Source organism: Lacerta agilis, chromosome 14 (assembly GCF_009819535.1).
Source record: "Lacerta agilis isolate rLacAgi1 chromosome 14, rLacAgi1.pri, whole genome shotgun sequence".
NCBI lineage: Eukaryota > Metazoa > Chordata > Lepidosauria > Squamata > Lacertidae > Lacerta > Lacerta agilis.
In genome coordinates this window covers 13,781,617-13,904,176 of record NC_046325.1, presented here as the reverse complement: position 1 = coordinate 13,904,176, position 122,560 = coordinate 13,781,617, and the positions used below count along the sequence as shown (strand labels likewise).

At 46.8% G+C, this 122,560-nt stretch overlaps 7 protein-coding genes across 7 annotated transcripts in view; 6 read left to right on the top strand and 1 right to left on the bottom strand.

Moving 5' to 3' along the window:
- Positions 1-1,913: 1,913 nt before the first annotated feature.
- Positions 1,914-10,278, bottom strand: TRIM72 (tripartite motif containing 72). The gene is made up of 6 exons (XM_033170081.1): positions 9,834-10,278; positions 8,583-8,678; positions 6,600-6,830; positions 5,449-5,471; positions 3,928-4,046; positions 1,914-3,062 (listed from the first exon to the last, which is right to left on the bottom strand). Exons 1-6 carry the CDS (start codon positions 10,224-10,226, stop codon positions 2,491-2,493), a joined length of 1,434 nt encoding a protein of 477 aa, XP_033025972.1. The 5' UTR covers positions 10,227-10,278; the 3' UTR covers positions 1,914-2,490.
- A 7,433-nt stretch (positions 10,279-17,711) lies between these two features.
- LOC117058157 (apoptosis-associated speck-like protein containing a CARD) lies at positions 17,712-21,956 on the top strand. Its single transcript, XM_033169126.1, has 3 exons — positions 17,712-18,144; positions 19,354-19,413; positions 21,389-21,956. Exons 1-3 carry the CDS (start codon positions 17,862-17,864, stop codon positions 21,664-21,666), a joined length of 621 nt encoding a protein of 206 aa, XP_033025017.1. The 5' UTR covers positions 17,712-17,861; the 3' UTR covers positions 21,667-21,956.
- Positions 21,957-26,384: 4,428 nt separating this feature from the next.
- On the top strand, positions 26,385-73,572 carry LOC117057520. The gene is made up of 13 exons (XM_033168370.1): positions 26,385-26,940; positions 31,471-31,510; positions 33,140-33,435; positions 33,535-33,680; positions 36,202-36,266; positions 38,749-38,972; positions 39,687-39,946; positions 67,881-68,006; positions 68,744-68,885; positions 69,000-69,050; positions 69,759-69,828; positions 70,534-70,879; positions 72,354-73,572. Exons 1-12 carry the CDS (start codon positions 26,385-26,387, stop codon positions 70,826-70,828), a joined length of 2,271 nt encoding a protein of 756 aa, XP_033024261.1. The 3' UTR covers positions 70,829-70,879; positions 72,354-73,572.
- Positions 73,573-75,572: 2,000 nt separating this feature from the next.
- Positions 75,573-93,637, top strand: LOC117057519. Its single transcript, XM_033168369.1, has 10 exons — positions 75,573-76,122; positions 78,025-78,064; positions 79,967-80,262; positions 80,361-80,506; positions 82,811-82,875; positions 90,784-91,007; positions 91,730-91,983; positions 92,948-93,073; positions 93,245-93,386; positions 93,501-93,637. Exons 1-10 carry the CDS (start codon positions 75,573-75,575, stop codon positions 93,635-93,637), a joined length of 1,980 nt encoding a protein of 659 aa, XP_033024260.1.
- On the top strand, positions 93,524-98,657 carry LOC117058158 (pyrin domain-containing protein 1-like). The gene is made up of 3 exons (XM_033169127.1): positions 93,524-93,551; positions 96,801-96,873; positions 98,130-98,657. The coding sequence occupies exon 3, from the start codon at positions 98,134-98,136 to the stop codon at positions 98,413-98,415; it is 282 nt and encodes a 93-aa protein (XP_033025018.1). The 5' UTR covers positions 93,524-93,551; positions 96,801-96,873; positions 98,130-98,133; the 3' UTR covers positions 98,416-98,657.
- Positions 98,658-106,259: 7,602 nt separating this feature from the next.
- Positions 106,260-110,346, top strand: LOC117058156 (NACHT, LRR and PYD domains-containing protein 1b allele 2-like). Its single transcript, XM_033169125.1, has 5 exons — positions 106,260-106,490; positions 107,495-107,617; positions 108,875-109,016; positions 109,116-109,166; positions 110,031-110,346. Exons 1-5 carry the CDS (start codon positions 106,293-106,295, stop codon positions 110,309-110,311), a joined length of 795 nt encoding a protein of 264 aa, XP_033025016.1. The 5' UTR covers positions 106,260-106,292; the 3' UTR covers positions 110,312-110,346.
- A 4,445-nt stretch (positions 110,347-114,791) lies between these two features.
- LOC117057518 overlaps positions 114,792-122,560 on the top strand; it is a gene marked incomplete at its 3' end in the record, with an annotated part of 10,278 nt that continues 2,509 nt past the window's right edge. Inside the window, exons 1-3 of the mRNA XM_033168368.1 lie at positions 114,792-114,909; positions 116,007-116,279; positions 120,720-120,826. Coding sequence (XP_033024259.1) covers positions 114,792-114,909; positions 116,007-116,279; positions 120,720-120,826 — 498 coding nt within the window. The remainder of the gene's footprint in view (positions 114,910-116,006; positions 116,280-120,719; positions 120,827-122,560) is intronic.

Here is a 122,560-nt window from a genome sequence, read left to right as displayed (position 1 = left end):
GTTTCTCTGAAGTTTGCAGTTCAGTTCTCGTCGGGAAATGTGCACATTAATGCATATAGCAGAGAAAATAACACACTAAAATACATGTTTATTAGGGGAAAATGCTTTGCAAAAATCTGTATCTCCAGAGAAATTTGCACAGAAATGCTGCTAAGTTTTCATGAGGCTCAGGATTCCAATTCTGAGCAATTTGCAATCCCATGTATGTCTATTTGGAAATAAGTTCCTACTAGTCAGTGCCTACTGAGCATGATGGCTATGTTCTCCTTCCACTGTTGGAGGCAGTGTGCCTTTGAACACCTGTTTCTGGGGCTCACAAGTGGGGAGAGTTGCTCTTGTGCTCAAGCCCCACTTGTGGGCTTCCCATAGATATCTGGTCCGCCACTGTGAGGAAACCACACTCCCACTGAAATTTTTGACTGCATGCTCATTATTCGAACTACGACTCCCATGAAACTTTGTGGGAAGCCATAGCAGTTAAAGGGGTATACTGTACAGAACAACATCATTTTGCAATGCATATCTGCTGAGTAGAGAAAGGGTATTGTGGATGACTTCATTCTGCAAACATTTTGGAGTTCCTGTTTGTACATATTAGGAACAAAAAGTATAGTTGTTTTGAAACAAGTAGACAGATCGTGAACTACTCATTGTCTGAGGAGTTCCTCTCTTTTAGAAAGAAAATGCCGCTTTCTTCACCTTCCGAAGAAAAGATAGTTGTTTTTAAAGATATTTGAAGGCTGTCACCCATGTTCATGTTTGGTAAGCTGGTTGGTTTTTTGCAGCATTTTTGGAATCTTTGAAGCTTTTATGAGCAGAGGTGACAGTGGGATAAAAGGAATGTGTTTAAATCACGTGTGTTTGTGTGCATGCTTATAGAAATGCAAAGCGATTCTTCTCTCAAAACACCTTAGTTAGTAAGAGAGGACCTGACCTGGTAGAAGTGTATAAAATAATGGAAGAAATGGATAGAGAAAAGCTCTTCTCCCTCTCTCATAACACTAGAACTTGTGGACGTCCAATAAAGCAGAACGTTTGGAAGATTCACGACAGGCAAAGGGAAGTGTTTCTTAACACAGCGTGTAGTGAAATTACAGAACTTGCTCCTACAAGATATACTGTTGGATGCCTTTAGAGGAGGATTTGAAGAGAAGGCAAACTAGCCATGATTACTGTATATCTCTACTGTGGAAGGCTGTGTGTTTCTGAATGCCTTGGCCTGATCCAGCACAGCTCCTCCTATGTTCTTAAGTGTATCAATCAAGGTCAGTGCTGTCAAGTATCCCGTTTTCCCCGGGATTCTCCCTTATTTTAAGCAGTTTCCCGCTGCTCTCCCTTATTTTTTATTTCCCTTAAATTTCCCGTTTTTAATGGAAGCAGCTCCTCCCCTGCTGGCCAGGGACTGGGTGGGAAGACCTCACCTACTTGGAGAGAAAAGCCTCAGCCCTCAAAGCAAGTGGGAGCCGTTTCCCGTGCTTACAGGGGGGTGTATTCCTCCCCCTGCATCAGCCCCTATCCGTTGCCGCCGAGCCCCTCAGCTGGCCAATAGGTTTAGCTGGCGGGTGGAGCCTGGCTGCCTTTGAGCAGCTGCTGCTTCCTGTCCTGTTTTGATGGGATCAGACAAGAAGACGATGGGGCTCCATTGCGCAGAGCACATGGCTGCCCTCCTCTTTGCTGGCTGCCCCCCTCTTTGCTCCGAGCCCGCTTGGAGTTTACATTGCTGCTCCGCCCACTTTTGCTTCTGGCTCCGCCCACCACTGACATGTGACTGTCCCTGGGATAGGTGAGACTGCTGATCCCTTATTTTCAAATCCAAAACTTGACAGCTATGATCAAGGTCCAAGCTTGAGACCATTAAAAAATGGCATTGAGCACTCAGAAGAAGTAGAAAAAGAAGAAGCATGTAAGGTAAATTGGCACAGACCTGCTTATTTCTTTACACCAATTTATTGTGCCTCCAAGACTCAGGCTTTCAAAAAGAAAAATGAAAAGAAGAGACTCTTCTTTATTGTGATGGCAGATATAAATGGGTGGATGGAACGGAGGACTTAAGATGGCTGGTGTTGGGAGAGAGGAAGGGGCATAGCAGGCACTGGACTGGGGTATAGAGCTCACTAGGGCCACCAGACCCCCATCCCCCAGCCACTGGGAGGCGTGCCCAGGCTCTCACTCATTTCTGAGCATGCAGACGCTGCCCACATTTCCCCCAGTTTTACTTGGTGAACTACAAGGCCAGATAAGTTGCATTTGGAAACCAATGAGGCAGCTAGGATTCCAGACTTGGTGCCAGATCCCATGTTTATGCTGAAGTTATGACACTTCTGTTCCAGCAAGCTTATACCCGGAGGCAATATGGGTGTCTTTTAGAATGGGCTAGGGATGTGGCTCACACACTTTGGGGACATTTAAAGAGAGGCCATGGCTTGGTGTGTCTATAAAGTAAGAGCTGACTAGGTTTGGTGTGCCCCGACAACTTCTTCCCAGGGTTGACTACGGCCCTTCTGGTTCTGGAGTGTAGATGACCAAGGGTTGGCTGTTCTTGCCCTTATCGTGCCAGCAGACATCAAAGAAGGGGTAGACAGTGCCCGTGAAGCGCTCGTGGAAGGCAAAGATGGGAGCCAGGTTGTCTTCGTCACTGGCATCGTAGAAGGCAAGGATGCCGTCATCAAAGCTCAGGTAGACGCCGATGCGGCTGGGCTTCCCCTCCAGCTTCAGGGACTGAGGCTCCTTGTGTTCCACATGGGCCTCGTACGTCTTGCCTTCCTTGCAGCCCACCAGCCAAAAGCCATTGGAGGGGGTGGCATGCAGCCGGCCCTTGCGCCCTGCCTCGGCCGAGATGAGGCCCAGGGCCCAGCGGGGCTTGTCGCTCACTATCACCTCCCAGTAATGCTCGCCTTGCGAGAAGCTCTGGTGTGACACCAGGCAGTTGGACTTATCGAAGCGCTGCGGGTCATCGGTGCTCACAGCTTGCTTGTGCTCCACGCACTCCACTTGCTTGCCGTCCTCGTGCACCACCAGGTTAGCTTGGGCCGTGTCTGGATCAAAGGTGAGGTTCTCCAAGGCTGGGGAGGAGGAAGAAGGTGAGGTCAGGGGACAGGTGCGACTATGAACATCCGAAGCTGACTAGCAGCTGCTCTCTGGGGAGATGCTACCAGAGATTGAACCTGGACCTTCTACATGCCAAGCAGATGTGCTACCACTGAGCATCACCCTTCCCTTCTTTTTCTTTTCTTAAGGCAAGGAGTAAATCCACAGGTGAGATTTCCATGCTTTATTTTTGGAACAAAAATACTGGGAGATGGTTTGCAATCATATTGCTCATTTTAATGTGCTAAGTTGCACAATGCAACCACACAGGGTTGTTGGTTTTTTGGTTGTGAAGGGGAATTTGACTGGTCTTACAGATGCTGCAAGATATGTCATTTCCTTTGCATAATTTTCCTGATCAAGGTCACCCCTCTCAAAGTTGCTATTAGTGCAGTTTGATGGGGGGGAAGAGATAAGCACAATAAATACCTGTTCCCCCTTCTAGTAGCATCTAGGAGGGGAGGCAATGTAGGACAGGGAAACAGCAGGGAATGGTCTACTCTAGGCAGAACTTCAGGCTCCCACAACTGCTTTTAGTATTAAAATGTCAAAGGATGTCCAGTCACGGCACTCTTGATTCACTCCTAAGATTAAGGGTAAAGCTGTAGTGTCCTGCTGAGTCCCTTTCTCCTTTCACTGATTGGCTAATGTAGAAACCAATGAATGTATGCAGATTTACTGCATTTGCATAATTTATCAGAGCTGCAGGTATCAGCTTCCCCAGGCATGGAATATGGGTTACCTGGATGCTATTTTAAAAAAAAAAAAAAAAAAAAAAAACCTTGTTCAGAAAAGTACACATAGCCTTGCACAATAGCTCCTCCGTCCTTGGATCTCTACCTGGCATGAGTGCACGGAACATCTTCCTCCAGACTTGGAACTTGAATTCATCTGAAATGATGGGGAGTTGGATGTCCATGCGAGCAATTGGAGGGGACTCTCCAAGAATCTTCTGCAATCTACAGAAAGGAAAGGGAGGTGTGCATTGGGGGGTGATGGGGTGGGGTGGGGAATAGAAATACAAATTGCCACTGCCCCCACCTCAAGAATTTCAAGCGCATCGTTTCTTCTCTAAACTGTCACTCTGCTATTTTAAAGCTCTGCACTAGTGGTTCCCAATTCCCTCCCCACCATGGACCACTTGAAACTTGCAGAGTCTTGGCCGATGACTAAATTATTCATCTGCCTGCTGTAGCAACTGTAATGTGCTGTGCTCAGTGCTGTGTGGTTTTTAACTATATCTTAATTGCTTCTTTTATTTCTTGTGTTTTATTGCAATTTGAATTCCATAGAATTCAAATTGTAAGTGTACTTCACACACACATTGAGGACCACCTGAATGAAGCTTGCGGACCACTGATTGTCCATGGACCACAGTTTGGGAACCCTGCCTGCTCCGCTCTGCACAGTTCAAGTTCTGAAGATTTTCAGCAGTGGAAACAGCATCCCAAAATGCTGATCCTTATGTAGCCAAAACAGCCCCACCCATGCAGACAAGGACAGACAAAGGTTTGCAGAAGTACAAATAAATATAGAAATAGCCAAGAGAGGAAAACACCCCAAACAAGAATGCTGGCAGTCTCTCTCTCTCTCTCTCTCTCTCTCTCTCTCTCTCTCTCTCTCTCTCTCTCTGTGTGTGTGTGTGTATGTGTGTGTGTGTGTGTTTTAAACTGAGGGTAAGGAAAATGAAACATTTCTGAAGGGGGGGTTGGCTGGCATCCTGAACAAGCACATTCCACACTGCATTCCATTATAATGCAGGTTTCAACATAGTATGCAAGTAAAACAAGTGTGATGCAAAAGAAACGCTGTCATATTGAGGATCAAATTGAACTAGAATGGTGTTCAGATTATTGGAAAGCACCTGAATGTGCTTACATCAAGAAAAAGCAGGGCTTTTTTTTCCCTCCAGCACCACCATTGCCATTCTTAGAGAACAAGCGAAATGTTCATGGTGAGTTCTGGCACCAATTTTTCTAGAAGAATAGCACTGAGAAAAAGGGTAAGTTTTTCTTGCTTTTGTAAAGAGCGGTATGGTGAAAGGTGACTGACTTAATACAAAGCTTGGTTGTCTCTCTGTTTCCTGCCTTTATCTATCTATCATTTATTTACAAAGATTTATAAGCCACTTAATGAACGCTGTGTCTTATCTGCACAAGAGCAGTCACTGGCATTTCATGGATGCCATATTTCCGAATGGTTTGATCCTAACATAGGAACAGAGGGTCCCAGGAGGTCTGGAAGAATGTTATATATGCGGAGTGAAGGTCTTGTTCTGCTCAAGAGGAGGTGGGTGTGGGCAGGACAGGGTCAGGTCAAGGTTAGGCAGAGCTCAGGGTTTAGAAAGGGACAGCTGCTCACCTGCTGGCCACCATACAGTATTTCTGCAGAGAAAAGGCAGGGAAAAGAAAGAGCTTAGATGATAATAATAATAATAATAATAATAATAATAATAATAATAATAAGCTGCTATGCCCAGTAGGTCTAAAATTTCTTTCCCCCATGGACCACTTGAAAATTGCTTGAAAAGTCTTGGCAGAGCATTAAATGATTTTTCTGCCTTCTGTAGCAATCACAATGTACTGTGCTAGGCCCTGTATGGTTTTTAATTGTATTTTTCTATTGCTGCTTCATTTCTTACAACTGTTCACTATTGTATTAAGGAAATACAATATAAGAAAAGAAAGCAGCAATAAAAGCACAATGAAAAATCAGCAATGTTTTAATTTCATTTTTTATGTAATGCAATTTTTATACACCATATAAAATAAAACATTGAAATCCTCGATCATGTGAGGATGGGTGTATTTCAGGGAGAAGTCATGGGGGGGGAATAAAATGGGTACCTGGGGGTTCTAGGATGGGGGGAGGGGAGTTCCATGTTTTGGAACTATGAATTATGTAACCCACAAAACCTTTATGCCTTCCCCCACAAGCCCCAATGTTTCAAGTTCCCTTTTCTAAACATGACACCGACTAGGATTTCAGATGGAGACTCTGGATGACTTGTGGGAAGTGGCAGAATGAGATGCTGCTTGGTTGCTATTCCAACATTTTTAATTGTAGTCTTGGGCTGAAATGGGGAGAGGTTTCGTTCCTCTAAACTGGAGGTGATACAAAACTGGGGAGCATAAGGGAGGATTGTGCAAATGCTACAGTCTTGATGATCTGTAGTATTCAATCAAATATATAATAGCTAGATAAGGGTAAAAGCTGCAGTAATATTAAAAATGGAAACCATGGGGGGATGGAAGGGGGTCTAAGAGTTCGAAAGAACTCTGTATTTTGTTGGTTGAAAATGTTATGTTTTATATGTATAAATAATTTTTTTTCAAAAACCTAATAACAAAATTATATTTTTTTAAAAAACAAATAAAAGTGGACAAGGAAAAGAACGGCCAATTGCATAAGCAGTGTAGGAATTGCATATATGTAGTGACTCAGTAGCACTATGACCAAAAAAAGAAAAAAAAGACAGGGATGAGGACCTTTGTGGCCCTGAAGAGCCTCACCCTGAGAAACTCCGTCTGTGGTTCGTCTTGCACCTCCCTCAGCACGACCTCCATCTGCCTGAGCTGGTCCAGGTAGCGGTTCATGGTCTTGTTCTCGTTTTGCAAGGCGTCTATGGCCTGGTGCTGCACATGCTCTGCCTCCCGGCTCAGAGAGGCCTCCAGCGCCCCCAGGAAGGCTCGCATCACCCCCAGCTGTTCGGACACTTGATGCTTGAAGCGCGACACTGTCTCCTGGGAAAGGAGAGAGAGGGCTCCTGGGATCACTTCGTGCCCTAGTCTTTGGCATTTTCTTCCCGCCAAAGAGCAGCCTTTGTTTTATCTTGGGTTCTCGCTCAGCCTCAGCTTTGTGTCATTCTTTCCCAGCATCCTCTTCAGCATGAAATGAAACCCCACCCAGCCTCCCTCACAAATCCCGTGGTGTTTAGGTTAGCTGTCGAGGTGGTAGTTTACTCAGGAGGAGAATGAGCTGTGGAGACTTAAATCTCTTAATTAATAAAGATATTTAAGGCTTAAAAATAAATTTAAAATTAAAGGGACGCGGGTGGAGCTGTGGGTTAAACCACAGAGCCTAGGGCTTGCTGATCAGAAGGTCAGCGGTTCGAATCCCCGCGATGGGGTGAGCCCCCGTTGCTCGGTCCCAGCTCCTGCCCACCTAGCAGTTCGAAAGCATGTCAAAGTGCAAGTAGATAAATAGGTACTGCTCCAGTGGGAAGGTAAACGGCGTTTCCATGTGCTGCTCTAGTTCACCAGAAGTGGCTTAGTCATGCTGGCCACATGACCCAGAAGCTGTACGCCGGCTCCCTCAGCCAGTAACGTGAGATGAGCGCCGCAACCCCAGAGTCGGACAGAACTGGACCTAATGGTCAGAGGTCCCTTTACCTTTACATGCCTTAAAGCCCATCTGCCCTCAAAAATCCTGGAAACTGTAGTTTGTTAAGGGCGATGGGAATTGTAGCTCTGTGAAAGGTAACTACAGTTCCCAATATTCTTTATTCAGGGCTTTCTCTCCACATGAGGAAACATAATTTTCAGGCTGGGAATTAAGTGTTAACTGGCCCTCACAGAACTGAACAATCCCTTCTTCGCCAGTGAGCAGTTAGGAAAAATAGGCAGGGTCTTATCAAACAAGTCTTCCTAAAATATTCCGATTAAATGTACTTTGGGCACACATCAACCCTACAAAGTAGCTTCATAGCCATTCCTTACTTCCCAGGGGACCACTGGGAATTGTAGTTCTGTGAGTAGAGCCTCTCAGAAGTCCCAGGGAGCCAGGACCACTTCCAGGTTTTTTCGCTTAGCTATAATAAAAATGAAAAGCAATGGCACACAAAAGCAAAACAAGGTACTAAGGAAGAGTGAGATATAATTGGAATACATATATATTTAATGTAACAAACACCTTTCTAGCTTTCTAGCTTCATGTGTGTGTCACAGTTTGGTCTGATGTGCAAAAAAACAATTTGTGAACTTTATCAAATGCCCCATGTCAGTGGGGGCCTCCTTTGAGTTTGGAGCTCAGGTCAAATGGCCCTCCTGCTCTCCTTCTCTGATTGGCCCTGTCTGTGCGGAGGAGATGGAGGTCTCCCACAGACAAGGCCGGCCCAAGGCATTTTGCTGCCCGAGGCAAAGGACAATATGGTGGCCACCCCTTCCACATACAGACAATAACTGGTCTGTCAGCTGAATATTATGCCAACCCCAACAATGGGAGAACACCTTCCAGAGCACCTGAGGGCAGCAAGCAAGTTAGTGGCTATAGAACATGTCATGAGGTACACATATCTCAGTCTAAGCACCTGCTGCCTGAGGCACTTGCCCAATGATGTGTCTGGCCCCAGCCACAGAGAATTATTGGGACTTCTATGGAAATACAGACCTCAAGATTCTTTGTAGGGAAGCCATGTTAGTTAACCCTGTAAAAAAAAAAAAAACTGTGATATAAGTTTGTAGATTAAATGTGCCCTTGCAAGTAATGTCACTCACCTCCACTTCTGCTATTTGCCGATTCAGGAGGGCAATTGTCTTCTCCTTGCGGACTTGGGCCTCTTGCAACTGGACTTGTTGCTGAGGAAGCTGCTTCTAAAATTACGCCAAGAAAAGAAAAGAGGGAAATAAGGCATGTGGGTCTAATCCAGAGAGGAAACCACTACTGTATCTATCATTTAAAACAAATATTTATTTAGCTGGATTTCTTTCTCCCACCCTGGTTGCAAACCTGAGAACTCGGGGTGGACCTGGTGGGTAAACCTCACAGGTTGTAGCCAATGCTAGATTGACTCAGATCCTTTGAAGTTAATGGGTGTGGTTGCAATTCACTGGGTCTGCTCTGAGCAGGACTAGCATGAGATGCAAAACCCACATTTGGGGTAAAATTCCCATTAAAAACACAAAGATACAGGTCTTTTTAGTTCAGGTACAGAAAATATGCTTTGCATATCTAGCTCAAATCCCTGGCATCTCCAATAGGGCTGGGAAAGATTTCTGTCTAGTTGGGTAGCCAATATGGTGCTCTCTAGATGGTGCTGAACTACAACTCTCATCATCCCTGACTATGCAGGCTGAGCCTGATGTGAGTTGGAGTCTAGCAACATCTGGAGGGCACCATGTTGGCTAGATCAGGGGCTTTCAACCGTAGGTCTCCAGGTGTTGGTCTACAACTCCCACAATCCTTGGACAGCTTAACCAATGTACAAGGATGATGGGTGTTGTAGTCCAACGTCTACAGACCATAGGAGAGTTTTGCCACATGATACAGACTCTACAATTGTCCCTAGTTTCCAGGAACGTCCCTGATTTAGAGAAGCCATCCTGGTTTCTGATTTGATCCTGGAATGTCCCACTTTTCCTTAGGATGTCCCTATTTTCATTGGAGAAATGTTGAAGGGTCTGGAGTTATCCGACCCCCCTAAGCCGTCTGAGGGCAAACCTGTATAGGGAAGGGTTTTTTATGTTTAATGTTTTATTCTGTTTTTTATTATGTTGGAAGCTGCCCAGTGTGGCTGGGGCAATGGGCATCCCAGTAAGATGTGTCGGGTATAAATAGTAAAATTATCATTATGGAATGGGACGTCCCTATTTTCATCAGAGAAATGTTGGAGGGTATGCATAATAAACTGCTCAGTTTAAACTGGGTGGTCATCTGAGGTAAATATATGAGGTTTGTCCACTGGAGTGATTTACAAGACCAGGTAAGTCTGGTGCCAGATAGGAAGGCCTTCAAAAACCGATACCTACCTTCATCCTCTGGTGGGCCTCAGCTGCAGTGATGATGTTGTGTCCTTTGTGTTTGCCCAGGGAAGCGCACACCCCGCAGATGACCTGCCGGTCCTGCTCGCAGTACACACTCAGGGGGTCAAGGTGCTCCTCGCAGTGGTCTCGGGGCACCTGCCGGAAGCTCTCCACCAGGTGCTCCATCTGTTGGTTGATGCACAGCTGTTCCACCTTGGTGATGGCCTGGCAGGTGGGGCACCCTGTGGTCTTGCCATCTTCTTCCTTGGGCACCTTGGACAAGCAATCCCGGCAGAAGGTGTGGCCGCATTCTGCCGTCACGGGAGACTGGAAGAGCTTGAGGCAGATGGGGCAGCTGAGGTCCTGGTGCATGCCCTGAATGAGAGGCTTCTTCGACATGGTGGCGGAAAGAGCAGGAGCCTGGGGACCAAGAGAGCTTGCACTTGAGGTTTTGAACCCATATTCTATTTTTATTTTGCTTAACCACACGCATATCAGACCGCCAGTGCCTACTTATTCTCTGCACTGGGGCAGACACCCACCAGAAATTGGAAATACAATATTACTACCGCCGCCACCATTTATTATTTCTTTATTGCATTTGTTGCGTTTATATCTTAGCTTTTCGCTCAAGGTGTCATATATGGTTCTCCCCTTCCTCATCGAATCCCCATGACAACCTTGTGAGGTAGTTTAGGCTGAGACGCAGTGACTCTCTGGCCCAAGGTCACCCTGTGAGCTTCATGGCAGTGCAGAATTTGAGCCTTGGTCTTTCCCAGGTCCTAGTCCAAAGCTCTAACCACTGTACCGCACTGACTCGTTTAGAATTGTTACTGTAACATCAAAGTTCTTTTAGGCCGGAGAAGCTTCTGTACAGATTCTGAGGGGAGTTGGAGACTGAGGGAGAGACAGGGGAGATTCTGGTGAGAGTTGGTGACAGGCCAGAGAGACTGAGGAGATTACAGTGGCGAGGAAATCATAAAGCATCATCCAGAGAAGACAGCAGTGCATGTTCCTCAACCAGAGTATGAGACCTCTACTTCCCAGAGGCTTCTCAGAGTTCTCTGGGAAGAGGGATTTGATTGTTAAACCGCTCTGAGAGTTGTAGCTCAGAGCTGTCAACCTTCCTTTTTTTTGCATTGGGAAACGGCGCCGGAATAAGGGAATTTCCCGCAAAAAAAGGGAAAGTTGACAGCTATGTTGTAGCTCTGTGAGGGGAATGGGGGCCTCCTAACAACTCTCAGCACCCTTAACAAACCACAGCTCCCAGGATTCTTTGGAGGAACTGCTTAAAGTGGTATCATAATGCTTTAAATGCATGGTGTGAATGTGACCTTAGTCAATGTTTCTCAAGCTTGGGTCCTCACCTGTTGTTGGACTACAACTCCCATCATTCCTGACACGCTAGCAAGGGATGATGGGAGTTGTAGTCCAACAACAGCTTGGGACCCAACTTTGAGAAGCAGTTTGTGAATTTGTGGGAGAAGCCCAATTCAACCCAGGCTCTCCCTGATTCACAGCTCAGTCTCTTAGCAACTGTCCTGCATGATGAAGGCACCCAAAGCCGGTGCCTTTCTCAAAGTGGGAATCCCAGGCTTGTTGCTCAATTGCAGAAGACTAGTGCAGTTCTTCTGAGCAAGCAACCCGTGATTTCCTTGCTTTCGCCACCTCCTCCTCCTCCCAGGCCCCATCCTACTCAGGGCTGACTCAGGCTGAACTATCGCAAGCGGGAGAGGAATGTGATCCCCGCAAAGCAGCTGCTGGATAATCTACAGGCCAAGCTGACAAATGCCCTATAAATAGTTCAGAAGGGGAAACTGGCGTGGTAACTGGAGCCCTGCTCTGCCTTGTGGTATATTCTTGCATTTCCCGATAAACTGCTTGGCGTTCGTGATGCTGGTTGTTGCACTGCTCTGGGCTGCATGGCACTGTAAATTCGGATCTAGACAATGTAGTTTACATCTGCAGTCTTCAATTTTATCCCCTCTGTGACTGGCTTTTATTTTTACCCTGCCTTTCATCTAAGGAGCATGGGCAGCATACACTGTTCTCTCTCTCTCTTTGCTCCTTCTCAAGTTTATCAGAACAAGCTGTGTTGTGGGTTAGGCTGAGAGATTGACATCGATTAGGCCAAAGTCACCCAGTGATGACCTTGGGCATTAAGCAGGGGTTTGAATTTAAGGCTTCCTGGATCTCTGCTCAATTCTCCACACTGCCTCTCAATGATGGATGCAGGAGAAATGCAGTCAGGCTGGCATTTTAATGCGTGGCTGCCTAACCCGCATTTCCTGAAACTATGCATGAACACAGCTAACCATTGAATGCTGCACTTCTCCAACTTTTCCAACCATAATTGCATTGCAGGTGAGTAGGTAAAGGTGCATGTCAGGGAGAGGTGTACATAAACATGCATATATTAGTGAAAACAACACATATAAATGCATTATATCAGGGGGGAAATGCATTTTAGTAAAAACATCCTAATGAACTTTCATGATAAGCTAATTCTAGGTGGCAATAGAGAAAATACGCATTTCACTTTTCAAAGGCATTTAGGCAAAGTTGGATTCAGCGGATTATCCTAAACCTTGAAAAGCTGAGAGATCTGAAAGAGGAAGTGGAGAAGAGTAACACTCTTCCTCCTGCAGCTCTGCGTGCTTTTCAAGGGAGAAAAAAAGGAACCGCCCTCACCACCTCATGACAAAGGGGCCAGTGAGTGGGTTAAGTGACCAGAGGCTTTGTGGGCACCAGGGGGAGAATTCAACAGCATTGCTGTGCCCACGGGCACCATGTCGGCAACCCCTGCTCCAGCACATCCCTGGAAGTGGCACCTTTGGGGTGTTATCTTAGCCTTCCAAGGGATGCAAGAAGCCCGCTGAAAGCCTTACCTAGATTTCCCAAGGATTCAGAGTCCTTTCAAAAATTATATTGTAACTCTCCGTATTGTGCATTTCTGCCTAGGACCACCTGGCTCATCTAATCTCCTTTTACAGAACAACCTGCAGCATCCACCTCACCTTTAATTTATGCTTGCAGTGGAGGCCCAGCAATAAATTCAAAAATGGGCATGAATGTCGGATAGGTGCTTGCTGGCTGCAAAGAACGGGGACTGTGCTGCCCAAGGCTTTCGTCTTTTCTGCTCTACTCAACTAGGCAACATTTGGACTTTTATCCCCACCGTCACTCCCTCCCACATTTGAAGAACCTGGAAAACCCATCCGGTATTAAAATTAAAAATTATCTGTTTAACCAACCCTTAAATAAAAATGCCAGCCCGATTCTCTAGCTTTTGGGGGGATGTATCTGGAACATGGTTAAAGGCATGAAGTTAGAATCGGAAGAGAAAGAAAGAAAGAAAAAGAAAGGAAGATCTTACTAGGACACACAAGGGTTCAAGAGAGGCAGCAGCGTCCAGAGAAGAGGGAACAGCCAGAGATCAGAAAGGCACCAAGGAGACACCAACCATCCCGGGACGGGCACAGAAGCCAAGTGAATGACCCTTGATCCCGCCCCGGTTCTAACTATATATAGCTCTATAGTGCACCGTACTTCTGGGAAGGCTGGGATGCCATCCCATGTCGTGTGTGAGGAGGGGGGGGTCCTCTGGAGGAAGAGGCGGCTGGTGCGTGGGAGGATTCCTCCCCCTCACCAAAGATGCCATTCAAATGTCTTGGCCCAAGAATATCCATTCCTTGATGCAGCCTTCTCTGCAGATTCAAGGGCGCCTCCTAGAGGCGAATGTCCGGCATTGTTGCATAAAATACATAACTCCCTGCTTGTTCCTATGGGGGGGGGGGCAAGGGACAGCAGGGCCCTTAGCTGCATTCTTGAGTGCACAGAGCAGCTGAGGGCTGGGTCAGGGGAAAGTGGAAGCTCTAGAGTTTCCTAGCAAAGGATATTGCAGACTGACAGGCAACTTGACCATTACATTTGGCATTTGGGGATTTTCAGGAACAGGCAGAGGGAACTGAGGTGGGTGGAATAAGACATGGGTGGGGGGTGAAGCTCAATATTCTGGGTGAGTCATGGACTGGGTGGTATTTGAGGTGAACTTTGGGTACAGGAGGTGATTAGATGGTGAACCTGCACCATGACTGTCTATCAGGATGGGGTTTTTTCTGGCCCTGTGGGCAGTGCTGGATTTACATATAAACTAAACAAGCTACAGCCTAGGGCCCCACTTTCTTGGGGGCCACAAAAAAATTTAAAGGGGGGGAAAAAACCCTGGATACTTCTTCTTAATTATATTTCAGTTCAACAATTGCTTTGATATAATACATATTTTGTTATGGCTATAGATACCTATTGGGTCCATAAATTACCATATATTCAACACGAAAAACAGCAACAATTTGTTTTTGTCAAAGGACAGCTGGACATATAAAGGGCCCCATTACCTTCAGTGGCTTAGGGCCTCATCAAACCTAAATACGGCCCTGCCTGTGGGCCAACTTTGTGTTGTCCCACCCACCTGTCAAAATCTCAGGCGTGGAGTTCCCGTGCTTGGGAACGGCAGCACAAGAGGCCTTGCCAACCTGACGATTTGCAAGCCGATTTGTGTTGCTCCATTCAACCATTCAAAAAAAGAAGCTCCGTGAGGGAGAAATTGCTTCCATTGCATGGAAGCTGCTCCCTGCCAACTTGAGGGTGGTGCCCTCCTACCAATCATCTGCTGACGGGCAGTTGGGAGTGGGCCCTGCTCCAGCAAAGGGTCAATTGGGAAGCCACTATAAGGTCTGGATTGTCCCCTTGAAGCCCCGCCCTTATCTGCCCCACACCCGACATAACATAGACATCAGGTGTAGTGTGGGGAAAGTGGCCTCCCAAAACCAGCCTGGTGGGCCAGGTTTGGAGATTCCCTGCCTCTGCTGTATCACTTCAGACTGAAAATGGAGGCCCAGGTGTGTTCTGGTCCAGGTTTGCGAGGGAGAAAAGGTTCCAGCCTAGGCATCGCCCTGGCATCTCTGTTTTCTAGAAGCACTGCCTGCAATTGGAAGTGGTACAGCACTGGCACAATTTTACATGATCCTCTCCTCCTCCAAGGACCTTACAACAACCCTGCGAGAAAAGTTAGGAAGATTGGTGTCTTAGTAGCTGCGGTCCAAGCTTCAGGCCTAGTGAGGAATCTTTGAAGGAATGGGGGCTGTGACCCTGAGCCTTAAATCTGAAAGCACGTCTCCCTCTCAACTGGTCAAGTGCAGAGTGACGAACTCCCCGCTCCTTTTAGTACCACAGGCCAGGGGTCAGCAAGGTTTATCTTGCCTGGGCCGAATCGGTCCTGCGGAGATCCCTCCGTGGGCCGGATCGTGCGATTTCCGGTGCCGCAGAAGCGAGTCACCGCGCCACACTGGTTTAGCGCAGCACGTGAGCAGGCAACTCAGTTTGGGGGCAGCTCTTGGGGTGGTCAAACGACCTCCGTGGGCTGCTTCCGGCCCATAGGCCTTAGGTTGCTGACCACTGCCATAGGCTATGCAGCCTCCCATGCTGTCACCCAACTGCAAGCTTTGTCAAGCTGTTCCCTTGAAGCAGCCCTACAGGGGCACCTAGTGGCCGACTTGTGGAGCCTCCTCACTTTCTGGCTGGGTTTGTTTCTAGATGGCCTATTCTGGATGAATGCGTAATGATTTGTTTGCTGGGAGATTGGATGGCGTTGGCTATTGAATGAGCATTGGCTTCTGATTTGTTTGTGGGGAGGTCAGATGACTTTGCATCCAAGTAAGTGCTACCCCACACTTTCCAGCGCATTTCCCTTTTGCTTTCCTTATCACAAGAAGTCTGATCCTTGGGGGATGCGGATTGATTGCACAGGACCTCCCAGTCAACTGTCATTGCACAACCTGAAATTGCTGATATGTGATTGCATCCCACCCGAAAATAGCAACAGTCTGGAAGCACCCTGAGTCGGCAGCATTCCCCTATTAGCCTGGCTTCCAGGAAACATTTGCACAAAGATGTCTCCAGAGCACAGCCAAGAGGTGTGTCAGTGAAATATTAGGTTTGAAGAAACAAAACATCTGCTCAAAGGGGCAAAAACCATGAGATCACAGGATGGAAGAATGGTTTTAACTGCAACTGCTTTTAGAATGTTTTTTTTTTTTCAAATTTTGATGTGGTTTTGATTTTTTTTAAATTGTAATTGTTTTTAGAATGCTTTAACTGTTTTATAATGTTTGGTTTTGGTTTTAAAATTGTGCACCTGCTCTCCTGGGCTCCTTGGGAAGGAATGGCAGGATATAAATTCAAATAAATAATAATAAATATTAGTATCAGACAGTCAAATGTACTGTTCAAATGGGTGATATACTAGGTTCAGATAAACAAAAGATCTGTTCAAAGGGGCCTGACCAATCACTCACCTAGTTCAGCATTTTATATAGGGAAATCCATTACAGGAATAGCAACAAGGATCTGGGGTCGCCTTAAAGAGCAACATATTCATTATGATATAAGCTGCCAGATGTGTGTTTGTTTGCAGCCCAGCAAGGTAGGACTTTGAGGCAGATGCCCAGGAACCCACCGCAGCAGAATGACCAGGAGGGACCCCCAAAGCAGGAGGCCTGGCTTGCCACATTCTTAAGTCCATGCAATGATACCCTTTACCATCTCAAGGGAGCCCCGGCCCCCCATGAGAATATTAGGCCCAGATTCCGACGTTGCCTACCTGCACCATGGCTTGTACAGGCGGAAAGGCTCCCTGAGCAACCCCACATTATGCAGGAGGAACTAGCCAGGATTTGGACACGGTAGCACTGGACCATAAAGAAGACTGATCGCCAAAGAATTGATGCTTTTGAATTATGGTGCGGGAGGAGACTCTTGAGAGTCCCATGGACTGCAAGAAGATCAAACTTATCCATCCTTAAAGGAATCAGCCCTGAATGCTCACTGGAAGGACAGATCCTGAAGTTGAGGCTCCAGTATTTTGGCCACCTCATGAGAAAAGAAGACTCCCTGGAAAAGACCCTGATGTTGGGAAAGATGGAGGGCGCAAGGAGAAGGGGATGACAGAGGATGAGATGGTTGGACAGTGCTCTCAAAGCGGCTAGCATGAGTTTGGCCAAACTGCGGGAGGCAGTGGAGGATAGGCGTGCATGGTGTGCTGTGGTCCATGGGGTCACGAAGAGTCGGACACGACTGAACGACTGAACAACAACAACAGCACTGGGAAAGGAGGCTAAAGGCAGCGCGCTAGGACTGCAATACCTTCATCTGGCCCCGCGAGGGCACTCCTGTATAAGTAATCGCTCTTGCACCTGCTGCTAAGCACCAAAAACCCAGAATGCCGAAGCTTGCTTTGCGTAAAAAAAAGGAAAGCATTTTCCTTATTGTATGCCTGAAAAAATTAGAAAGTCGCCTTGACCTTCAGGTTTCTGTTTAAGTAAAGAGATCGTGGTTAGAGATTTTGCAATCTTGCTGACAGGTTGGAGGAGCTCCCTCCAGCTATGCGATCTTTTGTGAGATCTACCCCATCTAAAAACCTCTGAAAGAAGCCCAATAATTATAGTCTCTGACGCCTCATTTCTCCTACACAGGCATTCAAAATGCTTTACTTAATTAAGTTGGAACATCTTTTAAACGGTTTACCTGCTTGCTAGCCAAGGCAGGCTGCAGGGAGGCAAATGAACCCCATAATTCCTAAGTCAAGTACACAAAAGTTTCTTAGGTCTTTTTATACCAGGGGGTGGTTCGATCCGCCTCCTCCTGTGGCTATTGAAAAACAAGCTCGTCCCACCGAACAGCTCATCTCAATTTAGCCAGCAGGAGTCGCGTGTTGCAAACAAACAAAAAAACCCGAGCACTTCCGCTCTTGCTGAACCGCAGGATCGCGAAAGGCAGAACCGAAAGCGCCCGATGAGCAAACGGACACCGATGTATTATCTTGCATTTGCTCGCCTCTTCTCAGCGCGGAAAGGAAGCGGCGGCAGCGCCTCGTCCGGCTCCTCCCTCTTCCTCGGAGGACGGAAACGGATCCTTGGCGGTCCTGGGCCTCCTCCCTTGGGTTTACCCGGCGCGCGCTCTGGCTGAAGGGGCGCGATGGCCAAGAGCGCCCGGCAGCGCCTGATGGACGCCCTGGAGAACTTGCACGACGGCGAGCTGCGCAAGTTCAAGGCGAAGCTGGCCGAGATCCCGCTCGAGGAAGGCCACGAGCATATCCCCCGAGGGCGGCTGGAGAAGGCGGACGCGGTGGATCTGCCCAGTCTGCTGATCGGCTACTACAAGCAGGATTACGCCCTGCGCCTCACCGCGCAGGTCTTGGAAGAGATCCACTGCAAGGACCAGGCACAGAAGCTCCGCGGAGGCGGAGGCGGCGAGAAGAGTAAGTGAGGAGGGGGAGGCCTGGCCGGGAGACAAGCGTGGATCCGGATCATCTCATTGGACGAGGGGACGGGAGGCGAGGGGAGGAAAACTTCCCCAGCTTCTCTGGCAGGTCCGTCCCGATCAACTCATCAAGAGGAGGAGCACTTTCTTCAAGGTCTAGTGAAGTGCCTCTGAAATATTAGGTACACTTTTGCAAGGAAAGCCACATAAAGGGGGGGGGAGTGATTTTGAAATCAGCAGATCCTCACCACGTACCTTCTTCCTCGCCACCCTTCTTCTTCTTCTTCTTCTTCTTCTTCCTATTTATACCCTGCCCATCTGGCAGAGTTTCCCCAGCTACTCTGGGTGGCTTACAACACATATAAAAACATAAGAAAACGTCAAACATTAAAAACTTCCTTATACAGGGCTGCCTTCCGATGCCTTCTAAAAATGTGTAGTTCTTTATTTGCTTGACATCAGGTGGTAGGGTGTTCCGCAGGGAGGGTTCCACTGTGGAACAGGCAGTAAAACCCCCCCCCCCCAAATATGGAAATTAAATCGTACACCATATATTTCTCTATCACTCAATTCTGTCCACAGAGTGCTTTTCTTTTCAGTAATGTTACAGATTAAAACTTGAAACCACAGGACTGTCAAAACACACGCACCCATGCCATGTGTCTTGACATACTTGTCCTGCAGATTGGAGCTATGATCTTTTTCCCACTTTTATCCATTTGGAAGTATTTCAAAATTCACCACAGAATAAATGCATACACCAGGTATTAAGTATCTTACTATTTTCCGTTGCTTCCTCTGTGCATCTTTACATCACCTTCATTTCAGATGGCTGCCTCTCAGCTGTTGTATTTTTTCTCCTTTCTACATTTCCAAAAATTAGTTTCCTGGTATTTAGTAGCCTTATAATCATGAAAGGGTTGCTTGTTTCATGCATCTAAAAAGCACATCTGTTGAAATGCAGAGATGGTGTTATGCTCCTGTTAAATGAGTGAAAATGTTTCCAGTTCCATCCATTCCTGATTATTGTTGGAGGTGGTTTGGGGGGCCCAGAGGTGCCTTTGGTGGAACTGCCCTGCTGTCAAGAGTTTTGGGGTAAAAATCTAATAGGTATCAGAAAGAAAACATTTTTAATTTTGTCTGTAATAATGAATGATGTTTGTGTGGAATGGAAAACTCAAAACATCAACTCTCTTTTCTGTTCCAGCTGCTTGCTGTAATCCTGAGATCCCTGTGCCTTCCACCAGTACCACCTCCGGAAGAAATGGTGAGCTCCAGCCTCTATCTTCTTAAATATTGTCCATCCCCCATCAACATCCATAAGCTAGCCTCCAGGTCTCTCCTAGCTGCTGGCCTTCGCTCAACAGAGCCAGTGTGGTGTAGTGGTTAAGAGCGGTAGACTCGTAATCTGGGGAACCGGGTTCGTGTCTCCGCTCCTCCACATGCAGCTGCTGGGTGACCTTGGGCTAGTCACACTTCTCTGAAGTCTCTCAGCCCCACTCACCTCACAGAGTGTTTGTTGTGGGGGAGGAAGGAAAAGGAGAATGTTAGCCGCTTTGAGACTCCTTCGGGTAGTGAAAAGCGGGATATCAAATCCAAACTCTTCTTCTTCTTCTTCTTCGCTCCAGTCTGCAATAATCCTCTCACTTAAGCCATATCCACACTACTGCAATTGGCCTGTCAATTTCATGCTGCTTTAATTGCCCAGGCTTCCCACACAAAAAATGGGAATAGTAGTTTGGTGTCATGTACTGGAACCTTGGTAAGGTGCAGATGAAAGCCGAGGCACTGTATTTTTTTACTGCAACACAGCTTTTTCTTCATATTCCTCTTTGGGGAAATCCATCCTTTCCATTTGCTGTAGAAGTCAGTTGCACAGAATTTTGATTGGCTGGCCTGCATTCTTTCAAAATGAATGAGACATTCCGGTTGTGTAGTAAGCTATACTTAGTCATGGAAAAAGCAAATGCAGCTGTGTCTGTATTCTCTACTTAGCCAATGGAAAGAGCTTTCCTTAGGAAAAAGAGGAGAGCTCACCAGGATATTGCATAGAGGAGCAAGGCCGACGCACATAAAATGTGCCGTCCCTTTTGATTCTGTGGGATGTAATCACTATAGCAGTCAAATACAACATTTCCTGTTTGCCTAGAGTGGACACAGACGGGGATGTTACTCCAGCCAAGATAACTTCCTGTTACACCTGGTCTGGAGCATCCTCCCCCTGCCTGTGACCAGGCATGACCCTAGGAGACTCCATAAAAGGGTCAGTCACACAGTCATCTTCCCTTCGTCTTCTTCTTCCACTTTCTTTTATTGGACTGCACTGCTGTCTCAGTCAGCAGCACATGAGCTCATTCTCACAAAGGATGTAAGCCACACTTTGTAACTGTAACTACAAGCTAAAGCCTGCCTTCAGGGATCATACTGTGAACTGAATGTAAGTAAACTTCTTGTTACTTTTAAGGAAAGACTGTTGTGACTTTATTCTTTTTAAGAGGGAGTAAAGGGGGATTTACCAGGAACAAATCCAATGTGGACAAGCCAGACTGGATTGCTTAACTCAAGAGATTCAAATGAATCTACCAACTAGCTTCCTGCAATGTAAAGGGGAATGTACTCCGCTACTAATTCATTAGCATGAGTGAGGAAGGCTAATATTTAATCAATATATCCTCTTCTACTATCCACAACATTCCCCCCTTTTTATAAAGAATTTATTAAGTTTTACAAAATAACAAGAAAAATAACAGAAAAACAGTACAAACAAATACAAAGTAGAAAAACAAAAACAAAAACAAAAAAGCATAAAAAACACAATTATCACATATCCTAATCTTATTCTAAATCTTCTTTGGGGGGACCTCCCCCGTCCTTTCTCCAGCGTTCAATTCTAATTTACTTTAGTAACTTTGTAACTATTTTTTAATCATTCATCATAAAAACATTCCCACAGATTCCACATACACAGGAACAACACAAGAATCTGCCTTGTGTAGAGTCAACCCACAGGCCCATCTAGCTTAGTACTGTCTGCACTGACCAGCTTTCCCACTGTTTCCTGGATATGCTGGAGAATGAATCTGGGACCTTCTGCATCCACTGCAGATGTGGCCCTTCCCCCACCTGTGCACACCGTTAAAGATCCCACAGTCTTCCCTCACAGAGGGGACGGGCTCTGAAGCCAAGTGTAAATGCTTGTTGTGTGTGGGTGGATCCCTTGATTCTGGTTCTTTCTTTGGCAGAGACACAGCCTCCAGCCCCACCGGAGCAGCATTTCATTGAGCGGCACCGGGAGGCCCTGATCCAGAGGACGGCCACCGTGGAGGGGATCCTGGACGTGCTACATGGCGATGTCCTGGATGATGAGCAGTACCAGAAGATCTCCGCCAAAAGCACCAACCAGGAAAAAATGCGGGAGCTCTACAGGTTGCTGCCCAGCTGGAACCAAGCTTGCAAGGATAAGCTGTACCAAGCCCTGAAGATGAAAAACAGGTTCCTCGTTGAAGACCTGGAAGGATAAAGAGGCAGCCAAGGCGCAACCCCATTCTGGGACACAGGAATTCCATCTCGGCATGCCTTGAGGACATATGTGGCATTTGCCTGTTCTTTTGGAAATGTCTATACAGGGAGAGAGAAAGGGTTAATAGGTAGACCAATAGAAAAGCCCAGAGGCGGAGTCTACCTGATTTTAAAAGGCTTAGCCAGAGGTTAGACAGTTGGGAAAAAGCAGTTGGAAATAGAGAGACAGTTAGTTTGGTTGGTTTATTTTGGGTGGGAGACATAGGAGTCAGAGTGAGTTAGAGACAGAGGGGAGACAGAGAGAGTGAATCAGATTACAGTGTTTCAAAGTATTTAAAACTTGTTTGTGTTCACAATAAACTGGAATCTTTGTTAATACGTTACAACCTGACTGAGTCTGATTATATTACCGGGGAAACCTGGTTGGTGGCAGTGGAAGAGATAAGCTGTGGTGGTGCAGGGTCAATAGTCCGTGGAATGACCGGGGGGGGGGGCTCTGTGCGAATGCCACACCATGTAATATCTTCTCTCAGACACTCGTTTTTGTATGAGCAAGAAAAACAAAGAAATATACTATGGGGGAGGAAATGCAGGCAGACACAGCGGGAAGAACCTGGAGGAGGCCATCACATTTGACTCAGGGACTCTGGAGTGAGAAGGAACAGGAATCTGTCCTATTTGACAAAGGCCAATTCTCTTTTCTCTTTGTGTTTAGCCCCCTCGGTGCTTGTAGGAACCATTACGCCCTCAGAGAACCCACTGGTGCCTGCCAAGGTCCCATGCCCCTCCCAGATTCATTTTTTTCCTTTAAAAAACTGGTGGTTGGTAGGCCTTTTTTGGGGGGGGGTGTCTTTGTTTGGAAACCAGATGTCTGCTTTTGTGAGGTGTTTTGAGTGGGTAGGTTCTGAGCATTGCCATTCCCACCCCCACCCCCGTGAATTGGAATTTTGGGATGTCTTCATTTGGTGAAAGGTGGGCTGAAGTAACCTATCAGGAAATTATTTACAGGGGGATTTGTCTGGAATTATCTCAGTCATTCATTTCCAGTCCAGACATTGTTCCACTTTATTAGTTGTTCTGCGACTGCAATGCTTCCCTGGGAGACAGAGAGAGCAAACAACACACTTCCGTCAGCAGGCAAACAAAAAGAGTATGATCGGAGGCAAAGAGGAAATGCGAAATCCTTGGTCTAAGTTTCCCTCCTCAGTAGTTCGGTGAAAAAGAATTCATAGAGGTGTTCACAGAGGAATTTATGAAGTCTTAATCCCTTTGTACATATGTACAGTAAACATAAATTTCATTTTAGCTGCTGATTTTCCCCCACACTTCAAATGACCCTTCCCACAGCATCTGTTTCTTGCTCACTGTAGTGTGAATGGAAGAAACTACACACAGAAAAGAAAATACACGCGTGGAAAGTCAATTTCAAATTTTATTCGTAGTTTACAGCAGAAGAGCAATGCTTGAACAAAGAAGGAAAAGAGGAAAACCCGCTCCTTCTGCCCCAGTATGGTGAAATCTTTCTTAAAGCTGCCCCCAGCCCCCTCCCCCATCGTCCACCGAAAGAAAGAAAGAAAGAGAAAGTAAGTAAGTATGGCAGTGACCGTCAACCTTGGAGGTGGACCTGGCCCACTCAAATATTGGGGGGGTTGCAAAGGGCCCTGGGAATTGGCTCCTATGCTGCAGTTAATCCCATGGAAGATCTGGCCGGTCAGGTGTGGGGCGTCTTCCTCCCCCCCCCCTGAACTTCCGCAGCTCGTCTTTCACCAAGTTCTCTAGGGTGTCCATCAAGCACCGGCGCAGGGATGTAGCTGAGATTCATTGGGGAGGGCAGGACTTTTGTTGGGGGGGGGGCAGAACCGACGTGATTGTTCAGTTAGTTAAGTATTTCTATTGTTTTACTTCATCTAGGCCCCCTGCCACCCCTGATTGCGTCCAGGCACCGGCGGACGGTCTTCGGGATCCCGCGCGCCCCTGCTGCAGCCAAAACGTGTGTAGCCAATTGTTCTCCGAGGAAGAGGAGGCGGCCAAGGGCTTCCTTTCCGCGCTGAGAAAGAGGCGCGCTCAACCCTGTTTCTTTGCTAACCAGGCGGGTTCGTTTCTGCCTTTCTGGGTCCTGCGGATAAGCAAGGGCGGATGTGCTCGTTTGGGCAACGTGGAGAGGGAGATAGGAAGGGAGGGAGGAGATGCTTGTGGCTGATATGTGATTAGAAGTTCAGCCAAACTTGGAAGTTTTGTGTGTGTGTGTGTTTCCTCCCCTGCCAGCCAGCCGGCCAGCCAGCCGGGACGGCCCTTCACACGCTCTCGCCTTCCCAGGTCCGACGATGATTCTCTTTTCGGCGGGAGGGAACCTCGGGTGTGTTGGCCACGAACTCCGCCCTGCCAAGCGCCCGCGGCGCTGCTTCCCCGAGGGCGTAGCCCGCTTCCTTCCTCCCTCCCTTTGGACGCCGCTGCCTCTCTGGCTCTGCTGCGGGGCGAGGCTTTCCTCTGGGCAGGGGCGCCATGGCGACCCCCGAAGACCCCTCTGCGAAGGAGCCCCTGGAGGAAGGAGGCGAAAAGCTGAAGACGGAGGACGCAAGTCCACCGGGGAGGGAAGGGAGAAGGAGGTGGATCCTCTCCTCAAGTTCCAGGGACCCATTGGCTTTCCGCATGGCTTTGGCCAGGAGAGTCACCTTCAGGCGAGTCTCTTTCTCGCTCCCATTTTGCGATGCGCCCTGCGACGTTTTGAGTCCGAACAGTGGCGGAGGCTCCTGCGCAAACTGCGCACGATCCCGCTCAAGTATGGCTTCGTCCGCATCCCCAAGGAGGCTCTGCTGCACAAGGCAGGTGCCTCTAGCCTCGGAGACCTGCGAGCGGAACTTACGCCGTCCAGTTGACCGCGACTTCCAGGCGGAAATGCTCCTTGACTTTGCCAGGGAAGGGAAGGCTTTGGTGGATCCTGACCTTCGCAGCCGTTCAGACTGACAGCCAAGGCCGGATTTAGGTTTTAAATCTTCCTTTTAAATTGGGGACTATTATCAGTGCAGCCCCTACAAATGTTTACTCAGCAAGTAAATCCAACAAACTTCGACCGGGTTTACTCGCAGGGAAGTGTGCATAAACTTGCAGCCTGGCTCCTCCATCCCCCTCCCTCTAGTCTAGTGAGAAGTCTGAGGAGGGGAAATAAAGCTCAGGGTGCGGTGGGGGGGGGGGTGCCCAGTCTTTCCCTATCCACTATTCTTGAGCTTATCTGCCCCTGGAACTGGAAGCTTTCTGTTTAAAGCTGTGAAGCTGTGGTAGCACTAGCCTTTGCTTCAGTTCCTCAGGCTGAAGGGGGGGTCACATTTGCCCCCCCCCACCTGCGACTCCCCATCGGGACGAGTGAGGTGGTCTTGCCCAGCCACAGGATCGCTGGGAGACCCTACCATTAGCAGTTCATAGTGTGTATGTGTGTGTGTGTGTGGGGGGGGTCCCCAGTCTTTCCCCAAACGCTACAGTATTCTTGAGTTTATTCGCCCCAGCGACAAGCATCTCCTCCCTCCCTTTCTCCCCACGTTGCCAAAACGAGCATATCTGCCCTTGCTGAACCGTAGGGTCCAGAAAGGCAGAAACGAAACCGCCTGGTTAGCAAAGAAATAGAGCTCAGCGCGCCTCTTTCTCAGCGCGGAAAGGAAGCCCTTGGCCGCCTCCTCTTCCTCGGAGAACCACAATTGGCTGCGCACGTTCTGGCTGCAGGGGCGCGCGGGATGCCGAAGACCCTCCGGCGGTGCATGGGCGCAACCAGGGGTGGCAGGGGGGCCTAGATGAAGTAAAACAATAGAAATATTTAACTGAACAATCACATCGGTTCTCCCCCCTAACAATGATCCACCCCCCCAAAAAAAAATCCTGGCAACGCCCACGCGCCTGTGCCTGAAGGACACCCTAGAGAACTTGGAGAAAGAGGAGCTGCGGAAGTTCAGGGGGGAACTGAAGGCAATTCCGATTGATGGATGGCGCTGAAGCAGCGGGTGCCACGCACGTGAACCTGCTCCGGCTTCGCTACTACACGGAGGAAGACGCCCCACACCTGACCGCCCAGCTCTTCAATGGGATTAACTGCAGCATAGGAATCATAGAATCCTAGAGTTGGAAGAGACCACAAGGGCCATCCAGTCCAACCCCCTGCCAAGCAGGAAACACCATCAAAGCATTCCTGACAGATGGCTGTCAAGCCTCTGCTTAAAGACCTCCAAAGAAGGAGACTCCACCACACTCCTTGGCAGCAAATTCCACTGCCGAACAGCTCTCACTGTCAGGAAGTTCTTCCTAATGTTTAGGTGGAATCTTCTTTTTTGTAGTTTGAATCCATTGCTCCGTGTCCGCTTCTCTGGAGCAGCAAACTCCCACTCTGGAGAGCCAACTCCCACTGGCTGATACGCGATTAGATATTGAGCCAAACTTGGAAGGAAGCGGGGTGTTTTTATTTTGCTGTTTCCCCTCTGCCAGCTAGCCAGCCACTCTTCTGGGAGCGCCGGGAAGGCCCTTCACACGTTCCCGCTTTCTCAGGTCCGGCGTTGATTCTCTGCTAGGCGGGAGGAAACCTCGGAAGTCTCCGCCCCAATGAGCTCCGCCCCCCCCCCAAGCGCCAGCGGAGCCGCTTTCACAAGGGCGTAGCGCGCTTGCTTCCTTCCTCCCTTCAGACGCTGCCGCCTCTCTGGCTCTGCTGCAGGGCGAGACTTTCCTCTGGGCAGGGGCGACATGGAGACCCCCGAAGACCCCTTGGCGAAGGACCCCCTGGAGGAAGGAGGCAAGATGTTTAAGGGCAGCAAGTCCACCGAGAAGAAGGCGGGGAGGGAGGGAGGGAAGAGGAAGGTGGATCCCCTCCCCAAGTTCCAGGGGTCCCGATGGCTCGAGGGTGGTGGGCGCCAGAGTAGCAGCAGCGACGATGACTACGACGACGACTGGGACCTCCCCACGTGGCAGCGGCTGGCCCCGTTCTCCGTGCTGCTTGAATTTGAGCAGGAGAGTGACCTTTGGGAGAGTCTGTTTATCGCTCGCGTCTTGCGATGGCCCCTGAGGCGTTTGAGTCCGGACCAACGGCAGAGGTTCCGGCGCAAACTACGCGAGATCCCGCTCGAGGAGGGCTTCGTCCGCATCCCCGAAGAGGCTCTGCACAAGGCAGGAGCCTTTCGTCTCGGAGACCTGCTGCTCAGCTACTACGGCTTAATTTACGCCGTCGAGTTGGCGACTGACGCGCTGAGGGCCGTTGACTGCGAGTACGAGGCGGACAGGCTCCTTTTTTCCGTCAGGAAAGGTAAGGCTTTGGTGGATCCTGACCTTCGCAGTCGTTCATTCTGATAGCAGATCCTTCCATCCGTGGTTTCGCTGAGCTGCAGCCGTGAAGGTGGGAAGGAAAAACAAGCATCTGCTTGGAATGTTTGGAAGTACCTTTACTTTACCGCCAGGCATTTAGCGCCTGTGTAATAATTTGGAATATTTCAACAATCTGATGGCTTTAAAAATCACAAATACATTCAGTGTCCTTAGGGCACACAGAACAGCAAAGAATCAGCCTAGTAGAAGAGATGGCTGTTCTTTGGACACAGGGTTAAGCTTGTCCCTTTGTAGAAGTGAAAGTCCTTTTTCTTTCATGCTTGAGCCTTGCAAAAAATCTAAATCAGGCCTGTATGTTCAGAACGTTTGCAAGCCATCCCGACATCTCTGGAACAGAGGAATGTCCCAAATGGGCCTCACAGTGCATCTAGCTCAGGATTGCTAATACAGTATTGCCTGACAGCGACTCTCCAGGGTTTCAGGCAGGAGTCTTTCCCAGCCCTACCTGGAGACACCAGGGATTGAACCTGGGACCTTCTGCATGCAAAGCAGGTGTTCTGCCACTGAGCCATGGCTCTTCCCTGGTCATGCAACTGGAAGTGCTGCCTGCTGAATGTCCTGCAAATAGCTTCCTCTAGGAAGAGAAGGAGGCACTTCCATGCTTTATGATGGTATAAGTAGGTTCCCTGGTTTATTGATGTTAAATTCTTGAGAATAACCTTTTGGAGAATATTCTAGAGAATAATCTTTCTGGATAATATTCTAGAGAATATTCTTGATTAATGAGAATGTTAGAGAATTTTCATTTAAAATAGGAGAATATTCATTTTAATGCATTGAAAATGATATCATTAGACCTAGGTTACAACATTCTTATGGAACAATGGGGAAAAAACTATGGCAAGAAGACATTAAGTTTACAGCCTGTTATAATCTTAGGGAAAATACTATGAAGATGATGTACAGGTGGCATCAAACACCAGTACAACTTGCCAAAATGTATAAAAACAGGTCACCCATATGTTGGAGATGCAATAAGGAAAATGGGTCTTGTTTACACATGTGGTGGAACTTTGTGGAAATTTGAGAATTTTGGAATAATGTATATGAAGAATTAAAAAAATTATTTAAAATAGCATTTTAAAAAAGACCAGAAATATTTCTTTTAAGTATATTCCCAACTGAAATAGGAAAATTGAAAAGGTCATTTTTCATGTATGGGGTAACGGTGGTCAGAATTTTAGTGGCAAGAAATTGGAAAAATACTAAAACACCTAATATAGCAGACTGGCAAACATTAATGGTAGAATACTAGCAGCTAGCAAAGGTGACAGAAAGAGTTAGAGGCCAAACAAGACAAAAAGTCCACAAGGAATGGAGAATAAAGAATATTTGAAGAACCATGGTACAAAGGGTAATCTCCTGGCAGACCTAAACTGAGCCTTGTAGTATATAAAGGTAATTGACAATCTACATAGCAATACGATAAAAAATAGAAGAAAAAAGTAACTGTGCGGTAAAAGTGTATCTAACAGATAATGTACATGAGAATGTTTGGAAGTCTTTTTAAAACCTCAACTACTTTTTCTTCTCTATTCCCCCCCCTTTCCTTCTTTCTTTTTTCATAAATTGTAGTGTCATGTGTATTGTGAGGTATACAAAGTATCTTTGCTTCAGTTGCCATCATTTTCTTTTTTGTTAGAAACAAAAACAGAGTGTTGTATAAATGTATATTTTTTAAAATAATGATAGAATTGGAAAATGATATAATTAATTAATATACATGTTTATTCATGGGTAAACTTGTTCAGATGGCAACCAAAAACTGTGCAGATACTTTTATTCAATGGGGCAATGCAGTGAATTCACATTCTTTCATTTTTTGCACCAAACTTGAAATTGAAAATTCAATGTGAATGACGCACGTTAATCACTAAGCCTAACCACTAACCGTATATTTACCATCAACCATGAATTCTAATTATGTTGTGTATGTATGAAATGTAGCTTCATAGTAAAAGGAAAAAGGTAGCTTCTAAAAGGAAAAGGAATATAAAAAAACACCTCAGGTCCGCTACATCAGTACGTTCTTTAATAAGCATATGTACATGGTACAGTATTATCAGTGCAACACTAAAAAAATCAATATAAAGTTTAAAATAAATGCTATTATTTCCAGAAATGAAAATTACCATCTGCTTAGACAAGTAAGACAATACACAACATATTTAAATTATAACTGACAAATTGTGACAAGAAAGAAATTTATTTTAAAAATAGGCTTTAAGTAACGTCTAAAATGCTTATAAATTTATATTGACTCCTTGTGGGGATAGCCTGCAGATGGGACGGCCAGTAATGCTGGAGTCCTGCTCCCAGAAAAAGTGTGTTCTGTAGCTCACATTTCAGAACCGCCAATGGTGAATGACACAATGCCCAGTAATGTAACAGGATCAAAAAATTCATTGTTCATTACTTACACTGGCAATATCACAGCTTGACTGAATTTTTACTAGATTTTTAAAATGTGGGTTGTAAAACTGGTACTTTCATTAGAATTTACAGTTTGTGGAGAATATTCTTTGGAGAATATTCTCACTTCACATCACTAAGTAGGTTCCCTAGATTTTCTATTTGATACTGTCACTAATATAAACGATGACAACAGCACTTTCTCCAAATGGCTATCTGCTGAACATGCTGTGTGCCCATTACAACATAATGACATCAGATGATTCTTATAAATAAGGAACTGGGGTTTGCACCTCACAATAAACTTTGGGTTAACCCAAATGGCTGCTGCTGTTAGAACTCTGAATTCCCATCAGTTTCCAGGAGCAGCTTCTTCCAGAGGGGCTTTTCATAGTCATCCTTTCCTTGCAATAACTCCGGCCATTGTCAATCTTGCTTCAGGTTGAGAGACAACTGGTGAAATTCAAAAGCAAAAGGTCACTTTCACTTTGCTTTTCTTGAAAGGGTAGTGGGATAGCCTTAAAAAAATAGTAAAGCCTTTTCAATGTCACTTTTTGCATCAACAGCAATGTGTGCTACTCCTACCACCACATTAGGGCATGAGAATATGCTGAATATTTGGGCCATTCCGTGAAAAATGAGCCTGATAAGAATGCTAGATGAGCACTGGACTTTGGTGAGGAAGATTCCAAACGTGCAGTCTAACCATTTTTTTAAAAGCTAAAGACAAAAGAAGTTTATTTTATGGACCTTCTTTTCAAAAGTCCAACCACGTAGTCTTCACAGAAGTGTTCAAATTAAAAGTTTTCTGATGATTGTCCCACCCGTGACAGCATTTTTTCCTTAATTTTGTATCATTAAATTTCTTAAACTTAATTCCTGATTGCATAGTTGTAACCAATAAACATTGATTTAAACAGATATGCTGAGTTTATCATTGAGTCATCTCCCAACTCACAGAGTTTTTCCATAAATCAAACTTATCTCAAGCTCCATGTCCTTTTTTTGTCCCACCCGTGACAACACTTTTAACATTTAATAAAATTGTCAAAAATATCCATAAAAATAATAAAACATTAGTAAAATGTTCAGTATCTTATTAAGAACATAGTTTAAATTTTGGTTGTTAATTTTTATGTATATTTACATTGTTACACATGTGTGAATACCAAAAAACATGGTCAAAGTGTCCCACCCGTGACAATGGAATGGCCCATTTCAATTAGAGAATGACACACTTTTCAACTCCTCTTCTGCACATAGGACATCAGTTTGATCAAGTAAAACTGCTGATGTTTATTTAGATTCTCAAGATCTAGCAGCAGAGTGAACTTCTTTCAGGTCAGCCCAATTCTTTACATGGAAAATAATTCAGGAGTTCGAGAAATGTTTAATAATAAAGAGTCATCAAAGAGCAATTTTTGTGCTTAAATAATTGACCAAAGCCACAGTGAAAGGTCAAGGGTGTGTCAGTAAGTTGGCCCAAACCATGTAATGTTTGTGGACATTTCTGTAACCAAGGACACTTTTCTTATAGGATTTTTTTACCAGGTTAAGGAAAACTGGGAATTAATGCCAGTTTTCAATTGAAATACAATTTCTTTTTAAAGTTTACAGTGTTTTTCTATATTCTTATCTATCACATTTTTACTTTGTAATTCAAGACAAAAATCATGGCTTATTACAGGAATAGAAGTAATGTAGTTTAGTCAAGATGCAGAGGGAGGGGCCAATATTTACTGCACGGAGAGTTTCTGCCTCCTCTGAATAAGTGTTTTCTGGCTGGGTGTTTTCACTATTGACAAGCAGTATTTAGAAGGTCTACATTCTAACTCTCTTCCCTAATATGTTGGAATTCTCATTAGGGTAGAAAAACACACATTCCCACAAACAGCTAGTGTGACACCCCTAGTCTTTGGTTAAGGAAATAAGTGCTTACCCAGCAAGAAATGCACTGGCGCCAATTAAATATAGAAAAAGACTGTTTTGGGGGCGGAGGAAATCAGCCAATGTTGACCTCTCCCTTACTTGCCTACAGGTTATAATATGCGGAGCAATGAAAGAAAGAGAATATTGTGGTAAGTCCAACACAATTCTGTTTGCAGGATGGGCAATTGTGTTGCTAGAACGAACGCCGCTAAGGCATTCAATGATAAGCAAGGGGGACGGGGGACTGACAACCCCCCAAATTTCAAGGCGCGGGTTGAGTCCCTTTAATATTCTGTGCCCGTGTTGTGTCCAAGATAACTCAGTTCTGTCCCCCCAACATAAAGCCTGCCCCCTAAAATAAATCCTGGTCACACTCAAGGCTTCGAGTGACCGCGATGGGCTGCTGTGGCGGACCCCTTCAGGCCCTCCCTGCTGTCGTGAGAGACCCCATCGGACCTCCTCTCGCCACATGCACACCATAATTCTCTGACTTCAAACTTCTGCATATTATCATAGAGCATGGTTTGCATGCAGGGCTGGCCCCAGACATTTTAGTGACTGAGGCAAATCAAATTGGTGTTCCCCTGGAAATTGTAGTTTGCTAAGGGTGTGTGTGTGTGTGTGAAAACACAGGGGAAGTCACTTCTCTCTTTTCTTTCTTTCTTTCTTTCTTTCTTTCTTTCTTTCTTTCTTCCTCCCTTCCCTTCCCTTCCCTTCCCTTCCCTTCCCTTCCTCCCTCCCTCCCGCCTGCCTGCCTGCCTGCCTTCCATCCTTCTGAGCAGCCCAACCAGCAATAAGCAGGAGCAGCAGCAGCAGTGGCAGGGAAACCCCTCGCCCTGCTGGGTGGGGTGTGCTGGTGCCAGGGGGGCTGAGCCAGGCTGTGAGGGACAAGGCAACCTGAGATGAAGTGGCTGTTGCCTTCTGCTGGTGGAAAGGAGGCTGCCTTTCCTGAAAGCGGAGGCAGAGCTGGACCTGACAGCCAAGACCAATCAGCTTGATGATAATAATACCATAGCCCAGAGGGAAGAGGGGGAGACACAGCTGCTGCATCTTCCTTTCTCAGGAAGATGGAAAAATATGGACAAAAGAGGCAGCTGACTGGTTTGAGTCCCTGCTGCAGATTCAGGCCAACAGCACAGCTTCACCCTCCTTTCAGGTCTCCATTTTGAAAATCGCTCTATTGCCCTCCTTGTTCCTTAGGGGTGTGGGTGAAGTTGTAACACTTCCATTTTCAAAATAGAGACCAGCAAGGAAGGGCAGATGTGCAGTTGAGGAGGAGGAGGAAGTGGTGAGTTAGTGGGCAGTGGAGGAGGAGAGGCAGCGAGAGGGCCTTTGGAAGAGCTGTTCAGAGAGGCAGTGGCAGGCAGATCTGCCACCTCTCTTTGGAGGGTCCAGGTATGCCTCCCCCCCCCCCAGCTTGCCTCCCTCTCTTCATGGGCAGCCTCGCTCTGTTTGCATACAGAACGTATAATAATGAAGTCAGCAGGGGCACCTGCCTTGGATGCAACCCAGAGAGGAGTGCAAAATGTATCACGAAGACTGCCTGTATTCTTGGCAGTTAAAAAGGGATGGAAAATTACATCATGCTTTCTTTTCATTGTGGAATAAATCAGCATGTTTTCCAGGTTGCAATGGAAAAGCAGATCTCAGCATGCTCAGAGGATAAGTGAAGGCAGTATACTAGGGGTGGAATACTTAAGCCCCAGCTTGTATCCTAATCAGACTCTAATTCTCTCCGGACAACAATGCCTAAAATACAAGAAATGTTTTTGCCACAGGTCACTGGAAGGAGTCGCTATCACTGGTGATGAAATGGTCTGCAAGGGAAGAAAAGAATTACTTGAAATTGTTGAAAGGGACCTAGATTTCTTTTTATGTGTATTATGCTATGGCTTTATTATCACGTGGAAAGAATACACGGACTTGCGGAATGCAGAGGAAGATTCCAAGGAGAAATGTCAAAAACTGTTGAATATGATCCAGGAAAGGGGGGAGGCAACTTGTTGCTGGTTCCTGGAAAAAGTAGAAAGGAAACATCCAGGCTCCATTCAGATTCTGCTAGTTGCAGTACATGGTGAGTTTGACTCAGAATACTTTCTAAACTTCAAGGACAGTTCAACTACCTTCCTCCTCCTGGCAACAGTCATGTTGGGCAAAGAATTATCTTTTACAGGCTCGGGTAAAAAATTGGTCCAGGCAACAGTCCCCGCAGTGCAGAAGTCAGAACCCCCCCTATTTGCAGAGGACGGAAGAAGCAGCAAGATGGAAAACCCAGCAATTTGTGGGGAAAGTGTTGTGTGTAATCTGTGTCCCTGTGAGGTAAGTGGCAGAATATTGGACCTAGCCGGGGGGGGGGGGGCAGCTGGCTCCACCCAATCAAGTAAATGAATAAAAATGCTTAACTAAAAGTAGAAATTGTAGAATGATTTTGACAGATTTTTCTGAGCACTTGGGGTAAAAAAAAGTAATTTTAAATCACTGTTGTTGAGACATTGCATTCTGTTGTAAGAAAAAAAAATCTGCCCTTATTCCCTTATGGGGTACACAAGAGCCCTTGCAAAGTCCTTTGCAGGTTCTCCATTGGTAGGAGTAAAAAATAGAGGCCAACCAGAGAAGATTGAGAAGCAAAGCAGCTAGTAAGCTTGATCTTTATTGAACCTGTTGCAACAGCGGTGATTTTCAGGGAAAAAGACCCAGAACAATGCAGGCATGCTCTTATAAAGACATTTCAAAATCCCTCCTGGAGTCTAGCCCACTCCCAGAAACAGCATCCAATCACAGAAGAAGTTATCCCAAGACCCCCACCACCCCAGATACATCAGAGCTACATCACAAATTGGGGGGGGGGGTGTCAGAGGAGGTAACTTGGGAATTTTCCACACCTATGCCATCTCTCCTTGACCCCTCCCAGACACACATTTCTGCAAAACTAAAGGTTTCCTGCCTGGCCAGTAGGGCTAATGGGTGTCCTTTGTGAGGGAAATGGCCCATCCTCAGGCAGAGACTTCTCACCCGCTCCCTGCAGATGAAAACACTTGGCCAGCTAGGAGACAAAATGGAGTGAGGCCTGTCTTTGTCTGTTGTTTTCAGACATGTGGCCTTATTTGCTTGGTACATTACTATTATTATATATATATATGAAAGACCTTAAAATTCTTATAACACATTCCAAATCTGCAAGACACAGCCAGACAGATTACTCCTGAGTGTCCCTGCTCAGGAACTGGCACCCAACCAGCCGCCTGGTTCTCTAGGGAGCTGGTAATGATTAAACGTGTGAGAGGGTGACTACAAGGAAGTTGGCAGGATGAGTCCTACTGAACACAGACTAGAGCCTCTTTGAAGACCTATTCTGTGGCAGTACATTCCCGTTTCCTGGAATAGGAATGTTTTCTTATGTTAAACTAGTGGTTTAAGCCCGTTAAAAAAACGGGCTAGAATATATGTGGAGGGGGCTGGCGCCCCACCCCCACCCCCTGCCAAAGCCTGCTTTAGCGGGTGGTCGGGGGGGGGTGGTGGTGGTGGAGGAGAGGCAAGCAGGGCTTCTCCGTTAAAGCGGAGAAGCTCTGCTTGCCCCCCCCGCCCCCACCCCCCTGCCAAAGCCTGCTTTAGCGGGTGGTCGGGGGGGTGGAGGAGAGGCAAGCAGGGCTTCGTTAAAGCGGAAAAGCTCTGCTTGCCCCCCCCCGCCCCCACCCCCCTGCCAAAGCCTGCTTTAGCGGGTGGTCGGGGGTGTGTGGAGGAGAGGCAAGCAGGGCTTCTCCGTTAAAGCCAGGAAGCTCTGCTTGCCCCCCCGCCCCCCGCCCGCCTGCCAAAGCCTGCTTTAGCGGGTGGTCGGGGGGTGGAGGAGAGGCAAGCAGGGCTTCTCCGTTAAAGCGGAGAAGCCCTGCTTGCCCCCCGCCCCCCCGCCCGCCTGCCAAAGCCTGCTTTAGCGGGTGGGGGGGCGGGGTGGAGGAGAGGCAGCAGCGCCATGCAGGCCAACGGGGCAGGAGGGGGTCAGCAGCAACAGGCTCTCCTTGTAGCGGCGGGAGCAGCTGCGTGACCTCCCTCTTCGGCTTCCCCTCGTCCTCTGCAGCGCGGACGTTCCATTTAAACCGCCCCGCTTGAACTGCCGACGCTGCTCGTGGCCCGATGTCTCTCTGCTCCAATCCCTGTGTCCCTGGGGCACATGCTCAGTTGCGCAAACCCAGAGACACACGGACTGGACGCAGAGACACTTGCATTTTATATATATAGATGACTTGTGAACTTTAATGGGATTTTCCCCTTTCTCAGTAGCTCTCATGTGATTGGCTAACTGTGGGTCACATGAGAGAGGCATTCCATTCTCTTCCAACTGTTATTCCAGTAACTGTCATTTTCAACTCTCTTTCTCCTTCTCTCTCTTGTGTGAGGAGGGAGAATGGCAGGAGCATGGCTGCAGATAGATAGATAGATAGATAGATAGATAGATAGATAGATAGAGATTGATATCTCAGAAGACTCATGTTTGCCATGTGTGGTAGTGTGATCTGTCTAAAGTGAAACAGAAAGAGGAAGATCCCTAAATGTTAATAGGGAGAAACCTGTGCAGGGGCTCTCTGTAAGGAACAGAGAAAATACTGCTGAGGTGAAAGTAAAAACCTGTCATAAGAAACTGTAAGACCTGAGTGAGAAATAATATGGCCAAAATGAATGCAGAACAAAGTAGTTAGAGCCATTAGTTGTCTGTCTTTGTGGGTTTGACCTCAAGCAGTGCTCCTTGGTGTGGTCATATGGGTGTTAGAACCAGACAAGAATGTCCTGCTTTCAGGTGAAAAAAGGGGTCTGGTGCCCATATTAATGATAAATTATTTTGTAACAGGATCTTCCAGAAACAATCAGACCAGAGGTGTTTTTGGACTCAGAAACGAGTCGTGAAACATACAGGTGAGCAATCTCTCTCTCAGATCTTGCATAGCTTTCTCCTCTAAGGGAACATTATCTACATTGATTTTCTCTTCAGGCTTCAGAAAAGTGTTCCACAGAACACATCTGGTATATGAAGATCTCACAATCATCACATGTGGTGGTGCTCTCTAAGATGTTCCCAAACTACATCTGTGTCAGGGACTGGGCAGAGGAGGAGTGGTGGAGACCGCCCCGCCCCCCGAACCTTCCAGGGAGGAGGAAGAGGAAGACAGTATAGTGTTGAATAGTGGGAAAGATGGACGAAGGACACAGCTATGTTAGATTCACAGCTCTTTATTACAGCAGTTAGAACTGTTCCTTGTGTCTGTCTCCACAGGATAGCTGGCTGCTTTATATAATACTATGTAACTTGTAACAGTAACAACCAGTCAGTGAGCGACAGTTCTCAATCCTTCATTTGCATACTGGTGGCCCTGAGTGAGAACTGCAGAGGTTTGAGGGAGGTTGCAGCTCAGAGGCAGATGAGGGGGGAAGTTGGGAAATCATGGGGCAGCAAGAGCAACACACAGCTAACATGTTATCATTAGAAAGCATTCCAAACCCTCCATCTTCCAGAACCTGGCGAGCCTTAAAAGTTGGAGAGCAAAGAGCTGAAAGACAGAGGGCACATCGCAGCACCCACAGAAGTGACGAATGAGGAAGTGGGAAAGACGGTGTGTGTGTGTGTGTGGAGATGCATTTGGTACAACACCATTATCCAAGAGGCTGGGTTGTATAGCCTCTCTGTAAATACTGAATTTAAAAAGGACAGTAAGAAATCTTCCCTTATTTCTATACTTTCCTGGGCAACAGCTGGGAGTTGCTGACAGCATCCTGACAATTGTTTCACCTGCACATTGCATTCTTGGGTTCCCAGGAACACAGCTGGGAAAATAATACATTTCAACATTGGTGTTGCTTATATCCAGTGGTCTATATCCCCCGTCCTCTGAGGAATGGGGTTAGCATCACAAAATGATGTCTAAGCCAAAGCAGAGTGTGAGGAAAGTGAAGTCTGTAAGTTTGGATTTTTGGAGAAATGCTTTTTCTACTCCTTAAACAAAATAAATGCATACATACATTTTATTTGATTCCTATCCCACCTTTCTTGCAAAGTGTTGGGATGTGATTAGGTGCTAGGAGAGGATATATTTATTAGATATTATCCTCCCTCCCTCACGTTTGTAAGTTCAGCAGAGTGCCATCTCTTTGCAGCTTAAAAGAGAAGCCTTATAGGCTAGTTTTAGACTTTTAGTTTAAATCACCCAGGATGCTTTAAGGCAGGCTGATATTTCCCCTTTCTCCACCTTAAAATATTATAACAAAATAGTGGTAGTCTTGTAAAAGGTAAAAACAACATTTACTCACTCAAAATGCTTCTTGAAGAGTAACAGATAAGGAGCTTTATTCAGGCAGGCTTAAAATGGTAATCCAGTACAAAGACATGCTTAAGTCTAGCTTAGAAATGGAGCCTGAGGCTGGACCTCAGACTTGCCAGATCTTCCAACATTGCACGCATGGTGGAGAAGAGCAGAAAGAAGGTGTGCCCAGGCAGGGAGGAGGATGTATAGTTACGCCCACTTCCTGTCTGGGCACAAGTGAGGGGTGTTCTCACAGATCTCTTGCTAGCAAGTTTACAGGAAAACCCTTTCGTGTGCCTATCTAGCAAAACATGAATTGTTGGTTTGACTGCGTTTTAAATATCCCACAAAAGAGCTCATGGTTTTCCCATCTTCATTTTATCTTTACAAGAACCATGTGATGTAGGTTAGGGTAAAAGCAAGTGTCTTGCCCAAAGCCACCCAAGGAGCTGCTTGAAGGAAGGTTGATGTCTGCTTTCTCTCCCCCCCCCGGCTTTATTGCCCCTCCTTCAAATCACTGTCTTTCGATCTTTCCCCCCAGATTTGCTACACTGTCCAGACATTTGCTGGGGTGCCAACCATCCACCCCACTTTTCAATTGTGATCTTGGGGTTAATATTCCACATCTCAATTTCATTCTTTTACACACTGCTTTCCATAGGGCTTTAAGCATGCATAGGTCTCTTCCTATTCTTCATAGAATCATAGGATTGTTGGAAGGGATCCTGAGGGTCATCTAGTCCAACCCACTGAAATGTCAGAATATTCAGCTGTCCCATACAGGGATCAAACTTGCAACCTTGGCATTATCAGCTCTAGGGCTTTTTTCATCTGGACCTCACTAGAACTGAGTTCCAGCACCTCTCAGGTGAGCGCCATTGCCATTATAAGAGAACAAGGGAGGTGAGTTCCGGCATCTCTTTTTCTAGAAGAATCGCACTGATCAGAACCATGCTCTAACCTCTTGCACTGTTTCTTTGAGATTTTACTGTCAAATATTATTGAGTCCAAGTAGTTTGGGTGGGGATTGCTTCCCATCAGGAAGATGCAGCTGGTATTCAATCTACTTCTCTTTCCATTTTTCTCTTTGTGCCATTCAGACTGTGCTTCACGGAGGCTGGGTCCTTCCTTTGCTTGTATACTGATGTCATATTTGAGGTGAGAGGAGCTGTGACCATCACCTACCACTTTGATTCATGGTCTAAGCACCTGGCCGAACAGAACATGGAGGACTGGGTTGTCGCTGGGCCTTTGATCAACATTGAAGCAGATCCAGCAGAGGCTGTGGCAGCTGTTCACTTCCCTCACTTCTTGTGTCTTGCAGGTATGCTAGGCAAAAAAGTTTGTAACAAAATATTGTATGTAACAGGAAGGGTGCAGTGATGAGCTTTGTCATCTAGACTCAGGTAGGGTCATGCACAGAGTGGATGCAGAGGAGTGGTGGGAGGCACCAGTTGGGGAATCCCCAAGGGAACCCCCAGGGGAAGAAGGCTTAGAGCCAGGAGATTGCTGGTGGGACAATGACGAGGGATCAGAGGGATCACCCTGGGAGGAGGTGGTGTTGGAAGCTGGAGAGATAACAGGGTTTATTGAGTAGGAAGAGTCTGTGACTGAGAGCAGTGCAGAGGTGGATGCTGGAGAGGAGGTGGACCAGGAGACAGGTGTGAGGCAGGCCGCTGAGAAGCCAGGGAGTCTCCCCTCCTGCTGTGAACAGCTTCGTCTCCCAGAATCAGAAGTGGTATGAAGAGGGCAGAGCAAATGCAGACATGGTGATGGAATCTCAGATTGCTTGGGAAGGACCTGGGGGAGGAAGAGCCTTAGGGAACAGTCTCATAGGGGCTAGATGTGCTGGAATGAGTTGCAGTGCTGAGTAGCCCTGGCTTCCTGGGCTAGCCTTCTTTCTTTGAATAAAGGGTTGACTTCGGTGACACTGGTTGTTTTACTTCTGACCTGCTCTTGACTCCAGCTCCTGGTGGATGGGTCCATAGTTTCCCACTTGTAACATGTTTGTTTATTTTTCCTTGGTGTGTCTTTCCAGGTAAAGATGGTTCCCAAGTCCACATTGCACATTTTGTGGAAGGGGGGATAAGTCTAGAGAAGCCAGACAGAGTGGGGCCGTATCGTGTTGTGTTGGAAAACCCAAAATTCTCTCCGCGTGGAGCCATTTTGAAAACATCATGGTCATTGTTTAAGCGGAAGACACTGGTCCACACTGTGGCACTGCTCTATCAAATGGTTCAATTCCAACCACCAACATTCCATCTGTACCTCCTACCCAATGACTCTTCCGTGAGAAAGGTAACTGGGTTTCTCCAACTCTGATTGGTATTCCAGATGTCCTGGATCTTTGGCTTGACCATAGGAAGCCTGATGGAGTAGCTATACAAAATTATGCATCAGAGCGTGTCATGGTTCATGAACTGGTATCTCCCTTTGTTGGGCTTGAACCAATTTACCAAACTGGTAGCCAACATTAACACACCCCCTAGAGAAAAGATTAGCAGTTGTCCTTCAATGAGTTACTTTTGTTCCCACCAGTAGTGATGTTTAAAAGTGGCATTTCCAATACTGAAATAAGCATTTTTCTTTTGCTGGGTAACCTCCTTTCCAGAGGACCAGTGCCCTGCCTGGTTCCCTTGATAACAGCATTGCCATTGAAATCATTTGAGCAAAACATCTTTATGCTACAGTTCTAAGTACATTAATCCTTCTCTGAAATCAGTGGAGCTTCCTTCAAAATAAATGTTTTTAGTGATGACCAAATTTTCCTCGCTTTCTTTAGGAATTGGCTTAGTAGTTACTATGAGGTTTCTCCAAAATCTCTGGAGGAAAACCATTGGTTCTGGTTTGCAAATATTGCAAACATAAAAGATAAAATGCCTTCTCAATTTCAACTGCTCCTAAGAATTTTATTTTATGTTTTCATCAAGGTGTAATGCCTTCTATGGTTTCCTGTGTTGTCTCATTGGGAGAGGTGGCAGGGTGTCTCGGGATAGCTGGTACCCCTCTGTTGCTTCATAGGTCAAGCTGGCCAATCCAAGGGTCCAGACTGGAGTTCCCCATGGGGTGGGGAAATGACCTCTTCATATTTTGGTCTCTACTATCAGAGTGGTTTAGTTTTCTTTATCTAACTGATGGAGATCCTGTGCCCTTTCAAATGCTGTGGGACTACAAAACCCATCATTCCTGACTCATGACATCTGGAAGGTTGCAGGTTCCCCATCCCTGCCTTACATGCTGCAAGAAAGCCAAGAAAAAGGTAGGGATCCAGTCTTCCAGAAGTTAGTTATCTTTCTTGCGTATCTCAGAAGTGACCTTTGCCTTTCCCAGGCGGTTCATGAGCATGAAGTACAGTGCCCTTCACAGAGAATAGAGAAACCCCCTTGGACCTGGAAACCTTTGGCAATTGGCTGTCGCTTCTTTGTGAAGACGAATGATGTCAGAGTCTGTCCCAAGGTGAGGCACAAAGATGATGAAAGGCTTTGCCAGGGCAGAGCCAAGGCTGTAAAGTATGAGAACGGGGGAACTCCCCCAGGATCCCTCATCACCCTTTAATTTGAGTCCCTTGTACTGATCGACTGGGCTAAGCCCTGTTTGCACATAAAGAGGTTTCATGCTTCCCCACAGGAAGTGGAGTTTCAGTATCTGGATGCTGACAAGCTGCAGCAGTACGTGGAATTGTCTGCTGAGCAAATGCAAGACATGTTCAACTTCAGCGTGAAGGAGAAGCACACACATGAACTCATCTGGGAGGCCCTTGTGACACAAAGTGAGTTGGAATGGAGGAAGATCAGAAGGTTGGACCATAATTTGCGGCAGCTAGCTTGCCGCATACGCGAAGAAAGGGCTTAAACCTATTGTTAAAGTAGGGGCTCCTATGTGTATGTGTGGCTGAAATTGTGCTTTTTGTTTTGTTTTTGTTTTTTATGGGATGGCATCCAATTTCATTGTACTTGTTCAAATCTTATCTTAAAGGACATCCCAGTCACATTCCCTCTTTCCTGTTCTCTTTCAGAAGACTTAAAGTCCCCTGAGATGACTTCTTCTCCTCCATACTCAGAACAAGGTCAGCAGATTTTAATTACTTATTTCCACGTACTTAAATCCCACCTTCCTCCAAATGGCAGCACAGAGCGGCTGGTGATACAGTACCATGGAGAAGTCACTTTTGAAATGTTATGGAATCTCCTTCGGATGCAGGTTCCCCATTGCTTTATAGTCTCCCTTGGTGCCAGATGAAGGTCATTCAACGCAACCAAGTTTTGTAGAAACCACTATGGCCCTGGATTCAGCTAACCCTGTGTGCAAATAGAAAGCAGTGCAAATGCTCATGATAGTGTAATTGGGCTTTCCTCCCTGCTGGGCTTAGGCAATATATTGATATATATCATCCAGGACCCAGTATGAGGAGCAGACCGCATTGTCACTTTCACTCAGCAGTATATCACTGGGGAAACAGTCACCACACCTGAGTCCCTCTGCTAGCAGCACTCGCTGGAGGGAGTCATTAGTGCTGTTAGCAGAGGGACTCAGGAGTGGTGGCAGTTTCCCCAGTGACATACTGCTAAGTGAAACCGACATTGCGGTCTGCCCTCATACAGCACAGAGGGAGAAACAAGCAGCATCCCTCCACATCTTTAAACTGCTGGGCTGAGGAACGTGTAGTTGCTGCTCCCGTCAGCCAAACAGTTAGTGGAGCCCCCAGCCCAATGCTGGCTTCCATGTGCAGGCAGCAAGGTGGGTGCCCTACTGAGGGGTAGGCAGTTCAGCTGGAGGACAGGAGGTTTCTTCCCTTCCCCAGCTCAGTGAAGCAGAGGCATTGGGCTCGCTCAGCTGGAGGGGGAGCTCTCCCACCCAGGGGACCAGGGCGAGCTGCATTGGCCCCAGACTGCCAGGTGCTGGGGTGAAAGGGCCCCAGCTTCCTTTTCTATTCCCCTGCCTCCTGTGTCTTCTTGGTTTGCTAGTCTTTTCACTTATACTTTCCTAAAGCCTTAATCTAAAGTTACCATCATCCTGCTGTTAATTGTTTATAATAATTTCCAATATATTCTATGAATATTGTCCAATCCTCCTTAAATCTTTTATCATTTGGTTTTGTATTCTACTAGTCAGATTTTCTAATTCCACATATTTCACCATTTTTAGGTGCCACTTTTCTTTCATTGGTTCTACATTTGTTTTCCTTTTCTGCGCTAATAGAGTCCTTGCAGCCAAAGTCACATACATGAAAAAATACCGTACTTCTGATTTTTGGGGACTTCTGATGTTATTATACCCAGGAGGAAAGTTTCTGGGTTTGGGGGAAATGTTCTTTTAAATATTTTTTAAGTGACTATGTATCATTTCCCAATAATCTTTAATTACATTGCAGGACCACCACATGTGGCAAAATGATCCACCAACCTCTTTGCACTTCCAACATTTGTCTGTGTCTGATTTAAACATCTTTGCTAATCTGTTTGGTGTTAGATACCACCTGTGAGTCATCTTTACATAGTTTGACTTCAATGAATAACATGCGGTGAACCTCAAACCCACTTTCCACAACTGCTTCCATAACGCAAAATCGACGTTGCATCCCACATCTCTAGCCCAGCTAATCATTGATAATTTAACCATTTCTTCCTTTGTTTCCCACTCTAACAACAGATTATACATTTTTGACAATATTTTTTACCTTAGACCCTAATATCTCACTTTCAAACTGGGAGTATGGGCTAGCAAAACAACACTTTGATCTGATGGTAATGCAACCAATCTGTCAGCTGATCTTTTATCTCTTCCATTTTTGATTTTCACCCTGGCACTGCTGTAATTTGAGACCCAAAGGTCTTCTATTGGTTCATGCCAAATGATTGTCATTTTCCCATAGTCCCTCCTTGTTTCATATGTATCCACCCACTTTCCCAGGTGCTCCTTGCTGCACAGCGACCAATGCAGTAGCATCCTGCAGCACTGACTCAGGACACAGGGTGGAAAGCAGGTAGGACTTAATGTTCCCTTTCCTCACAAAAGGCCAGTCTTGCTAGCAGGCACAGTGAAGCAGCTACCACAGGCGGGCAGCAGGTACTGAGGGGGTGTTGTTGTTTATGCATTGGCTGCACTGTGGTCTCTGGAGGAGCAGAAACCTACAAAGAAACATGCAATGTCAACAGAAGCTGAATTGGGTCACTCTTCCTATCAGTTGTGTGGAGGGTTCCCCACAGAGAAGAGACATGGCTGCTTTCTCTTTGACTAAGAAATTATAATCGTAGCCTGTTGCAGAATTTGGTATGGGGCAGCGGATGAGGTGCCGCAGAATTCTTTTGGACAGGGGCAGCTAACCTTTTTTGGCCTGAGGGCCATATGGATGGGCAGATACCTCTTTGAGGGCCACAGGCCAGTGGTGGGCATGGCCAATGTATGTGCACACAAACACACTGAGACCACACACACACTGTGCATGCATTGCACAGAAGCGCACAGAACCACTCCTCAGATACACCATGTCACATAAACCTCCACCACACCGCATAAACACCTCACACATATACACAGCCAAACACTTACTCATACAAAGTGCTGCTGCTGGTGGTAAACAAAGCCCTATACTGCTTGGGATCAGGATGGCAAAATTATCAATTTAGTCCTATTATACCAAAGGGATTACAGTTTTTGGTGTGGCAGCAGCTGCCCTTTAGAATCCTCCCCCCCCATTACATATCAGGCAGGCATCATCTCCATGCCCTTTTTGAAGACCTAATCCCCCCCAGTCTCCACCCGTATTGGATCTGAAATGGTTTCATATATTGTTAAGTAGTTTTCAGCAGTTTCATAGAAAGCAGCTCATAAACTGAAATTGAATAAAGCCTGCTTTCACACACCACACAGGGATAAATACCCTGAGCTGGGCAAATGTTGCCTTTTGGTCTTTAAAGAGCAGGAGGAGGTTTAACTCTGATCTCAGCATTGTGTTGTTTGGCCCTAATTGCTGATAAACTTAAGGACCATTGCAACCCGCATCTCTTCCTGCTCCTTCTGTGCCAATCCCAGTCATGGAAGTTGGCAGCACTTGCAGGTGGTGTGACTCCTTCCCAGGTCCCTTTGCTGATCTTCTCTTGTCTTGTGCCTGCTTTTCCCTGCCTCTGGGGGGCAACAATGCAGAGCGATGGTGGGGCGCATCAGAGACTGCCTCCTGTCTACTCTGGAGAACTTGGGTGAGGACGAGCTCAAGAAATTCAAGCTCAAGCTCCATGAGTTCCCTGTCATTGAAGGCCACAACAACATTCCCCTGGGGCGGCTGAAGAAAGCCGATGTCATGGACCTGAGCCAACTCCTCCTGAGTTTCTACATGGAGGATTATGCTGTGCAGGTGACGGCTGATGTCCTCAGAGCTATCAACTGCAAGGATGAGGCACAGAGGCTCCTCAGCCTCACCAGGAAGAGGTAAGAAAGAAGGAGGGCCAAATCTGCATAGGCCACCGCTTGGAACATTCTAGAGCTCTGTTCCCCTGATGTTGCTGAACTTCAACTCCTACCTTCTCCGAGGTCAGGATAAGCTAGCTGGGTGTGATAGAACTTGTAGACCAACATCTGGGGGCCCAAAGTTGAAGATCCTTCTCTAGAGCAGGAGCAGGTAACTGTTGAACCTCCAGAAGTTGTTGAACCAACCCCCATCAGTCCCATCCAGCTTGGCTAATGGAGCCCAGGTTGATGGGAGTTGTAGCTAAGCAACATTTGGAGGGCCAAAGGTTTCCCACACTTTAGTAATTTGGGGGCTACTTTTCCCTTCATTTCCTGATAGTATTTAATTGCTTCACACATGTACTCAATGATTATTATTTTTCCTTTCTCCAGGAAGTAGTTCATTGCTGAAACCTGTGGCTTAGAACTTAGTAAGAGCCTACTGGGTCATGCTTGGGAGTCCGGGCTGAGCTGGAGTCGTCTGGGACTCTGGGGAAGAGCCAAGAGCCGAACAGATTGGAAAGAGCCCTGCAGTGGCCGAAGCTGCCACTGGGGGGCGCGGGGAGTCCTCCGCCGCTTGGACAAGGGAAGGGGATGCTGACGGGCCATTTGCGCCACCAGGAGAGTGGGGGAGTGGTGGCGGGGTGGAGCCTCCGCGGCATGAGAGGAGACTCCTCCCTCCCTTGCTGTCCTCCTTCCCGCTCAGTCGCCCTTACAGGGCAGACAAGGCGCACAGGTGAGGGATGGGCGGCCGGGGAGCAGCATCGGGGGGGGGGGGGACGACAGGATCAAAACTAGGGGGAGGCAAGCCATGGTTGTTCAGGTTGTGACATTTCAGCACGGAAAAGGTGAATGAAACCAAAATTTTTAGAAAATTATATATAATTTTCGCAGTGCTTTATTACACTAGTTATTACAGTGATTTGCTTGAAAAAAATAATTTTTATTCTAGTTACATGTCTTATACTAATATCATTTTTCTTGGGTTTGAAGAAAACTTGCTCAAAACTTTCGTTTCAATCCAGACCCCATCCACATCCATTATTTAAAAAAAAGGAAAAACGCACAGATTACCTGAAACAGCTGGCAGCAGGCTCGGGCATGGTTGGCTGCTGCAAATGGCGCTGAGCCAGCTCAGCCTCGCCCTCTTCCTGCTCTCAGCCATGCAGAGCTGCCCGCCCATTGGCCTGTGCCTCAGCAATATTAGCCAATGGCTGCACCGGGAGGAGGGAGTATGCAGTGAGGGAGAGGGGGGGGGGAAATGGCGCTGAGCCGGGGAAAAAATGCTTCTGAAATTTTTTTTGGGGGGGGGAATGCTTTGATAGCTCTGCTGTGTATAGTGTGGGTCCTGCTTGTTCCTATGAATGGGGTCATGGACTTCTGCCCCCAAAGTCCTGCCCTAACAGCACCCTATCCCCCGTTTCCAACAGAGCTGGCCAGATGCCCCGCTTTCCCTCTGTCCCCAGCAGTACCTGAAACTGCCCCTTTCTAAAGAGGCTTCATACATATCCACACTGCCTTTAGCTACCCTGTGAACCTTGACACATGCAGGAGCCTACTGGATCAGGCCAGCATCCTGTTATCTCCGCTGCCAACCAGATGGCTGTGGGAAACCTGCAAGTGGAAGAACACTCTCCCATTCTGTGGCTTCCAGCAACTGGTATTCAGAAGCATTGCTGCCTCTGACTGAGGAGGCAGAGCACAGCCATCATGGCAAAGAGCCATGTCTTCCATGAAGTTATTCAGTAACTTTTTTGAAACTACCCAAGTTGGTGACCAGCACTGTCTCCTGTGGAAGCGAGTTCCATGGTCTAACTCTGTACTGTGTGAAGGACTTTTATCTGTCCTGTGTCTATCCACTTTCCTCACACCCTGAATAATTTTATAAACTATCATGTCCCTTCTTATCTTTTCTCTAAACAGTCTGAAACCCTGCAGCCTCTCTCATATGGGAGTTGCTGCATCCTCTCAATCATTTTGCTTGCCCTTTTCTGAACATTTCCCAACTCTACAATGTCCTTTTTGAGGTGTGGAAACCAGAACTGTACACATTATTGCAAATGTGGTTGCGCCATGGATTTGCAAAATGGTATGATGATATTCACAGTTTTAAGTTCAGCTGCTTTCCTAATGATCCCTAGCATGGAATTTGACTTTTGCACAACTGCCGCACACTGGATCCACAACTTCATCATGCTACCCACAGTGATCCTAAGGGTTGTGCTGCCCACTGCCATCTTCCTTATTGGGAAACAATGGAGAGCCCTTTCCCACCGTCTCTGATCCTTCAGTCTGCAAAAAGATCTGGAGGTCAGGCTGTTTGTCTCAGCTCTCCCAGCATCCTCTCCAACACTTTACTCAGGCCACAGCTACAAACATTTGCCACTTTTATAATGCCCTGGAATCCTCCGAAGAATCCTGTGAATTGTGGTCCAGTGAGTTAAGAATTCTCCCACAAAATCCCTAGCCTTTTCCAACAGAACTTCAATTCCCAGACCTCCAGGAAAATACCAATAAGCCACACAAAGTGGAGTTGTCTCATTCACTAAGCACAGTGCATCTGGTGAGCAAAGTCACTCCTGTGGCTGCAGTTCAGTGCATGTTCCTTTCCTGCTAGAACTTGTTCTCTTGCTGGGAGATGCACATCTTGGGAGGAGGAGCAGGTTTCAATCCTAGGAGATGAAGCCAGAGAGAGCCAGCCTGTCCTCTGAACTTCTTGGATGGTGGTGACTTCAAGTTGGTTTGCCTTAGGGCTTCTTAACATTTCTCCTTTCCAAGTTCTCCTTCCTATCCCTAGTCCAATGTACTTCCTAGAGCCTGTGCCTGGTTGCTGCAGTTCAGGGGAGCCAACTTGAATGAAACATGGAGGGCGCGCGTAGGTAAGCCTTGCCCCACATAATCGACCACAAGATCACATGGCTGTCTTTACCCTGTGGCGCGTTGCACCAGGGCGCAAAAGCTCCAGATGGCACATGCTTGGGAGTCCGGGCTGAGCTGGAGTCGTCTGGGACTCTGGGGAAGAGCCAAGAGCCGAACAGATTGGAAAGAGCCCTGCAGTGGCCGAAGCTGCCACTGGGGGGCGCGGGGAGTCCTCCGCCGCTTGGACAAGGGAAGGGGATGCTGACGGGCCATTTGCGCCACCAGGAGAGTGGGGGAGTGGTGGCGGGGTGGAGCCTCCGCGGCATGAGAGGAGACTCCTCCCTCCCTTGCTGTCCTCCTTCCCGCTCAGTCGCCCTTACAGGGCAGACAAGGCGCACAGGTGAGGGATGGGCGGCCGGGGAGCAGCATCGGGGGGGGGGGGACGACAGGATCAAAACTAGGGGGAGGCAAGCCATGGTTGTTCAGGTTGTGACATTTCAGCACGGAAAAGGTGAATGAAACCAAAATTTTTAGAAAATTATATATAATTTTCGCAGTGCTTTATTACACTAGTTATTACAGTGATTTGCTTGAAAAAAAATAATTTTTATTCTAGTTACATGTCTTATACTAATATCATTTTTCTTGGGTTTGAAGAAAACTTGCTCAAAACTTTCATTTCAATCCAGACCCCATCCACATCCATTATTTAAAAAAAAGGAAAAACGCACAGATTACCTGAAACAGCTGGCAGCAGGCTCGGGCATGGTTGGCTGCTGCAAATGGCGCTGAGCCAGCTCAGCCTCGCCCTCTTCCTGCTCTCAGCCATGCAGAGCTGCCCGCCCATTGGCCTGTGCCTCAGCAATATTAGCCAATGGCTGCACCGGGAGGAGGGAGTATGCAGTGAGGGAGAGGGGGGGGAAATGGCGCTGAGCCGGGGGGGGAAAAATGCTTCTGAAATTTTTTTTGGGGGGGGAATGCTTTGATAGCTCTGCTGTGTATAGTGTGGGTCCTGCTTGTTCCTATGAATGGGGTCATGGACTTCTGCCCCCAAAGTCCTGCCCTGACAGCACCCTATCCCCCGTTTCCAACAGAGCTGGCCAGATGCCCCGCTTTCCCTCTGTCCCCAGCAGTACCTGAAACTGCCCCTTTCTAAAGAGGCTTCATACATATCCACACTGCCTTTAGCTACCCTGTGAACCTTGACACATGCAGGAGAGATGCTGAACCCCCCTCCCTCCGAAAAAACATGGGCCGTGTTTCTGCTCGGTCGGTAGAGTGGACATCTCCTCGTCATTCTGAGGCCCTGCCTGCGAGGTTTACATTCGCACCACCACCATCATCACTTGGGTCTTGCTGTGAACTTACTGCCCAGCGGGAACAGAAATGCACTCTGCACATGCTCAGAGGCGCCCCGGTTTCTCTTCTTGACTCCCAACAGAGAAGCAGCCAACAGATGGGGACCCAGCCAATGTCTAAGAATCTCCCCCTGCCGCCCCGCCGATCCCAGAAGGTTTTGCTGTGGGGGTTGCTGGCGGTTGGGAGGAAGAGGTGCTCTGCACTTGGCTCAGAGGTGCCGGAGACTCGGTTTCCGTCCCCTCCCGTGGCGCACAGAAGCAGCGCTCTACTTACAGACTTTTCGGGGTGCAAATAGCACCCTGGAATGGATTGCGTCCGTAAGTAGAGGTACCACTGTATTTAAAATATTTATGCACCTGCCCTTACATTCAAAATTCCCAAGACAGTTTATAAGAACTAATACAAATTACTTTAAAAACAGTAATAGGCAGTACTGAAAACGATCTATGTGCAGGGGGTTAGGCAGAGGTTAATAAAGCCTGGGGAGATAAAAAGGTCTTTAGAAGGAAAAGGATGAATGAGTAAAAGCTTATTTATTTGGCACAGAGAGCATTGCCATACTCAACTGTGAAATAAACAGTGATGCTCCTTCCCTGCCTGCTCCACAGAGCAGTGAGTGCCATGCAGCCTGCCCTGTGCCCACTAGGCCAACCTGTTGCAGCGATGGACTGTTTTGTTAGCAGTGAAGTTTCATCTGCCTGTCTGGTGAGCCTCTGTAGTGTGGTCTAGTGGTTAGAGGATCAAGACGAGCAGTGTTCAAAGCCACTCATAGACCCAGTCTCTTAGCCTAACCCAGGGGTCAGCAAACTTTTTCAGCAGCAAACTGTCCCTCAGACCTTGTGGGAGGCCAGACTATATTTTGAAAAAAAAAAAAACAACTAATTCCTATGCCCCACAAATAACCCAGAGATGCATTTTAAATAAAAGCACACATTCTACTCATGTAAAAACACCAGGCAGGCCCCCCAAATAACATAGAGATGCATTTTAAGGACACATTCTACTCATTTAAAAACACGCTGATTCCTGGACCGTCCGTGGGCCAGATTTAGAAGGTGATTGGGCCAGATCCAGCTCCTGGGCCTTAGTTTGCCTACTTATGGCCTAACCTCTTCTATAGGCCTGTTGCACAGATAATGGGGGAAAGAGAAATGTATGGGGAGGGAAAGATGAGATAGAAACCTAACAAATTACTAAATGCATAGGATGGGAAGGGTGAACTCTCATCCTTGGCCTCAGGCAGCAAAATGTCCTGCACTAGCCCTCAGGGGAACAGCTCAGCTGGTAGAGTAGGAGACTTTTTCAATCTCAGGCTTGTGAGTTTGAGCCCCATGCTGGATAAAAGATTTCTTCGTTGCAGGGGGGTACTTGGACCAACTCTACAATTCCATGAAATGCACAAGCCCCATTGATTGTCACCACCACCCCAGTTTTCACCAAAGAAATCTTCCTTACTGCTTTCAGAAAGCAGTAGCCAAGGGAAGTGTCATTGACTGGGTCCCCTCTCTGGGTCTCTGCCTGGGGGCCAAGGGGAAGGGAAAAGGGAATGAAGGGGCAGCAGATGACAGGCTAAAGACAATAAAAGGCGAGAAAGCGACGAAGGAATGAGGGGAGGGGAGAAAAGAAAAGTTGAGTGAGGAAAATGGCAATGGCGCAAGAAAGGAGGTAAAGTATGAAGGGTGGAGTGGAGAAGGCTGAAGGAAATATATCTGGGGCTGGGATGGAAGAAATGGAAAGGAAGCAAAGAGGAGCAGGAAAGTGTGGGAATGTTTAGGAGTGTGGATGAGTATATATTATTTATATATCTCAATCCCAGCTTGTGTGAGCAAGCTCCAAACTTAGCAGAGTTACATTTCCTTTTAAAAACACAGCAGAAAACTGTTGCATAGGCTTGCTACTTCTGGTTCCTGTAACTCAGTCCAGGTAAACAGGAAGTTAAGCCTGGAGGACTGAGTTACCTTCATGTCCACTCTAGCAGTGTTGGGTTTTGCTGCTCTGTGTTTACATCCCACAGAAAGGAGGAAGGGAAAGGGACAGAAAGCCAACGATAATCAGGAGGAGGCTGAAGGAGACCGGCAGCGCAAAAGGAAGGGAATATGAGGAGCGAGGGGAGAGAAAAAGGGCAAGAAGGGGAAGGGGCGAAGACACGCAGGCGCCCGACGGAGGGGCAACGGAGAGAGAGAGAGACACGGCTAGGCGGGGAGGGGAGGGAGGCGCGAGAGGGAAGAGCAAAGCCTGAGCAGAGCCGTCCCCACTGCAGCCCGCTGCTGTGAGCGCGCGACAGGCGCTCCTCCTTCGCCTCCGGGACAGGAGCTGCCTTGGGCAAGGGGGGGGGCAAAGGGAAGAACTCGGGCGGCGGGGACAGCAGCCTCCTCCTCCTCCACGGCCTCCCTTTCTTCTCCGCTCCTCTCCTCCCGCCCCGCTTCTTCCTCAGCATGAGGCCGATCATTTTTGCTTCTAGGGGTGGGGGCAGCTGGCTTCTAGGGGGGCACCTGCCCCCTGCTGCCCCCCCCCCGTACGCCCATGAAGCGAGATGTTTTTATTTTGCTGTTTCCCCCCCCCCCCGCTAGCCAGTCAGTTTGGAGCGGCGGGAAGGCCCTTCACACGTTCTCGCCTTCTCAGGTCCGGCGCTGATCAGAGGAGGAAACCTCGGGAGTCTCCGCCCTCCCCCCCCCCCACCAAGCGCCCGCGGAGCCGCTTACCCGAGGGCGTCGCCAGTTTCCTCCTTTCGGACGCTGCCGCCTCTCTGGCTCTGTCGCGGGGCGACACTTTCCTCTGGGCAGGGGCGCCATGGAGACCCCCGAAGACCCCTCGGCGAAGGAGCCCCTGAAGGAAGGAGGCGAGATGTTTAAGGGCGGCAAGTCCACCGAGAAGAAGGGGGGGAGGGAAAAAGGGAAGAGGAAGGTGGCTCCCCTCAAGTTCCAGGGGTCCCGATGGATCGAGGGTGGAGGGCGCCAGAGTAGCAGCAGCGATGATGACTACGACGATGACTGGGACCTCCCCAGGTGGCGGGACCCGTTCGCCTCGCGGTGTGGCTTTGGGCAGGAGAGTGACACTTGGGAGGAGTCGAGTCTCTTTATCGCTCGCGTGTTGCAATTCACCCTGAGGCGTTTGAGTCCGGACGAGCGGCGCAGGTTCCGGCGCAAACTGGGCGAAATCCAGCTCGAGGAGGGCTTTGTCCGCATCCCCGAAGAGGCTCTGCAGAAGGCAGGCGCCTCTCGCCTCGGAGACCTGCTGCTCAGCTACTACGGCTTAACTTACGCCGTCGAGGTGGGGGCCAAAGCACTTAGCGCCGTTGACCGCGAGTACGAGGCGGACAGGCTCCTTCGCTACGCCAGGGAAGAAGGTAGGCTATGCATTGGTGCATCCTGACCTTCACAGTCGTTCAGTCTGATAGCAGATCCTTCCATCCGTGGTTGCGCTGAGCTGCAGCCGTGAAGGTGGGAAGGAAAAACAAGCATCTGCTTGGAATGTTTGGAAGTACCTTTACTTTACCGCCAGGCATTTAGCGCCTGTGTAATAATTTGGAATATTTCAACAATCTGATGGCTTTAAAAATCACAAATACCTTCAGTGCCCTTAGGACACACAGAACAACAAAGAATCAGCCTAGTAGAAGAGATGGCTTTTCTTTGGACACAGGGTTAAGCTTGTCCCTTTGTAGAAGGGAAAGTACTTTTTCTTTCATGCTTGAGCCTTGCAAAAAATTTAAATCAGACCTGCAAGTTCAGAACGTTTGCAGGCCATCCTGACATCTCTGGAACAGAGGAAGGTCCCAAATGGGCCTCACAGTGTATCTAGCTCAGGATTGCTAATACAGTATTGCCTGACAGCGACACTCCAGGGTTTCAGGCAGGAGTCTTTCCCAGCCCTACCTGGAGACACCAGGGATTGAACCTAGGACCTTCTGCATGCAAAGCAGGTGTTCTGTCCCTGAGCCATGGCTCTTCCCTGGTCATCCAGTTGAAAGTGCTGCCTGCTGAATGTCCTGCAAATAGCTTTCTCTAGGAAGAGGAGGAGGAATTTCCATGCTTTATGATGGTGTAAGTAGGTTCCTTGGTTTAGTTATGTTAAATTCTTGAGAATAACCTTTTGGAAAATCAAAATAGAAAATTCTTTCCAGTAGCACCTTAGAGACCAGCTGAGTTTGTTCTTGGTATGAGCTTTCGTGTGCATGCACACTTCTGAAGAAGTGTGCATGCACACGAAAGCTCATACCAAGAACAAACTCAGCTGGTCTCTAAGGTGCTACTGGAAAGAATTTTCTATTTTGTTTCGACTATGGCAGACCAGCACGGCTACCCACCTGTAACTGGAACTTTTGGAGAATATTCTAGAGAATAATCTTTTGGATTATCCTGCCGCATTCTCAATTAGTTGTAGTTTCTGGGTCACCTTCAAAGGTAGTCCCTCATAGAGCGCATTGCAGTAATCCAAGCGAGCGATAACTAGAGCATGCACCACCCTGGCGAGACAGTCCACAGGCAGGTAGGGTCTCAGCCTGTGTACCAGATGGAGGTGGTAGACAGCCACCCTGGACACAGAATTAACCTGTGCCTCCATGGATAGCTGTGAGTCCAAAATGACTCCCAGGCTGAAGAACCATGGTACAAAGGGTAATCTCCTGGCAGACCTAGACTGAGCCTTGTAGTATATAAAGGTAACTGACAATCTATATAGAAATATGATAAAAAATAGAAGAAAAAAGTAACTGTGCGGTAAAAGTGTATCTAACAGATAACGTACAATGAGAATATTTGGAAGTCTTTTTAAAACCTCAACTACTTTTTCTTCTCTATTCCCCCCTTTTTCTTTCTTTCTTTCTTTTTTCATAAATTGTAGTGTCATGTGTATTGTGAGGTATACAAAGTATCTTTGCTTCAGTTGCCATCATTTTCTTTTTTGTTAGAAACAAAAACAGAGTGTTGTATAAATGTATATTTTTTAAAATAATGATTGAATTGGAAAATGATATAATTAATTAATATACATGTTTATTCATGGGTAAACTTGTTCAGATGGCAACCAAAAACTGTACAGATACTTTTATTCAATGGGGCAATGCCGTGAATTCACATTCTTTGATTTTTTTGCACCAAACTTGAAATTGAAAATTCAACGTGAATGACTCACGTTAATCACTACGCCTGCCACTAACCGTATATTTACCATCAGCTTTGAATTCTAATTATGTTGTGTATGTTGTCTATGTATGAAATGTAGCTTCATAGTAAAAGTAAAAGGAATATAAAAAACCTCAGGTCTGCTACATCAGTACGTTCTTTAATAAGCATATGTACATGGTACAGTATTTTCAGTGCAACACTAAAAAAATCATTATAAAGTTTAAAATAAAAGTTATTATTTCCAGAAAATAAAACACAAATAATCAGTAATGACAAGTTACATAACATTGTAAATGCAAATTACATCTACTTAGACAAGACAGCACACAACATATTTAAATTATAACTGATAAATTGTCACAAGAATTTTTTTTTAATAAAATAGGCTTTACGTAACAAGTCTCAAATGTTTATAAATTTATATTGACTCCTCAAACATCTTAAGAGGATAAGTCACCATCTTTGTCTCCACTGATCACAGAGCTTTCAGTTCCACACTGATCATCTGCGAGATCATAGAACGAAGTTGATGGTTGTGTAAAATTCAATGAGCTTGTTAGAAGCTGTGTTTTCTTCCCTTCTAGGAGCTTTTAAGTTATGAGCTACATATGTAAGGAAGTAGAAATGTGATCACAATAAGCTTTGAATGATTTCAAACAAGACAGTATGCAGGATACTGGCCTCTATAAGATGGCATTAAGTGTGTCCAACCCAGTGCTTTTTGGGGTCTAAAACACTGTCTAGGGTTTTAAATATGGCTGCTGCTGTGAGAATTGTGAATCCCCATCAGTTTCCAGGAGCAGCTTCTGCCAGAGAAGCTTTTCATAGCCATCCTTTTCCTTGTAAGAATTCTCAGGTCATTGTCAATCTTGCTTCAGGTTGAGAGGCAACTGGTGAAATTCAAAAGGAAAGGGTCACTTTCACCTTTCTTTTCTTGAAAGGGTAGTGGAATATCCTTAAGAAAATAGTAAAGAATTTTCAATGTCACTTTTTGATCAACAGCAATGTGTGCTACTCCCACCTCATTAGGGCATGAGAATATGCTGAATATTTCAATTAGAGAATGACACACTTTCATTCCTCCTCTGCTACTACACATAGGACATCAGTTTGACTACATAAAACTGTTGATGTGTACATAGATTCTCAAGATCTAGCAGCAGAGTGGCCTTCCTTCAGGTCAGCCCAATTCTTTACATGGTAACTAATTCAGGAGCTCAAGAAACGTTTCATCAGAAAGAGCCATCGAAGAGCAATTTCTGTGCTTAAACAATTGACCAAAGCCATGACATTTCCCATCCGAATAAAGTTTCTTCTAATCCAAAACAAACGTAAAACATTTTGCTTTTTGGTAGTCCTGCTTAATTTCCATCCAATTTCGTTGGGTTTTTTTTTTTTTTTGTTAACCCAGGTGCACTTTTAATTCTTTAGTGTACACATAAGTAGACCTACAGGGTGGTCATTTTATGACATTGTCACTATTTATCACCTATACAAAATCCCCCAAATTTCAGGCAGAGACATTGTAATGGATCTGCCCTTAGGCAGGGTATGGTCAGAAACACCAGCGTGTGAAGAGTTAAGATTCTGTCTGTTTGAGTGGCAGTTCGCTCGCAGGAGGTGGGACTTTTTGCCCTTTAAAAGGAGGGAGCGGCAGTTGGTCAAGGGGGAGAAAGAGGGAGTGAGTGGTGACTGAGGGAGAGAGGGTTAGAGACCAGGATAGTGGTGGGTAGGTTAGGCTAGGTCGAAGGTTGAGTATGTTATACTGAATAGAAAACCTTTTACATTATGCTGTTATGAAACTACGTTTAAACTTTTGATTCTCTGAAACCGTTATGCTCTTTAAAAAATAAAGACTTGTTGCTATAAGTCAGACGTCATCGATTCTTGGGTCCAGCGGGTTATAACTGCTCATGAAGAGGTGAACCCAGGGAAGAATCCAAACTGTCCTGCGAGGTGTTAGTTTGTGTCTTAGGGGTTTCACTCAGGAGGGGCTAGTGGGCTGAAACATTGTGAATGCCACTGAGTTGCTAAAAGGGTTTAGCAGACTGCTACAGTGAGGGATCTAGAGAGAGAGACCCTGGGGCTGTAGGCAATAAGGTGTTTAACCCCTGAAGCCCAGGGCAAGGATTATAAACGGCCACAGCAGCTGGACAAAGACACTCCAGTTACTAAGATACTCCCGTTTTGTAACTACCAGGTGTTATGAGACTTCCCGCGGGGGCAAGTTGTGAGACTGACCCCCAGGGCGGGACGAAGCCTCTGTGCACTCCTGGCTACTCGAGTCCAGGGGCACATTAGTAATATGTGATTGTTCCCAGCTTCAAGAACAACACACACTAGCCAGTAAGGCTAAAACTACTTTATTGCAGTTAAAATGCAGAGTATGCCTCTGCATAGCCAGCTCATGAATTCAGCGCTGTCTGTAATTGCGTCCAGCATCTCTGAGCCAGAACAGAAAGTAAGAATACAACAGTACATTACAACAGTACAATACAGAAACATCACATGTGTGGGAAGCTAGTAAGACTGGTGGCTTTCCCACAGGAAGAAAACATGGCTCATAGTCAAGTGACCTCGCTGCAGAGGCTTTTCGCAGTTCGGCTTGTAATAATATCACAACACCAGGGAGTTAACTTCATTGATGGACCTCCGAGGGACAGGCGGGGTGGCTAATTAGTCTGACCCGGAACACCTGAGCAATAAAAAAATAAAAATAAATAAACTTAGTAACGGGATGGGAGTGTGAAAGGGAGGTTCGTTGTAGACCCCTTACTATTTTTCTTCTGGAAACCCAAACAAACAAAAAACCCACCCCGTTTTTCATGAAATGCCCCAGAAATGCATTGAATTTAGCAGATTGTATTCTATCATTTTTTAAATAGACAAATTATCAGTGAAAGGTCAAGGATTTGTCAGTAAGTTGGTCCAAACCTCCTCTGAATGTGTTTTTTGGTTCTGGGTGTTTTGACTATTGACAAGCGGTATTTGGAAGGTCTACATTCTAAGCCTCTTCCTGAATATGCTGGTATTCTCATTAGGGTAGAAAAACACCCCCCAGTCATTGGTTAAGGAAATAAGTGCTTAACCAGTAAGAAATGCACTAGCGCCTATTAAATATAGAAAGACTGCTTGGGGGAGGATAAAACAGCCAGTTTTGACCTCTCCCTTACCTGCCCACAGGTTACAATACCAAGTCCCATGGTATGCAGAGGAATGTAAGAAAGGAAAAAGCATGGTAAGTCCATGACAATTCTGCTTGCAGCTTACAAGAGAAGAGCGTAGGGCTTCTGTGGTGAACCCCATCAGGCCCTCCATTACACACCCCATTGGGCCTCCTCTCACCACACGAAGTCACATGCACATCACAATTCTCTGACTTCAAACTTCTGCATTTTATCATAGAGCATGGTTTGCATGCAGGGCTGGCCCCAGACATTTTGGTGCCCAAAGTAAAGCAAATTGGTGTTCCCCCAGGGATTGTATTTGCTAAGGGTGTGTGTTTGAAAACACAGGGGGGAGTCACTTCTCTCCTTTCCTTCTCTCCTGCCTTCCTTCCTTCTCAGCAGCCCCACCAGCAATGATCAGTGGCAGGAGCAGCATCAGTGGCAGGGAAATCCCTCGCCCTGCTGTGTGTCTGTGTGGGGGGTGATGCTGGGGCCAGTGTGGTGTAGTGGTTAAGAGTGGTAGACTCGTAATCTGGGGAACCGGGTTCGCGTCTCCACTCCCCCACATGCAGCTGCTGGGTGACCTTGGGCTAATCACACTTCTTTGAAGTCTCTCAGGCCCACTCACCTCACAGAATGTTTGTTGTGGGGGAGGAAGGGAAAGGAGAATGTTAGCCGCTTTGAGAGTCCTTCGGGTAGTGAAAAGCGGGATATCAAATCCAAACTCCTCTTCTTCTTCTTCTTCTTCTTCTCCTCTGAAGGAGGAAGAAAAAGAGAGGGGAAGTCACATGCAATCCAGGGGGTCCTTAACTAGAGATGACAATCTTTTTCCAAAATGCATGTTATGTACACACATGCACACTCGCTTCCCTTTTACAAAACCAACACTTAAATGTATACAAAATCCAATCTGTGGGTGGTGAGCTCTGGGAGGAGGACTGTCACACTAAACCTCGAGTTAACTTGGTTGATTAACACAAGCTCTGCTAGAAAAACTGCCCCATTCTCCTTGCAGTATATTTCTGAAGTCCATTACCGTATTTTACGCTCCATAAGATGCACTTTTCCCCTCCTAAAATGGAAGGGGAAATCGCTGTGCGTCTTATGGAGCGAAGGCTTCGCTCCCACTGCCTCCCCCATCCCCCGTCGCGTTGTGCGGAAGGTGGGGGGAGGCAGCAGCGATGTTGCTGGATCATGCCAGCACCTCCGTTCACCGAAAGAAGCTTCTTTCGGCGAGCGGAGCTGCTAGCACGATCCAGCAACATCTCCGCTGCTTCCCCCGACCTCCCGCCGAACGCGACGGGGGATGGGGGGAGGCGGCGGGAAGCGAAGGGGATGTTGGTGGATCGTGCCAGCAGCTCCGTTCACGGAGCTGCTAGCACGATCCACCAACACCTCTGCCGCCTCCCCCCACGTCCCACCGAATGCGACGGGGGATGTGGGGAGGCGGCGGGGAGCAAAGGGGATGTTGGTGGATCGTGCCAGCAGCTCCGTTCACGGAGCTGCTAGCACGATCCACCAACACCTCTGCCGCCTCCCCCCACGTCCCGCTGAACGCGACGGGGGATGTGGGGAGGCGGCGGGGAGCAAAGGGGATGTTGGTGGATCGTGCCAGCAGCTCCGTGAACGGAGCTGCTAGCACGAACCACCAACATCTCTGCTGCCTCCCCCCATGCCCCGCCGTATTCGGCGGGAGGTGGGGGGAGGCAGCTGCGATGCCTGCTTTTGGGATCGGTGGGCGGCAGGGAGGTTGGTAGAGGATTTCCTCCACCACCCCACGCGCTGCCCGCCAATCCCAAAAGCAGGCTTTTGGGATCGGTGCAAGGCATGGGATGGTGGAGGAAACAGCGGGGATGCTGCTGCTTTCTCCACCACCCTGCGCCCCGACGCCAAAAGCAGGCTTATCCCCTGTTGCTTTAAAGGGACATGGGGAGGAGGGGAGAAACCTTCTCCCCTCGCCCCCATGTCCCTTTAAGGAAGCGGGGATGAGCCGCTGTGAAGGGAGAAGGGGCTTCCCCTCCAGCACTCCCCTCCGTGTTTTTTAGAGGAGGAAAACCAGGAAAATATTTTTTTCCTGGTTTTTCCCCTTTAAAAAACAAGTGCATCTTGTGGTCCGGAGCGCCTTATGGACCGAAAAATACAGTTGCCCAGGGGCAGAAGGGTTCCCCACTTTGGACTTTTAAAAAACCCTAAAATAAAATCCTGAGTTGCCAGTTTGTCAGTTCCTCACCCCCCTAATGGGGTGGCTAGTGGCTGTTGCCTTCTGCTGGTGGAAAGGAGGCTGCCTTACCTGAAAGAGGAGACAAAGCTGGACCTGATGGCCGAAACCAGCCAGCTTGATAATAATAGTACCATAGCCCACATGAGGGAGGGGGAGAAGCAACAATAAGAGAGGCAGCTGCTGGGTTTGAGCTCCCTCTACAGATTTGGTCCACCAGCACACCTTCCTTTCAGGTCTCCATTTTGAAAATCATTCCATTACAACTTTGCCCTCCTTGTTCCTTGGGGGTACAGGTGAAGTCGTAACAGTTCCATGTTCAAAATAGGTGTGCAGTTGAGGAGGAGGGTTATTGGGTGGCAAAGAGGCACCCAAGCAGGGTGAAGCAAGCTGCCCCCTACCAAAGACAGCTTGCCTCCCCCTCTTAATGGGCAGCCTGGCTCTCTTTGCATTCAGAAAGTATAAAAACTTAGTCAGCAGGAGCATCAGCCTTGGATGTAACCTAGAGAGTGGTGCAAAATGTATCAGGAAGACTGCCTATATTCTTGGCAGTTAAAAAAGGATGGCAAATTACATAGTGCTTTCTATTCAATGTGGAATAAATCAGCATGTTTTCCAATGGAAAAGCAGATCTCGGCATGCTCAGAGAATCAATGGGGGCAGTAGAGAACCTCAGCCCCAGCTTGTATCCTAATCAAGTTCCAATTCTCCCCCCTCCACCATGCCTGAAATCAAATAAATGTTTTTGCCACAGGTCACTGGAAGGAGTCACTATCACTGGTGACGAAATGGTCTGCAAGGGAAGAAAAGAATTACTTGAAATTATTGAAAAGGACCTAGAATTCTTTTTTTGTATATTATGCTATGGCTTTATTATCACATGGAAAGAATACAGGGACTTGCAGAATGCAGAGGGAGACTCCAAAGAGAAAAGTCAAAAACTGCTGAATATGATCCAGGAAAGGGGGGAGGCAACTTGTTGCTGGTTCCTGGAACAAGTAGAAAGGAAACATCCAGGCTCCATTCAGATTCTGCTAGCTGCAGTCCATGGTGAGTTTGACTTAGAGTACTTTCAAAGCTTCAAGGACAGTTCAACTACCTTCCTCCTCCTTGCAACAGTCAGGTCAGGTAAAGAATTGTCTTTTACAGGCTCAGGTAAAAAATTGGTCCAAGCTACAGGCTCCTCAGTGGCGCAGTCAGAATCCCGACTACTTGCAGAGGAAGTAAGAACCACCAAGATGGAAAACCTAGCATCTTCTGGGACAAGAGTCGTGTGTAACCTGTGTCCCAGTGAGGTAGGTGGCTGGATGTCTTACTTGCATTACCCACCCACAGGAATGAATGAATACACATTGATACTTGGCAGGTGGTTCTGTCAAAGCTCTGCTGGATCTCTGGAATGGAGAAATGACCAGGGCAGCTTCTCTTTTCTGCAACTGGAGCCAAGTCGGTCCACTGGTTGTTTATAACAATAGTTGAACAACAACAGGCCCAGGACAGAACCCTTTGCCACCCCACTTTTCATTTTTTTCCTGAGGATGAAAAGGAAACATTAATGAGCACTCTCTGTGTTCCTTTGGTCAGTCAACCAGCTACAAATCCACCTAACGGTCATCCAGCCCTCATTTTGACAGCTTCCCTGCAAGACTATCATGGGGAACATTTTCAAAAGCCTTTTTGAAATCAAGATACACCACATCCACAGCATTCCCCTAATCCACCTGATTCCATTTCTCATGAAGACTAGAACCACAATTTTCTGCTTGGTCTCCCACATTTCTCAGAGTGTCTGCCATGTTGCTAGTAGTCTGTGTCTGTTTCTGTAATGGACCCGTACTAGATCGCTTGCAGTTGCACAGCTTGAAGAAAGCAGAAAGATCGCATGTTTTTTTCATGATTCATAATAGAAATACTTTATTGTTACTCTACCACGTTTACAGTGAGATTAAACGAGTCCCCCTCCCCCACAATTTCTCAGTCCTTGTTACACTCTATCTGCTGTTGTACAACCACCAACCCCGAACATCAGCTGCAATGTTGCCATCTTCCATTCAGCAGCCTCACAGCCCACAGGTAGAAACTGTTCTTTAACCTGTTGGTGTGTTTTATCATGCTACTACCTCGGGCAGGAGATTAAAAAGGTGCTGGCCAGGGTGTGAGTCATCCCTGAGAATGTTCCTCATTCTTCTGAGGCAACAGTCTTCTGCGATAACGTCTAGTGGACTCAGGGGGCAGCCCATGATGTCTTGTGCTGTCTTTACCACCCTCTGCAGGGACTTTGTGTCAGTGGGTGTCAAACCAGCGTACCACACCATAATGCAGTATGAGAGAACACTTTCTATCGTGGACTGATAGAAGGAAAACATCAGTTGTTGTCTAACATTGTTCTTCCGCAAGACCCTAAGGAAATGAAGTCTCTGTTGGGCCTTCCTGACCACCTTGGCTGTATTGACCTTCCAAGTAAGGTCTTCACTAAGATGGACTCCCAGGAATTTAAAGGAAGAGACTCTCTCCACACAGCCCCCCGATATACAACAGGGCTAGCTCCCCTCTCTTCCTCCGAAAGTCCAACACCATCTCCTTTGTCTTGCCAATGTTTAGGTGCAGATTGTTCTCTGAGCACCACGTGGTTGCCTTTTGAACCTCCCCCCTGTATGCAGATTCGTCTCCACCTGTAAATAAACCTATTATGGTGGTGTCTTCAGGAAACTTAATTGCAGTAGATGGGTCAGATGAAATGCAATCACTGGCATGCCCAAAGAATTAAGAATAAATTTATGATGAAAAGTGCAGGATTGGTTTTGTAAGAGGGTTTGATTCTGGCCTTTGCTGAAGTTAAGGATTTAGGCAGCCATCTTCATCAGTATTGGCCAAGCCCAATTTGCCTCCCTACAGCAGTCCTAGGCAAGCTCAGCCCTCCAGATGTTTTGGGACTACAATTCCCATCATCCCTGACCCCTGGTCCTGTTAGCTAGGGATCATGGGAGTTGTAGTCCCAAAACATCTGGAGGGCCGAGTTTCCCTATGCCTGCTCCTCTACAGACATGGGGGAAAAGAAAGTACACCCTGTTTGAATTCTGTGGTTCTACATAGGAGGACATAATAACAACCATCTGTTCCTTAGCAGGTCTTCAAAATAGGTAACACATGATGTCTAACACCATGCCATGGTTTATTTAACAGAAATAAAGCCAAAATGGAGAAGCCGTGTGTGAAAAACTAAGTACACCTTACAATTCAGTAGTTTGTACAACCACCTTTAGCAGCAATAACTTGAAGTAATTGTTTTCTGTATTACTTTATCAGTCTCTCACATTGTTGTGGAGGAATTTTGGCCCACTCTTCTTCACAACATTGCTTCAGTTCATTGATGTTTTCAGGCATTTGTTTATGTGTAGGTCTCTTAAGGTCCCATCACAGCATTTCAAATGGGTTGAGGTGTGGAGTTTGACTGGGCCATTGCAACACCCCAATTCTGTTCTTTTTCAGCCATTCTGTTACATATTTGTGGGCATGCTTCGTATCATTGTCCTGATGCATGACCCAATTTTGGCCAAGCTTTAGCTGTCTCGGATGGCCTCACGTTTGACTCTAGAATACTATGGTATACAGAGGAGTTAACGGTTGACTCAGTGACTGCAATGTTCCCAGGTCCTGCAGCTGAAAAACAAGGTTTCTCCTGGCAACCCTTCCAAACAAACCATATTTGTTCAGTCTTTTTCTAATTGTACCGTCATAAACTTTAACATTTAACATGCTAACTGAGGCACGTACAGCCTAAGATGTAACTCTTGGGTCCCCCCCCCCCAATATCTCTGAGCATTGTACGGTCAGGCTACTACAGCCAAAATGAATGCAGAACAAAGCAGATATAGAAGAGCCTTTAGAGGTGTTTAGTTGTGGGTTTGACCTCAAGCAGTGCTGCTTGGTGTGGTCACAAGGATGTTAAAAACAGACAAGTATGCCCTGTTTTCAGATGGAAAACGGCGTCTGGTTGCCACATTAATGGTTAATGATTTTGTTACAGGATCTTCCAGAAACAGTCAGACCAGAGGTGTTTTCGGACTCAGAACGGAGTCATGAAAGATACAGGTGATCTTCCAAAGCTTTCTCCCTGAAGGGAAAAGTTTCTACATTGAATTTTTGGGTGGGATTCAGAGAAATGTTCTGCAGAAAACATACCCCAATTACATCTTGACCTGCACATTGCATTCCTGGTCTCTTCATTAAAAAAATTCCCGGGTTCCCAGGAGCAGAGCTGGAAAAATATTACCTTGCAACATTGGTGTTGCTTATGCCCAGTTGTGTATATCCCTGCCCTGCCTAACCTTTGAGGAATGAGGTTAACATCCAAAAAAGGGTGTCTATGACAGAGCAGAGTGTGAGGAAGGTGAAAAGTCTGTAGTTCTGGCTTTTGGGAGAAATGGTTGTTCCTACTCCTTAATATGAATGTATGCATTTATTTGTTTGTTTGACTTCTATCCCACCTTTCTTCCAAAGTGTTGGGATTCTAGAAGAGGATATATTCATTATATATTATCCTTCCTTCTTCACGTTTGTGAGTTCATCAGAGTGCCACATCTTTGCAGCTTAACAGAGAAGCTTACTAAGGCTAGTTTTAGCTTGTGCGGTGCTATTTTTTTTTTTTTTATATATAAAAAGAGGTACCACAACTTGCCATGAACGCCTCTCTTGTTCTCTTTGAATGGCAATAGCGCCCACCCGAGAGTTGCCGGAACTGAGTTCCGGTGAGTTCTGACTCAAAGAAAGGTATGGCGTCGTGAAAGGTTAAAATAATATGTACTCAGCCTCATGGGCCTATCTGGCCAAACATGAAGAAAGTGGCTTGCCCACAACCACCTAAGGAGCTTCATGAAGGAAGCTCATTCTCCTGCTTTCTCTTTCTCCACTTCCTGGGCTTTATTGCCCCTTCCTCCAAATAAACATCTCTAGTTATTTCCCCCCAGATTTGCTACACTGTCCAGACATTTGCTTGGATGCAAACCATCCATCCCACTTTTCAGTTGTGATTTTGGCTTTAATATTCCACATCTCCAAGCCATTCTTTGATGCACTGCTTTCTTAAGTGTGCATAGGTCTCTTCTTAATCATCATAGAATGATAGAATTGAAGAGTTGGAAGGGACCCTGAGGATCATCTAGTCCAACCCCCTGCAATGCAGGAATATGCATCTCTCCCATACAGGGATTGAACTGGCAACCCTGGCATTGATCAGCACCATGCTCTAACCCAGCCAACCTCGGCCCTCCAGATGTTTTGGACTACAATTCCCACCATCCCTGACCACTGGTCCTGTTATCTAGGGATCATGGGAGTTGTAGGCCAAAACATCTGGAGGGCTGCAGTTTGGGGATGCCTGCTCTAACCTATGGTACTGTTTCCTTGATATTTTATAGTCAAATATTATTGAGTCCAAGTAGTTGGGGTGGGGATTGCTTCCCATCAGGAAGATGCAGAGGGTGTCGGGCTGGTGTTCAATCCACTTCTCTCTCCATTTTTCCCTTTGTGGCATTCAGACTGTGCTTCACGGAGGCTGGATCCTTCCTTTGCTTGTATACTGATGTCATATTTGAGGTGAGAGGAGCTGTGACCATCACCTACCACTTTGATTCATGGTCTAAGCACCTGACCGAACAGAACATGGAGAATTGGGTTGTCGCTGGGCCTTTGATCAACATTGAAGCAGATCCAGCAAAGGCTGTGCCAGCTGTTCACTTCCCTCACTTCTTGTGTCTTGCAGGTATGCTAGGCAAAAAAGTTTGTAACAAAATATTGTATGTAACAGGAAGGGTGCAGTGATGAGCTTTGTCATCTAGACTCAGGTAGGGTCATGCACAGAGTGGATGCAGAGGAGTGGTGGGAGGCACCAGTTGGGGAATCCCCAAGGGAACCCCCAGGGGAAGAAGGCTTAGAGCCAGGAGATTGCTGGTGGGACAATGACGAGGGATCAGAGGGATCACCCTGGGAGGAGGTGGTGTTGGAAGCTGGAGAGATAACAGGGTTTATTGAGTAGGAAGAGTCTGTGACTGAGAGCAGTGCAGAGGTGGATGCTGGAGAGGAGGTGGACCAGGAGACAGGTGTGAGGCAGGCCGCTGAGAAGCCAGGGAGTCTCCCCTCCTGCTGTGAACAGCTTCGTCTCCCAGAATCAGAAGTGGTATGAAGAGGGCAGAAGTGGTATGAAGAGGGTATGGTAGGCAAAAAGGTTTCCAATAAAATGAATGTTTTCATGTAACAGGAAGGGTGCAGTCATCCAAACTCAGGGGAGGTCATGCACAGGCTGGCTGCAGAGGAGCCAGCCTGTGCATCTAGACTCAGGTAGGGTCATGCACAGAGTGGATGCAGAGGAGTGGTGGGAGGCCCCAGTTGGGGAACCCTCCAAGGGAACCCCCAGGGGAAGAAGGCTCAAAGCCAGGAGATTGCTGGTGGGACAATGACAAGGGAGCAGAGGGAGCAGCCTGGGAGGAGGTGATGTCAGTAGCTGGAGAGGTAACAAGGTTTATTGAGCAGGAAGAGGCTGTGACTGAGAGCAGTGCAGAATTGGAGGCTGGAGGGGGGGGCAGGAGACAGATGTGAGGAAGGCCGCTGAGAAGACAGGGAGTCTCCCCTCCTGCTGCGACCAGCATTTTTCTCCATTTGTCTCCCATAAACAGAAGTGGTATGAAGAGGGAAGAGCAAATACAGACATGGTGACGGAGTCTCTTATTGCTTGGGAAGGAGCCTTAGGGAACTGCCTCTATGGGCTAGATCTACTGGAATGTGTTGCTGTGCTCACTAGGCCTGGCGTCCTGGGATGGCCTTGTTTCCTTGAATAAAGGGTGTATAGTTCACTGAAACAAGGTGTTTTATTGATGACCTGCTCTTTTGTGCTGCTTTCCAGGTAAGGATGGTTCCCAAGTCCACATTGCACATTTTATGGAAGGGTGGATGAGCCTGGAGAAGCCAGACAGAGTGGGGCCGTATCATGTTGTGTTGGAGAACCCAAACTTCTCTCCCCGTGGAGCCATTTTGAAATCGTCATTGTTTAAGCGAATGATAAAGGTCCACACTGTGGCACTGCTCTATCAAATGCTTCAACTCAGTTCACCAAAATTCCACCTTTACCTCCTACCCAATGACTCTTCCCTGAGAAAGGTAACTGGGATTCTCCAACTCTGATTGGTATTCTAGATGGCCTTGGTCATTTGCTTGATCATAGGAAGCCTGACAGAGTAGCTATGCGAAATTATGCATCAATAGTGTGTCATGGTTCATGAACTGTATCTCCCTCTGTTGGGTTGAACTAATTTACCAAACTGCTTGCCAACATCAACATGCCCCTAGAGAGATTGGCAGTTGCCCTTCACTGAGTTACTTTGACTCCCACCAGTAGTGATGTTTAAAAGTGACATTTCCAATGCTGGGCAGCCTCCTTTCCAGAGGGCAAATGCCATGCCTGGTTCCATAGACAACATCATTGCACTGAATTTGTTTAGGAATTGGCTTGGTATTTACTAGGAGCTTTCTCCAAGAACTTCTGAGGGAAAATGCTGCTTCTGGTTTGCACACATGATAGATAAATTGCCTTCTCAATTTCAAGTGTTCCTCAGAATATTATGTTATGTTTTGATCAAAGTATAATGCTTTCTATTGTTTCCTGTGTTGCCTCCTCAGGAGAGTTAGCAGGGTGACCCAGGATACCTGGTACCTCTGCTGTTTCATAGGTCAAGCTGGCCAATCCAGGGGTCCAGAATGGAGTTCCCCATGTGGTCAGAAAATTGCCTGCCCATATTTTGGTCTCTACTTCCAAAGTGGTTTAGTTTTCTTTATATCACTGATAGAGAACCTGTTTCATTTCAAATGCTGTGGGACTACAAAACCCATCATTCCTGACCCATAAGGGCAGTGGCTGATAGGAATCCAATGACACCTGGAAGGTTGCAGGTTCTCCATCCCTACCTTAAAAGCTGCAACAGAGCCGAGCAAGGGGTAGGGATCCAGTCTTCCAGAAGTTGGTTACCTTTCTTGCATATCTCAGAAGTGACCTTCTTTGCCTTTCCCAGGCGGTTCATGAGCATGAAGTACAGTGTCCTTCACAGAGAATAGAGAAGCCCCCCTGGACTCTGAGACCTCTGAGAATTGGCTGTCGCTTCTTTGTGGAGACAAATGATGCCAAAGTTTGCCCAAAGGTGAGGCGAAAAGATGATGAAGGGCTTTGCTAGGGCACAGCCAAGGCTGTGAAGTATGAGAATGGGGGGACTGCACCAGATCCCTAGTCACTCCTTAATTTGACTCCCTTGGAATGGTTGACTGGGCTAAGCCCTGTTTCCACATAAGGTTTAATGCAGGGGTCAGCAGACTAAGGTCTGCGGGCTGGAGCAGGCCCAATTGCCTTCAGGATCCGGCCCACAGACTGTCCGTGGATTGGCGTGAGGATTCTGTTTGTTCAGGCTGCGCCATTCCCCCCCCCCCGTGCCATTCCATCCCCCCCTTCTCCCTCACACACAATGCGGCGGCGCATTCTCCCTCCCTCCTTCTGGCTTCTCCCCACCCTGCCTAGAGAAGAAAGGGGGCTGTGCTGAGCTGGCTGAGCGCCATTTTAAGCAGCCCCTCTCCGGAGCCAGCCCTTTCACACCGCTCATCTTCCCTCCGCTGCCACCGCCCTGGTGCTCCTGTGTGCCAGAGAGTGGAGCAGACAAGCTCACTCTGCCTACCCACAAGTAGTGGCGGTAGTGGTGGTGGTGGCGGCAGCCCCAGGGAAGGGAAGGTGTGGGTGAGGACTACTTGCCCCCCTCCCCTCTTCTTCCAGCTCCCCCCCCCCCGGTGTCCCTTCTCCAGCCCGCCACAAGGTCTGAGGGATAGTGGACTGGCCCGTGGCTAAAAAAAAAAAAAAATTGCCAACCCCTGGTTTAATGCTTCTCCACAGGAAGTGAAATTTCAATATCTGGATGCCGACAAGCTGCAGCAGTATGTGGAACTGTCTGCTTGGCAAATGCAAGACACGTTCAACTTCAGCGTGATGGAGAAGCGCAAGAATGAACTCATTTGGGAGGCACATGTGGCACAAGGTGAGTTGGAATGGAGGAAGATCAGAAGGTTGGACCATACTTCGGGAGGCAGGATGGAAAATGACACCCCAGTCACATCTCCTCTTTGACTGCCTCATTCCTGTTCTCTTTCAGGAGAGTTTAAGTCCCCTGAGATAACTTGCTCTCTTCTACATGCAGCACAAGGTCAGCAGCTTTTAATTACTCATCATACTTAAATCTCACCTTCCTCGCAATGGGAGCACAAAAAACTCCGGCAGCAGGCAGGGTCAGACGGAGGTCCCTGCATGGGGGCATGATTTCTCCCTATATGTTTTACCGTTTAGACTTCTCAGTTTTCAGCAGTGTGTCAGTTGTTAAAATACTATTTTTAATGGGTTTGATTGGTTTTCTAACTGCATGTTAATGTGTGTTCTTCCTACTGTGTTTTTCCTTGTGAGCCAGCTAGAGAACTTTTGTTATGAATTGGCAATACAAGTGTAACACAGTAAGGTTTATAGCAGAATCCTAAAAAGTGGCTTTCTTCCCAGGGCAGAGGCCTTGTGGGTAAAATTTTCATGGATTTAAAAGCTGGCACAATGGCCACTCTCTTCCCACAGAAGAAAGGAAGGATCATGGGAGACCCCCATGGCAGGCAGGGTGGAACAGGGATCACTGTGTGTCTGGTTTGGGCACTGTAAAAATTGTGCACGTGGGGCTAATGCCCCCTGGCACCCCCACACTGCTATAATGTAGAATGGAAGGTGAGAAGTGGGGGTAGAAATTTTTGGTGTTGCACAATGCGCTGCTGTAATTTGAGACCCGAAAGCGTGGCACAGGTTCATGTCCCATAATTATCATTCTCACATAATCCCTCCTTGTTTCCTACCTATCCACAAACTTTCTCTTTTCCAGATGCTTGTTGCTGCACTCTGACCCATACTGCTTCCAGCAGCACTGACTCAGGACATGGTGTGGAAAGCAGGTAGGGCTTGACATTCCCTTTCCTCACACAAAGCCAGTCCTGCTATTAGGGACAATTCAGCAGCTGCCACAGGCAGACAGCAGGTGTTTGCGGGGGGGGGGGGCGTTTAGGCATCGGCTGCACTGCGGTTGCTTGAAGAGCAAAAACGTGCAAACGTGTAAAGTCAACAGAAGCTAAATTGGGTAGAAGAAGAAGAAGAGTTTGGATTTGATATCCCGCTTTTCACTACCCGAAGGAGTCTCAAAGCGGCTAACATTCTCCTTTCCCTTCCTCCCCCACAACAAACACTCTGTGAGGTGAGTGGGGCTGAGAGACTTCAGAGAAGTGTGACTAGCCCAAGGTCACCCAGCAGCTGCATGTGGAGGTGCGGAGACTCAAACCCAGTTCACCAGATTACGAGTCTACCGCTCTTAACCACTACACCACACTGGCTCACAGTGGGTGGGTCTCTCTATGTATCAATTGCACAGAAGGTTCCCCTCAGAGCAGGAGGAGGTTTAGCTCCAATCCCAGCATTGTGTTGCCTGGACCCCCCCCCCCCCCGATCACTGGTCAAAGATGGCTCTCTAAACTGCAGAGCATCCTCAGGCCACACCTCTTTCCCCTCCCTCAGTGCCAGTCACAGTCATGGAAGGTGACAGCTCCTTCCCAGATCCCTTTGCTGAGCTTCTCTTGTTTTGTGCCTGCTTTTCCCTGCTGTTGGAGGCGCCAGTGCAGTGTGAAGGTGAGGATCATCAGAGAACATCTAGTGTCCGTCCTGGAGAATCTGGATGAGGATGAACTCAAGAGGTTCAAGCTCAATCTCAGTGATTCCCCCATCAGGGGTGGCTATGAGAACATCCCTCAAGGGAGGCTGAAGAAGGCGGATGTCATGGACCTGAGCATGCTGCTGCTGGGTTTCTACATGGATGATGCTGTGCAGGTGACGGCTGATGTGCTCAGAGCCATCAACTGCAGGCCTGAAGCAGAGAGGCTCATCTCCCTCTCCGAGAATGAGTAAGAAGGAAGGAATTCCAGCTCACAGAACTCGCTAGGATGGAAGGCAAATGGAGTGAGTGCCACCTGCCCCAGCCCCCCAGCAAATGCAGAGTGGTGGATTGATAATCTCTTCATGGGGGCTGTGGGGATGAGAGGATAAAAACCTTACATCAGGGATAACCAACCTGGTGCCCTTCAGTAGTTGGCTTATCTTTTTTATTTAACAGAATGTGTGTAATGCTCAGTTATAGGAAAAAATCCCTAAGCAATTTGTATAAAACAAAAAAAAATTTTTTAATAAAAGTCAGAAGTTTAAAATGAGTTGGCTTTAAAAAATTCAAAATGTTAATAATATCAGCAGCTAAAATATAATTTTAAAAATAAAATCACATATTAAAATACGTGTCAGCTTTACATATCTGGGTAGGCTTTCCTAAACAAATAATTTTTTAGCAGGCACTGAGCATAGCACAAAGACAGCTGTCAATGAGCAAGCAGTTCCACATATGAAGATACATGTCAGCTTTACATTATCTGGGTAGGCTTGGCTTTAAATAGAATGTTTTCTGTTTGTTTTTAAGCAGGCACTTAAAATAATACAAAGAAGTAGCTGCCTAATGTCAATGGGCAGGGAGTTCCACAGTGTAGGTGCTGACTTGCTAGAATATGGATTCCCTGGAGGTCTTGGACGGCTGCTCCCATCAGTCCCAGCCAGCACTGCTAAAGATCAGGCATGATGGGAGTTGTAGTCCTGCAGTTTATTTAGGGAACTGTGTTGGCTACCACTGCTGTACATAGAAAAGCTGTTTGCTCTGGGGCAATGTTGTCGGAGACATGGAGCTAGTTGTGCATCCACACCACATTTTTAATGCACATTTAGAGCATGTGGCTTCCCCCAAAGCATCCTGGGAACTGTAGTTTAGCCCTTCACAGGGCTGAAATACACCATGCTCTAAATAAAATACTGTTCCCAGGATTCTTTGGGGGAATTCAATTCACTTAAATGGTGTCGATCAGCCCTTCGTCTTGTGTCCCTTAGATCTGAGGCTTACAGAAGAGCACTTCCCATGTTCATGCATGATGGGAGTTGTAGTCCAGCATCTTCTGGAGGGCACCATATTGACTACCCCTGATTCACATGGTCTCATGTTCCCCAGTTTGGGGAGTTTTGCTACAACATGATTTCAACTTTCGGTCCCCTGATGTTGCTGAACTTCAACTCCCACCCTCTTTAAAGTCAGGTTAAGCTGGCTGGGTGTGATGGAACTTGAAGACCAACAACTTCTGGGGGCCCAAAGTTGAAGATAATTGTCTAGAGCAGGAGCAGGTAACTGTTGAACCTCCATAAGTTGTTGAACCAACTGCCATCACACCCAGCCAGCTTGGCTAATGGAGCCCAGGAGGGTGGGAGTTGTAGTTCAGCAACATTTGGAGGGCCAAAGGTTTCCCCCACTTTAGAAATTTGGGGGCTTCTTTTCCCTTCATTTCCTGAGAGTATTTAATAGCTTCACACATGTACTCAATGATCCCTTTTTTCCTTACTCCAGGAAGTAGTTCATGCTGAAACCTGTGCCTTAGAACTTAATATGAGTCTGCTGGATCAGGCCAGCATCCTGTTCTCATCACAGCCACCCAGAAGCCTGTGGGAAACCTGCAAGTGCAAGAACTCACTCCCTTTCTGTGACTTACAGCAACTGGTATTCAGAAGCATTTCTACATCTGAATGAGGAGGCAGAGCACAGCCATCATGGCAGGGAGCCACGTCTTCCATGAAGTTGTCCAGTAACTTTTTTGAAACCACCCAAGTTGGTGACCAGCACTGTCTCCTGTGGAAGCAAGTTCCGTGGTCTAACTCTGCGCTGTGTGAATGACTTTTATCTGTCCTGTGTCTTCCAACATTCAGCCTCACTGGATGCTCACTAGTTATATGCCGCGCAGCAGTAAATTAATCAAGCAGAGTCTTCTTCATAAAAAGAATAAAACTGACCCCAAGGGTTGTGCTGCCCCCTGCCATCCTCCTCCTTGGAAAACAATGGAGAGCCCCTTCCCACCATCTCTGATCCTTCAGTCTCCAAAAAGATCTGGATGTCAAGCTGTTTTGTCTCAGCTCTCCCAGCATCCTCTCCAACACTTCACTCAGGCCACAACTACAAACATTTGCCAGTTTTATAATGTTTTTGTTTTGTTCTGCTGCTGGGAGAAGGAGATGCACATCTTGGGAGGAGGAGCAGGTTTCAATCCCAGGAGATGAAGCCAGAGAGAGACAGCCTGTCCTTCTCTGAGCTTCCTGGGTGGTGGAGACTTCAAGTTGGTTTGCCTTAGGGCTTCCTAACATTTCTCCTTTCCAATTTGTACATCTACCAGAGACACCCTGGGGAATCTACCAGTAAATTGCGATCTACCTCTTGGACATCCCTGCCTGGTAGATTTATTTCATTCCGCAATCTGGTAGATTGCGGGATGAAATAAAGTGATCACAGAGTGTAACGTAGCCCCGCTCCCGCCTCCTGCACATGCTCCATTTCCACTCTGTTGTTGCATCGTTAATTCCAGTGTTTCCTTTACAAATAAAGCTCAGCAACTTTGGCTCCCCACCCCCCAAAAAAGCTCCTTCCAATGACAATGGGTAGATCACTGCCAGTTTGTTTATACTGGCAGTAGATCACTGTTTCTTGGGAGCTGGACGTCCCTGCCTTAGGGCTTCTTAACATTTCTCCTTTTCAGTTTGTACATTGTAAACAAAAGTACTTTGCAATAAAGATATTTTAGCAAAAACATTGTGTCCTTTTTGTGGGATGTAAACACAGAGCAGTCAAAACATACCATTGCTAGAGTGGACATGAAGGGTATCTCAGTCCTCCAACCAAAACTTCCTGTTTACCTGGACTGAGATAGCTTCCTGTGTAACTAGAGGTGGGTGTGGCCTCACCTGTATACAAAACTCTTGGGAGCAGATGCCATCTCTCTTGGATCCTGTTTTCAACGAGCTACATCTAGGAACAAGGATGCCCTCTTGGCTTGCAGCCGAGAGAGGGCCAGGTGAAGCCTGTTCCCTTATGGAACCAGCTTCACGCATGTAAATACATTTATCTAAACCAGCCTGCCTTCTGAGACTGTACTGTAACTCAGGATGAAAAGCTGTGAGTAAACTCTTTTTATACTTTTAAAGAGAAGTGTTGTGTCTTTACTTTTAAGAGGGAAGAAGGGGAATATACCAGGAATATAAATTCTTCTAGAGGCTTTAGCAAGCCTGTGCAACCGTGTCTGCTGTGTTTTAGAAAGGGAATGGAACTCTGCTAAGTTTGGAGCTTGTTAACACAAGCTGGGGTGAGATATATAAAATAATATATCCTCACCCACACTCCTAAGCATTCCCACACTTTTCATTGGCCTGCATAAGCTTCCAATAGTCTTTCATCCAAAGGAAACTGGTCCAAGAAGTCTCACTCAATTTTTGAGATAGTTATGGGAATTTGGCCATTTGAAAGAAATTGGAGAAAAGGTTTGGAATGAGAAAGAAGGAAATTCCCTGGGTTTTCTTGGGCCAATCTCTGTCTTCTTCCCAGTCAACTTCAAAGAATGTCTGTGAAGTCAAATGTGGGGAGAGGAGGAGCACCTTAAGGGATCCCCAGCTCTTTGGAGAAAGGGGGGAAATATGGCCAATAAAACAACAGAAAACACTAAAACAATAAGGCACAAAAGGGGCTGAGGGAGGAGCAAGGCTGATAGGAGTTGGAGTTCAGCCACACCTGGAGGGCCCTCCCACAAGAATCAATGGATCCACTAATAATACCTGGGCATTCTCTTCTTTCCTGCCTCCCATGTGGCACCTCCAGGTTTGTAAGGCAGGAGCCATCCATGCAAGGAGCTGAATTTTGTCACCTGCACAAGTGTTAAAAGTTATACACAGAAAATGCTGTGTTTGAATGCATTGTATTTGGAATGCTGTAAGGAGATGTTTACCTTAAGCCATTTGTTCCACTCTAGGTGAAAGAAGAAGAGTGGTGTTTCTCCATTTCAGTGAAGCTACCTCATTGCTGGAATCCCACACTGCAGTTTTCACAGCAGGAAAGGAAACTTGAGAAATCGAGTGTATTTGAATTACAGGTTGTGCGGTAATCTTGGACCCTTTGCCCCCCCCCCTTTTGAGACAGCAACAAGGCAGGGCAGGATGTGGCTCACGTTTTGGGGGCTTCTTTTCAAGGCAGCGACAGACCGTCTCTTCCAGGCGCACCGAAAAGCGCAGCACCAGGAGAATTGCTGCAAGCAGCTTCTGGCGAGTCCTCCTTTACCGCAACTTCGTCCCGGCTGCAGATCCCGCGCAGAAAGAAATGAGAACAGCCGCTCCTTCTGTCTCGGGATGGCAAAGCTTTTCCTAGCGCAGCCCAAAATGCCACTGATCTTCCCGAGCCGGCTGGGGGGTGGGGTGGGGTGTTGTTGTTTCCAGCCAGTCAGAGCCGTAGCTACGGGGTGGGGGGCTAGCCAGGTTTTTGGCCCCGGGAGGCTGACGCCCTTTTCGGCCGCTGAGAGTCCGAAGGAAACCCCCGGCGAGCCTCCCCGCCCAAGCGAGAGGCGCGTCTCCCGCCCTCTGAACCTTCACCTGCGGGCGCCCGGAGCTGGGCGCGGACTCCGCCCTTGGCAATTGTCCGCGGCGCCGCTTCCCCGAGGGCGCAGGTTGCTTGCTTCCTCCTTTGGGGCGCGGGCGCGGTGGCCTCTCTGGCTCTGCGGCAGGGCGAGACTTTCTGCTGGGCAGGGGGCAGAGCGCCATGGCGTCTCCCGAAGACCCCTTGACGAAGGAGCCCCTGGAAGAAGGAGGCGAGAAGTTGGGGACGAAAAAGCCCCCCAAGCTCCCCGAGGTGGAGGAAGTGAAGGGCGGCCTCCCCGAGCCGCAAGGCCCGTGGCTGCAGTTTAGTCGCGGCAGCAGCCCCAGCGACTACTACGACGACTTCACCGACGACGACGACGACGACGACGACCCGGAGGACATGTTCTTCTCGCGCAGACGAGCTATCGCTGATCGAGCGCGCGCTACTGAGATGTCGGGTTTCTTTAATCGTCCCGTACTACTGCACGGCATCTTGCAAGACTTGAATGAGGACGGGCGGAGGAGGTTTCAGCGCAAACTGCGCGAGATCCCAATCCAGGAGGGCTTCGTCCGCATCCCCGAGGAGGCGCTGCAGGAGGCAGATGAGTCGCGCCTCGAAGACCTGCTGCTCAGCTACTACGGCGCAACTTACGCCCGGAAGGTGGCGGCCCAAGCACTGAGGGCCATGGGCTGCGAGGACGAGGCCCACAGGCTCATCTCCAACCGGGGAAGTAAGGCTCTCTTTCGCTCTCGATCTCGGGGGCGGGGGGGGGGAGTTTTGGTGTATCCTGCTTGTCGCAGCCGTTCAGTCGTTCCTGACAGCAGAGCTCTGCATCCATAGTTGCTCTAGCCCAGGACTGATCTGCAGCCATGAAGAAGGGAAGTAAAAGCAACCATCTACTTGAAAGGTTTTTTAAGTATGTTACTTCATATGCAAGGCAAGACATTTGAGTGATAGTAATAATTTGGTACATTTCAATAGTCTGATTGCTATTGCTTAAAATATTATAAATACCTTCAGCACACTTAGGATGCACTGAACAGCAAAGAATCAGCCTTAAGCAAAAGGGCTCAAAGTCTGTAGGACTCAGGGTTGAAGTTGTCCCTTGTAGAAGGGAAAGTCCTTTTTCTTTCATGCTTGAGCCCTGCAAAAAAATTAAATCACGCCTGTAAGTTCAGAAAGTTTGCAGGCCCTCCAGTCCCAACATCTCTGGAACAGAAGAAGGTCCCAAATGGGCCTCACAGTGCATCTAGCTCAGGCTTGCTAATATTGCCTTATGGCGACTCTCCAGGATTTCAGGCAGGAGTCTTTCACAGCCCTACCTGGAAACACCTAGGGATTGAATCTAGGACCTTCTGCATGCAAAGCAGGTGTTCTGCCACTGAGCCATGGCTCTTCCCTGGTCATCCAACTGGAAGTGCTGCCTGCTGAATGTCCTGCAAATACTGGTAGCTTGCTCTAGGAAGAGAAGGAGGAATTTCCATTCTTTATGATGGTATAGGTAGGTTCCCTGGATTTTCTATTCAATACTGCCACTAATACAAATGATGACAACAGCACAGTCTCCAAATGGCTATCTGCTGAACATACTGCATGCCCATTATTACCTCAGATTATTATTATAAATAAGGAACTGGGGTTTGCACCCCACAATAAACTTTTGGCTAACCCATATGACACAACCATACTTCCAGCAGTGTGCCATTTTTAGAAAGCTTTCAGTCTCTTAATTTGGATGCTGAAATGGGTGCCAGCACCCATTACTATTAATAGTCAAAATATGCGGCAAAATAACAAGGAAGTAGAAATGTGATCACAATAAGATGGCATTAAGTTGTGTCCAAACCAGTGCTATTTGGGGTCCAAAACACTGTCAAGGGTGTCTGCCAGTGCCAAGAATAGCCTATATATTAAAAAGAATGAGGAACTGAGTGTGTGCACCCCACAGTAAGCTTCTCTCCACCAACAATGGTACAGCCACATCCCCAGGAGACTGTTGGTGGATCATATCCATCCCAGTGCTTCCTTTGGGCCCAATGTCTTACAGGAATAGAAGTAGTCTAGTTTAGTCAAGATGCAGAGGGAGGGGCTAATGTTTACTGCACGGAGAGTTTCTGCCTCCTCTGAATAAGTGTTTTCTGGCTCTCACTGTTTGGAAGGTCTACATTCTAAGCCTCTTCCCTAATATGTTGGTATTCTCATTGGGGTAGAAAAACACCCCCCCCAATGGCTACTGTGACACACCACCCCGGTCATTGGTTAAGGAAATAAGTGCTAGCGCCAATTAAGAAGAAGAAGAGGAGGAGGAGGAGGAGTTTGGATTTGATATCCCACTTTATCACTACTCTAAGGAGTCTCAAAGCGGCTAACATTCTCCTTTCCCTTCCTCCCCCACAACAAACACTCTGTGAGGTGAGTGGGGCTGAGAGACTTCAGAGAAGCGTGACTAGCCCAAGGTCACCCAGCAGCTGCATATGGAGGAGCGGAGACGCGAACCCGGTTCACCAGATTATGAGTCCACTGCTCTTAACCACTACACCACACTGGCTCCTATATTAAATATAGAAAGGGGCTGCTTTTGGGGGGAGGGAATAAAACCGCCAATTTTGACCTCTCCCTTACCTGCCCACAGGTTATGGAATGCAGAAGAATGAAAGAAATAAAAAAGTGTGGTAAGTCCATCACAATTCTGCTTGCAGCTTACAGTGGAAGAGCAATGATCGGATGATGTGAGTTTCAGAAGGCAGGATAAGACCTTAGCTTGGGAGGGAGCTGCATTCTCCCGCAACATAAAGCCTGCCCCCCCAAATAAATCCTGGCTACACCCATGGCTGCGACGGACCCCAATGTGCTTCTGTGGCGAACCCCATCAGGCCTTCCCTGCTGTTGTGGCAGACCCCATCCAGCCTCCTCTCGCCACTTGACGTCACATGCACACCACAATTCTCTGACTTCAAACTTCTGCATATTATCATAGAACATGGTTTGCATGCAGGACTGGCCCCAGACATTTTGGTGCCCGAGGCAAATCAAATTGGTGTTCCCCTGGGAATTGTAGTTTGCTAAGGGCAGTGCTTTAAAATAAAAAAAAAGTTTAGGGGTACTCTCATTTTGACTCAAGAAAATCACCATTTTATAGTTCAAATCAGGAAAAATAAATATAGTAAATAGACAAAAGTACAAAGATTCACAAAATGTTTAGGGGTATGCATTCCCCTGTGTCCCCCCAGAAAAAAGCACTGGCTAAGGGTGTGTGTGTGTGTGTGTGTGTGTGTGTGTGAAAACACAGGGAAAAGTCAATTCTCTCCTTTCCCCCCCCCTCCTGCCTTCCTTCCTTCTCAGCAGCCCCACCAGCAAATGAGCAGTGGCAGGAGAGCATCAGTGGCAGGGAAACCCCTTGCCCTGCTGTGGGTGGGGCAGTGCTGCGGCCAGGGGGGCTGAGCCAGGCTGTGATGGACAAGGGGACCTGAGAGCCACTGAAAGATGCAGCAGCCAGTGTGATGGGAGGAGGGAGCTGAGGAGAAAAAGGACCCTGGCTTAGCAGCATCCTTCCTAGAACAGCTTCTGCTCCTCTCAAGGAGAAGGAAAATGAGAGGGGAAGTCACAAGCGATCTGGTGTGTGTGTGTGTGTGTGTGTGTGTGTGTGTGTGTGTGTTAAGCAGAGGTGGCAATCTTTTTTCCAAAATGCATGTTATGTACACACATGCACACTCTTCCCTTTTTCAAAACCAACACCTAAATGTATACAAAATCCAGATCTGTGGGTGGTGGGCTCTGGGAGGAGGACTGTCACACTAAATCTCGAGTTAACTTGGTTGATTTGCAAGCAATAGGTAGTAAGTTTTCTTGGGGGAGAAAACCCTATTGAACACAAAAATTCCTTAAACACGAACAAATAGCAAAGATTCCCCCCCAAAAAAAAAAAAATTTCTTCCCTGGGGATCCAGTTGCCATGGATCCCCATTCCCCCAGCTCTGCTGCAAAGACTGCTCCATTCTCCTCCCAGTATACTGGTACTTCTGAAGTCCATTATTTACAACTGCCCAGGTGTAGAACGGTTCCCCACTCTGGCCAGTAAAAAAAACCCTAAAAGAAACCCCTGAGTTGCCAGTTTGTCAGTTCCCCGCCCCCCGATGGCTGTTGCCTTCTGCTGGTGGAAAGGAGGCTGCCTTACCTGAAAGAGGAGGAAGAGCTGGACCTGACAGCCAAAACCAGCCAGCTTGATAATACCATATGGGGCCAAGAGGGGAGAGGGAGAAGCAACAAGAGAGGCAGCTGATGGGATTGAGCTCCCTCTACAGATTTGCTCCACCAGCACAGCTTCAAACCAGCCACACACCTTCCTTTCAGGTCTCCATTTTGAAAATCACTCCATTACAACTTTCCCCTCCTTGTTCCTTGGGAGTACAGGTGAAGTTGTAACAGTTCCAATTTCAAAATAGCTGTGTTGTTGAGGAGGGGTGTTAGTGGGTGGCAAAGAAGCACCCAAGCAGGGTGAAGCAAGCTGCCCCCACCAAAGACAGCTTGCCTCCCCCTCTTAATGGGCAGCCTGGCTCTCTTTGTTTTTGCCACAGGTCACTGGAAGGAGTCACTATCACTGGTGACGAAATGGTCTGCAAGGGAAGAAAAGAGTTACTTGAAATTGTTGAAAAGGACCTAGAATTCTTTTTAGCTATATTATACTATGGCTCTATTATCACACTGAAAGAATACATGGACTTGCGGAAAGCAAAGGAAGATTCCAAGGAGAAATGTCAAAAACTGCTGAATATGATCCAGGAAAGGGGGGAGGCAACTTGTTGCTGGTTCCTGGAACAAGTAGAAAGGAAACATCCAGGCTCCATTCAGATTCTGCTAGCTGCAGTCCATGGTAAGTTTGACTTAGAGTACTTTCAAAGCTTCAGGACACTTCAACTACCTTCCTCCTCCTTGCAACAGTCAGGTCAGGTAAAGAATTGTCTTTTACAGGCTCAGGTAAAAAATTGGTCCAGGCTACAGGCTCCTCAGTGGCGCAGTCAGAATCCCGACTATTTGCAGAGGAAGTAAGAAGAACCAAGATGGAAAACCCAGCATCTTCTGGGACAAGTGTCGTGTGTAACCTGTGTCCCAGTGAGGTAGGTGGCTGGACATCTTACTTGCATTACCCACCCACAGGAATGAATGAATACACATTGATACTTGGCAGGTGATTCTGTCAAAGTTCTGATGGATCTCTGGAATGGAGAAATGACCAGGGCAGCTTCCTTTCTCTGCAACTGGAGCCAAGCTGGTCCACTGGCTGTTTATAATAATAGTTGAACAACTGGACAGAACCCTTTGGCACCCCACTTTTCATTTTTTCCCTGAGAATGAAAAGAAAACATTAATGAGCACTCTCTGTGTTCCTTTGGTCAGTCAACCAGCTACAAATCCATCTAATGGTCATCCAGCCCTCATTTTGACAGCTTCCCTGCAAGATTATCATGGGGAACATTTTCAAAAGCCTTTTTGAAATCAAGATACACTACATCCACAGCATTCCCCTAATCCACCTGATTCCATTTCTCACGAAGACTAGAATCACCATTTTCTGCTTGGTCTCCCACATTTCTTGAAGTATCTGCCATGTTGCTAGTAGTCTGTGTCTGTTTCTGTTTCTGTTTCTGTAGCGAACCTGTACTAGATTGCTTGCAGTTGCACAGATTGCCTGTTTTTTGTTGATTCAGAATCACTGGCATGCCCAAAGAATTAAGAATAAATTTATGATGAAGAGTAAGTACAGGGTTGGTTTTGTAAAAGAGTTTGATTCTGGCCTTTGCTGGAGTTAAGGATTTAGGCAGCCATCTTTATCAGCATTGGCCATGCCCAATTTGCCTCTCTACAGCAGGCATAGGCAAACTCAGCCCTCCAGATGTTTTGGGACTACAATTCCCATCATCCCTGCCCACTGGTCCTGTTAGTAAGGGATCATGGGAGTTGTAGTCCCAAAACATCTGGAGGGCCGAGTTTCCCTATGCCTGCTCCTTTACAGTCCTGGGGAAAAAGAAAGTACACCCTGTTTCAATTCTGTGGTTCTACATAGGAGGACATTATAACAATCACCTGTTCCTTAGCAGGTCTTCAAAATAGGTAACACATGATGTCTAACACCATGCCATGGTTTATTTAACAGAAATGAAGCCAAAATGGAGAAACCATGTGTGAAAAACTAAGTACACCTTACAATTCAGCAGTTTGTACAACCACCATTAGCAGCAATAACTTGAAGTAATTGTTTTCTGTATTACTTTTATCAGTCTCTCACATCGTTGTGGAGGAATTTTGGCCCACTCTTCTTCACAATATTGCTTCAGTTCATTGAGGTTTTCCGGCATTTGTTTATGTGTAGGTCTCCTAAGGTCCCATCACAGCATTTCAAATGGGTTGAGGTGTGGAGTTTGACTGGGCCATTGCAACACCCTGATTCTGTTCTTTTTCAGCCATTCTGTTACAGATTTGTGGGCATGCTGTGTATCATTGTCCTGATGCATGACCCAATTTTGGCCAAGCTCTAGCTGTCTCGGATGGCCTCATGTTTGACTCTAGAATACTATGGTATACAGAGGAGTTGTTCTGCCAAATGCAGCGGTTCTTTCTAAGGATACCAGGACAAAAGAAACGAGGAGGTGGAAGGGGAACCAAAACAGCTTTATTAAACAAACACCAAACAAAACATACATACACAAAATGTCCTCAATCTGCTCCCAGGAGCCCCTCAAGTGGATAGCAAGGACACATAAGCATGTAGACTCACAGCACCCTAGTCTTGGGTCTGTGATGAGACTCTCTTTCTCATCCCACATGCCTGCCTTTTATAGAGAGCTTGATCTTAATTAGCAACATCTGTGTTCAAACATCCAAGCTCTCTTTCCTTAAAGAAACATCCACACAGAAGCTAAGTTTGGGTCACGGCTCAGATATGGGGATAACTCAAAGACATGCCACTATCTCCTCGTAACAATATCTTCCGGATTGTTTCCCATACAGGAGTTAATGGTTGACTCAATGACTGCAGTGTTCCCAGGTCCTGTGGCTGAAAAACAAGGTTTCTCCTGGCAACCCTTCCAAACAAACCATATTTGTTCAGTCTTTTTCTAATTGTACCGTCATAAACTTTAACATTTAACATGCCAACTGAGGTCTGTACAGCCTGAGATGTAACTCTTGGGTCCCCACCCCCCAATATCTCTGAGCATTGTACAGTCAGGCTACTACAGCCAAAATGAATGCAGAACAAAGCAGATATAGAAGAGCCTTTAGAGGTGTTTAGTTGTGGGTTTGACCTCAAGCAGTGCTGCTTGGTGTGGTCACAAGGATGTTAGAAACAGACAGGTATGTCCTGTTTTCAGATGGGAAATGGCATCTGGTGGCCACGTTAATGGTTAATGATTTTGTTACAGGATCTTCCAGAAACAGTCAGACCAGAGGTGTTTTCGGACTCAGAACGGAGTCATGAAATATACAGGTGATCTTCCAAAGCTTTCTCCCTGAAGGGAAAAGTTTCTACATTGATTTTTTTTTGGTGGGAAACATACCCCAATTACATCTTCACCTGCACATTGCATTCCTGGTCTCTTCATTAAGGAATTCCCAGGTTCCCAGGAGCAGAGCTGGCAAAATATTACCTTGCAACTGTTAGGGAAAAATTCCAGCCACCACCTTCCCCCACCGCGCAGCCTCCTCGCGGGACTCCCGCGCTGCCAAATGCGGGACCTGGAAGCCTCTTTTCTACCTTTCCCCCCCCCGACGATGAGCGGGTACCCCTTCACATAAGTCGCACAAGCACCACACAAGCCCTCGCGATAAAGGGCATCCCCAAAATGTTCCGATCTGCGCCCCGAAAACCCTCCGAGAAGCCTCCTGTCAAGCGCTCCTCGTATCGTCCATTTTCTCAATGAACGGCAAGCCGGCCAATCAGGAGCATGCATTCAGCTCAGCCTGCAAAATGGAACGTTCAGGTCAGCTACTATGATTCAATCATCACCTTCACGCTTGACTGAACACTAAGTGGGTTTTGACAGGCTCCCTGCTGGGAGAACAATGGAATCGAAACTAAAATGTAACCAGTTGAGGAAACTATTAATTATAACTTGCAACAATGTATCAAATGGACAATTTAGACGCTGGGTGGCCCCATTTTGACAGCTCGAAATATTTATTATTGTAAAAATCCACAACTCCTGAACGCAGTGTCCGATTTGCCTGGTTCGGGTGTCTATTTGCTCCTTGTAAAATAACCTTTCTAACCCCTCGGTCCCCGCCATCCTCCGATCATCGGAAGTATATTATTTCGATACTGCATAATTTTTGGACTCTCCACTCAGTGGCTTTCATAATCCCCTAAGCAGCGAGTCACGTCCGCAGGAGGAGATGCCCCCTCCCGATAATCCAGTCAAGCACCCATCCATCAGCTACCATGGCAGCAGACATCCTCCTAGGAGCTTTCTATTGTCCTGACGCAGAAGAAACCTTCAATGTGTATTACACCCACCCTAGATCCATTCACCGGTTCCTGCCATCCTTCCTGTTATGCAAAACTTGTTTTTCCCCTATGCAAATCTTACTGTAACCTCCTCTCTCTCCTCCCATCTCTGACGTTTCTGTGATGTATTTCGCTATGTATTCTGGGCTACCGCGGGAACTTTTAAAAGTCCAGGACACCCTTTGTTCGGGGTTCGGATCCTCCTGAACCTTGTTGCGCAATAAACTCCTTTGCTTTTGCTCCAATCTCCGGCTGGTCTCCATTGCCTCCGCAGCGAACCACGGGCTTCCTCCGTAGGACCGGGAGCTGAGCCTTCTCGACCCGGTAATTTCCGTAACAGTCTTGGTGCCGAAACCCGGGACCTGCGTTCTCCCGTGGTGGCTGGGGACCCCCACCGAGCCTTCAGCCGGCAACGGGACCCTTTTCTCCCGTGGAGACTCGACGGATCCCTGGCCATCCTCCGGGCGGTAATTGCAGGTCTCAAGGGGAGCCAACCGGGGAGCAAAGGCAAAGTTCAGCCGGCTTCGTCTCCAACGATCCAGCGGATCGCGGTGGAAGACGCGTAAGTATAAATCCAGTGCACTGGTGATTGGGGGGAGGGGGGAGGTAAGCCTGGCAACCGCAATCTACTGCTCTCTTGCCTATCATTTCTTGCCTGTCTCTCAGTCTGTCCCGTGGACTGCTGCTCAACTCGAAAGGGGAGTCCTGAGCTCTATCTCTTTTTCTCCAATACCCAGTCAGCCGCCCCGTTAGCTGGTCTAACGAACGCAAGGGACTGGGCTCTTTTTCTACTTTGCCAGCCGCCCCGAGTAGGTGAAAGATCCTAACGAACGCAAGGGGCAAAGGACTTTTCTGCACTATCTTAAACCTCAGCCGCCCCGGTCGGGCCATGTAAAACACGCTGGTCGTGCGTGAGCCCGCTTCCGAACGCAAGGGAGGTTTTTCCGGACCGTTTAACCCTATCAAAAGGGCTGCCCGATCTGGCACTGCTGTGGCAGGCGTCCAGTAGGGCTCCCTTCCTTAGCTGTTAACGATAGGCAGGAGGTTGCCAGGTGGGGGTACCCTGTAATGGGTGGAAATGGGGGTTGATGAATAGGAATAGATGAGAAGAAACGGAAGAGAAAGGAAGAGGAAAAGGGAGCTCCAGAAAAAAGGAAAGGAAGAGGTAGTTTAGAGTAGATCCCCCTGGTCAGCCGCCCCGCTAGCCGAACTAGTGAACGCAAGGGACCAGGCTAGATTATTGGAACGTCGTGTACTGTACTTTGTTTATGTTAAGAAACCCCCTGTCCCACTCCCTTTGTGAGAAAACCCGACTTACTAAGATACCTTTCCCATCCCTCCTTTCCAAAACCCAGGTTCCTCTTAAAACCCCAAGGAACAATGGGTGCCAAGGCTTCGAAGCAGGGTCGCACTTCCACTGGGAAGAAGGCTTCACGGAAGCCTTCTTTTACCCAGCCGGAACCCGACTCTCCCCTCATGCTTGTCATGGATCATTGGAAGATAGTTCCGGACCATGAGACTTTGTCTAGACAGAAGTTGCAAGATCTTTGTAGGAATTCCTGGCCGACTTTTACTGAAAGAGTACCATCTGAACTCCGCTGGCCACCGGAGGGATCCTTCCATCAGGATCAACTAAATACATTAAGGAAGCTCTTACTGGAGGAAAAGCCTCGTCAGCTTGATTATCTGAAGGCTTTCGAGACTGTGAATCAAGTCCTTAAGACTCTAAAGCCGTCCCTGTCGCTCCAGATGCCCACGATTGAAACCACTAGAAAAGATCTTAAGAAACCGAAGGAAGGTCATGCGCCACCCCCCTATGAGGAACCTTTGAATGAGGACTCCATGGATCAGGCCCCGGCACGTTCTTATAATCGTCCCGGGCCAGCCCCAACTGCTCCTTCAGCCCAGAATAAAATCCTGATGCAGAATCAGCCCCGGGGACTTGAAAACTATGCCAGTCCCAATAACCAAGCGAGGGCTCAGGATGGCCAGGCATTGGTTCACCCCGCCGGCCAGGAAGGGACTGTAGTGTTGCCCGGCGTGCTTATGCATCCCGACTCCACTCCATCTCCTGTCAGCGACCATAGCGCCTACCCCCCATCCGTTCACCGACAGTCCGTCAAAGCAAAGACCAAGAGCAATGGGGGAAACAGTCACCAGGCGACCTCCTTCCAGATGCCACTGAGGGCTTTCCCCATACCACCGACGGTCCCGGATGGGGCCCCACGTATGATCTATGCCCATCAACCCTTCCGTACTGCCGATCTGATTAACTGGGCTAACACGATGCCCTCTCTAAGAGATGACCCTGACAAGTGTCACCGGCAAATTGCTACCATTTTCTCTTCCCATCACCCTTCTTGGACTGATGTCCACGTACTCTTAAATGCCCTATTCAATGAGGCTGAAAAGGCTGACATCCTCAGTAAGGCTGAAGAAGCCCTAAATCAGGAGAATTACCAGGAAGGGAGACCTCAAGGGGTGGAGGCTTTAACACCTAGAGACCTCCGGAGCGAACCCAACCCTGCCTGGGACTATAATACCCCAAATGGTATCTGGTGCCTGAACCTGTTTAAAAGGGCCATCCTAGATGGTATCAAGGCTTCAGGACAGCGCACCATAAATTGGACAAGGGTCCAGACTGTAATACAGGGACCCAATGAACACCCTTCGGACTATTATTCTCGGTTGGTGGCGGCCATAAAAACGTGGGGTGGAATAGACCCTGAAAATCCTCACCACGAGATAATAGTAAAGGGTTTCTTTAAGGACCAAGCAACACCAGACATAAGGAAAACTTTGAATCTCCTAGTGGGTTACGACGGGAAAACCTTTAGTGAGATATTATCAATTGCAAAATCCGTCTTTAACAATCGAGACGAAAAGAAAAGGACGGACACCAGGACAGAGGAAGAGGGAGTGCTTGCCCTCAGTATGGAAACCCCTTGCTTCCCAGCTCCAGGGTTCCCGGCCAGGGGAGGAGGCAGGGGGCGAGAAAGAGGGGGAGGATTGAATGCAAGCCCATCCATGCCACGACCCTGGGGCCCATCCACTGGCCTTTGTCATCTGTGTTTTCAACCAGGGCACCTAAGACGAAACTGCCCATATTTATACCCGGGGAGCCCATGGGTTGAAACCAACTCTTACCCATTCCCCAGAGGAAACTCCCCATACTCCACCTTTCCTTCGCACCCCCCTTGGGCCCAGGGCTATGAGAACCAGCAAATGGTGCCACCTCATCCCCAAGGGAATTGGCCACCCCAAGGCACCCAGGTCTCGGTGGCCCAACCAACCGCAGAGTCACACCCTCCAAATCCTTTCCGTGCCCCTCTGCCAGCTCAAACTGACCCGCAATTCGTTCAAGCCCCTCCTTCCGACTTGAGAACATAAGGAGAGCCCCAACAGGACCTTGAAGCCCTTCCCCTTTGGACTGCGCTCAATTCCCACCCCTCGTATACCCGGGGGTACAGCCCACCGTACCCCAGCACCGCACCCCAGCATCGTACCCCAGTTCCTGTTCCTCGTACCCCAGCAACGCACCCCAGCAACGCACCCCAGTTCCTGTTCACCGCACCCCAGTTCCTGTTCGTCGCACCCCAGTTCCTGTTCGTCGTACCCCAGTTCCTGCTCGTCGCACCCCAGTTCCTGCTCGTCGTACCCCAGTTCCTGCTCGTCGCACCCCAGTTCCTGCTCGTCGCACCCCAGTTCCTGCTCGTCGCACCCCAGTTCCTGTTCGTCGCACCCCAGTTCCTGTTCGTCGCACCCCAGTTCCTGTTCGTCGCACCCCAGTTCCTGCTCGTCGCACCCCAGTTCCTGCTCGTCGCACCCCAGTTCCTGCTCGTCGCACCCCAGTTCCTGTTCGTTGTACCCCAGATCCTGTCTACCGCGCCCCAGTCCCTGTGTCACCGTTCCCAAGTCTTCAGGCATCGTTCCTGCTTGTGTTTTTGGACTTGCCGCTATTGACAGCTTTTGACAGCTGTTTGACAGCTCTCCGTGTTTTGGACTTGCCGCTATTGACAGCTTTTGACAGCCTTTTGACAGTTCTCCACATTTTCGGACTTACCACTTTGACAGCTTGCCCTATTCTGACTGCTTGCCGTTTGACAGCCTTTTGACAGTTCACCACATTTTCGGACTCACCACTTTGACAGCTGTTTGACAGCTATTTGACAGCACATCCTGTCTCCTCGTTGGCCACCTTTGACAGTTCACCAGTGTGACTACCTGCTACTTTGACAGCCGTGTGACAGCTCATCATACTCTCCGATCAGCTGGCTTTTGACAACCCACCGTGCCTGCACCCGATGTTGGCATCTAACCATGACCGGCCCGCTCTCCCTGAATACGACCAGCCGAGGCGCGTGGGGAAGGTGAGTACCAAGTCTCGAAGGTGTAGGTGTGGAGAAAAGGATTTGTGGTTCTGCGAACCAGATACAAATCTTATCTCCAAATGCGGGACTGTTAGGGAAAAATTCCAGCCACCACCTTCCCCCACCGCGCAGCCTCCTCGCGGGACTCCCGCGCTGCCAAATGCGGGACCTGGAAGCCTCTTTTCTACCTTTCCCCCCCCCGACGATGAGCGGGTACCCCTTCACATAAGTCGCACAAGCACCACACAAGCCCTCGCGATAAAGGGCATCCCCAAAATGTTCCGATCTGCGCCCCGAAAACCCTCCGAGAAGCCTCCTGTCAAGCGCTCCTCGTATCGTCCATTTTCTCAATGAACGGCAAGCCGGCCAATCAGGAGCATGCATTCAGCTCAGCCTGCAAAATGGAACGTTCAGGTCAGCTACTATGATTCAATCATCACCTTCACGCTTGACTGAACACTAAGTGGGTTTTGACAGGCTCCCTGCTGGGAGAACAATGGAATCGAAACTAAAATGTAACCAGTTGAGGAAACTATTAATTATAACTTGCAACAATGTATCAAATGGACAATTTAGACGCTGGGTGGCCCCATTTTGACAGCTCGAAATATTTATTATTGTAAAAATCCACAACTCCTGAACGCAGTGTCCGATTTGCCTGGTTCGGGTGTCTATTTGCTCCTTGTAAAATAACCTTTCTAACCCCTCGGTCCCCGCCATCCTCCGATCATCGGAAGTATATTATTTCGATACTGCATAATTTTTGGACTCTCCACTCAGTGGCTTTCATAATCCCCTAAGCAGCGAGTCACGTCCGCAGGAGGAGATGCCCCCTCCCGATAATCCAGTCAAGCACCCATCCATCAGCTACCATGGCAGCAGACATCCTCCTAGGAGCTTTCTATTGTCCTGACGCAGAAGAAACCTTCAATGTGTATTACACCCACCCTAGATCCATTCACCGGTTCCTGCCATCCTTCCTGTTATGCAAAACTTGTTTTTCCCCTATGCAAATCTTACTGTAACCTCCTCTCTCTCCTCCCATCTCTGACGTTTCTGTGATGTATTTCGCTATGTATTCTGGGCTACCGCGGGAACTTTTAAAAGTCCAGGACACCCTTTGTTCGGGGTTCGGATCCTCCTGAACCTTGTTGCGCAATAAACTCCTTTGCTTTTGCTCCAATCTCCGGCTGGTCTCCATTGCCTCCGCAGCGAACCACGGGCTTCCTCCGTAGGACCGGGAGCTGAGCCTTCTCGACCCGGTAATTTCCGTAACACAACATTGGTGTTGCTTATGCCCAGTTGTTTATATCCCTGCCCTGCCTAACCTCTGAGGAATGAGGTTAACATCCAAAAAAGGGTGTCTAAAACAGAGCAGAGTGTGAGGAAGGTGAAAAGTCTGTAGTTCTGGCTTTTGGGAGAAATGGTTGTTCCTACTCCTTAGTATGAATGTATGCATTTATTTGTTTGTTTGACTTCTATCCCACCTTTCTTCCAAAGTGTTAGCATTCTAGAAGAGGATATATTCATTATATACTGTATTATCCTTGCTTTTTCACGTTTGTGAGTTCATCAGAGTGCCACATCTTTGCAGCTTAACAGAGAAGCTTACTTAGCCTAGTTTTAGCTTGTGCGGTGCTAGTTTTACCTTTTCAGTTTACAAAATCCAGCATGTTTTAAGGCAGATTAGTATTTCTCCTTTTCTTCCCCTTAAAAATAACACAGAAAAAGCAGTGTTGTGCAGTAGCTACTATTTTTCTAGAAAAAGAGGTGCTGGAACTCGCCTTGAATGCCTCCCTTGTTCTTTTTGAATGGGAATAATGCCTACCCAAGAAGTGGAGGAACTGAGTTCCAGTGAGTTCTGACTCAAAGAAAGGTCTGGTCTTGTGAAAAGTAAAAATAATATGTACTCAGCCTCAGCACATCTCATGGGCCTATCTGGCCAAACATGAAGAAAGTGTCTTGCCCAAAACCACCCAAGGAGCTTCATGAAGGAAGCTCATTGTCCTGCTTTCTCTTTGTCCACTTCCTGGGCTTTATTGCCCCTTCGTCCAAATACTGTAACCATCTCTAGTTATTTCCCACCAGATTTGCTACTCTGTCCAGACATTTGTTGGGATACAAACCATCCATCCCACTTTTCAGTTGTGATTCTGGCATTAATATTCCACATCTGCAAGCCATTTTTAATGCACTGCTTTCCATAGGGGTTTAAGTGTGCACAGGTCTCTTCTTAATCTTCATAGAATTGTAGAGTTGGAAGGGACCAAGGGGATCATCTAGTTCAACCCCCTGAAATTCAGGAATATGCATATCTCCTATACAGGGATTGAACTGGCAACCTTGGCACTGATCAGCACCATGCTCTCACCAGTTGTAATGTTTCATTGATATTTTATGGTCAAATATTATTGAGTCCAAGTAGTTGGGGTGGGGATTGCTTCCCATCAGGAAGATGTAGAGAGTGTCCAGCTGGTGTTCAGTCCACTTCTCTTTCCATTTTTCCCTTTGTGCCATTCAGACTGTGTTTCACAAAGGCTGGATCCTTCCTTTGCTTGTATACTGATGTCATATTTGAGGTGAAAGGAGCTGTGACCATCACCTACCACTTTGATTCATGGTCTAAGTACCTGGCCAAACAGAACACGGGGAATTGGGTTGTCGCTGGGCCTTTGATCAACATTGAAGCAGATCCAGCAGAGGCTGTGGCAGCTGTTCACTTCCCTCACTTCTTGTGTCTTGCAGGTATGGTAGGCAAAAAAGTTTGTAACAAAATATTGTATGTAACAGGAAGGGTGCAGTGATGAGCTTTGTCATCTAGACTCAGGTAAGGTCATGCACAGAGTGGATGCAGAGGAGTGGTGGGAGACACCAGTTGGGGAATCCCCAAGGGAACCCCCAGGGGAAGAAGGCTTAGAGCCAGGAGATTGCTGGTGGGACAATGACGAGTGATCAGAGGGAGCATCCTGGGAGGAGGTGGTGTCGGAGGTTGGAGAGGGAATAGGGTTTAATGAGCAGGAAGAGGCTGTGACCGAGAGCAGTGCAGAAGTGGAGGCTGGAGAGGAGGTGGGCCAGGAGACAGATGTGAGGCAGGCCGATGAGAAGCCAGGGAGTCTCCCCTCCTGCTGCGACCAGCTCCCTTCCCCACTCATATCCCAGAACCAGAAGTGGTATGAAGAGGGCAGAGCAAATACAGACATGGTGATGTAATATGAGATTGCTTGGGAAGGACCTGGGGGAGGAAGAGCCTAAGAGGAACAGCCTCACAGGGGCTAAATGTACCAGAATGAGTTGTAGTGCTCAGTAGAATTGGCTTCCTGGGCTAGCCTTCTTTCTTTGAATAAAGGGTTGACTTCGGTGACATTGGTTGTTGCACTTCTGACCTGCTCTTGACTCCAGCTCCTGACTAATGGGTCCATAGTTTCCCACTTGTAACATGTTTATTTTTCCTTTGTGCTTCTTTCCAGGTAAAGATGGTTCCCAAGTCCACATTGCACATTTTGTGGAAGGGGGGATAAGTTTAGAGAAGCCAGACAGAGTGGGGCCATATCATGTTATTTTGGAAAACCCAAACTTCTCTCCACGTGGAGCCATTTTGAAAACGTCATGGTTTAAGCGGAAGATACGGGTCCACACTGTGGCACTGCTCTATCAAATGTTTCAGTTCCAGCCCCCAGCATTCCACCTGTACCTCCTACCCAATGACCGTTCCATCACAAAGGTAACTCAGATTCTCCAACTCTGATTGGTATTCCAGACGTCCTGGATCTTTTGCTTGACCATAGGAAGCCTGACAGAGTAGCTATACAAAATTATGTATCAGAGTGTTTCATGGTTCATGAACTGTATCACCCTTTGTTGGGCTTGATCTAATTTACCAAACTGGTAGTCAACATTAACACACACCCTAGAGAGAAGATTGACAGTTGTCCTTCCATGAGTTACTTTTGTTCCCACCAGTAGTGATGTTTAAAAGTGGCATTTCCAATACTGAAATAAGCATTTTTCTTTTGCTGGGTAACCTCCTTTTCACAAGACCAGTGCCCTGCCTGGTTCCCTTGATAACAGCATTGTCAGTGAAATCATACGAGCAAAACATCTTGATGCTACAGTTCTAAGTACATTAATCCTTCTCTGAAATCAGTGGAGCTTCCTTCAAAATAAATGCTTTTGGTGCTGACCAAATTTTCCTTGTTTATTAGTTACTATCAGGTTTCTCCAAAATCTCTAGAGGAAAACCGTTTCTTCTGGTTTGCAAATATTGCAAACATAAAAGATAAAATGTCGTCTCAATTTCAACTGGTTTCCTGTGTTGTCTCATCGGGAGAGGTGGCAGGGTGTCTCAGGATAGCTGGTTCCCCTCTGTTGCTTCATAGGTCAAGCTGGCCAATCCAAGGGTCCAGACTGAAGTTCCCCATGGGGTGGTGAAATTACCTCTCCATTTTTTGGTCTCTACTACCAAAGTGGTTTAGTTTTCTTTATATCACTGGTGGAGATCCTGTGTCCCTTCAAATGCTGTGAGACTACAAAACCCATCGTTCCTGACTCATGACATCTAGAACGTTGCAGGTTCCCCATCCCTGCCTTACATGCTGCAAGAAAGCCAAGAAAAAGGTAGGGATCCAGTCTTCCAGAAGTTGGTTATCTTTCTTGCATATCTCAGAAGTGACCTTTGCCTTTTCCAGGCGGTTCATGAGCATGAAGTACAGTGTCCTTCACAGAGAATAGAGAAACCCCCTTGGACCCTGAAACCTTTGACAATTGGCTGTCGCTTCTTTGTGAAGACAAATGATGTCAGAGTCTGTCCCAAGGTGAGGCACAAAGATGATGAAAGGTTTTGCCAAGGCAGAGCCAAGGCTGTAAAGTATGAGAATGGGGGAACTCCACCAGGATCCCTCGTCACTTTTTAATTTGACTCCTTTGGAATGGCCGACTGGGCTAAGCCCTGTTTGCACATAAGGAGGATTCATGCTTCCCCACAGGAAGTGAAATTTCAATATCTGGATGCTGACAAGATGCAGCAGTACGTGGAATTGTCTGCTGAGCAAATGCAAGACATGTTCAACTTCAGCGTGATGGACAAGCGCAAGAATGAACTCATCTGGGAGGCGTTTGTGACACAAAGTGAGTTGGAATGGAGGAAGATCAGAAGGTTGGACCATAATTTGGGAGGAAGAATGGAAAATGACACGCCAGTCACATTTCCTCTTTGACTGCCTCTTTCCTGTTCTCTTTCAGAAGACTTAAAGTCCCCTGAGATGAATTCTTCTCCTCCATACTCAGAACAAGGTCAGCAGATTTTAATTACTTATTTCCGCGTACTTAAATACCACCTTCCTCCCAATGAGAGCACAGAGTGGCTGGTGATACAATAGCATAGAAAAGTCACTTTTGTAATGTTATGGAATCCCCTTCTGATGCAAGTTCCCCTTTGCTTTAGAATATCCTTAGGTGCCAGATGAATGTCATTCAACGCAGCTAAATTTTGTGGAAACAGCTTTGGCCTGGATTCAGCACACCCAGTGTGCTAACGGAATCCAGTGCAAATGCTCATGATAGTGCAATTGGGCTTTTCTCCCTTCACCTGCCACTTCCCTCAAATGCGCTTTGGAGGGTCAAGGAGAACTCCCAGAACAGCAGGAAAGGGTACAGTGTGTGTACTTGGCTGTTGGGGAGGGATAGCTCTGTCTGGCAAGCAGGAAGGGTCACAGAGGGCGACATTTAATTTCTCCCTGTAACTGTTACAGCTTGGACTTCTCAATTTTCAGCTGAGTGTCAGTTGTTAAAATATTATTTTTTAATTGGTTTTCTAACTGCATGGTAATGCATGTTTGTTGCTTTGTTTATCTTGGTGAGCCAGCTGGAGAACTTGTGTTATGGCAGTATAAGGTGAAATCTACACACATATTTTTTTAAAAAAACACTATGAAAATGCTTTTTTTAAAAACTTTTTTTTAAAAAAATTAATTGCATTTGCCATAGCTCACTTTCGCCATCTAGTGTCACATTTGTATATTTCACTTTATAACACACATAAAGCATTTTAGTGCTGAGTGCAATATATAAATAAGTAACATTTGTAGCACAAAGTCCTAAAAATGGGCTTTGATAAAACTGCCAGGTGCTTGGGTGAAAGAACCTCAGCTTCCTTTTCTATTCCCCTGCCTCCCGCGTCTTCTTGGTTTTCCAGTCTTTTCCCTTATACTTTCCTAAAGCCTTATTCTAACTTACTCTGTTGAAGTTACCATCTTCTTGCTAAGTTAATAGTCTGTTTAGACAGTAATAATTCTATGAATATTGTCCAATCCTCCTTAAATCTTTTATCATCTTGGTTTAGTATTCTACTAGTCAGATTTTCTTTGTTGTTGTTGTTGTCGTTCAGTCGTTCAGTCGTGTCCGACTCTTCGTGACCCCATGGACCAGAGCACGCCAGGCACGCCTATCCTTCACTGCCTCTCGCAGTTTGGCCAAACTCATGTTAGTAGCTTCGAGAACACTGTCCAACCATCTCATCCTCTGTCGTCCCCTTCTCCTTGTGCCCTCCATCTTTCCCAACATCAGGGTCTTTTCCAGGGAGTCTTCCCTTCTCATGAGGTGGCCAAAGTACTGGAGCCTCAACTTCAGGATCTGTCCTTCTAGTGAGCACTCAGGGCTGATTTCTTTAAGAATGGATAGGTTTGATCTTCTTGCAGTCCATGGGACTCTCAAGAGTCTCCTCCAGCACCATAATTCAAAAGCATCAATTCTTCGGCGATCAGCCTTCTTTATGGTCCAGCTTTCACTTCCGTACATTACTACTGGGAAAACCATAGCTTTAACTATATGGACCTTTGTCGGCAGGGTGATGTCTTTGCTTTTTAAGATGCTGTCTAGGTTTGTCATTGCTTTTCTCCCAAGAAGCAGGCGTCTTCTAATTTCGTGACTGCTGTCACCATCTGCAGTGATCATGGAGCCCAAGAAAGTAAAATCTCTCACTGCCTCCATTTCTTCCCCTTCTATATGCCAGGAGGTGATGGGACCAGTGGCCATGATCTTAGTTTTTTTGATGTTGAGCTTCAGACCATATTTTGCACTCTCCTCTTTCACCCTCATTAAAAGGTTCTTTAATTCCTCCTCACTTTCTGCCATCAAGGTTGTATCATCAGCGTATCTGAGGTTGTTGATATTTTTTCCAGCAATCTTAATTCCGGTTTGGGATTCATCCAGCCCAGCCTTCCGCATGATGAATTCTGCATATAAGTTAAATAAGCAGGGAGACAATATACAGCCTTGTCGTACTCCTTTCCCAATTTTGAACCAATCAGTTATTCCATATCCAGTTCTAACTGTAGCTTCTTGTTCCACATAGAGATTTCTCAGGAGACGGATGAGGTGATCAGGCACTCCCATTTCTTTAAGCACTTGCCATAGTTTGCTGTGGTCGACACAGTCAAATGCTTTGGCATAGTCAATGAAGCAGAAGTAAATGTTTTTCTGGAACTCTCTAGCTTTCTCCATAATCCAGCGCATGTTTGCAATTTGGTCTCTGGTTCCTCTGCCCCTTCAAAATCCAGCTTGCACTTCTGGGAGTTCTCGGTCCACATACTGCTTAAGCCTGCCTTGTAGAATTTTAAACATAACCTTGCTAGCGTGTGAAATGAGTGCAATTGTGCGGTAGTTGGAGCATTCTTTGGCACTGCCCTTCTTTGGGATTGGGATGTAGACTGATCTTCTCCAATCCTCTGGCCACTGCTGAGTTTTCCAAACTTGCTGGCATATTGAGTGTAGCACCTTAACAGCATCATCTTTTACAATTTTCCAATTCCATGTATTTCACCATTTTAAGGTGCCACTCTTCTTTCATTGGTTCTACATCTGTTTTCTTTTTTTGCGCTAATAGAGTCATTGCAGCCAAAGTCGTATACATGAACAAATTCTTCTGATTTTGGGGGACTTCTGACGTTATTATAGCTTCTGGGTTTGGGGAAAATGTTCTTTTAATTTTTTTTAGTTTCATTATACAGTACAGTATATTATTTCCCGATAATCTTTAATTACATTGCAGGACCACCACATGTGGCAGAATGATCCTCTTTGCACTTTCAACATTTGTCTGTTTCTGATTTAAACATCTTTGCTAATCTGTCTGGTGTTAGATACCACCTGTGGGTCATCTTTACATAGTTTGACTTCAATGAATAACATGCAGTGAACCTCAAACCCACTTTCCACAACTGCTCCCACAGCTCTAGCCCAGCTAATCATTGATAATTTAACCATTTCTTCCTTTGTTTCCCACTCTAACAACAGATTATACATTTTTTATAATCTTTTTACCTTAGACCCTAATATCTCACTTTCCAACTGGCAAAACAACACTTTGATCTGATGGTAATGCAACCAATCTGTCAGCTGATCTTTTTATCTCTTCCATTTTTCATTTTCACCCTGGCACTGCTGTAATTTGAGACCCAAAGGTCTTCTATTGGTTCATGCCAAATGATTGTCATTTTCCCCATACTCCCTCCTTGTTTCATATGTATCCACCCACTTTCCCAGGTGCTCCTTGCTGCACAGCGACCAATGCAGTAGCATCCTGCAGCACTGACTCAGGACACGGGGTGGAAAGCAGGTAGGACTTAACGTTCCCTTTCCTCACAAAAGGCCTGTCTTGCTAGCAGGCACAGTGAAGCAGCTACCACAGGCGGGCAGCAGATACTGAGGGGGGTGTTGTTTATGCATTGGCTGCACTGTGGTCTCTGGAGGAGCAGAAACATACAAAGAAACATGCAAAGTCAACAGAAGCTGAATTGGGTCACTCTACCTATCAGTTGCATGGAGGGTTCCCCACAGAGAAGAGACATGGCTGCTTTCTCTTTGACTAAGAAATTATAATCGTAGCCTGTTGCAGAATTTGGTATGGGGCAGTGGAAGAGGTGCAGCAGAATTCTTTTGGACAGGGGCAGCTAACCTTTTTTGGCCTGAGGGCCATATGGATGGGCAGATACCTCTTTGAGGGCCACAGGCCAGTGGTGGGCATGGCCAATGTATGTGCACACAAACACACAGAGACCACACACCCAAATGCTGTGCATGCATTCCACAATAGCACACCTATGGAGCATGCAGGCTCACCAGGCATAGGGCACACACACTCCTCAGAAACACCATGTCACATAAATTTCCACCACACCGCACAAACACCTCACACATATACACAGCCAAACACTTACTCATACAAAGTGCTGCTGCTGGTGGTAAACAAAGCCCTATACTGTTTGGGATCAGGATGCCAAAATGATCAATTTAGTCCTATTATACCAAAGGGATTACTGCACCTCCTGCTGATACCTCCTGCTGATTCCATCTCATCCGGAGGTCCCATTTGGGATCAGGTTTTTGGTGTGGCAGAAGCTGCCCTTTAGATTCCCCCGCCCCCAGTTACATATCAGACAGGCGTCATCTCCACGCCCTTTTTGAAGACCTTTTTTCCCCCAGTCTCCACCCGTATTGGATCTGAAATGGTTTCGTATATTGTTAAGTAGTTTTCAGCAGTTTCATAGAAAGCAGCTCATAAACTGAAATTGAATAAAGCCTGCTTTCACACACCACACAGGGATAAATACCCTGAGCTGGGCAAATGTTGCCTTTTAGTCTTTAAAAAGCAGGAGGAGGTTTAGCTCCGATCTCAGCATTGTGCTTTTTGGCCCTCATTGCGGATAAACTTAAGGACCATTGCAACCTGCATCTCTTCCTGCTCCCTCTGTGCCAATCCCAGTCATGGAAGTTGGCAGCACTTGCAGGTGGTGTGGCTCCTTCCCAGGTCCCTTTGCTGAGCTTCTCTTGTGTTGTGCCTGCTTTTCCCTGCCTCTGGGGGTGACAATGCAGAGCGATGAAGAAGACCACCAGAGACCACCTGGTTTCCACCCTGGAGAACCTGAGGGAGGAGGATCTCAACAGATTCAAGTTCAAGCTCAATGAATTCCCCATTGCAGAGTGCTTTGACAACATCCCCCAAGGGTCACTGGAGAAAGCGAATGCCATGGATCTGGGCCGACTCCTGCTGGGATTCTACACGGAGGATTATTCTGTGCAGGTGACAGTCAATGTGCTCAATGCCATCAACTGCAGGGATGAGGCAGAGAAGCTCCTCAGCCTCACCAGGAAGAGCTAAGAAAGAAGGAGGGCCATCTCATGGAACTGGCTGGGATTGAAGGCAAATGGAGGGCCGGTCGCCACTGATGCCCCACCCGCTGGGAGGTGAGGGTGATTGATTCTGGCCATTTCTTCATGGGGACGAAAGGAGGAAAGCCTTATATCAGGGCCAGCCAATCTAGTGCCCTTCAGCTCTTCATTTATTTTACTTATTTAACAGAATTTGCATTCCTTTTAGCTGTAAACACCTCTAAGCAGTGTGTGTGTGTGTGTGTGTGTGTCAGAAGTTAATGATCAGTTGAGTTTAAAAAATTCAAAATGTAAAAAATATCAGCTATTAAAGATATATGCTTTCTAAAATAAAATGGTGTACAGGCAACTCCCCACTTGAACGTGATCTACTTGTGTGCGGCTGCACGTATGCGCAGTGCCAGGAACCTGGAAATGGAGAAGGAAACTGGAAAGTCGTCATGGCTCATGAGGAGAACCTTCCCAGAGCCCAAAGAAGATGCTGAAGAGACCGAAGGCTCAGCGGGGCTTTGTTTTGGCTGTGAATCCTCTCTTCTTTCTTCTCCTGGCAGTATTTAATTGTTACACTTCCGTATAAACTTATTCATTCTCTCCCTCTCTCTCCTGGGAACTAGCCATTCTTTGTTGAAACCTCTGCGTTTTATCAGCCCACCTCAGGGAACAATGGTGAGCCCTCTCCTGCCTTATCTGATCCTGACAATCTCCAAAAATATCTGGAAGTCAAATTGTTTTATCTCAGCCCAGCCATGGCTGCCACCCAGAATCCTCTGCAACACTTCAGTACCAGAAACATTTGCCAGTTTTATAATGCATTGGCTTCCCCCAGAGAATCCTGGGAATTGTAGTCTAGTGAGCTGCTAACAATTATCTCCAAAAAAAACCCCAAGCTTCCAATGAAACTACAGTTCCCAGTGCTCCAGGAAAATACATACTGATAGAAGAGTTTCAGCTTCGGCTGGCCTCTTGCCCTCCAGACATTCCAAACTACAACTCCCATCAGCCCCAGCCAGCATGTTGTATCAGTTCCACATTTCATCAGGGGACACTGGAAACAGCTGATCCAATAGACTGCATTGGTGGGAGTGGTGTTTACTATCTGGAAATGCAGATGCAAGCATTGTACAATCAGTTTTGGATCTGGTTTTGATTAGGTGCAACCCAGACCCAATATGAACCAGTCAGGACCCTGGATCTGAATCACAACCTAGATATTTGAATCATCAGTATTCTCTTTCATTCAGAATGAGGGAACCAAAATGGCCGTAACTTACTTGTTTTCTCCCGTAAGTGCATGCAATTTGGACACATGGTAGTCCCTCCAGAGGGAATGAACTCTGCCAAATTTAAGAAAGGTAGCTCGAGGGTTTGTGTTTTGTTTTGTTAACCACATTTAACATTTGCTCTTTTTCCCCAAAGAAAAATCAGCCCTGCAGATTCTCATACTCTTATTGGACCTGATCCTATTTGACTATGTGCCGGTGCTAAGCTGTACAATTTAAAGACCCACTCTGTGTGTTAAATACTTCCTAAAAACAACTCAGTAAGACAAAGCGAAAGGCAGCATATATATGACAAACATTGGCAGTCCTGGTATAGCATTCTTCTAGAGGAATTTCCCAGCTAATTTCCACACCTCCCTTCCACACTAAAATTCCCTTGTATGTGGTGAGCGAAACCCATGGATGGAGCACAATGTATGGTTATGAGTTTGTTGAGGGGGGCGGCCTCTGGATTCAGAAAAGGGTTAGAAAATAACACAAGCTGCCTTGTGGAAATAACACAAGGCAGCTTCCTCATGAGGCCAGCCTGATAATGGCCGAGTGAGTCTTAAGCAAACAAAAGCAGGGTGGTGACAATCAAGAAAGCCACCAACCAGGCAAAGAATCTCCGCTGGATGCAGCCCAACCTGAGCCAGAGCGAGTCAGATGAACAAAGGACAACAGGAGAGATTTTAGTATTGCAGTTTGCCTGATGTGGACAGGGGGGAAATCCTTTGGGTCTGTTAGCGGTGACTAGCAAGAAGTGGAGGCAAAGCACCATGTGGGCTGACAGACTGTAAAAGGAGACAGAGAGGACGGCTGGTTTCTCTTTTGGATTCAAAGCTGCTGCACCTATGGGAGAAGCAAAGGTCCCTCTTGGAATGTAATGCTGTGAACCCCTCCACAGCAGGCTCAGGTTGTATATATGTGTAAATAAACCAAAGGTCATTTGATAAAATACTCAGACCAAGAGAGCAGATGGTACAGTAATTGCCGTTTAATAAAGTGAGTGAAGTTTGAACAGCAGACGAAAATAGATTAGTATTGTAGGATGGTTATTGTAATGGGGTGGGGAGAGGGAAAGTAGGAAAGCAGGGTGTGAAATGGAGTAGGAAAACAGAGGGAGAAGGAAAGCAAGGGGGACGAAACAGAGAAGGAAAATGATGGGTGGGGAGGGAAAGCTTTCCTGCATTCCTGAAGAAACTGTCCCAGGGAGTAGGAGGTGTCAGCACCACAAGCAGCGGGGGGGGGGGGCAGGGAGTGGGCACAGCACCCAGATGCAAATCTGCCACTCCTTCCAGAGTGTTGCTTGAGGCACCTGCCTCAGACAGACTGATGATAGTGCCGGCCCAGAGAACTCACTCAAAATGCTGAAAATTCCAAAAAGGAAAGTAAAAAATTTGTAAGTATGATCCAGGAAAGGTGAGGGGGGGGGGAGCCAGTTCCATAGCTTAATCTGCATTGCATGAAGAAGTAATTTCATTTTTCAGTCCTGAATCTTCCAACACTCACCTTCATTGGATGCTACCAGGTTCTTGTGATACGAGAGAGGGAGGAAAACATTTCTCCAATCACTGACCGTGCCATGCGTAATTTTATAAACTTCAACCATGTCAGCTCTTACTCGCCTTTTCCCTAAACTAAGAAGTCCCAAATGTTGCAGCCTGTCTTCATAGCAGAGTCGCCTCATCCCCTTGATCTTACATTGTAGGAGGAGGTGAAGCTGCTCTTTGAACCTCAGTTTTATGCCTACCAATCCAGATCATAAAGTTTGATCATAGCATGTTATTGTAAGCAGAGCCAAGTCCCACTGCAAGATTAAGCATTGAAGAACAGCATGTTCTGGGCACTGATCTCTTCTTTGTAGGGTGGCACTGTGGCCTAAACCACTGAGTCTCTTGGGCTTTTGATCCGAGTGAGCTCCCATTGCCCTGTCACAGCTTCTGTCAATCTAGCAGTTCGAAAGTACACCAGTGCAAGTAGATAAATGGGAAGGTAAACAGCATTTCCATGTGCTCTGGCTTCCATCACGGTGTTCAATGGCGCCAGAAGCGGTTTAGTCATGCTGGCCACATGACCCAGAAAGCTGCCTGCGGACAAACACCAGCTCCCTCGGCCTGAAGCGATATGGCACAACCCCATAGTCACCTTTGACTAAACTTAACCGTCCAAGGGTTAATTAACCTTTTACCTTTACCTGTAGGCAGCAAGGTGGAGAAAGAACTGATATGGATGAATCCATATATGACCTTTGGGTTTGTGGGTGTCTGCAGAGATCCATCTTGTCTCTGATGCAGCTTATCATTTGCATGAAACTGCTGGAAGAGTTTTGTCTGGAAATTTCTCATATGGTTTCATGATGCCAATTCCTGGGGTGGGGAACTCCCTCATTTGGAGGTCTTCAGGCAGAGTCTTGACAGCCACCTGCTGAACATGCTGTATGGCTAGATTTCCTGCATCAGACCAGATGGCGCACAAAACTCCCTCCAGCTCAGTAGGATGCTGTGGATACTCCTCTCTCCCCTCCTCACGTTATTTCAGGGAGGATGTGAAGGTCCTGCATTCTTGGCTGTCAGCAGACAGGACTGGGTGCAGAAGTGGACTATGTATTACTGGCAAAAGTGGGTCAGTTACCTGTTGCAACCCTTTCATGTGCAACATTTGGCTGGTTGATAGAGATTAGAGTTTCACAAAGAGATGGTTCTGGGTAAGAAAATAATTGTTTATTATAATACCTGGGTCCTGCTGCAGGCGCCCTTTCTGTGCTCCTCCGATGAGCAGCTGTTTGGCTGCTTCACTCTCATCCAGCAATCCCCCAAACAACTCCAAGGATTGTTTTTTTGAGGTGGGTTGTGTTTTGTTTTGTTTTAATTCCCAAAGGAGGAGCAGGATCTTCTCTCGCGCTCACACGTTTTCCTGCTCCAACTCCTTGCCGCTCCTCCCTGCTACATAACCTGCTGGGAAAGAGAGAGAGAGCTCCCGGGAAAGACGCCTCTTGCGATCGCCCCGCCCTCGAGTCTCCTGCCGCTGACGGAGGAAAGCATCTCAAAGGGTTTCCTCGCCAAAGGGAGAAGGAAGCGACGGGCTTCCCGCTGCCCTCGGGCCAGGGAGGCATCTCTCCTCCTGGGCATCAGGCGCCTCGAGTTGGGCACCAGAGTCTGGCTCTCCTGCCTCTCTGCCTTGGCACAGTCTCCGGATCTGGGTCTTTCGCTGGCCGAGGGTTTTGCTGGGTTGGGGCTGGCGGGGAAGGAGCGCGATGGCCAAGAAGACTCCCAGCGGAAGCTTCGCGGAAGCCCAGGAAGAAGGGGAGTTCCGAAGGCTGGAGATGGGTAGCGAGGAGGACCACGACGGCAAAGAAGCATTATTGGAGCCAGGGTTGGCCCAAGAGGTTTTAGCACCCGAGGGGAACCACAAAATGTCATCTCCTCCCCACCAGGGAAGAAGGAACATCAGGAACAAGGCAGGGAATAATGATCTGCATCGGGACCTTCTGCCCTGTGAAGTAAGAGGCTGACTTTGCATTACAATGAGATTTGCATCTTGTGATGAGAAGGTTAAATGTAATTTTAAAAATTCATATTTTAAAGACCCGCCATACTTAAGGAATCAGTCCAGGTCAGGCTGTTATGGGCAAAATAAATACAGAAGGCAGCAGGTTTACAAGGGCCTTTATCAGTGTGTAGTTGTGGTTTTGGCCTCAAGCAGTCCTCCTTGGTATGGTCACAGCAGTGCTGGAAATAGACAAGAACACCCTGTTTTCAGATGGGACAAGGATTCTGGCATCCACATGCATGCTTGTGGTTTTATTATAGGATCTTCCAGAAAGAATCAAACCAGAGGTGGTTTGGGACTCAGAAAGGGGCCGTGAAGCTTACAGGTAAGTGATATCTCTCCCCGATCTCTTGAAAATTTCTCCCTTCAGGGAATGGTTTCTGCATTGAATTGTTCCTCGGAACGCATCTGGTTTCTGTGGCTCTCACAGTCATCAAATATGGTTGCTCTCTCCACCCATGTTCCACTAAATACGATGAAGGAAATGCAATTTAAAACTTTTGTACTGTAGCGCATATAAGACCCGCTGGTGGACTTGACCACTGATCAGCTGTAACTTGCATTTTGTGTGTTTATTTGGAAAATAATCACTACAACTGTAACTCCATGTTACATTGGTAAGTATCATTACATAACAGATGAAACATGTAAAAATGGTTTTTCAAAACTGGATGAGGAGGTGGACTAGGCCCAGGATTAAAAACCTATGAGGAGGACCAGAGTGAAGCCTGTCGTGTCAGTTCAATCTACCCCAGGGGTGGGGCCAGTGTCGCAGCCTGCCTGCCATTGGCCAAATAGGCAGTCAAGCTGCAATCCACTTCCTGGGCCTGCGTGAAGCTAAAATGGGTTCGCCCAAACCCAGGAAAACCCCTCACCTCCAGCACAACCGTCAGATCCAGGGGAGGCGTTGTCGCTGTCTCACAATAGTGCTCAGCCTAGCGGTAGGCGTCATTACACAACAGATGGTTTTTCAAAAAAATTCTTCTTTTTTCTTCTTTATGCTTTCACCGCCCCCTTATTTTTATTCAATGCCCCCCAATTGCACCTGAAGCTCCTACTGCCCCCCGCAATCATTCCAGCACCCTGCAGAATCCACTTTGAGAAACATTGGTTTAGAGCAAAATGGGTTCATGGCTTGTAGAACCCCTGCCCTGGTCACTGAATCTGAGAATTTCCCCTGAAGTTCTAGTATCATCAGCACAACAGGAATCAGAAGATTAGCAGCTAATCCTACCACTTGGCTTTACTCTGCATGAACGCAGGCATTTTAAAGTCACCTTCTCAATATCAGAAGAATACTTCTGGGGCAGCCTCATAATAAATGTGCTTCTCTGTGGCAAAATCCTGAGTGTGCAGAGTGATGCCTGCCCAGGAAATTTCCTTCCATAATTTATTTACCTCCTTACTCAGCGTGTGAAGCATCTCCTGCAAAAATATCAATTAGACCAGCAGAGGAAGTTTAAAAAAAATAAATTAATTGCATAGTTTTATTTTACAAGAAAATTCAAGTTAACGAACAACAAAAGCATAACTTTGTTCCCGCATAAATTTCAAATTAACAAAATAGCAAATGCATATCAAATGTAAATGAGTATCTTATCCTCGATTTATCAAACCAGCTCAAACCAATACAAAGTTTTAGTAAAATTAAATACAATACTTATTGGTTGTTTGTGTCATATTTTCATCCTTCTGGACCTATTACCTTTTACCACATCTTTTTATAATGGGGAGAGAAAAAAGGAGAAAAAAAGAAAAGAAAAAAAGGAAAAGAAAAAAAGAAAGAAGAAGAAGAAGAAAAGTAAAAAATAAATAAATAAACCAATGAATGCATGAATGAATGAATGAATGAATGAATAAATAAATAAATAAATAATACTAAAAATAAAAATAAAAACCTTTTTGTCCGACTTCCTGGCAAATCCCTTTGCTTCAACTAGGTTTCAATTTGAATGCTTACAACACAACACTTTCTCGTATGATTACTATCCAGTGCATTCTCCGAAATTTGTTTACTCCACCATCTTTCCTTTATCTTACTTCCCTTCCCTTATTCCTCAAATGCTGGCATACTTTTGTTGTATTTTAACACATAATTTTTGTAACTTTCCCATTTTCCAATAAATCTTTGCTTAGTGTTTCCCCTAATACTATTTGTAAGCAGTGCCATCTCAGCTAATTCTTGTAATTTAACTTGCCAGTCAACGACATTTGGTGCCTCTTGCTGTTTCCATCCTTTTGCAACTACTAATCGGGCCGCTGCAATTGCATATTGGAGAACTTCCTTAAATTTATTTGGTATCTCTTTGTCTATTATCCTTAATAGACCAGCTGAGGAAGTTATCCCAATTCATGTTCAGCTTGCTTCCCTTTTCGTCTTTCCCTTTGTGCCATTCAGAGCGTACTGCAGTGAGGCCGGCTCCTTCCATTGCTGTGATACTGGCCTCATATATGAAGTGAGAGAAGCTGTGACCATAACATACCACTTTGATTCGTGGCCTAAGCACCTGGAAGAACAAAACACCAAGGAGTGGCAAGTCGCTGGCCCTCTGCTCAACATTAAAGTGGATGCAGTAGAAGCCATGGCAGCCATTCACGTCCCTCACTGCTTGTCTCTTTCAGGTATCACACAGGAAAAACAGCATTATAACTATAATAGGAAGAATCCTAAACAGGAATAACTTCCATTGACATTTCCAGAATGGGGGCCAGTGGTGTGGGTTCTAGGGATCAGTAGTGCTGGATAAATTGTCTTTTGTGGTTTGTTTCAATTTTGCAAAATGTCCTGCTATTTTATTGTTTTCTGTGGTGCTTTGTATTTTGTTGTAAGCTACCATGAGAATATACAGTACTACTGTGAAACGATGCTATAGACCTCTTAAATGATGATCAGAAAATAAATACTTGCATGATACAGGGAGGGTGAGGGTAAAGTGATGATGACTTCCCCCCCCCCTCTTTCCCACTTGTAACATGTTTGTCTATGTTTCCTTTGGGTTCCTATTCAGGTAAAGGCAGTTCCCATGTCTACATTGCACATTTTGTTGAAGGGGAGATGAGGCTGGAGAAACCAGACAGAGTGGAGCCTCACCATGCTGTATTGGAAAACCCCAAGTTCTCTTCCCTTGGAGTCGTTTTCAAAAAGTTGTTCAAGCTAAAGATCAACACTGTTGTGCTGCTCTATCGTAGACTTCGACTGGAAACGCCAACATTGCACCTGTACCTCCTACCCAACGACCCTTCAATAATAAAGGTAACCAGGAACCTCCAGCTCTGGTATTCCGATTGCCTGGATCTTATTAACCCCAACTATGCACAATTTTTGGACTTGATCAGTTCTACCCAACATGCCAGTAGAGAGAAGATTAACACGTTGCCCTCCACTGGGTTACTTATCTTCTCACCAACACTGTTGCTTTAAAGTGATTTTTCTAATAGTGAAATCCACCCTTTTCACTTGTTAAACAGCCTGCTTGCTAAAGCCCCAATTCCCTGTCTGGTTCTCCAAATAATGGTGTTGTCACTGTATTGTGAAACAAAATTTGAAGTACATTCTCATAGAGCCATATAATCATAGAGTTGGAAGATACCCCAAGGGTCATCTTGTCAAACCCCCTGCAATTAATGCATCCATGAGAAATGGCACTCCAATCTCTGTTTAAAAAACTCCAAGGAAGTAGAGTCCATGTGAGTCCCAAGGGAGTTATCCTGGAAGCATTCAATGAAATGAAGTTTATTCCTTCAGAATAAACTTATTTAGTATTGAACAAATTCGGCTTGATTTACAGTTGGCACATGGGAGATAAAGCACGCTATCACGTTGCTTTCTCAATTTAAACTTTTCCTTAAAATGTATTCTCATGCTTCATTCAAATTATGAAGTTTCATGGCTCCTGTGGTTTCCTGCATGGTATCTTCAAGAGAAAATGCAGGTGGACCCAGGATTGCTAGTACCTCTCAGTCACTTCATAGCTCAGGAGTCAAAGAGCCCTGGCTTGAGTTCCCCATGAGGCCAGGAAATCTCATCTTTACATTTTTGTTTCTGGTTTAATTTTCTTCATATTGCAGCTGGAGAATCTGTGTCTCTGCAGATATTATTGGACTACAAAACCCACCAGCCCTGACTCTCGCTGAATGGAGGGCATCAGGTTCCCCATTCCTGCCTTTGCTGGTGCAAGAATGCCAAGAAAGCTGTAGGGATCTAGTCTTGGCTTCCTCTCTGTGTACCCCAAAAGTGACTTTCTTTATCTGTCCCAGGCAGTCAATGACCGTGAGGTAAATTCGAAAAAAATAGAGAAACCCCCTGTGACCCTGAAACCTCTGACGATTGGCTCTCAGGTCTCTTTGAATGCTCCAAAGGATGTCACAGTCTGTCCTGAGGTGAGACAAATATGATGAAAGGTTCTGCAGATACCATCTGTATATCATTTTCATTATGTTTTCTCTTAAACTGTTACAAGCAGTAAAATTGATACCTTTCTGCCACAATCTCTCCCAGTCATCCATCATAATATTATGTCCCACATCTTTCGCCCAATCTATCATTGTCGATTTAACCAATGATATACAGATGGTATCTGACACCGGTTAAGATAGCTAAGATGAATACTAAAATGTCAGATGTGTGTTGGAAATGTAAACATGCGAAAGGTACCTTTTTTCATATGTGGTGGTCGTGTCCAGGGGTAAATGCTTTCTGGGATAAGATATATAATGAGCTTAAAAAGGTAATGAAAATTACCTTTAGTAAGAAACCAGAGGCATTTCTCTTGAGCATGACCAATGAAGAGATACCCAGTCAGGACAGAGTATTTTTTATGTATGCCACAACAGCGGCTAGAATCTTATTAGCAAGAACCTGGAAAGGTGAAGAGATCCCAACAGTGGAAGAATGGCAGATGAAGCTGATGGACTACATGGAACTCGCAGAACTGACCGCCAGAATCCGAGACCAGAGGGAGGAGAAGGTGTCGCAGGATTGGAGAAAATTTAAAGACTATTTAGTTAAATCTGTAAAATTGAACATTTGAGCAGAATTAAGAAGAAGATTGGCTTTAGCAGGGTTATGTTAGTTAAAACTGTTTAGAAGAAATTTTTTGTATGAATGATTTAATGGTTAAAAAAGTATTTTAAGATTTTTATGTTTAAGTTATGATTTATATTTGATTAAGTAAAGCTAAGTGCATCAAGAAATATGATAAATGTTAATGGAATAAGATATAAAGCTACCTATAACATATATATGATTTAGAAGACAGTGGAGGGAACAGGGGAAGTCCCCTGAATAGAGAAGAATGCAATAAGTAAATTACAAAGATAAGTGTTGGTTAAGGTTAGTATATGTTTTTCTTTACATTCGTTTATATTGTTATTGTTTTTATTGTGTTTATGTATTGTGTTTTTATGCTGTTTATGTTAATGTTCATGCTATGTTTTTCTTTGTTTTAATGGAAAATAATAAAATCTTTATAAAAAAGAAAAAGAAAAAAAAAAGGTTCTGCAGAGTCCAGGTGGTGAAGCCTGAGAATAGGAGAAATTCAACCAGGATCCCTCTTTACCCTTTAATTTGACCCCCTTGGAATGGTGGGTTGGGCTAAGCCAGATTCACACCTACAGAAGTTTCATGCTTTCCCACAGGAAATGACGTTTCAATACCTGGATGCAGAGAAACTGCAGCAGTACCTAGAACTGTCTGCTGAGCAAATGCAAGACAAGTTCACCTTCTGCTTGATGAACACGGGCACAAAAGAAATTGTCTGGAAGGCGCATTTGAAAAAAGGTGAGTATTGATCATGACGTTGGGTCATATCTTGGGAGGCAGGATGGAAAAGGACCGCCAGTCACACTCCCCCTTTGACTGCCTCTTATTCTATTTCAGGAGAGTTAATTTCAGAGGAGATGGATTCTCCTGTTCTACACCCAGCACAAGGTGAGAAGGTTTTAATTATTTCTTTGCATGTACTTGTATCCCACTTTCCTCCCAATAGGAGCACAGAGGGCTGATGAAACAGTAGCAGAACTGCTTTTGCTGACCTTGAACTCCTCACACTAAGTTTTACAGTGTGAGCTTATCGATTTTAAACTGAGTGTCACTTCTTTTAAATATTAACTGTTACTTGCTTTTATTGTCATTTGTTATGAAGTGATACTGAAAGCATAATACATAAATATTTGGGACAGCATTCCATAGGCTCATCTTCTTCCAAGGACTGAGACCTCGTGGGTAAAGTTTTCATGGCTTTTGGATAGTGAGTGAAATGGTCTCTCTTTCCTTGTGGGAGAAAACTGGGTTCAGTAATTATAACAACAATGATAGAAGCATAGAATTGTAGAGGTTGGAGGGATCAAAGTCTCAGCCAGTTCAACCCACTGCAATGTAGGAGCTATCAATTCCTGGGCATTAAAGCAATAAGTGTTAGAGCGGAGTATAATACTATGTGAACAGTAATGAATTAATTGTCTGACAATGTGCTATTGTTTCATAATACCCCAAATTATGATGCCGCCTCGCTCTTCCTAATGGTAGGGTTGGCCCCAGCCTTGGCTCCCTTGCAACTGCTCTCACTTACTGTATTTCAGTTTTATACTTCTTCAACAGTTATGGCTTTGCCCAAAGAATTCTGGGAACTGTAGGCAGATGAGCTACTAGGAATGCCCCGTTAGCAATCCCTCCCCTCATGGAACTACAATTCCCAGGGCGTGGGGGAGGAGGGAATGAGTTGGGTACAACCAGTTTTAAGCCTGCAGTGTGAACGTGTGGCAAGATTTCCGTTCTTTCTCTCTTTCCTGGCAGGGCCGCAGCCTCCAAACTCTTCCAACATGCACTTCATCGAGCGGCACAGGGAGGCGCTAATCCAACGGACCACCCCAGTGGAACCGGTGCTGGATAGATTGCATGGCTCCGTCCTCACTCACGAGCAATACCAAAAAATCACTGCCAAGGAAACTAACCCAGAGAAGATGAGAGAGCTCTACAGGCTTGTGCCAAGCTGGGACCTCCGGTGCAAGAATATGCTGTATGAGGCACTGATGGCCAAAATCCCACACCTCGTGAAAGACCTGGAAGGGCGATGAGGCCCCAAGGGAAGGCAGAAGGCAAAACCCCTTTCAAGGCATCTACATATATATATAAAATGCAAGTGTCTCTGCGCCCAGTCCCTGTGTCTCTGGGTTTGCGCTACTGCACATGTGCCCCACAGACACAGGGATTGGAGCAGAGAGACAATCGGGCCGGGAGCAGCGGCCGCAGTTGAAGCGGGGCGGTTGAATCAGAACGCCGGTGCTCCAGAGGAGAGGGGAGGCCGAGGAGGGAGGTCACACTGCTGCTCCCGCTGCTACAAGGAGAGCCTGTTGCTGCTGATCCCCTCCTGCCCCGTTGGCTTGCATGGTGCTGCTGCTGCCGCCGCTGGCTCTAAGGGGGTTGGCAGCAGGGGGGGCGAGCCCGGCGGAGAGCGAGGGGGATGGGGAAGAGGTGAGGCCTGCTCTGCCCGCGGAAGCCCCGGGCTCTCCTGCTCCCTCTGTCCACACGAGCCCACTGCCATGGAGACCGGCACAACGCGCCGTCTCCCTCCGGCAGACACAAACGTGTTGGCTCGGGCGGGAGAGGGAGGAGCGGGGAGGGCGCGGGGGAGACACCGTGGCAAGGGAAAGAGTCCGCACACGGAGGGCTGGCGCGTGCATTTAGGCCAACTAGAGCGGCGAAATGCAGGGGGCGCCAGCCCCCTCCACATATGTTCTAGCGCCCGTTATTTTAACGGGCTTAAACCACTAGTTTTATTTATAAAAGAAAAGTGCATATTAAAACACTTATCAGCTTTAGCTCTCTGAGCAGGCCCGTCTCAACAAAGAAGTTGTTTCACGTTCTGAGGATATTTTTCCAGAGGCCAGAGGGATCCTTGACTGGCAACATGGACAGCTGGGTGTGAGCTGGGCACACAGACTGCTGGGTGATTTGCTTTCCTGGCTTCCTCGCATTCAGAGTGTGTGCTCCACAGAGGCTCACTCCATACTTTGTGGCAGTACTGATCTCCTATGTGAGATGAGAGGACCTGTGATCGTAACATACCACTTTGATTCATGGCCTAAGCACCTACACCAGGCATAGGCAAACTCGGCCCTCCAGATGTTTTGGGACTACAACTCTCATCATCCCTAGCTAACAGGACCAGTGGCCAGGGATGATGGGAATTGTAGTCCCAAAACATCTGGAGGGCCAAGTTTGCCTATGCCTGACCTACAAGAATGGAAGACAATTGCTTGTTGCTGGTCCTTTGCTCAACCTCCAAGCAGTTCTGTACACTTTCCTCACTTCCTGTTTCTCTCCTCGCTCAATGGTTTTCAACCTTTTTGAGTCCACAGCTTCCTTGACCAGCCACACATTCTTTCTGCAGCTCCCCTGTGGGTGCCACTTACGCTTGGGTTCTGTTATAGGGCACACGTACTGGGGAATCTCTCCATTCTGTCCCACCCATTTCAGCGCTATTATTGGCACGCATGTTTTTGCAAACATCTTCCCAGGGCACAAGGACTCTAAATTTCTATGATTCACACCTGCCCTGCATTGTACTTTGAACTTTAGTTTTATGCCTACCAACCCGGCTAATAAAGTTTGCTGGTAGAATGAAGAATTCAGGCAGGTTACTGTAAACAAAGGCTGGGCCACTGCAAGAGTAAACACTGAAGCGTTGCATGTTATGGGGGCATGCAAAGCGATCTTTTCCTTGTAGGTATCAAGGTGGAGAAAGATCGGGCATGGATGAATCTGTATAGAAGTTTTGGGCTTGTGGGCTCCTGCAGATATCCATCTGGTCTCTGATGCAGCTTAGCATTTACAATGAAACTGCTGGAAGAGTTTTATTTGGAAATTTCTCATATGGTTTCATGGAGCCAATTCCTGGGGTAGGGAGCTCCCTCATTGGAGGTCATAGGGGCCAACTCCTAGTGGCCAAGGTCCATTTGCCCCCCCCTAAAATATGTGATCCCCCCCCCAAAGTTGACAGTCATTGACATTCAAAAGGTGTGTGGGTACCACACAAACAAACACACACACATATATTTCTAATTTACATTTCAAAATATTCATTTAGACAACCGTAAATCACTGTTGAATTTATCTTAATGCTACCAGCGTTTTTAAATGAACACAATTTTCACCCACATATTCAGTAAACATTTTCCAGTCTTCTTTGAATGTATGTTCTTCTTGTACTCTTACTCTATATGTTAAATCTGCAAGTTGTTCGTATTTTTTCAAGTTGGCACCCCTGCTGGAGGTCTTCAGGAAAAGTCTTGAGAGCCACCTGTTGAAAATGCTGTAGGGTTGGATTTTCTGCATCAAGGCAGATGGCCTAGAAAATTCCCTCCAGCCCTAGAGGATGCTGGTGATACTCCTCTCTCCCCTCCTCACATTATTTCAGGAAGAATGTTGAGGTCCTGCATTCAGGTCTGAGACTTGTCTGCAGACAAGTTGTGTGTGCAGAATCTGGATATTAATTACTGGGATAAGTGGGCCAGTTTACCAGTTGCAACCCTTTTGTATGTAAAATCTGCAGCATTGGGCAGGCGAATCTGGTTAGAATCATAGAATCTTGGAGTTGGAAGGGACCCCAAGGATAATCTAGTCCAACCCCCTGCAATACAGGAATCTCAGCTGAAGTATCTCCTGACTAAAGATATTAGTTTAGTCACAGGAAACTGAGGTGATGCTCCAGAAACCTGCTAAAGGGCAAGAAACTGCAGGAAGGAAGCAGCTGAAGGGAACAACTCATGGTTTCAGTTGTCTCTCCATAATGCACAGAGCATGGGAAACAAACAAGATGAACTGGAGCTTTTTATACAAGATGGCAAATACGACCTGGTAGGCATTACCGAAACCAGGTGCGATGAGACTTATGACTGGACTGTAGGAATTGACCAATCAGGAAGGGAGGAGGAGTAGCATTATATATAAAGGATGTGTACATTTGTGAAAAAAAATCCATGACTTGGAAGTTGGAGCATGAAAAGCAGATTGAGGGTTATGGGTAAAAATTGTAGGAGAAAGATACAGCAGTGACCTTACCAGACTGAAGACTTGGATGATGCCTTACTAGAGCAGATAACCAAACATTCAAAAAGGAGAGAAATAGTAATCATGGTGACTTCAACTTCTGCTTGTTTCTTTCACACAGAGAAGTTTCCAGAACCCTCTTGAATTAAGTAGAATAGGAAAGATCTCTACACATCATATCAATACTCTCCGCACTAAGAAATGCAGACTGACAGTATGTGCATCGCCTCATGCGATCGATTATGCAGGGCTGGGCTTGCCCGCTCCCCCAAATGTGTTTTATGTTGGCACTCCTGACCCCCGCCCACCAGGTTTAATATCTTGGCTGCCACGCTGCAAGTAATGGAAAGTTCCTGTGGCAGGATTATACCTCATGCAATTAAAAAATAAAAGCAATCACTGCCTAAGTTTGTTCTATTCCAGTGCGCTCGATTGCCACGCTGTGTGTGTGTCTGGAAAATGTTCCGGTGGGCTCTTTGGTTTTTCTGTGCCAGTCTCCTCAGCTGCGGCCCTTACAAGGTGGGGCATGATTTGGCTGAGATGCGGGGTGGGTATTCTGCATTTCTTGGATGGCAGCGTTATGACCTCCTCAATGGAAACAAGCATCCGAGAGCGCAGCATAAGTGCCAGAAGGCACGCATTTCAAGCCCACGCCCAGGAATAATCCTGGGAACAAAAGTTTACCTCTGAGAGATCCACAAGTCCCAGCACCCTGAACAAAATAACAGATTCCTTTTCTGTGGGTGGGTGCTTTAGATTTCCAAAGGACGAGCAGGTTTCTCTCTCGCGCAGCGCTCACACATTTTCCTGCTCTGCCTTCAGATCCTGCGCAAAGGGAGAGCAAGAGCGGATTCTCTTCACCTCCGTCTTGCAGCCAAAGCGCCCCTGCAAATCTTGCGAGGGCTGCCTTCGGAGGTCTTCCCCCGAGAACCGCTCAGCCAAGTTCTTCCAATGCAGGCCTGGGCTGGGGCGCCCGAAAGGTGAGCTGCTGGAAAGACGCCACTTCCGCCCTCCCCGCCCTCGAGTCTCCTGCTGCTGCCGGAGGGAAGGATCTCCAAGAGTTTCCTCGCCAAAGGGAAAAGAAGGCGACGCGCAGGGCAAGAGACGGAGCTCTCCGAGCGGGTTTCCTGCTGCCCACCGGTCGGGGCTTTCTCTTTCCCGCGAGTTGGCCCGGGGATCGGGCCCACTGCCTCTCTGACTTCGCACAGTCTTCAGATCTTCTGAGTTTTTCTCTGGCGGAGGCTTTTGCTGGGCTGGGGCTGGCGGAAAATGAGCGCAATAGGGGAGAAGTTCTTCTTTTCAACAAATCTGTATCGTTCCCTCATTTATTTACAGCCTGAGTCCCGGTTTTTGCAATCCGCTAATTTCCTCCTTCTGGACATCTTGCTGGAGTTGAGGGAGACGGAGTGGGAGAAATTCAAGGGCGAACTGCTCAGATTCCCGGTCAAGGAGGGCGTCAGAAGAATCCCTGAGGAGTTGCTCAAGGAAGTCGGTGTTTGGGAGCTCATGGACCTGCTGCTTGGCTACCAAGGTGAGGCTTATGCTGTGGAGGTGATGGCCCTGGTGCTGCAGGCGATGGACTACAAGCCGCCGGTGGATGATCCCTCGTCTGTCACCTGCCTAAGTAAGGGACTGGGAGCGGGGCTGGGGTTCGACCCGACTGATGGTGCTGCTGACACCTCCCGGGTTCTGTCTGTACCGAGAGCTCAGCTCCCTCCCATGGTTGCCTTCGTCCTTGGGTGGGGAAACCTTTGGAGCAGGAGATTCGCATATCCTCCTGGGCAACATTCCAAAAATTCCTAGAATCTAAGAGTTGGAAGGGACCCCAAGGGACATCTAGTCCAACCCCCCAGCAATTTAGGGATTTCAGCTAAAGCATCCATGACAGATAGATGGCCATACAACCTCTTCTTAAAAACCTCCAAGGAAGGAGAGTCCACCAGCACCACCTCTTGTGGGAGTCTGTTCCACTGCTGAACAGCTATTACTGTCAGAAGGTTTTTCCTGAATGTTTAGTCGGAATCTCCTTTCTTGCAACTTGAAGCCATTGCCTCGAGTCCTACCCTCCAGAGCAGGAGAAAAGACCCAAAGGCCAGTGGGGAGGGTGGAGGTCCAAGGTGAAAGTGAGTGGAATGATGGATGTAAATCTTCCCTGTGTAAAGTGAGCTGGTGTCTTCCCACACCCCTCTGCCCTCCATCTAAACCAGAAAGAAGCATTATTTGAGCCAGGGCTGGCCCAAGACATATTAGCACCTGAGGCAAAACACAACATGGCATCCACTCTCTACCAGGGAAGAAGGAACATCAGAAACAGGGTGGGAAATAAATGTAGAAGCCTGCAAATAGTTAAGAAGAGGCGTTTAAGTTAAGAGAGTCTTCATATTCTCCTGGATCAGTTTCTCTCTTCTGGGCCATACTGAGCTACTTGAATCACCTGAGAGTCTAGAAGGATGGAAAGCTGCCTTAGGGCATATTGGGCCAGTTGGTCCATCTAGCTCCTTCCAGGGATTTATGCAAGAATCTTTCCCAGCCCTATCTGGAGGCTCCCGGGATTAAACCTGGGATCCTTTGCATGCATGTGATCTACGGCAAACCCACAGCCGGCCCTACTTAGTCTGAAAGTGCTACCTATTCAATGTGCTCCAACAGGAAGAGAAAGGGAATGTAGGAATGCTGGATTTTTCTGTTCAATATGGCTACTAACATCAATAATCACCACAGTGCAGATTACACATGTATGCCTGCTGGCCACACTGAATACCTTAAAGGAGTCAGATCTGAAGAAGTTTAAGGACATACTCAGCATGTTCCCCTTCAAGGAAGGCTATGTCAGTATCCCCAGGAAACTGCTGAAGAAAGCAAATGTGTGGGAGCTCACAGAACTGCTTCTTGCACACTGTGATGAGGATTATGCTGTGGAAGTGGCTTCAGAGGTGCTGAAAGCCTTTGACTGTGAGCCCCAGCCAGAATGTCTCCCTGGTTTCACCTGGAAAGGTAAGGAACTTGGAAGGTAGAACATTGGCTGAGTCTGATGGGACTGGGTGGAGAGGAGGCTTATTGAGCAGGGCTTTGTGTGTGTGTGTGTGTGTGAAATCTATGTGCCAATCTGAGTATGTTTTCTTGACATTGTGGGAATGTTAAGGAAGGTAGGAGAGGATATATTGTTTGATATTATCCCTCCTCACTCACACTAGTGATAAACAGCAGAGCACATTCCCCTTGCAACTTATTGGAAGCAAGTTGATGATTAGTTAGGACCTCTGCCTCCCAAGGGAGTCTGTTGCACTGCTGAACAGCTCTTACTGTCAGAAAGTTCTTTCTGATATTTAGTCAGAATCTCCTTTCTTGTAACTTGAAGCCATTGGTTCGTGTCCTACCCTCAAGAGCAGGAGAAAACAAGCATGCTCCCTCCTCCATGTGACAGCCCATAATATATTTGAAGGTGGCTATCATATCTCCTTTCAGTCTCCTCTTTATCAGGCTAAACATACACCGCTCCTTCAAGCGCCCCTCACAAGGCTTGGTTTCCAGACCCTTGATCATCTTGGTTGCCCCCCTCTGCACACGTTCCAGCTTGTCAACATCCTTCTTAAGTTGTGGTGCCCAGAACTGGACACAGTATTCCAGATGTGGTTTGACCAAGGCAAAATAAAGTAATACTATTATTTCCCTTGATCTGGACAATATACTTCTGTTGATTCAGCCTAGAATAGCATTAGCTTTTTTATGCTGCTGTATCATACAGTTGACTCATGTTAAGCTTGTAGTCCACTAAGACCCCTAGATCCTTTTCACATGTACGGTACTACTGGTTGTCAGGTCGATAGGCTCTCCCACACAAGACAAGTTCTCTGATTATTTTCTTACTTAGATCCCGAGACCTCGCCAAATTCATTCATTTTCACTAGTGCTTTTTGTATGCCTTCAGTTGGGTTTTCAGTAGTAATAATCACATCATCAGCAAATGCCTTCACCTTGTAATATTGGCTACCTAAATTGATGCCCCTTATTTCCTGGTCTTTCCTTATTGCTATTAAGAGAGTCTCCAACGTTGTGATAAATAAAGAGTGGGGACAAGGGACAACCTTGTCTAGTCCCTCTTTCTATATTAAATTCTTCAGTGATTTCATTATTTATAATTATTTTGGCTTTCTGGTTGTCATAAATTGCCTTAATTCCATTCATGATGTGGTTTCCTATTCACAAGCTCTCAAAAGTTTTAATTAAGAAGTTCCATGACACACTGTCAAAAGCCTTCTCTGCATCTACCAGTAGCATTGCTACCTTTTTGCTTGGTTTCATTTCTGTATATTCCAGTAAGTCAATAATTATCCTTGTATTATTTCTTATTTGCCTCCCCGGTAAAAAGACGGCTTGATCATTTCCTATTACCCTGTTTAAGAAATTTGTCAGCCTGTTAGCCAGGATACCTGTAAATATTTTATAATCCATGTGTAGTAGTGAAATTGGTCTATAATTCTTAATATGTTTCCTTAGATGCCTCCTACTTTTCTTTCTTGTTGGTATTGTCTGCCTTTGTGCCTTCAGTATGTCACCCATGACATTAACAGCCAAAATAGTGTTGGAAAGGAGCATGCATCCCACATTAAGCTTTAGGTCACCCAAAATGATACCTTCACATCACTGGCACACTGACCTGTATGAGATGGAAGTGAATTCTTTCTATACCAATGCTGTCTTTCAGGCAATACAATGCCAAATCTGTGTGTCAATGCCAAATAATGGTTAAAATATGTAGAAATGGAAAGGACTCAGTAAAGCTGTTGACATGCACTCACTTTCTCAATATCTAGCAGCAGAGCGACTTTGCAAAATGCATGTTTCAAGGCACCGGTCAGCTGAATTCTTGTCGTCAAAAATTAATCAAGCTCTGGAGGAACTGTTTCCATCAGAAAAAGCCACTAAAGGGTAATTTCTGTACTTATATAATTGATTGAAGCCACCATTTTAGCTACAATTATAGCAATGTTTCCCCCTCTCAACTAACCCTTCCAATCCAAAACAAATGTAAAATCCATTAATCTTAAAACAATACAAGTCAGTTAGCAAGCTTTCCTGCATAAAACAAAAATGATTTAGCACTAATTTAATAAAAGTGTGTGCGCCCCTGCTTGGGGGAAAAATACTTTGAAAATTGCTATTTTGGACCTTTCCCACTTTCTGCATCAACCATTGTGCAGGAAAACCAAAGTGCATATTTTCCACTGATGCTGGCAGCTTGCCAGATACTTTAAAGCCTTAGCAACTGGGGAATGGAGGCAGGGCTCCACAGGCATTGGAAGGCCCCAGGGAGTGCATCTGAGGGCTACCTGTGGTCCACTGGCTGCAGGTATCCTGCCTGTGTCATAGAATACCAGACCTGGAGGGAACTCAGTGGGCCATCTAGTCTAGTCCAACTGCTGCTTGAAGCAGGAAAGCAAGAGCTAGGGTCTCCCCAGCAAATGACTCTTGGTATCTGAAAGACCTTGTTAACCCTCAAGCACTGTATGTCACATTAAGATGGTCTGAGGGCAGGGAACTTTCTAGTTGCTTGGGGGGACAAAGTGGTCAGCAGCAAATGGCTCACAGTCAGGATAGCTTAGCTGGGATTAACATCTCATTCCGGCCTCATGGAGGGACGAGTTGGGAGGGCACGGTAAGGATTGGAATTTGTTTTTGAGAAAAGAACCCCTAAGGGACCAGGAACCCAAAGATTAGGGAAGGCTTGAAGAAAAGGGCCACAGCAAGGAGTAGAGTGGTTCACATAAACTTCAAGCAACCCTGAGATGGGAAGCTAGAGGGCAACCCATAAGCCAATTTCAAGCACCACAAAAACAATTTCATAACAATATCATAAACTGTGGGGATGCGGGTGGCGCTGTGTGGGTTAAACCACAGAGCCTAGGGCTTGCTGATCAGAAGGTCGGCGGTTCAAATCCCCGTGATGGGGTGAGCTCCCGTTGTTCGGTCCCAGCTCCTGCCCACCTAGCAATTCGGAAGCACGCCAAAGTGCAAGTAGATAAATAGGTACCACTCCAGGCAGGAAGGTAAACAGCGTTTCCGTGTGCTGCTCTGGTTCGCCAGAAGCGGCTTAGTCATGCTGGCCACATGACCCGGAAGCTGTACGCCGGCTCCCTCGGCCAGTAAAGCGAGATGAGCGCCACAACCCTAGAGTCGGACACGACTGGACCTAATGGTCAGGGGTCCCTTTACCTTTTATAATAAATTAGCATAGTTTCTTAACATGTTGATAATACAAATTTAGGTGGGCCAACAGTTTGATTCCGTGTGAGAGACAGTGGCGCCAACTTAAACAAATTATGGGTGGGGCAGGCCTGCCTACTTCCCCTATGACCTCCCCCTTGCTGCACCAAGTCTGGTGTCAGGCCGGTGTACACCCAGGCAGCTGCATTGAGTGTAGACAGTCGGTGTCGGTATTTGCAGCCTGACCAGGGTGCTTGTTCTGCCTCCCGACACCGACTGTCTACACTCAATGCAGCTGCCTGGGTGTACACTGGCCTGACACCAGACTTGGTGCAGCAAGGGGGAGGTCATAGGGGAAGTATGTCAGCTGCCTCCTCTCAGCCGGGCACCCGCCTTTCCCATGCCTGCGATCACCCACTGGCCAGGCATGCTCATCTTCGCTCGGGCTGCGGTGCAGGAGGGTTCCACACAGAGAGACGGAGCAAACAATTGATGGAGGGATGGGGAGCCAGGTGGGGGATGGACCACACACTCACATGCACCCCCTGCCCCTGCTGTTTACCACTTTGCTCCTCCTGGAAGAAAGCCAGAAACAGAGAGTGATGCCTAGCTGGGGGTAGACAGCAAACCAAGGGAGGGAGACAGGAAGGCAGGTGGATGGGCAGTGGTGGGGAGAAAATATTGAGGGGGATGTGTTCCCAGAAGAAAATTATTAGGGGGCTGGCCAAAGGTCCCTGGTTGGCATTTATGGTAAGGGAGCAGTCTGTATCCCAACTACGTTCTAATTCACCTCCCCCGCCTTCTGTTGCCTAAATAAAATAAATGTTTCTGTCACAGGTCAGTGGAAAGATCCACAGTCTCTTGTGATGAGATGATCTGCAAGGGAAGAAAACAATTAATGGAAATTCTTGATCAATATATTGTACTTCTGGTAGAAGTGCTATACTATTACTATGTCATCACTCTGAAAGAATACAGAGACCTTTCCGAAACACTGACAATTTTAAAGAGGAATAGTGAAAAATTGCTGAGTATAATCCAGGAAAGGGGGGAGCAAGCTTGTTGCAGGTTCCTGGAATGTGTAGAAACGGTACGTCCAGGTTCAATTCTGATTCTGCTGTCTGCAAGGCATGGTGAGTTTGACTTAGAGCTCTGAATCTTCAAGGGCAGTTCAACTTACTTCCTCCTTACAACAGTCATGTCATGCAAATAACTGTCTTCCTTTTACAGGTTTGGATCAAACTCCACTCAAGGCAGCTGGCCCAGTAGAACCACAACGGGAAGGAAGCAGGAAGATGGAGAACCCGGCAGGTCCTGGGGAAGGTGTCATGTGTGAGGTAAGAGGCTGACCTGTATTTCCTGCCCACAGGGATAAGGTACACACTGCTCTTTTCAACATGAAGCTACTGAATTTAAATTTCTAGTTCCCTAAGGATAACAATTATCCCATCTAAGGTAATTATTTACATATTTGCTATTGGCTGGTAGCAGGAAATAAGGCTGCATCTAACCAGTTCCTCCTTGTGCTGATAACTCATGGTGAGAGTCATTGCAATGCACACTTACCACACTCTGTTTCCATTTACTCGGGAATCATCTTGCCTTGCTCTCATTTTATGGTCCAGTTGACTTCACGTTCCAAATCCTCCCATATTTTCCAGTGCTCTAAACATTTTTATATTAACAAGCATTCAACTCATGTTAGGAATAGTCAGGTGTCAGTGTGTGGATACCTGTCTGCGGAAAATAATCCTCTGAGTGCATCTTGACTCCTGGTTACATGCATGGTTGGGTTCTAAATTCCAGGATACGGCTTCCCTGTTATCCCTACTTATCTGGATGATGAATATTATTGAATGTGTGTCAGTATAATGAGATCTTATAATGTTATATTAAACATACATATTTTAAAAACAAAATAAAAAAATTCCTTCCAGTAATGTTCATGCACATGAAAACTCATACCAAGAACAAACTTAGTTGGTCTCTAAGGTGCTAATGGAAGGATTTATTTATTTTTTGTATTTTTATTTTTATTTTTGTTTTGACTATGGCAGACCAACATGGCTACCTACCTGTAACTAAATACATATTTTAAATAATGCTGTTACCAGCAGTTTACTAACACACTGTACAGGAATCACTCTAGGTTAGTCTACTGTGGACAAAATGAATACAGAGCACAGCAGGTGAAGAAGAAGCTGTAGCAGTGTGTAGTTATGGCTTGGAGCTCAAGCAGTGCTCCTTGGTGTGGTCACAGGAGTGATAGAAACAGACAAGAATGTCATCTTTTCAGATGGGATCTACATTCTGGCATCCACCTAAATGATTATAGTTTCATTATAGGGTCTTCCAGAAAAAATAAAACCGGAGGTGGTTTGGGACTCAGAAAGGCGCAACGAAGCATACAGGTGAGTGATCTCTCCATCAGATATTTGAAAACCTTTTCCCTTCAGGGAATGGTTTCTACATTTAACTGTTCCACAGAGCACATCTAGTTTCTGTGGGTCTCACAGTCATCACATATGGTGGCGCTCTCTAAAACATACATCTATGTTTTGCACGTTGCAGTGCATGGTGGGCAAATTCTCTTTGAAGGAAGCTTATGAACCAATCCTGATCTTTTCATTGAGGAACTTCTGGGTTCCCTCAAAAACAGCTGGAAAATCATTACTTTGGAGCATTGCTGTTGCTTATTATTTCCAGAAGGGCGAAAAATATAGAATTCTTTGTTTTTTGGAGGAATTGTTGTTTCTCCTCCTTAAAAACAATTTATTGGTATGATTTAAGTTATATCCCACCTTTCTCCCAAGGAGTTCAAGGTGGCATGCATGGTTTCCCTCCCAATCACTTGAAAGCAGTGTGCTTTTTGGTCTGGTGTTTAGAGCTAAATGGGTATATGGGTTACAGAACTCTGGCCATGGTTACTGAGTATGAGAAATTTCCCTGTTGTTCTAGTATCATCAGCACAAGGGTAAACAGAAGATGAGTAGTTATTTACACCAGCTTGCTTTGCTCTGCATGAAGGCACCATTTTAAAAACACCTTCTCTGTATAAGAAAAATAACTCA

What these genes read in the sequence shown, in the direction of transcription:
- TRIM72 (XM_033170081.1), bottom strand. Translation starts at nt 10,226, where the DNA reads ATGTCGAAGAAGCCTCTCATTCAGGGCATGCACCAGGACCTCAGCTGC. An exon ending in TACTGTATGGTGGCCAGCAG is followed by an intron (nt 4,047 to 5,448) that starts GTGAGCAGCTGT and finishes TCCTTTCTGTAG; the next exon opens with ATTGCAGAAGATTCTTGGAG. An exon ending in GTTCCGTGCACTCATGCCAG is followed by an intron (nt 3,063 to 3,927) that starts GTAGAGATCCAA and finishes CCTCCTCCCCAG; the next exon opens with CCTTGGAGAACCTCACCTTT.
- LOC117057519 (XM_033168369.1), top strand. Translation starts at nt 75,573, where the DNA reads ATGGCGTCTCCCGAAGACCCCTTGACGAAGGAGCCCCTGGAAGAAGGA. An exon ending in GAAAGAAATAAAAAAGTGTG is followed by an intron (nt 78,065 to 79,966) that starts GTAAGTCCATCA and finishes TTTTTGCCACAG; the next exon opens with GTCACTGGAAGGAGTCACTA. An exon ending in ATGTCAGAGTCTGTCCCAAG is followed by an intron (nt 93,074 to 93,244) that starts GTGAGGCACAAA and finishes GCTTCCCCACAG; the next exon opens with GAAGTGAAATTTCAATATCT.
- LOC117058156 (XM_033169125.1), top strand. Translation starts at nt 106,293, where the DNA reads ATGAGGCTGGAGAAACCAGACAGAGTGGAGCCTCACCATGCTGTATTG. An exon ending in GAAGGCGCATTTGAAAAAAG is followed by an intron (nt 109,017 to 109,115) that starts GTGAGTATTGAT and finishes ATTCTATTTCAG; the next exon opens with GAGAGTTAATTTCAGAGGAG. An exon ending in TGTTCTACACCCAGCACAAG is followed by an intron (nt 109,167 to 110,030) that starts GTGAGAAGGTTT and finishes CTTTCCTGGCAG; the next exon opens with GGCCGCAGCCTCCAAACTCT.
- LOC117057520 (XM_033168370.1), top strand. Translation starts at nt 26,385, where the DNA reads ATGGAGACCCCCGAAGACCCCTTGGCGAAGGACCCCCTGGAGGAAGGA. An exon ending in ATGCCAAAGTTTGCCCAAAG is followed by an intron (nt 68,007 to 68,743) that starts GTGAGGCGAAAA and finishes GCTTCTCCACAG; the next exon opens with GAAGTGAAATTTCAATATCT. An exon ending in GGAGGCACATGTGGCACAAG is followed by an intron (nt 68,886 to 68,999) that starts GTGAGTTGGAAT and finishes GTTCTCTTTCAG; the next exon opens with GAGAGTTTAAGTCCCCTGAG.
- LOC117058158 (XM_033169127.1), top strand. Translation starts at nt 98,134, where the DNA reads ATGAAGAAGACCACCAGAGACCACCTGGTTTCCACCCTGGAGAACCTG.
- LOC117058157 (XM_033169126.1), top strand. Translation starts at nt 17,862, where the DNA reads ATGGCCAAGAGCGCCCGGCAGCGCCTGATGGACGCCCTGGAGAACTTG. An exon ending in AGGCGGAGGCGGCGAGAAGA is followed by an intron (nt 18,145 to 19,353) that starts GTAAGTGAGGAG and finishes TTTCTGTTCCAG; the next exon opens with CTGCTTGCTGTAATCCTGAG. An exon ending in TACCACCTCCGGAAGAAATG is followed by an intron (nt 19,414 to 21,388) that starts GTGAGCTCCAGC and finishes TTTCTTTGGCAG; the next exon opens with AGACACAGCCTCCAGCCCCA.